The sequence below is a fragment of the Bos indicus genome, chromosome 15 (genome assembly GCF_029378745.1).
Source record: "Bos indicus isolate NIAB-ARS_2022 breed Sahiwal x Tharparkar chromosome 15, NIAB-ARS_B.indTharparkar_mat_pri_1.0, whole genome shotgun sequence".
Taxonomy (NCBI): domain Eukaryota; kingdom Metazoa; phylum Chordata; class Mammalia; order Artiodactyla; family Bovidae; genus Bos; species Bos indicus.
In genome coordinates, this window is record NC_091774.1 from 20507542 (window position 1) to 20629437 (window position 121896).

At 39.2% G+C, this 121896-nt stretch overlaps 1 protein-coding gene across 8 annotated transcripts; it reads left to right on the forward strand.

The window, feature by feature from the left end:
• Positions 1 to 32677: 32677 nt before the first annotated feature.
• On the forward strand, positions 32678 to 118117 carry ZC3H12C (zinc finger CCCH-type containing 12C). Of its 8 annotated transcripts, XM_070803376.1 has the most exons (8): positions 36658 to 37141; positions 59734 to 59856; positions 63462 to 63546; positions 80245 to 80993; positions 99904 to 100043; positions 107698 to 107932; positions 109921 to 110027; positions 110841 to 118117. In XM_070803376.1, the coding sequence occupies exons 4-8, from the start codon at positions 80317 to 80319 to the stop codon at positions 112238 to 112240; spliced, it is 2559 nt and encodes an 852-aa protein (XP_070659477.1). In that variant the 5' UTR covers positions 36658 to 37141; positions 59734 to 59856; positions 63462 to 63546; positions 80245 to 80316; the 3' UTR covers positions 112241 to 118117. The 8 variants fall into 8 exon arrangements, with proteins under 8 accessions (XP_070659478.1, XP_019830730.2, XP_070659477.1 ...); XM_070803375.1 differs by lacking the exon at positions 63462 to 63546; XM_070803377.1 differs by lacking the exons at positions 36658 to 37141; positions 59734 to 59856; positions 63462 to 63546 and adding an exon at positions 32678 to 32957.
• The last annotated feature ends 3779 nt before the right edge of the window (positions 118118 to 121896 follow it).

A 121896-nucleotide genomic window follows, 5' to 3' on the forward strand; every position in this document is an offset into this window, starting at 1 on the left:
TCCCTGTCCATCACCAACTCCCAGAGTCCACCCAAACCCGTGTCCATCGAGTCGGTGATGCCATCCAGCCATCTCATCCTCTGTTGTCCCCTTCTCCTCCTGCCCTCAATTTTTCCCAGCATCAGGGTCTTTTCCAATGAGTCAGCTCTTCGCATCAGGTGGCCAAAGTGTTGGGAGTTTCAGCTTCCACATCAGTCCTTCCAATGAACACCCAGGACTGGTCTCCTTTAGGATGGACTGGTTGGATCTCCCTGCAGTCCAAGGGACTCTCAAGAGTCTTCTCCAACACCACTAAACGCTCTAGTATATTCTTGCCTAGAGAATTCCATGGACAGAGAAGCCTGGCGGGCTACAGTCCATGGGGTCACAAAGAGTAGGACACGACTGAGTGTGACTAACAAAGTAAAATCTAAGACTGTGGCCTCATACCCCTTTCCAGTCAATTCCTCTCCTCAGAGGCAATTGCTTTCTGACTGTATCACTGTTGGTTAGCTTTGCCTGTTCTTGGACTCCATTTAAATGGAAACACCGTGTATATATTCTGTTGTGTCTGGGTTTTGTCACTCAATATCATTTCATATCTGTGAGACTTACACACGTTGTTGATTGTGATGTGGATGTTCCTTTTTATTTCTGGGTAATATTCCACTATATAAATAAACCACAATTTGATTATCTGGTCTTTTGTAAATGGACATTCAAGATGATTTCCAGTATTTGGCTACTATAAACAGAGTTTCCTTAAGTATTCTTACAAAGGGATTATTTATTTATTTGGTGAAAATATGTTTTCCTTCCCTTTGGCAAATGCCTAGGAGTGGAATTACTAGTTCATAGGTAAACATCTGATTACCTTTATACCTAACTTCTGAAGTATTCTCCAAAGTGGTTGTACCACTGCATATACCCACCAACAATGTATGAAGGTTCTGGTTGCTCCTGATCCTATCCAATATTTGGTGTAGTCCGTCTTTTACTAATCCATTCTAATGTGGATGAGATGCCATCCCATTGAGGTTTAGCAGATCCCTGATGACACTGGGCACTTTTTCATGGACTTATTCCTCATCCTTATTTTCTTTCATTACGTTATTGTTTAAATCTTTAACCTCTTTTAATTTTTTAATTGATTTAAGGGGATTTTTTATATTTTGTGTACAAATATATTCTATCATATATTGATACTGTAAATATATTTCCCTCTCATCTATGGCTTACCTATTTTTTGTATTGCTATCTTTGGGAGAATAAAAATTTTTAATTTTGATGAAATCCAATTTATTTATATTTTATTAATGCTTTTTCTGTCCCTTTCAAGAAATGTTGGCTTACTCTTAAGGTCACAAAGATATTTTCCTATGTTTTCTTCAAGAACTTTTGTATTAATTTTTGCACACAGAGTGAGATGAAATCAAGATTCAGTTTTTCCCATAAAAATATTCTATTGTTCCAGAAGCATTTGTTAAAAAGTCTTTTTTAACCCATTGAATTGACTTTGTGCCTTGGTCAAAAATCAATTGAGCGCAGAAATAAGGATCTATCTCTGAACTTTCTATTCTGTTCTTTCAATTTATTTGTCTTTTATTACCCTCATACCACACTATCTTGATAATTGTAGCTTTATAGTAAATTTTAAAATAAGGAATAATTTTTCAATTTGGCTATTTAAGTTCCTTTGCATTTAGCTATAAATATTAGAATGACATTGTTAGTTTCTATAAAAATCTGATGTACATTTTAATAGACATGGTATCAGATCTATTGCTTCCCACGTGAGTTGGTGATAAAGCATCTGCCTCTTAATGCAAGAGACTCAACATGGGGGTTCAATCCCTGGATCAGGAAGTTCCACTGGTATATGAAATGACAACCCATGCCTGTATTCTATTCTATTCAGTCACTAAGTCATGTACTACTCTTTGCAACTCCATGGACTGCAGCATGCCAGGCTTCCCTGTCCTTCACTATCTCCCAGAGTTTGCTCAAACTCTTGTCCATTGAGTTGGTGATGCCATCCAACCATCTCATCCTCTATCGCCCCCTTCTCCTCTTGCCCTCAATCTTTCCCAGCATCAGGATCTTTTCCAATGAGTCAGCTCTTCTCATCAGGTGTCATGTTAAAAAATTGCTTTATGAAGTACACACACTAATCCTAAGATGTTCAAATTTTGTGTTCATTTCATTGAGTTTTGACAATTGCATTTACCCATTCAACCAACACAAAGTAAGGTCTAAGACAGTGACCTCAGAAAATTCCTTCATATCTCTTTCCAACCAATTCCTCTCCTCAATTAATCCATATTCAATTTAATTCTGGATAAAACTTCAACAAGAATATTATGAATCCTTAGCTGATGCTAAGTTTCATATGACAAAGAAAATATGAGTTAATAGCAAAGATTTTTTTAAAAAATATTATGAGGAAAGCACTCTCCCAGATGTTCTTTAAAATATTTTGAAGCTATAGTAGTTAGATTAATATGACATAGATGTAGAAACACAGAGATAAATGAAACAGAATACAAAGTCCAGAAACACACTTATAAGTAAATAGGACTTCAGTATATTCCATAAAGGTGACATCACAGTCAGTTAGGAAATTACATTCATTGAACAAATAATATTAGAATATATGACTATTTGGAAAAAATAAAACCAGACTTTTACTTCAACTTACATATATACAAAACAATAATGGCAAATGTAATAGAGAGTTCAGTTCAGTTCAGTCGCTCATTCGTGTCTGACTCTTGGCGACCCTATGAATTGCAGCACGCCAGGCCTCCCTGTCCATCACCAACTCCCGGAGTTCACTCAGACTCACGTCCATCAAGTCAGTGATGCCATCCAGCCATCTCATCCTCTGTCATTCCCTTCTCCTCCTGCCCCCAATCCCTCCCAGCATCAGAGTCTTTTCCAATGAGTCAACTCTTTGCATGTGGTGGCCAAAGTACTGGAGTTTCAGCTTTAGCATCATTCCTTCCAAAGAACACCCAGGACTGATCTCCTTTAGAATGGATTTGTTGGATCTCCTTGCAGTCCAAGGGACTCTCAAGAGTCTTCTCCAACACCACAGTTCAAAAGCATCAATTCTTTGGCGCTCAGCTTTCTTCACAGTCCAACTCTCACATCCATACATGATCACTGGAAAAACCATAGCTTTGACTAGACGGACCTTTGTTGGCAAAGTAATGTGTCTGCTTTTGAATATGCTATCTACGTTGGTCATAACTTTCCTTCCAAGGAGTAAGCATCTTTTAATTTCATGGCTGCAATGAAAAATATATAAAAATTATAATAAAATACAAAAGATAATTTTGAAATCTTAAAATTGATCTTTCTTGAACTCTGTGTGTGCGTGTGTGTGTTAGTTGCTTAGTCATGTCTGACTCTTTGCAACCCCATTGACTGTAGCCCACCTGGCCCCTCCATACATGGGATTCTCCAGGTAAGAACACTGGAGTGGGTTGCCATTTCCTTCTCCAAAAGGAACTATAGAAAGAAAGAAAGTGAAGTCACTCAGTCCTGTCGGACTCTTTGTGACCCCATGGACTGTAGCCTACCAGGCTCCTCCATCCATGGAATTTTCCAGGCATGAGTACTGGAGCAGGTTGCCATTTCCTTCTCCTCTTGAACTGTAAAGCTCCAGAATTCAAAATGGGCAACATTGGTGGATTTAATTAAATAAAACTAAAAATTTCTTAATGATGAGATTTGCCATAAAGGTAAAAGACAATACCAGTAAGAAATAGTAGAACAAATAGAGAATCAATATTCAATCCATACTTTACCGTATGAGCCACCAGGGAAGCCCAAGAATACTGGAGTGGATAGCCTACCTCTTCTCCAGAGGATCTTCCCGACCCAGGAATCAAACCAGGGTCTCCTACATTACAGGAGCTACCAGCTGAGTTACCATGGAAGCAATATTCAATCCACATATAAATCAAAGGTTGTAAAAGATAATCGGTAGAAGAAATACAAATGGCCAATAAAAACCTATCAAAAAGTGTCTGACCTCACTAGTAATCAAGGAAATACATTTCAATATAATATTTTTAAAGATAATATTATATTTCCCCCATCAGATTAATTAGAATTTAAAAGATTTATAATACCTAGTAAAAGCAAGGATATGGGAAAATAGTTACTGCTAGTAGATAAACTGGCAAACTCTTTTGGGAAGTGAATTTGGCAGGACTTAATGAAACTTTAGATGCATATGCCTCTGATTCATCTCTTTCATTTCTAGAAATTTAATGTATAAAAATTTTATTTAAAAATATGCATTAGGATCTCCATTTAGTATCATTCAAGACATTTAAAAATATAGCTACATGTTAAAAAAGAAATTAATAGCAAATACTGAGGTTAAATAAACCATGAAACAGTCATACGGAATGTATTACTATTACTAGGATGAGGCAATCTGGATTTTCTGACATGCAAAAATTTCACATGCATAGTGCAATTTGTAAAGCAATGCATATATAACAAACCCCCTTATGCATTTTAAATTATATATATCTATATCATGTAAATATTCAGAAAAAGACTTGAAGGGTACACTTCCAGAAGTTATAGAGGTTACTTCTGGGAAGAGAATTGTAAAAATTAAGAATAGACAGTTTCTTACATTTTATTCTGTGTATTTTCTATTGTTTGAATCTTTTACTAAGTTATACTTCTTTTATTAGATTGCCCTATTTGAAATTTTGACCTACAAAAAAATAAACTTCATAAGTGAAGTGAAGTCACTCAGGCGTGTCTGACTCTTTGCAACCCTGTGGACGGGAACCTAACAAGCTCCTCCATCCATAGGATTTTCCAGGCAAGAGCACTGGAGTGGGTTGCCATTTTCCTTCTCCAGGGGATCTTCCCAATCCAGGGATCAAACCCGGGTCTCTCACATTATAGGCAGACGCTTTACCATCTGAGCCACCTGGGAAGTCTAAACTTCATAAGACCCAGTTTAATAGAATAAGAATATTTTGTGTATTGCCTTTGTAACTTAAACAAATGCATAAGAAAAGAAAAGAGAAACTAGAATATGTATACACTCCCTCCCAGACAGAGTTAAATGAGGAGCATCAACCAAGACCCTAAGGATTTACAAGAAGCGGAGCAAGAGGAGGACTACCTCAGTCATTTTTCACATAAAATAGGTGCTTATTCATCATGTTGTTCTTCCTGCTGTTTGTCCAGGAGTTGTATAACTTTTTCAGCTTTGGAGAGATAGGACCTCTTGTCTTCTCCCTGACCCTGGGGCCCTGCCTATTGAGTGTGAGAGTGGTTCCAGAACAACGTGTTCCTCTTTGAACACATCTTGACATTTTTATGTGCTAGAAATGAAAATTCCACATTTTACAAAGCATTGAGAAATGTGATAGCCACTATTTCTACATCTCCATTAGTAATTTTCTGGAGTAATCCTGAGTTCAGTGGTGTGTTACTGTAAAAACAATGACCCAGACATCTTTTTCTTTTTTTCACATTACCGAAAACCCTGTTAGCAATCTTATTCAAATAGACTGAGCCTTTTTCTGTAACCACTACAAGCAATTTTAAATCAATCCATCTTTTTTCTTAGCTGAACATAGAGTTGTTAACAGTTTCATTTGTTTTTTTAAACCTTGCTTTCTGAATGATCGCTGCGCTGATTTACAGAGAATATATCATCTTAGTTAAGAAAAGAATCTCTCCTAGTCTGTTGAAAGATGACAGGTATAATAACCCACTTTTAAAATTTTTACCAAAGTCAATTTGAATAAGGTCTGTAGGTTAGATAATAATACTAGATTGATGTTAATTTTCTGATTTTAAAAATTGCTCTGTGGTTATATAAGAGCATGCTCTTGTTTTTAAGAAATACACACTGAAGTATTTAGAGGTAAAGGAGTCAATGTATTTCAACTTATTCTAAAACATATGAGAAAAAATTATATACACACTGACAGAGAGTACTACAAAATAAATAATAAAGCACACGTGGTAGATGTAAAAATCCAGGTAACTGTGGGTGAAAGGTAAACAGGAATTTTTGCACTATTTTGCATATCTTTAAAGTCAGAAATGGTTTTAGAATAAAGATTTTTTAATCTATATTTTCTCCCAAAGTGACCCATGGACTCACTAGTAATAACAATTTCTAATGCCCCTCAGTATCTCTTTGTGCCAGACATTGGTTCAGGCTTTTACAATTCCAATCCCTGGGAAGTAACACTGCTATCCTCACGCTCCTGAGCTTGTGAGAACCTTGGCCAGGATTTCAGCAGTATTCTCCAGGGCCTGTGGCTGGAGGCCCTGACCTATGGCTTTAGAGGCTGTTCTAAGCCTGCACCGCTCTGTTGAAGCCCGCTTCCCCTATCACTCCCCTAACATCCTCCACCGCCCTAAGCCCACTAATTCATTTCTTTGTTCTTTATGCAATTATTTCTTTTCTCTTCTGTGTGTTCTGAACCTCCTCCTCTCAGCTGAGCCCCTCAGGCCATACAAGCACAGTAAAGTTACTCTCATCCTATTTAAAAAGTCCACCCTTAACTCGATGTGCTTCTCTGGCTTCCAGCCTCTGTCTTCATTCGCAACCAGGCTTTTGAAAAGAATAACCCATATCTCCAATTGAAAGAGGATTCAATTGAATCCTCATCCAATCCACTTCATTCAAGACAGTAGAGAGAGAATCTATATCCTACACTGTGATTGATTTTTGTCACTTTTTTGGTATGGGTGTCTAATAAACAGGGAAATTTTTAATTTAGAAAAAGCTAGTGATGGTGCCTTCAGGAAGGAAAAGGCAGACTTTCTCCTTGGTATGCAAAATACACAATGAAGGGAACAAATAGTTCCTGGGTATCTCTTTACAAAGCACTCTGTGAGGGATTCATTGCTGGATGTTTAAGAATCTTGTTCACAATTTATTTCTGGTTGTAAACATAAATCTCATGACCAGAAACAAAACAAAAGCTACAGACAAAGATTCTTAAAGTAGTGGGAGGCTATCAAACAAATCCCAGCTTTTTAGGTCAAATGTGATACTGGCAACCAAGGACAGGAACAAAATCTACACTCAGTTGAATCTGAATCTTCTATTACCAGAAGAGAGTCAAGTAATATTCTCACCTAAAGAAGGTTTAAAATCCAGGACAGTTTGGGGCTTTGCCTGTTCCTTTTGGTTCACACTATCCAGTAGATACCAATCTTGAGTTAAATGAGCCCCTCCCAGTTGCCTTCTTCCTCCAGTAGGGGGTTGTAGGACATTTCCTCACCATTCCCTGAGGACAAGCCTCCATTGTCTGCATCTGGACATTTAGCACTAAGCAAAGACAACTTCGGAGAAGGCGGTGGCACCCCACTCCAGTACTCTTGCCTGGAAAACCCCACAGACAGAGGAGCCTGGTAGGCTGCAGTCCATGGGGTCACGAAGAGTCGGAAAGGACTGAGCGACTTCACTTTCACTTTTCACTTTCACTTTTCACTTTCATGCATTGGAGAAGGAAGTGGCAACCCACTCCAGTGTTCTTGCCTGGAGAATCCCATGGACGGCGGAGCCTGGTGGGCTGCCGTCTATGGGGTTACACAGAGTTGGAAACGACTGAAGCGACTTAGCAGCAAAGACAACTTGGAACAGGGAACAGGGGGCATCATTCAGCATTGTTAACTGAAAGGATGAATGAGTGAACTGTATCTCTAGTACCCAGCACAGAGATGAAATTTTAGGAATATTTCTTGAATGAGTAAGTAAACTCAGCCCAATAGATGAAAGTCAGGGCAGAATTTCTAGCCTTGTGGTTATAATTCCAGTTTCCTCACTGCCCTGCCCCATCCCCAAGCTCACCCCTCTCCTGGAAATATCTGAGGAATTAGATGAGGCGGAAGACCATCAACTGATTATGTTTTACCGAGGATCTTTTCTGAGCTTAAAGCAGGTAAAAGCAAATAACTTGCAGAGCCAGTTCAGTGGTGTGGATGGATGGGTAGCTCAGTGCCATGAGTCAGCACTGCACAATTTTTCTTAGTTTCTTTGTTTCATTTATCCATTCATTCAACAACTAGCTATTTAAAGTTTTTTGTAGGGCTACTCAGGTGGTCCGGTGGTTAAGAATCTGCCTGCTAATGCAGGAGACATGGGTTGGATCCCTAGTCCAGGAAGATCTCACATGCCTCTAAGCAACTAAGCCCGTGCACCCCAACTACTGAAATCCAGGTGCCTGGAGCCTGTGCTCCACACAAGAGAAGCCATGGCAATGAGGAGCCCTTGCATCGCAACTACAGAGTAGCCCCCACTCACCGCAACTAGAGAAAGCCAGCGCAAACCAACAAAAGACCCAGCACAGCCAAAAATAATCTTTTAAAAATAAAAAATAATAAGATAATAAAAATTATTGTGAACCAGTTTTCTAGACCCTTGAGGCAGAGCAATGGACAAGCCAACAGTGTTCTCTCATGGAATTTACCAGTGGATATACATTCCTTGCCTCCATGAAGTTTATATACCAATAGATGAAAACCAGAAAAGAACAAATACTGACATATTGGAAAGTAATAAATCCCAGGGGTTTATAGGTACTGAAACAGGAAAGGAGATGGAATGTGGATAGAATGTGCAATAAGGTGGTCAAGATAGGACTCACTGAGAAAGTGCTACTGGAGCAAAGTCTTATAGGAGGATAGGGAGCCGGATGTCCAGGGAAAAGCATCCTAGGAAGAAGAAAGCAAATGTAAAGAGTTGGGAACACTCTTGGCTTATTCAAGAAACAGCAAAGAGCCCAATTTGATTGAAGTAAAGCAAATAAGGAAGAAAAATGAGATGAAGCTGGGGCAGAAGGAATTGTGTTGAGCCTTGTTGGCCACTTTATAGATATTTCCCTTTCCTCTGAGATAGGAAGCCATCAGATGATTCCTAGCAGAGGAATAATGTAGTGTGACTCAGATTTCAGCAGGATTACTCTGGCTGCTGAGCTAAGAACAGGATGTAGTGTGGCAGGGACATGCTGTGATACCTGCGGGGTTTTGTAAGCCGATGGGTGTTGTTCTAGTGAAAAGACAAGAAACGATGCTCCAAGGACAAGAAGGGATAACTGCTGGGAAATGTACTTGAGTGGGCAAGAGAGCGGGGGTCTGGTATGCCAGCAGAGGAGCACACACCACAGAGGTTCCATCAATAGTCATGGGGGAAGGCAGAGTTTATGGGCATAGATGAATGTAAGTGGGTAAATGTGATGGGGGAGTGTGTGTTACTTGTTTTACATTTCCCTCGATCTTTCACTGAAGTAGGAGTCACACTACATTATTCCTCTGCTAGGAATCATCTGATGGCTTCCTATCTCAGAGGAAAGGGAAATATCCATCAACAGAGAATGAAGATGGAGTAAGCAGTATTACAAGTTGGAGGAGAAAAGAATCACCCATATACGAATGCATTTTTAAATAATCCCCCCAAAATCAAAAGATAATACACATAATACTAAAATTTTGGCTATAGATGTAGTTTCAGAAAAAAAAAGATCAGAAAATATTTTTACACACACAGCATATGTAAAGCCATCTGAGTACAACAACATGTACAAACCAAGTGACATGATTTGGCACAATTACATGAAGCAATGAAAACTGTTAATCAATTCTGTAAATTCTATTGAGATTTGAATCGGGTAAACATCTCTTTAGGGCTTCCCTGGTGGTGCAGTGGTAAAGAATCTGCCTGCCAATCCAGGAGAGGTGAGAGACACAAGTTTGATCCCTGGGTCAGGAAGATCCCCTGGAGTAGGAAATGGCAACCCACTCCAATATTGTTGCCTGTAAACTTCCATGGTCAGAGGAGTCTGGCAGGCTACAGTCTATGGGGTTGCAAAGAGTCAGACACGACTGAGTGACTGAGCATGCAAACACCTCTTTATTACTGGAGGCTATTTGAATTTAGGTCACTGCATGAACAGTGAAATACTGAAGTGTAAAACATGTGTCCAGTGTTGAGCAAGTGAGAAACACTGGTTAAGGAGCCCGACTGAGGATCTGTCTCACACTCGACACCGAATTCTAACCACCAACTGACTTTCTAACTTATTTCCATATTGTACCTCCCCCCAGAGGTGGGGATTGGAGAAGGAAATGGCAACCCACTCCAGTATTCTTGCCTGGAGAATCCCGTGGACAGAGGAGCCTGGTGGGCTGCCGCCTATGGGGTCACACAGAGTCGGACACGACTGAAGCGACTTAGCAGCAGCAGCAGAGGCAGCCAGAGGTTCTGAAATTCCCAGGAGTTTTTTTACCCTTCTCTCCTCAGCCCACAGGACCACCTCCAAGAAATATACTTAGAGTACACTCAGTGCCACTACTACTGGATTTACCAGCTAGATAAGACAACCTCATGGCGCATCATGCACAAAATTAAGGAGAAGTACAAACCCAAACACATCTGTGTATTAAATTTGTTTTTTAACCTGGAACATTTCAAAGTATTAGGCATTTTCTTACTATCTTGGGAGACTGTCCTCCAGCTGAAACCTTAGCAACATTGTCCAGCAACCAAGGCTGCTTGTTGGTACACCAAGCTGGGCCATGTACAGCTATTTCCTAAGGCAGGGACCCAGGTCCCACAGCACACAGAGCATTTAACCAAGAGGACCTGTGGGCATGGTGGGAACCATCAGTGCAAGGGGCAGGCAGAGGCCACAGGTCCCTGCTCGGGGCCATCAGCAATCTGGGGACTTACCTTGGAAATAAGCGGCCTCATTCTGGAAGCTTTGAAGATTTGTCCTCGTGTAGAGAGCTTAGACTTAGAATTTTTATCTGTTTTGCATTTTTCGCTTTCATTTTTAACTTTTTAAATTTCTCAACCTCTTGGCTTAATTGCATTATTTTAACATATCGTGTGCATTGCTTGAATTTTTTAAGAAGAGTGTGTGCTTCTCTTATTTTATATAAATGTATTTATATATAGTATCTGTGGACATAAACAAAGACCAACCAATGAGAAAAGCAAAGCCAATTTATTCAGAGCTTGCTATAGCAAAAGAGTGAACTGCATCACTTGGGTTGGGCTCAGGGAGGCTTAAAAGCAGACAGAGGAGTAGGAAATGTTCTATTAGCAAAAAGAGAAGGCTTCAGGTGTGCTCTGACTGGAGGCTGTTGGCATGGGGATGCCGTGGCTGGGCCAGCTAGGACTGGGGCATCCTGTGTGATTGGTTAGGGATACACATTTGGCTTTTTCCTGTTGGCCCTCAGCTGGAAGCAGGGACAAAGATCAGGGAAGCTGTTAGTTATTAATCACATTCTGGTCATTTTGGAGTGATTATTATAGAAGTCATTGTTTAGCTTCCTGGATTATCACTAGAGATAGCAAGCTGACCTCCTGCAAGATTGATTTACAGTGGACCGGCTTCCTGGGCTCAAGGTAGGGGGGTTGGTTTCCTAGCACGCTGCTACAGGTTGTGAGTTAGAATTCTATTTGTGTATGTGGTCTAGCCATTGTCTGTATATTCAGTCTCTCATACTTCACTATTGTTTAGTCGCTAAGTTGTGTCTGACTCTTCTGTGAACCCATGGACTGTAGCCCTCCAGGCTCCTCTGTCCATGGGATTTCCCAGGCAGGAATGCTGGAGTGGGTTGCCATTTCCTCCCATCTTCCCAAACCAGGATCAAACCCAAGTCTCCTGCATTAACAGGTGGATTCTTTACTGCTGAGCCACTGTGGAAGCCCATACTTTACTATCAGTTCAGTCGCTCAGTCGTGTCCAACTATTTGTGACCCCATGAACCACAGCACGCCAGGCCTCCCTATCCATTACCAACTCCCGGAGTTTACTCAAACTCATGTCCATTGAGTCGGTGATGCCATCCAACCATCTCATCCTCTGTTGTCCCCTTCTCCTCCTGCCTTCAATCTTTCCCAGCATCAGGGTCTTTTCAAATGAGTCAGTTCTTTGCATCAGGTGGCCAAAGTATTGTAGTTTCAGCTTCAACATCAGTCTTTCCAATGAACACTCGGGACTGATTTCCTTTCGAATGGACTGGTTGGATCTCCTTGCAGTCCAAGGGACTCTCAAGAGTCTTCTCCAACACCACATTTCAAAAGCTTCAATCCTTAAGCACTCAGCTTTCTTTATAGTCCAACTCTCACATCCATATGTAACTACTGGAAAAACCATAGCCTTGACTAGACGGACCTTTGTTGGCAAAGTAATGTCTCTGCTTTTTAATATGCTGTCTAAGTTGGTCATAACTTTTCTTCCAAGGAGTAAGCGTCTTTTAATTTCACAGCTGCTGTCACCATCTGCAATGATTTTGGAGCCCAAAAAAATAAAGTCAGCCACTGTTTCCCCATCTATTTGCCATGAAGTGATGGGACTGGATGACATGATCTTAGTTTTCTGAATGTTGAGCTTTAAGCCAACTTTTTCACTCTCCTCTTTCATTTTCAGCAAGAAGCTCTTTAGTTCTTCTTCACTTTCTACCATAAGGTTGGTGTCATCTGCATATCTGAGGTTACTGATATTTCTCCCAGAAACCTTGATTTCAGCTTGTGCATCTTCCAGCCAAGCATTTCTCATGAGGTACTCTGCATATAAGTTAAATAAGCAGGGTGACAATATACAGCCTTGACATACTCCTTTTCCTATTTGGATCCAGTCTGTTGTTCCATGTCCAGTTCTAACTGTTGCTTCCTGACCTGCATACAGATTTCTCAAGAAGCAGGTCAGGTGGTCTGGTATTCCCATCTCTTTCAGAATTTTCCACAGTTTATTGTGATTAATACTAATTAACAAGCATATTTTATATAATATACTTAAATTGTATATAAAATGATCAATTTAAACTTTATATAAAAATAAAGATATTTAATTGTGGAAAAGATAATAAAAAATCTTTAAATAAAGTAGGCAAATGAATGACATAAAGGAGAAAAATGCCTCCTCTTCTTAGCACTTACATTAATATGGTAGTGGTCCTCAAATCTATTTATACACATAATCACACTATTAAAAAGAATAGAAGTTTATTAACCTAAAATGGGAAGGATGATCCTATTTGTATGGGAATCTTTTTTAACTGAAAGAACTCCTAAATCCCGTTTTCAGTTGCCCTACCTATATCCTACTGATAGGCTGACAACCCCATCTGCCTGCTACAGGTGTTTGCTGAGGACTGTTGGGCAGCAAGAACGAACCTGGCTTGGTTAGCTAGGCAAAAGGGCAAGTGATTGCCGAACTGCCCCAGAAACACCATAATCAACCATGCTAGGCACTTGCCCCAAGTCCTCTCATTGAGGAAGTTAAAACTGAAAAATACCCAACATGAGGAGAGCTGGGGCAAAGGAATTAACAAACAAGTGAGCCAAACACTACAGCAGAGGAGCTGCTGGCTCCTTAAGTAAGCCTAGAGTCACTAGAACTTGCCTTTTTTTGCAACTGGAAAGAGTCAAGCTAACACATAACCACTCAAGAAATAAATATTTCAAAATTTTGAAAATATTGTATTCAAAAGTGTAAAATATCAAGATGGAAGGTCCTATGCTTAGTTTGTAAAGATGTGTTTATCAACAGTTTTTCACTGTGTGTGATGCTAAGATGCTTCAGTTGTGTCCAACTCTATGCAAGCCTATGGACTGTAGCCCGCCAGGCTCCTCTGTCCATGAGATTCTCCAGGCAAGAATACTGGAGTGGGTTCCCATGCTCTTCTCCAGGGGATCTTCTGAACCCAGGGGTTGAATCTGTGTCTCTTACATCTCCTGCATTGGCAGATGGGTTCTTTACCAGTAGTGCCACATGGAAAGTGTTTTCAGAAACAATACTGGAAGCACAGACAAAAATTAAAATCTGAACGGGCTATTTCTTCTAGCTTTATAATTCTAAAGGGACCTTGTGTGTCTCTGGCTCCTCAAGTTTCAAACACTCCAAGCTATTCTCAAACTGAACCCACTCACTACTTGTACAATTCATCTGAACATATCTCTTAAATTGAAGTTTATGGGGACTAAGCTTTGTCACAGAGCCATTTAGTATCTACTCCCAACACTGACTGGAAAAGGAAATGGCAACCCACTCCAGCATTCTTGCCTGGAGAATCCCATGGACAGAGGAGCCTGGCGGGCTACAGTCCATGGGGTCTCAAGAGTCAATTATGGCTTAGCGACTAGATCATCACCCAACACTGACTATGTAACACTTTCATCTCACAGAGAAATCAGAAAAAAAAAATTTAACACTGGAGTGAATGCTTACTAGAGGATAAGTTTGCACTGTTTTCCTTCTGTTTTCCCTGAAGTGAAAGTTGCTCAGTTGTGTCCAACTCTTTGCGACCCCATGGAATATAAAGTCCATGGAATTCTCCAGGCCAGAATACTAGAGTGGGTAGCCATTCCTTTCTCCAGGGGATCTTCCCAACCCGGGGATTGAACCCAGGTCTTCCTCATTACAAGTGGATTATTTACCAGCTGAGCCACAAGGGAAGCCAAGGGGATGCTTACTCACCTCCTGCTACAGAAACAGGAAACTTGAAGATTCATCCCTAAAGAGGGGTGGGTAGACATTTAGTGCCTCCACCCTTAGGCCAGGGTGGGATTGTAGGGATTAAAGTTAGGCAGCCTGGTAAGGAGGATGCTACTTTAGCACAGCTACCTTTCCAAGGGGTGCATGGGTAGGTAGATAGAGTGGCAACCTATAAAAAGGAGAACAGAGCCCCATTGGCTGGAAAAGAGGGTGAGAGGGCCAAAAGGTGAGGTCACTGGGGATTAGAAGAAGGACGGGATGAAAGAGTTGTATCACAGAGAAGAGCAGGCACCTCCATTGCTACTGCTTGCAACTCTCAATTGCCCTTTCTTTCAGGCAGCTTGCCTCTAAGCCAAGCTGCATGAACTTAATATAGACTCCGGCTATTTATGTTCACGCAAAACGAGGGTAGGCACAAGTGACCTCCTAAGAAGTCAGATGATATCCTCCAGTGGTTTGTGTTCTGGCCCCACTTCTTTTTAATTTTTACATTCATAGCTTAAAATTGCTTTAGATGGCCCAGAGGCTATCCCCTCCCATACATAATAAGAAGACAAGTATCTCACTACATGCTATTAATAAGGTTTTATTATGAATAGGAGATGGATTCATAAACAACTGGTTCTTGACTCTATTGTCAGAGAGTCTTGGTATTAATTATGCAAAAACTAAAGCATATTGTCTTTGATAGACTCCAAAATTAACTCCAAAGTTTAACATAAAATAACCACTTACCATAAATAAATCTGATTCATTACCTAGAGACACATTTTGCTGTTAATTTATCTTAGAAAATATCCCAAGAAAGCAACTGAAAAGCTTTCAAATCCATCTCTTCCCTTTTTAAAAACTTTGCCGCTCTTCAGTGTTTCTTCATTGGACAGTCACAACTGAGTTCTAACAAGTGTCTCATCCTGACTACATTCAATGAACCCACTCTGCCCATACATATGTGTGAAAATATAAAAGTCCCACTACCTGACAGTCCCAGCTTCCATCTTTGGAATTTACTCAGGCCACCTCCTGCTCCATGTATTCCAATCTGTTATCCTTCACTCTTTGCTCTTCTGGGTCTCTGACTCTAACCTTAACGGTTTCCTTTGGACAATTCTATTCCAACTCAACCCCAATATCTCTCTCAAACAGAATCCTGGTGTTCACCTCATACCACTCTCCACCTAGCCCTTGGGTAAGAGATACCTCTAACCCTCCCCACAACAGTCTTTCAGCAGCCTATGCCAAATGAAACTGGAAACTTTGTGGTTTTAATCACTTTATCTATCCTCTAAACTGAAGCCAGATTCATCTCTCTAATATTAAAATTCACCCCTGCTTAAAATTTTGCAATGGCTCCTGCCGCCTGACTTCAGGAGAAAGTCGGAACTCCTCATGGCAAACATGGAGGACATGGGCGTTCGTGATGTTGCCCCAAACACCTTTTCCTGCCTCCTTACTCACAACCCCTCCCCAACCACTTCTCTTCTTAACTAGTATGATATATTTGCATTTCCCACAATGTACCATGATTCCTTACCTCTCCTATCCCCTCTTTCTAGAATGCTTTTGTCTGGATTGTTTACCAAGTTAATTCTAACTCAGTCTTTAAATATATAGTCAGAAAACTTTGCTTCACTTCTCTGAGCAGAGTTTATCATATCATCATTGTATGTCCTACAGTGCTTTTTTACTAATCTCTTTATTACTGTAATCATTTGTTTTTAATATTTGTCTTCTCACTAATTATTTTTTAATCTCTAGTTCCTTGCATCGTATCTGATCCATAATTATTATTGAGTGAAGGGATAAATTAATTAACAAATGTTAAAGTAGATGCAAAACATGTAACTCTATCAGACTTTGGTAATATCATTGATTCCTTAAGGTGGATGAGAAGAAAAAGAAACATGTATTCTCTAGTTTGAACAATATTTTGTGAGAGTTTCTCTGGGACCCTGGTGATTCCTGCACATTCTCCAGGAATCCTGAAATAGAAGAGGTTGTAAAGGGAAGGAAATGAAAGAAATTTAAAAAGATAGCAGCTGATGGCTTTGCTAGGTTAAAAAAAAGTAAAACTTTTCTGTGGTAACATTTTCAAATATATGAGTTACTGACAAAAAAAATATTAACCAACCAATATTGTACAAGCTAGGAGGTAAGGAAAATTTACACCCAGGGATGTAAGTCTATAAGTGATGCTTTGAGCAAACATGGCAGGCAGGACATCAGCCAGGAAAAGATGACACTATAGAATTGCTATTATTAACTGAGTTATACAAGGTATTCATAATTTTGCTATTGTTGTTGTTCTCTATATTACTGAAGGAAAAAGAAGATATTTTTGTGTGAATAAATATCATAGAATATCAGAGAGAGAATAAATAGAACCCTGAGGTCTATTTTCAACATACATAGCTGATTGTATATATTTTTGATAAATTATAAATAAAACATAAAAATATGTTTTGAAATTATATAATATATATAACATATAATTATATATAAAATACATAATATATAATTGAATTTTAATTTTTTTTAATTCTGAAAAGTTGGATGGGGAGAAATAAGTTTATTCTTCCACCCTACATGTCTCAGATGTTTTTGATTTTCTGATCCATTTCCATGTGGAGGTAGAAATGATTATTCCAGAGTGCACTGGAAGAGCTTATATATTAATAATAGGATGACAATATGACCTCTATTGTTTTTATTTTCAAAGCACATATCCATCTCCACCAGCCGCAGAGACCCCTGGACATATCGGGCACCAGACAGAGAAGGTGCCCTCAGCATCATCTGTCTCTGACTCGGCTCGGATCAAGAGCCTCTCTGAGAGCGGTATGATTTAGCAATTGTCTTTCAGGAAGTGCGGTCCCTCTGTTCCTCTAGGTACTATGTTACTCATCAAATCAAATCAAACCGTCAGATGAGATGCTTATCAAAACCTGCAAGAAATAGTCGCGTTAAATCCTCTATTTGATTTCCTAAATTAATGACCATCCCTAACAAAAAATTTCATGTATAACATTTAAGATGAAAGAAAAAAATAACAGGCCTAGGAAGGTCTTAGCTACTCTGAGAGAAATTGTATATGATTCCTCCTTTTAAGCAAGGGAAGTCAAAATTTCAGCCCAGTAGCTGATTTCTCCAGGTCCTCTGAGCCCAGTTCACAGCAGCAGCTCTGCTAGCCATTAGCAGGTGTTACAGCCACTCCAACACTTACTTGCTATCTCCTGAGTTCACAAGCTACCTTCTCCACTTATTCTTGCTTTTCCTCTCTTTTCTTTAGGCTTAAGGCATCACTGACTCGATGGATGTGAGTTTGAGTGAACTCCGGGAGTTGGTGATGGACAGGGAGGCCTGGCGTGCTGCAATTCATGGGGTCTCAAAGAGTCGGACACAACTGAGCGACTGAACTGAACTGAACTGAACTGAAGCCTTTTTTAGTGGCAAATTCTCAGTTTTACTGTTTTATTCATTCATTCAACAAAATGTATTGTGGTACATTGAGAGCCCTCTATGTGCCAAGTCTTGGAGATTGTGATTAAGACAGAAACAGTGGGAGTTGGGAGGGAGGTTCCAGAGGGAGGGGATATAGTTATACTTATGGCTGATTCACACTGTTGTATGGCAGAAACCAACACAACATTGTAAAGCAATTATCCTCTAATATAAAAAAAAAAAAAGACAGAAGCAGTCATGGAGTTTACAGTCTAAGCTAGGAATCAACTCATGTTATTTTTGGCTCTTTTACAAACTTACAATTTCTCCGTCAAAAATTTCAGTCTCTTTGCAATTCTCTGAGCCCTTATATTGGTCTCTCTGAACCAGAGGACTCTGTAGACAGTACCAGACCCATGCCCATTAAGGACCTGAGCGGCAGGGTAATACAAATTTTCATTCTACCCCTGTACAGCCCCTGACCCCAAGTTCAAAATGGCCCTCCAGTGAGACGTACTTTAATATAGGTGCAGATTCTACCAGAGGCTACTGACATGAGGATATTCTAATTCCCATGACATGATCCTTGTCTAACTCTTCTGCCTACTCCGTTCCTTGCACCAAACTACCACAGTTCCCGTGAACACATGACGTCTTTCAGTTCTCAAATCGTTGCAAATGTTCGCCGTCACTCTTCTTTTGCCAACTCGTCCATCTGACGTACTGCTCTCTGTCATTCGGATCATTGCTTAAGGAACACCTCCTCACTGATGCCTACTAGCCTCCCTCTTCCCTTTCTCTTCTCCTTTCCCAAAGCAATCACTCCCTCTTCTGTGCTGAAGAGTTACAGGGCATTGGTTTCTAGCTTAGTCTCTGAATTCAAATCAACCCGAGTTTCTCTCCTGGCTCTACCACCTAGCAACTATGTGATCTTGGATGATTTATTTAACCTAAAGAGCTTCAGTTTCCTCATCTGCAAAAAGGGACAATAATAGTATCTATCTTATAGGGTTGTTAGAATTAAACAATATAAAGAATTAAAAGTACTTAGGTTCTGACATATAGTAACCATTGATCATACCATACTGGGTTGTAATTATTTATTTCAGTTTCATTCTACCCAATAAGACTGGCAGCTTCTTAAGAGCATGAATCTTGTCTCATTCATCACAGGACCTGGAATAAAGTAAACGCACAATAAGTGGGTTTTTTGTTGTTGTTTAGTTGCTAAGTCGTGTCTGACTCTTTTGTGAATTCATGGACTGTGAGCCTACCAGGCTCCTCTGTTCATGGGACTTCCCAGGCAAGAATACTGGAGTGGGTTGCCATTTCCTTCTCCAGGGGATCTTCCCAATCCAAGGATCAAACCTTCATCTCCTGCATTGGCAGGAGAATTCTTTACCACTGAGCCACCAGGGAAGCCCAAGTGGGTTTTTAAACACATATAAAATTCTTTGCAATTTAATGTAATTCAAAGGAAGGGCTTTTAATTAACTTCTACTGTACTAACTACAAATAGACCATCCTTCTCCCATGCCCTCTTTAAAATTTCCTACTCTTTTATGGCTTAACATCAGTTACTCAGCAAAGTTGTCTATCTAGTGTCTACCATGTGCCACGCAATGTGCTCGGCTGTGAAACTTTCTTGGTAAATATAAAGCAGTCCCAAGACTCTAGAAAAGAGACAGACAAGTAAAGCAGTTTAGGTAATCAAGTCCTGTGGGAGTCACAGTGGAGTAACACAAAATGTCATAGAAAAATTTAAGGAGAAGCAATTACGAAAATTTTGGATTTAGAGAAATGAAACCTGGCTGAAATTCAGAGCACAGGGTCTTTGCAAAGTTTATCCACTAAGTTAACAGTTGAACAACCAGCTGCCTAGGGGCACTCCTGGTCCAGAGGCACCCTTCTCTAACTATTAGTGACAGGTTCTAGGGTACTTTGGAGAGCAATACCCTAGGGTCTTGGGCATCCCTAGCTTTCTTGCGTCATTACTCCTTGTCGTTGCTGTTGCTCAGTCACTAAGTTGTGTCCAACTCTTTGCGACCCCATGGACTGCAGCACGCCAGGTTTCCCTGTCCTTCACCATCTCCCAGAGCTTGCTCAAACTTGTGTCCATTGAATATTCAATCTTTAGATGATGATATATGCAAATGTGTTGTGAAAAACATGAGATGCTGGGCCAGTAGCATCTGGAATCTCCGTGCCTCCTAGAAATCACAGCAATGTCTTTCTGTTTTAAACAACCACGTCTCTTCTTGAAAGGGTTCATGATTTTTTCAAAACATCTGTTAAAATTATACATGCAAAAATTATTTTACTATGGTCAGAAAGATTTTTAATTCTTTTTGCCTGTAACCTTTGCTATACATACAAAACATTCTGAGACAATCTCTAAGTTCTTTCAGTAAATAAAACATTCTCTGGGATATTATGATTATCACCATTACCCCAAGGGTTAGCATAGCTTGACTTTAATTCTTTGTTTCCTGACTCAGTTATCATGCACAGTTTTCCTACACCTGTGGGTTTATTTATATAGTCAAGTAATTTGCAGGAAGTGTAAATACACTGAAGAACAATAAAAGTCAACAGAATCCTTCCTCAGAGATTAAAACAGCTTTTAGCTGTGGCTCTGAGGGACCTCATTCTGGAACTTCCAATCTGTTTAGCAAGGGTCCCTTCCTTTGTCTGAGCAGCCCACTGGGGCAGTTATCTTTAATTCACATTTTCCTTTCCATGTGACATATAGCACTTTCCCCTCCTATTACCAACAGAATGTAACTCTAGATGTTGAATTTGAGTTAACTGGTAAAGGTTAAGAGTTCTGGAGGTCAGGCAGACTGGACTTTAATTCTGTCTCCAAATCATTAATTAGCTATGTGACTTTGGAAAAGTTACTTAACATCTCTGAATCTAGTTTTCTCATTTGAATAGAATTATCATAAAGATTAAATGAAATAACACTTATAAGTTATTAAAGTGTAGTCAAAAGTTTAACTACACTTTGTTCTAAGTACTTTATATGTATTAACTACTTTACCCCGTACAAGGTGTCCATCCCATATCAGATGCTTAGGGATGAATATCATGTGACCACCTTACAGTGAGTTCTACTAGCCCACATCGCCCCTACATGCCATGTTTTGTACTTGCCAGTCACAAAATAAAAGCAGTTTTCTCGCCATGACCAGCCCTGACATGCTACTAACCCTAGGCATCCAGCCCTGACCCCTTCTGAACAGGGCCTTCCATGTGCTCAGCATGGCTGCTTGACTCAGATAGGCAGCCTGCAGCCCTTTGCACTAACTGCTAATGCATCACTGCATTTTAATCCAGCAGAGCTGGCTTTGCTGACAGTGAGGACGTGATGCAAAGCACAGCTCTTTAGTTTCCAAATGAATGAAAACAGCACACTGAAAGAGAGGCTGGCCACAGCTTCTAGCTAGAAAACAATAATGACTCACAGGAAAGACAAAGAACTGAGTAAGCACCAACGACAAGCCACTCATCCCTTCAGCATCACTTGGGAAAATGTGATCTCTGTATGGAACAACTAAAAACATATGGACAAAATCTCTCAGGCTTCTGAAGATGGTCTAATTCCCATCTGGCTTATAAATTTCATCACTTCTAAATTAGCTACACTAGGTGTTGGGGGAAGATGTACAGGGACCATAGATATTAGAAATATTTACATGTGGTATGCATCTGCATCATGACTGGCATTGCTAATCAATTGTGAAATGAATGTTAAATAGCTTTGATGAGAAAGCTTGTTATTTACAGTCTGGTGACAATACAGAAAATATTTCACTGGTGACAAAAGGAGACTGAATCTTCTTTCTGTATGTATATACTGTCAGAGATCTGGACAGAAATCTAAAATAAATCTAAAAATATATAAAATACTTATATATTTTATAATATATAAAGTGTGATACTCCTTCCCTAATGATGATGATGATGATTTCCAACATACAATGCTACCTAATCATGGAATAGCTTAAGTAAGAAAGTGTCTTATTAATCCATAACTTTTTCTTTTAACTTATTCATTATTTTTATGGGTGATTATTCCATATATTCATAACTATTTTTGTGTAAAAACTAACACATCCTAATTTTTAATGCTAGTAAATGTTCAAAATTTTGAATTAATAATATCTCACGGTAGAAAAAATTACTTTGGTAAAAGGGTCCAATGAATTAGTCTTGCCTTCACTTTCTTTGGCATTTCTCAGAAATTGCCAAGAACTAGAAGCTAAAAGGAAATGTCTAGAAGTCAGCATGGTATGCTAAAATATCTTGTACTATCTAAATCAAGAGGTTGTAACCAAAATCAAGAATTCTTAGAAGACAAACCTTATATACACTTTTAATGTTTTTGGCTCCCCAGCATCTAAACCTCTTTGTTATACATGAGAAACCTTACGAGACAGAACCCACCTCGCACTACAGAAGCTCCAGATACTTGCCCAGCCTCCCTTACAACTAGGCTGCTGGCACATGGTCTAGACTCCTCTGACTGGATGCAGCCACCTCCAATTTTGAATCTGGACCAAAGAAGGAGGAAGCTCAGAGTCCATTCTGACAAGACGGACAATAATTATAAGAGTAATAATAGCAGGGACAGAAGCTGCATTTGTTTTCCAGAGCATCGTGACTCCAGACCACCTGCAGTGCCAGCATTAGGGCAAGTGTCTGAACCTGTGAACAGAGACAGTGATATCTTACTGGGAAACTTCTGCAATGTGATGGTAGATGTGATGACTGGTTCTATCACCTACAAGCTTGGTTTTCAAGCCCTTCTAGAGATATCAAATTGTTGCTGTTTAGTCAATCAGGCATGCCCAACTCTTTGCAACTTCAAGGACTGTAGTATGCCAGGTTCCCTGTCCTTCAGCATCTCCTGGAGTTCGCTCAAGTCCATGTCCATTGAGTCAGTGATGCCATCCAATCATCTCATCCTCTGTTGTCCCCTTCTCCTCCTGCCTTCAGTCTTTCCCAGCATCAGGGTCTTTTTCAATGAGTCAGTTCTTTGTATCGTGTGGCCCAAGTATTGGAGCTTCAGCTTCCAGTCCAAGGGACTCTCAAGAGTCTTCTCCAGCACCACAGTTCAAAAGCATCAACTCTTTGACACTCAGCCTTCTCTATGGTCCAACTCTTGAATTATGATATTGAATACCAAACACTTAAACATAAATTTTATTGTGTAAGACCAGAATCCTGATTATTTTATTTATTTTTAAATATTGAATTCATTACTCCAGCTATACGTGGTAGCTTGAGGTAGGTGGCAGTTTTCTTCTAGGTTAAAAGAGAAGGAAACATTGAAACCTAAGCACCACAAGGCAGCTGGCAGTCATTGCAAAAACATTTGCTCTTGGCAGGGAGTTCTCACTTTGAATTCCAGTATGTGCTTTTCAGGTGGCAATGGCTGTGCACTAACATGTGATGTGAATTAGCATTTAACTGTTCTCTCTTTCCTGTCCTATAGTCTTCACACCACATTATGGCTTCCAAACTGCTCTTTCTCCACCTCAAATGACCCCCTCGGTGTGCCTGACCGGAAGTAATTCCCATTCACAGTCACTGAGAACAGCTTTGAAATCCTAGGTCAACCTTTTGTTCCATGGGACTTTCCTTCATTTTATTCATTCTCTTTACACTATTTTGTCAGAGTTCCTTAGTACAATATTCTGCTTCTTTGAAGAGGAACCTTAATTAGCTCTTCTACCCCATTTCCTCCTACTTCTTAGGAGATAAATTCATAGATGTCAGTCGTGCTTACTGGTGTTACCCTATTAACTCTCAATAGCATTTAGGAATGTCTTTTCCCTACACCTCTGAAAGATGAGAAAATCTTTTGTGGGAATTGTATCTTTGTTCTATTCCCAAAGAGTAGTGCTACTTTACATAGTATCTTAACAAAATTTTCAGTAAATAACTGGTTAAAACCATCCCTCTTCCTAAGCAAAAAGGTTATTTGGGACCTGCTGGTGAAGGTCACATAGAGCTTTCCAAAGCAAGCATCTATGAAATTATGAGCATATCCACTTGATGAAGGAGCAGTTGGGCATTAGAGAAACTTACTAACTTGCTCGACGTTAGTTGAAAACATTCAGTATATGTTAGCTCTAATCACAGGCACAATGAACCAGACAGAGCTGGTTCAAAGTGGAACTGAATCGCTGGGACTCTAAAACCAGGCTTCAAACTGCCTACTTTTCCTCTGCATAACTGCACTCTCAGCTGTAAGTGTCATTCATGGTACCTGCCACACCCAGAATCCAGAGCCACTTCTAAGGGAAACTATTCCCTCTTGAGCCCCTGCTGACAGGCAGCCCCTACCATAGTGGTTTGGTCACCCCCTTTCTCGGCTCCACTAATTGAACACGGCTGGGCAGCTGACCAAAAGGAAGCAAATTCACAGACTGGCCAGCCGTCTATGAAGTGGCCTGATACAAAAAGTTTTGACTCAACAGACCTAATTGACTCAACCTTATCATAGGTAATTGTTGTACACATTATTCTAATTAACACATGAAATGGAACAGTCTTGTTCAATTTTCTTTCCACCACTCTCATGTAAACATGCCCTAATGGAACATCACATGTTGGAAACTCCCAATCTTTTAACCTCTGATAATTACTTTTCTTCTAGGTTCTGTGGCCTCAAACAGCTTTGATCCTCTCCACTTTTCGGTTTGTCCTTCAGCATTCCGAGTGCTTTACAGAAATTATTAACAATTCCATAAGGTAAGCACTATCAGTATTTACATTTTACAGATGAAGAAAGCAAGACACAGAGAGATGGTGGTGGTTGGATCAGGGTGATGGGAGAGGAGAAAAGAGGGCAGATTAACAGATATATTTTGAAAGTGGAACCAACAAGAGCTGGCTTCTAGATTCGATGTGGAAGTGAGGGAAGGGGAGAATCCAGGATGATGCTAAAGCCACAGGGTGAATTATGCAGGCATTTGTTCAGCCCCTTGTCAGCTCTAACTGGACGTTCCAGAAGCCCTCCCAGAAGACAAAGTCAACGTGTCCAAAACTGAATTTTATCAATAATTTTTTCCATAAAAGACATGCTCCTCTTTTTAATATTTTCTTTTTCAGAGAGTGTCACCATCACTGTATTAAGTGGCAAGTACTTTATGGAAAGTACTAGGGCTTCCCTGGTGGCTCAGTGGTAAAGAATCTATTTGCCAACCCAGGAGATGCAAGAGATGTGGGTTTGATCCATGGGTTGGGAAGATCCCCTGGGGGAGGAAATGGCAACTCACTCCAGTATTCTTGCCTGGGAAATCCCATGGACAGAAGAGCCTGGTGGGCTACAGTTGATGGGTTTGCAAAAGAGTCAGATAAGACTTTGTGACTAAACAACAGCAACAACTTTACAGAAAGAGACAGGAATGAGAGAAGCAGTTTAAACTATAGTTTTAGATCCTACTATATGAAGATCTGTCATTGTTCAAATTGTTTTCTCCAACTTATTAATGTATTTACTAGACATTTAGCTCCCTCATTTGACCATACAGCTCTCAAGGGCAGAAACTGTGCCTGTAATGAGAGCTAACATATGCTGAGTGTTTTCAAAATGTCAGGGCTGTGTTATCCCATGGAGTGAGTGGGAACAGGGGTGGGCAGAAGAAGACAAGGGGTTGGCAGTGAACATAGGAGACTGAAGGAATCAGTAACTGCCTTCATCTTAGGGGTTCTCTAAGTCTGCTTTAGGAAGTAGGGTGCAACCAAACAGTGCTCAGCATATGGTAAATGCCCAATAAGCATGTGTTGAATGAATGAATGATAAGGCAGACAGAATTATTTGAGATCTGTGTCCTGGTGATCACAGCTGATTGAATGAGCCCCTAGCATGGGCAAGTTTGGCACTTGCTGCTGCTACTGCTAAGTCGCTTCAGTCGTCTCTGACTCTGTGCGACCCCATAGATGGCAGCCCACCAGGGTCCCCCGTCCCTGGGATTCTCCAGGCAAGAACACTGGAGTGGGTTGCCATTTCCTTCTCCAATAAGTTTGGCACTTAATCATATTTAAATTAGTGTTTTCTCTACATTTTTTTCAATTGTATGTCTTACCTTTCTGAGAAAATACTTGTTTTTTTTTAAGTTATAGATTGTGTCTTTTATGATTCCAACTTCAACGATAGAACTCAAAAAATAAATCAGGAGAGGCAGTGGAATATAGATATGTAATGGAAGAAAAAGTTAAACGGTGGTTGGTTATATCTGGGTGATGGGATGAAAGATGATTTGTATCTTTGAAACCTTATGTTTTTATATGTCTTAAAAAACTTTTGGTGGCTCAGTGGTAAAGAATCCACCTGCCAATGCAGGAGATGCGTGTTCAATCTCTGGTCAGGAGGATCTCATGGAGGAGGAAATGGCAACTCACTCCAATATTCTTGCCCGGGTTATCCCACGGACAGAGGATCCTGGAGGGCTACAGTCCCTGGGATTGCAAAAGAGTTGGACACAACTTAATGACTAACTAACAACAAAACAACAAAAACTTTCTACCATAAAATGTACTTTTTTTTTTATAATTTAAAATGATACTATAAGGTACTAGATATTAAAACCAGTGAAATCCGCCCCCATTAACCCTTGTTCAATATCCATACAGCTGAAATATTTGAATCTCAATTTCATTATTGGTCAGCTACATATATTAAAAAAAAAAAGTCATGGAAAATGCCCGCTCCTGCTTCTGTACATAACTAATTGACCACCAAGACAATAAAAACAATTGTTTAGATCCAATCCTACCAACACTTTAAAATGTTCTTGCAAGCATACATTTTAGCAAAGTAAACACAGAAAGCAGCAGTAATCCATTTCATCAAGATAGGGTCTTCTAGTAAACACGTTGTCCTTGCCAAAACTTGTCGAGCATTTAGCTGCCTCTTACAGTTACAAGCAGCTCAAGAGGCTTCAAATCTAAGGACTGAATCATATATGAGCCAAGCCCTGCCAGCCTTTCTACTCTTCTTTTCTCTTTCTCTGTGTTCTAGGTATTTTGACAAAGTTGTGTTTACAGAACCATTGGTATCCCAAGGCACTCCTGATCAAAGAGCAATAAGATATTTCAAAATTGCTCCTGTGTTTGTGTTGCCATGTGAACTTTTCCCTGAGAGGAAGTATTAACGTGGAGACTCTGGCCCCAGATTGGTATCTTCTGTGAAAATGGATATGGATGAATGACGCTCAAAATGGCCTTCTCTTCAAATGTGAGTTAAATGTAGTTTGTTAGCCCCAGACTCGGGCTAGAGCAAAAGTCTTATGCCAGGGAGGTTACTGCTATGTATATTACACACCTCAATTCTCATTAAAATATTTACTGAGAGAAAAAATGTATAAGTAAAAATTAAAAAATAAAGTGACAAGTTCCTGAATTTCTCTAAGCAAGACTGCAATTACTTCTCAGCCATTAAAAAGAATACATTTGAATCAGTTCTAATGAGGTGGATGAAACTGGAGCCTATTATACAGAGTGAAGTAAGCCAGAAAGAAAAACACCAATACAGTATACTAATGCATATATATGGAATTTAGAAAGATGGTAACAATAACCCTGTATACGAGACAGCAAAAGAGACACTGATGTATAGAACAGTCTTTTGGGAGAGGGTGGGATGATTTGGGAGAATGGCATTGAAACATGTATAATATCATATATGAAACGAGTTGCCAGTCAAGGTTCGATGCACGATACTGGATGCTTGGGGCCGGTGCACTGGGACGACCCAGAGGGATGGTATGGGGAGGGAAGAGGGAGGAGGGTTCAGGATGGGGAACACGTATATACCTGTGGTGGATTTATGTTGATATATTGCAAAACCAATACAATATTGTAAAGTTTAAAAATAAAATAAAATTTAAAAAAAAGAAAAAAAAAGTAGGAACTGCCAAAGACAGAAAATGCTCACTTTTTAAAATAGATGCTTGTAAAAATGACCCAGAAGGCCTAAACCTTCTCAGTAAACCTCAGGGGTCTACTGAGGACCAGAGGAAAAAAAACCAGAGGAAGTCATGTGATAACTGAAGAGCTAGAGAAACATTTTGGGGGAATACTGACTTTGTTTCAAATTAGGTAAATGTTTGAATCAAAGGAATGGTCGTGAGACACAGAAACAGATAAATGGCTGTACTGTATCCAAAACCATTAAAAGCCATCAGATAGCTCCAATCTTTAGTTCCTCTTTGCTTTTTGCCATTAGGGTAGTATCATCTGCATATCTGAGGTTGTTGATATTTCTCCTGTCATGCACAGATGTGAGAGGTGGGCCATAAAGAAGGTTGAGCGCCAAAAAATTGTTGCTTTTGAACTGTGGTGCTCGAGAAGACTCTTGAGAGCCCCTTGGACAGAAGGAGATCAAACCAGTCAACCCTAAAGGAAATCAACCCTGAATATTCATTGGAAGGACTGATGCTGAAGCTGAAGCTCCAGTAATTTGGCCACCTGATGTGAAGAGTCAACTCATTAGAAAAGACTCTGATGCTGGGATAGATTGAGGGCAGGAGGAGAAGGTTGAAGAGGACAGAGGATGAGATGGTTGGATGGCATCATCGACTCAATGGACATGAGTTTGAGCAAACTCTGGGAGATGGTGAAGGACAGGGATGCCTGGCATGCTGCAGTCCATGGAGTCACAGAGAGTCAGACATGACTTATCAACTGAACAACAATAAGCTCCAATCTATTTATCTTTTCAGCTTAGACAATCTCCTGCCTCTGCCTGTGGCACTTGCTTATGAGAAGACTCGAGCCACCTGACTGGACTCCTTGTTTCTGGCTCCTGGATGCTCTGGCTCCAGGGGATATTTATCCCCTGGAATGTCTACATTCAAACAAAAAAAGTGGACACTGTAAATGTTTCATTGATTTCTGCTCTAAGGTTTGTCGGGAGTACCTGGAACCTCCTTATTGTTGTAGTTGTTCAGTTATTCAGTCATGTCTGATTCTTTGTGACTCCATGGACCATGCCAGGCTTCCCTGGCCTTCACTCTTTCCTGGAGTTTGCTCAAACTCATGTCCACTGAGTTGATAATGCCATCCAACCATCTTATCCTCTGTCCTCATCCCCCTTCTCCTCCTGCCCTCAATGTTTCCCAGCATCAGCTGTTTTCCAGTGAGTCAGCTTTTCAATTCAGATGGCCAAAGCACTGGAGTTTCAGCTTCAGCATCAGTCCTTCCAATGAATATTTAGGGTTGATTTCCTTTAGGATTGACTGGTTTGATCTCCTTGCTGTCCAAGGGACTCTTAAGAGTTTTCGCCAACACCACAGTTCAAAAGCATCAATTTTTCATCACTCAGCCTTCTTTATGGTCCAACTCTCACATCTGTACATTACTACTGGAAAAACCATAGTTTTGACTATGCAAAACTTTGTCGGCACCTAGGGTAACTGTCTCTGTATCCCTCAGACCCCAGCATCTAGGCTCACTCACCAACCTAGATAGCATATGAAAAAGCAGAGACATTGCTTTGCCAACAAGGGTCTGTCTAGTCAAGGCTATGGTTTTTCCAGGGGTCATGTGTGGATGTGAGAGTTGGACTGTGAAGAAGGCTGAGTGCCGAAGAATTGATGCTTTTGAACTGTGGTGTTGGAGAAGACTCTTGAGAGTCCCTTGGACAGCAAGGAGATCCACCCAGTCCATTCTAAAGGAGATTAGTCCTGGGCGTTCATTGGAAGGACTGATGCTAAAGCTGAAAGTCCAATACTTTGGCCTCATGTGAAGAGTTGACTCATTGGAAAAAGACCCTGATGCTGGGAGGGATTGGGGGCAAGAAGAGAAGGGGATGACAGAGGATGAGATGGCTGGATGGCATCACCAACTAGATAGACATGAGTTTGAGTAGGCTCCGGGAGTTGGTGATGGTCAGGGAGGCCTGGCGTGCTGCAGTTCATGGGGTCACAAAGAGTCAGACACAACTGAGCAACTGAACTGAACTGAACCCCATCCTAGACTCTGAAGCCAATGTAGACTCTAAATCAAGGTGACCCCCACTTCAGCCACCCAACTCTCCAGTGGTACAGTGACTCGGCAGCAAGCTATTCTGTTTATAGTCCTGTTCTTTCTGTAAACTGCAGCCCTTAATTATGCAGCCGTCTCTTCTATTTTATTGTTGTGCTATTTGTTTGTTTAGGGAAATTTCTTTGTTTTCATTTGTTTGCTGGTTGGTTATGTTTCTTTTCCCTCTCCTTTTTTCAAGCCAAGCCCCTGCCTTGTTCCACTACTTCAGTAGTTGGTTCCTTGCCTTGTTCCTCCATGCTTAAGTATTTTTATAATTTCCCAATTGCTCTGAATTTGAATTCTGCTTTGCCCACTGTTTCAGATGTTGTTGTTGTTAATCTCTAAGTTGTATCCAACTCTTTTGCAACACTATGGACTACAGCCCAACAGGCTCTTCTGTCCATGGTATCCTCCAGGCAAGGATACTAGAGACTGTTGCCACTCCCTACTCCCTAGTAGGTAGGGATCTTTCCTACCCAGGGATTGAACCCACGTAAACCCATGTCTCCCTGCATTGGAGAAGGCAATGGCACCCCACTCCAATACTTTTGCCTGGAAAATCCCATGGACGGAGGAGCCTGGTAGGCTGCAGTCCATGGGGTCACTAGAGTCGGACACGACTGAGCGACTTCACTTTCACTTTTCACTTTGATGCATTGGAGAAGGAAATGGCAACCCACTCCAGTGTTCTTGCCTGGAGAATCCCAGGGATTGGGGAGCCTGGTGAGCTGCCGTCTATGGGGTCGCACAGAGTCGGACACAACTGAAGCGAGTTAGCAGTAGCAGCTCCCTGCATTGGCAGGCAAATTCTTTACTGCTGAGTCACCAGGGAAGCCCCACTCTTTCAAATACTGAAGCCCTAAAATTTGGTTCTCCTGGCTATATCTTTAGTGCTTTCTAAGAGATTAAGGCCTAAATAAGTAGTCACTAGCTAGAGAGTCACTGAGTGTATGGTCCCCAGTTCCACCAGTCTAGAACCAAGCCAGGTGCCTTCTACACACCAGGCATAGGAGAACTGAAGACACTGCAGTGAACAGAATAGACAGAGTTCCTGCTTTTGTGGAGCTTACATTCTGATGTGGAGATACATGGTAAAATGAATAAGCAAATACAATGATGATGAGTGTCATGGGAAAAAAAAAAACCCAAAATGTGCTTCATCTGCCCAGGCCTACTGTTGATTTACAATACCTATTGCTTATTATAGGAATTTTTCCTGCATCTGTTGATGAGAACTTCCCTTAGTTATTCAATTTCTATCAGAAATCTTCACAGAATCTGAGTTTGGAGCTTTTGACAACTACATTGTTTAAAAAAAAATGATCAGTGTTATTAATATTGTCTGGGAATCTTTTAGCAATTATGGGATCTCCCCTTCCACATGATCATAAGAATCTTCCCCTCTCCTGGGAAGCCCCAGACTCCACACGTGCAACTCACAGGACTCCCTCAACTTCCTCTTCTCTTTCTCTTCCTTTTCAACTATTTGAAAAAAATAATATCTGTTTATTTATAGAATCAAATAGAATGATGTGAATAGTAATGTGTGTGCTAAGTTGCTTCAGTCATGTCCAACTCTGTGAGATCCTATGGGCTGTAGCCCACCAGGCTCCTCTGTCCATGAGATTCTCCAGGAAAGAATACTGAAGTGGGTTGCCATGCCCTCCTCCAGTGGATCTTCCCTGGGGTAGTACACATCACCAATGAATGCAAACTTAAAATTTTTTTTCGGATAGCTAATTCAAGTACCCAATTCAAAATTCAAAAGCCATTATTGGGTGTAGAGTAAAAAGTGAGTCTCTCTTCCTCCCTTTCTTCCAAATCATCCAGTTTCCTTGTCCAAGATAATACTTACTAGTTTCTTATGTTTCCTCCCAGAGATTTTATATGCATATATAAGCAAACATATATTCTTTGTCTTTCACACAAATGATAGCATTCTATATACACTGGTTTTCCCTTACTGTTCCAATAAACAAAGGGTCTTGAAGTTTATTCCACACACACAGGACCACTTCACTCTCTTTCATAGGTGAATGGCATCCTATTATATGGCAACATTACAACTTATTTGAATAGTTTCCTATTAATGTACATTTAAGTTGATCCTAATTTTTTTGACTTTGCAAGTAATGCTGCAATTAGTAGTCTTGTGATTTAGCCTTTTAACATAAGATGTACTCTAACCTAGAAATTCCATAATTCTGTTTCCAACTCTTTCACTTCTGTACATTTGTAATTCTACATGCCTGCTTCCTTCTAAAACAACAGATGCTTGCAGAGGTGATGAGGATGCTTTTAGTACATTTGAAAATCCATGTTGAAATAGCAATTTTAAAACTTTTGGGCCAGATGAACTGCAATGATAGGTGTGGTCCCTGTCAAGATGGCAAAATGTCACCTTAGAAGTATTTCTTAAATGTTTGTTTTTTCAAAATTCCTATGTTGGTCAAATACGGTGAAATGAGTACAATCACACTGTCCAGCTCAGGTAGAATAATCACACAACTGTATGACACAAGCATATTAAAAATCTTGCTGTCTGACTTCCCACATGCTGAAAACAAGAGTCATGCTGCTGATATTGAATCCAGTGGTTACTCATCAAAAGAAAGAAGTCGTGGGATTGGCCAACAGACCATATCTCACACCCTCTAGTTTCCTTTCCCTAAGAACTCAGTATTAAAAAGCAACTCTAACCAGTCACTGTAGTATAAAGAAAAGAAGTGTTTTACCCTTCTGTGTCCATCTTACACAGATTATGTGCTGGGGAAGTGGCCGTTTAGAGTAATAACACTAAGGAAGCATTACATATCATGGGTTGTTGGAATTAACCAGAACTTCTCTGAAAGACGTAAAAGAAACTGTGAATGAAAAGTCACAGTAGTCATCTGGATAGATGAAGCTCTTCCATCAGAGGAAATCAAGTGCTGGACAAAATGCTGGAGAAGAAGATGCATCCAACGGTCTAGTAACATCACTTCAACTAAGGTAAGTGTTTTGGCATAACTGATAAAGCAGGAGATGTGAGAACAAAGAAAATAATTCTCATCCCCACATGTAGCAGGGGATGAGAATATTCCTAAGGGCACCACTAGTAAAGCTCCAGATAGAACTAGAAGTAGTTTTCAGGGGTGTGTACCAGTTCTGAACCTGAAGGTGACCTATGGGCCATCACTTCTGAAGCTCCTAGAGGTCTTAGACAAGGTGACTGGGCATCTGGATGATGAGGCAGCCAAGTAAGGTGTGATGGGCTCCTGAAACTCGGTCTTTTTAGGTTCAAATATGAATCTCTGTGTGAGATCGTCTACCTGGGAGTACGTTTTAAAGAAGTTCTGCTGTTGCCACCATTCTTCCTCCCACCTTCTGCCTCCAACCTGTTCTTTCCAAATATTTGCTTTTAATTGATGAGACTGTCCCAAGTCTTTGCCTATTATGGATCCATAGCCTCTCAAATTCTTTAATTATATGCAATTCAAACTCACAATTCAAGGTCCAGGCTGCTTTTATAAAATACAAATGTGCAATCCAGCATTGATAATTAGCAAATGTGCCATATTTGCCTAATGCCTATTTTTGAAGTTTTAATATCAGACATTCAAAATTTGATCCTCAGTTTCACCATTTGCAAACTGAAAATTGTGGTCAGGTTTAATGATCTCTTAAGTTTTCTTTCATCAATCTGACATTCTCTGGAGCCATGAAATTTCTTTCCTTATATATCTTTTTTTCCTTTCAAGTAAATAGAACTTGGAGTAAAGAGAAGAGGAATTCCCTAAAGTTTATTTATCTCAGAGCCACAGAAGGATTGAAATATTCTTTGAACTCTGGTTTACGTAAGATGAACACCGTGGTTGGTTATTGTTATAATTGTGACCATATAAAACATTCATACTTATTCTCTCTCAGTAGCAAATAAAAGCCTCACTAACCCAACTTTTTGCCTTTTCTAGATAAAGCTATGAAACACTTCCCCAAGTATATCTCCACTATTACCACAAACGCATGCCTAAACCCAAACTCCTCTAAACATGTGCTCAAAACAGTAGTTCCTCTATCCCCAGACTTCCCTTTTTTCCAGTCAGAGATATTACAGGTTTCATATTCATACTCCTAAGTCATTTTCGACTTCTCCTTTTTCTTAGGTTAGTCTCCATTAAGTGTATCCAATCATTTACAAAGTCTCAGTGATTTTCGTCACAATGTCTCACTAACTGGTTCCTTCATTCCCTCCCTCATGATTTCTTCATTCCCCTCTGTTCTCCCATTCTGACCTTCAAACTTGTTTCCCTGCGTCAATCCTTCCCCTTTCCAAACCATCCAGTAACCAATACAATATTGATTTTACTAAATTAGAAATGTTCTCCATGTTACCTTCTGTTCAAAACCCTTCACAGATCCCTCTGTGTATAAAGGCAACATGAGCTCAAACTCTCTCTGTCTCTCTCCCCATCTCTCTCTCTCTCCCTCTCTCATTTGTAAATCTCTGTGTAATTTGGCCCTACTTTCCCTTTCCAGCTTTTTTTAATCCCTATTTTTCAGATTTCCCTGGCATTCTATTTTTGCTTACGCTGTTTCACTCATATGCCCTTCCTTATCCTCTCTGCTTATCAAAGTACTATCCATCTTCATTACCCAGTTTAAATCTCCCCCTTTTGAAACTCTATCTTTCATCCATTCCAGTCTAAAGTGATTCCTCTATTAGTCTTCTGAACTTTCATTGCCTTTATTACCCATGACACATATTTAAAACTTAAAAATTATTTTGTCTTCTTTTAACTTTCATGTTTTTATCTCCCAACTACATAGCAAGGTAACTAAGGCTGGTTACTGTATCATTCACATAATGAGTCCTGAACTGTAGAGTTAAACTGCCTGTGTTTTAATCTTTGTACTGTTATTTACTGACCTTAACCTTGGTCTCAGTTTTCTCATTTGTGAAATGGAAACAGTGATAGTTATTCCCTCATAGGGGTTTTGTGGGTGCTATGTGAAAGAATATATGCAAAGTGCTCAGAATAGTGCCTGGAACATAGTGAACATTCACTAAATGTCTATTTTAATACTTCTTGCTATCTCTCACCTCCAAAGTACCTAATATAGTACACAATCATGCTAAATCAATATTGAGTGGAATTCAGTTGAGTCAATTGAGGGAAGTAAGATAGACTATGTGGGTGGTATTATTGTGGAGTAGGGGAACTTCCTGGCATCACTAAAATCATGTCACAGATGCCATCACTTACTATTGTCAGCAAGCCAGCCTCTTTCTAAGTCCCTGCCACTCCCTAATACTGCTCAAGAGACTTCTGAGGGTTTGGCTCAGAGAGCATGGAATGCTTTCCCAAGCATCCCTCCCTCACTGCCAATTCAAACTGACCTGGCTGCAGAGAGCAAGTTGCCAAACTTCCTAAGGCGGTACTAAAAATGTAGACCACAGAATTCACATATGCCCCCAAAGAGGCCTGCTGGTCTACTATTTCAGTTACTAGGCCCCAAGACTTGGCCTACTGTAGCGGAAAGCAGACTCAGTGAGATGCTCGCCTTTCCTCTTGCAGTGTCATTGTGCCATGAACACCAGCCAGCAGATCACTCTCAGCTGGGACCCCCGTATCCTCCATAGCTAGAGTAACAGATGCTGGCCAAAGAGGTGGAGGCATCTGTACTGCTCACCTGAGCCATAAAAACAGGGTTTTTTTTTTAAATACAGAAACTGGAAAGTGTGAACCCCACTAAGCATCACAGATATCACTACCATTAAGCAGCCCAATCAGATTCAGCAGAACCCAGGCTTAAAGCGAGTATGCCCCTACTGAAAACAATTCAGAGAGGCAAGAAATAATTTTGTTAAAAGGTGAATAGTGTGATCAAAAGTGTGATTCAAGGTCCCCTGAAACAAATATGTGCTTTCGATGAAGACGGACCTGGATCCCTCCTATGCAAGGAGGGTCAGTCTTCTGTAGGAAAAAGGGGATTATAACACCTAGCTCAGGTGGCTGTGGTGACACTTAAATGAGATAAGGCACTTAAAGCAGCTGCCTGGTCTGTGACCCCTGGGAGGGGCACAATTCAGGGAGACAATTCCCTCTCCCTCTGAAAGTACAGGCATCCTGCCCAAGGCTAGGAGTGAGGCGTTAGGAGACAATTCCACAGGCAGGTGAGTGAGACGATTTGAACATTGCTGAAACGCTGGCCTAGGTTGTGCTGGATGTTGGACATTCCGCAGAAGTAGAAAGGCCCGATGCGCTCAGCGCTATCACACTCGGAACTCCCACCTCGGTGCTGTCTCCTCCCAACCTCCGGAAAGAGATCTGGATTCAACCTGGCTTTCGCCTCCATTTTGACATGTTGCCACTTCAGCAGGGCCAGTTTCCTTACTGCAAGAAGTTCTTCCCCTGGGTGAAATCCCAACAGCTTCGTTTGTTTATTAATAAATTCCCTTATTGGTCTTGCTAATGCCGGGTGTGGTTTTTTTTCCCCCTCATTACGGAATACCGATAATAAGCAAACAAGCACGGGAAAAGGAAGACAGCGATTCCCTTGGCCGCCCAGGAATGATCTGTGTTATTGCTGGGTGGAGGAGGTGTAACCGAGCCGAGGGGCGCCTGCACGGCCCCGGCAGGGGGGAGCGGGGCGGGGAGGTCGGGACCCCCGGGCTGGGCGCGAGGCGAGGCGGCGCGGGAACCTCGGGCGGCCGCAGTGGCCCGGTCGAGCCCGACAGGTTCCAGCAGCTCCCCTCACCCCTCTCCACGCCTCCCGGGTTTTCCCCTGGGCTTGGGGTTTCCTGTTTCAGTTCTCGGTGATCTCCAGCAGCAGGTGCTGGTTTGCCAAGCTCGGCTCCCGACGAAGCGAAGGAGAAGGAAAAAGAGGAAAGGGGAGGAGGAAGCGGCGGCGCAGCGGCTGCGGCTGCGGCTGCGGGCGGGCGGGCGAGGAGCGAACCGGCCACGGGCAAGACTGGCTCGCCCTCCTCTCGGAGCGGCGGCGCGGGCGGCGGGCCGAGCCGGGGCCCCGGCGGGTGGCCGGCGGGCGGGCGGGCGGCAATGGGGGAGCCTCCCGCTCGCCCGGCGCCCTAGCGGCGGCCTGGGGCTGAAGGAGAGGCGGCCGCCCGCCAGCGGGTCCTGGGGCGGCCCCGGCTTCCCGGGCATGTGGTGATGGCCGATGAGGAGAGGCTGCAAGTAGGTTGAGCAACAGAGCTGGGCGCGCGCGTGGCGGGTGGGGTGCGCGTGGGGCCGGCCGGGGGAAGGGGCGCAGGGGCCGCGGGCGGGCGAGGCGCCGAGCCGGCAGGGCCGAGGTGGCTGCTGTCGCTGCGGGCCCCGCCGCGGCCGCGCGCCTCTCCCTCGCCGGGTCGGCCCTGCCGGGTAGCGGCCCCCAGGTTTGTCCCTCGGGAATGGGGCGGAGGGGCGGACCGCGCCGACCGTGGCCCTCCTGGGGGAGCCGGGCGGCGGGAGGGCTGCGGGCCGGGAGGCCGCGCCCGAGCGTTGGGCGGAGGGGCCGGGACCCGGGGCGGCCGCGCCGGCTCAGCTCCAGGCCCAGGGAGGCCCTGGTCCCGGGAGGTCGAGTCCCTGCGCCCCGGCCGTTCCCGGGGCTCGGACGGGGTCGAGGGGAAAGCCCGGCGCATCCTCCCCCCGTGGGTAGAGCCGGCCCCACCGGGGATGTCGGGCGAGATGAGGCCGGTCTGCCCGACCCCCGAGGCCTAGGGCTCTGGTCCACTCCCAGCCGAATATGGAAGCGGGCCCGGGCGTCCCGGATGGACAGGGACCCACAGCCCGTCTCCTGGAGCTCGGACCCGGAGCGCCCGTGGGGTGAGGCGGCATCCGACCGCTCAGATCCAGCCCCAGCCATTCGATTTTTATTATCCGTCGGTCCAGCCAAACTGCCGCCCCCAGGCGGGCCGTGGCGAAATCCCCTCTGTCCTCCCATCCCGCCTGCACCCCTAACCCCTCAATCTCCAGACGAATTCTCATTTTCGCCCTGCGCTCATTCAGCTGGACCGGTTCCCACGTTAAACTCCCGACAAAGAGGTGTTAAAGATGTAACTCGGAGAAATGAATCCTGCTTTTCTTCCCTTAACTGCCTCGTCCTTACCCCCTTGAGGTCCTTAAAAACAGCCTAAAGCTTCCAAGGACTGATTACTCTAACTGGGTATCTTGCCGTTTGGGTAACGGTTAACAATTCTGGTTTGTGATAGATACAGGGATGAAATACTAATCCAGATTTAGGGAAAGTTTTCCTATTGGTTGCAAGATTGTGTTGGAATATCCCCATGCCCATGATACGCTTATTGATTCAGGTTTATTTAATTTAATTTTTTAAAAATCATCTTAGAATAGTTGCAGAGATACTTGGGCCTCGGTATATTTAGAAATTTGAGAAAGTTCATCAGTTCTCTTATTTCCTCATTTAGTTTTTCTAATGCATATTGTAAACGGAAAACAGTGAAAAGACTCATATAAGTTTTGGATTTTATTAAAATCACAAGGAATATAATGTGTTATATATTTTTTAAAGTCAATATATTTAGGGTATGAGGGTATGACTTTCATTTACTTAATCACATATTCAATATTAGTAGCGGTTTCTCAATTTTGGTGTTATCTGTTATTTGAATATAAGTATAGCTTCACCAAGTATTTGTAAAATTGTCTTTCTGTTGATAACCCCAGGAAGATTATTTCAGACTTGCCTCTCTGTTCACCTGTTTTCCAGTTTGGCATTCTGATTTTAAATTACCTTAATCTGTCTACTTGAAGGTACCCTACAAATCAGAATGGACTAGTAACTGACTATGTATCTATAATTTCAAATGTTTGAGTATTTTATTTAGTTTAAAAATTCATTTTACTTTCAAAGTAAGTTACATTTCTACCTCCAGCATCACACAAATACTTAAACACTACATGTAAAGTAAAATGAACTTTTAAACAAAACAACAAAAAAGAGGCCACTTTTTTTAACCTGCTTTTAAAAATGAAAGTCTAATGAAATTAGTTTATTATAATGGAAAATATTAAAAGATAGGAAACAGAAACTTGGAGTGTTTGTATGCTGATGGAAGTTTTTATTAGTCATTTCCTTTTACTACATTTTTGTTTTAATTACTGGACTAATAAAAGTATCCTATTTTATGTTACTGGCTTCTCTGAAGTTATGTTTTCATGGATTATATCTGCCAAATTGGACCCCAGGTGTTCAGTGGATATCACAACTGAGCAACTGTATTTTGGATCTGATGGCATAAAGATAATTTTCAGGTCTGTGATGAGATAGCAGTTCTCTAACTTTGCTTTGGTTTTTATAGCTAACATAATAATAGCTATTGAGGAGTTGGACATGACTGGGTGACTGAACAACAATTATGCACAGATATGCCAATGTCATGCTTATCCTTTGTTTTTATTATTTTCATTCTGCAGATGAGGAAACTGAGACTGAAAGTTTAAGTAACTTGCCCAGCCTAGTAAATTGCAGAAGGGAGTTTGAACCCCTGAGTCTGACTTTGAAAGTCATCCCTTAACTACCGGGCAGCTCTGCCTTCCTGTGATACTGTTTTTTAGTTTGTCCTTTAAACTGTGTGTTATTGTGTTTGTATGTTGATAAATATAGTTTGAAAATGTAAAGATGTATGATAATTCTTATGCCCAGTGAACTAGCATCAAGTAAAACCCATAAGCAGATGTCTGAACATTCAAAGCATTCTGCCTTTAAGATAAATTATCAAATCTCTAAAGGTGGATAGGGAATAAAAATCCCAAGATCTTCCTGCTTGCCTGGAATATTCTTCCTCTAGTCCCTCTCACCTTTTGCCTGGTTCACAGCGCATTACTCAGGCCTCAGCTTAGATCTCACTTGGTTTACACCATTGTAGGTTAAGATTGATAATAGTAGGTGACACTGTGCCAAGCACTGTTTTAAGTGCTGTACATACATTAATGCATCTAATACTTACTGCACTCCTATGAAGAAGTATTTCAGTACTTTTTTTTTTTTCTTTTCTGATGAGGAAACCAAACTAACTTGTGTTTAAATAACTTACTAGAGGTCTCACAGTTAATAATGACAGAGCAAGTGTTCCAACCAGTTGGATTATTTGGTTCAAGTTGGCTGAGAACCAAATATTAAGGTCTCTTTAACTTAATACATGTTAATAAATATATCTATCATTGTGAGATTTAAACTACATAATGGCATCATCTCAGAGGTTTGGTTCTAAAAAGGTGTATCTTTTTCTTGTATAATTGGAATTAACACTGTTTATAGAGCTTGGTGCTCCATTTTTCCATCCCCATTTAACATGCACTAAGGATTTTCTCATGAGCGTAAAAATAGTTCAAACATTTTCTTCCCAAGAACCTATTTTATGTAATCATTCTCCTATTTCAGTATTTGTTACTCCCTAATATTTTAATGGCTTCCCAGGTAGCACAGTGGTAAGGAATCCACATGCCAGTCCAGGAGACACAAGAGACTCAGGTTCAAGCCCTGGTTTGGGACGATTCCCTGGAGCAGGAAATGGCAACCCACTCTGGTATTCTTGCCTGGAAAATTCCATGGACAGAGGAGCCTGGCAGGCTACAATTCATAGGGTTGCAAAGAGTCGGACACTACTGAGCAACTGAGCACACACAATATTTTAATATCATATTGAGTTGAATATCATAGTAAAATTTTTTCTACATCTGTGTTCTTAGGATGAATTTGTAGAAGTAATGATCAAAGAGAATAAACTTTAAGGTCTTTGATGATGAAAAAGTTTTCCAGGAAAGCTGATTGATATGTACACTCATTAGCAAAGAGAGAGCTGATTGCATTCCATGTATGAATGCACTATTAACTTAAAAATTTGGCAGTTTGCTAGAAGAGCGTTAGCACAATTTTAAGCTGGTTTTTGTTCTACTTATATTTTAAGATATTAAAGTAGAGCAGGTTGATTAAGGAAAAAAGCAGAGAAAAGTAAAACCACCTGAAATTTTATCCATAAATAGCTTCTGCAAATATTTTGATAAACACTCTCCTATTTTTTGTATTGCTGTATTTACATGTTACAGAATTTTTACTTGGGTTTTAAATTGAAAACACAAGTGCGGGGAGCGAGCTCCGCCTCTGGCAAAGGTCATGAGGAAGGAGGCTTGGCACACGCAAAGGCGGGATCAAGCCTCAGGAGTCTCCCTGGAAATTCTCGAGCAATCTACCCCCAAAACCAGAGTCTGCCTACTTTCTGCTTTGTGCTTTCACCTACACCTCTGACTTTACGGGGGGCTGTCCCCCACGACCTCTCTGAAAAAAGAGTTAGCTTACAGCTCCAGTTAATAATTCCTGGGTGTGACAGTGTTTAACCTACAAACTCCTTTGGAAATCCTCTAGCCTGCCTGAATAGGTTTTTCCGGCCACATGTGATTGTTCAGAGCCTCCCAACTGTGAGAGGCAGGAGATGTTCTAAACTGTCTAAACACAGATTCTTTTGAGTAGTTAAAAGATTGATTAGAAATTGTATTGGTGAAGGGATTTTCACTTGTTGAGCCAATGTTTGCTGCTAAGTTTCCATATCCCTTACCTGCTGTGTCCCTGGCAGTGTATTGATTAATATAGTTGGTGTAAGTAGTAGCTTTAATGTTTGTAACCTGGGACCCTTGAATTAATTCTTTTTCTTGTTATAGCCCACCACACCTTTGCTCTGTAGGAATGCAACTTTATCTAATGCTTTTTGGAGGCTGGCGCCTGACTTTAGAATAATCACCTTTAGAGAAAAAGGCCTCCGGGCCAGAGGATGATGCAAATCACCTAAACTTTTGCATATGATAAGTTTGCAGGAAGAAAGCCTGGCTTACTGCATGACTCTACCCCTTCCCCCATTATCCTCTATGCATAACTTAAGGTATAAAAACTACTTTGGAAAATAAAGTGTGGGCCTTGTTCACCGAAACTTGGTCTCACCATGTCGTTCTTTCTCTTACCTTCTGGCTGAATTATTCAGCCTCTTTTCTCCACTGAATTTCCTCACTGAGCTATCCTTATTTCAGCCTCTTTTCTTCACTGAATTTTCCTACTGAGCTATCCTCATTCTATTACTCTTTATATCCTTAATTAACATTTAATTAAGCAATTGTTTCCTGATCTTCGCCTACGCCGTCTCTCCTTCGAATACCCTGGTTCAGCCGGGGCTAGTCCCCGGCACACAAGCATTTTCTAATCCCCCATCTTTAGGTGAAATGATTTATTTATTCTCCTGTGTTTTCAAAATTCTGTGAATCCGTCTATCGCACTTGCATAGTTGGTGATAGTTAGCTATTTCATTTTTATTCCTTTTTTGCTTTCTGTGCCTGTTATTTCCATCTATAAAACAACAGAAAAATACTAGCTCAAACCTAAATCTGTCATCAGGATGAACAGTCATACAAAATGTTTATAGCTGTACCCTATACTTTGTCTAGGATCTTCTTTATCTTATTTGGAGTCTTTAGGCTCCTCAAGGGCCAGGACTCTGGGCTGTTGTTTTATCCCAAGTCTTCTACTCACCTCATAGATACTTCATGAATGTTAAAGGCCACAGAGTATGCTCTTTAAATGGATCTGCTGAGATGTGGTAGGATGAACAAAAGCCAGGAAATGGTTAAGAGATGATCGTAATAATCAGTGCAGAGCAAATAACACAATTGGTATACCCAACATTTTAAAATTAACTTAAAATGTATAATGTCATTTCTTGAGTGGCCGTATACATTTGCCCTATAAAAATATAATGAGCCTTATCTACCCCACTTAGCTGGGAAAGGTTATTATAAAAGTGAATTTCTAAAAGTTAGTCTTAAGATCTTCCAAGAGCAAAATGTTTTAACTTTTAAATAGAAAAATTTATACCCATAAATTATATTTTTCTGCCTTCAAGTCATATAGCCTTTAAGTTTACTTACTGTAAAACATAATAATAGCCAATATTTATTGGGCACTAATTTATGGCAGGTACAGTATTAAGCACTTTACTTCTATTATCTAATTTAGTTTTACATCAACTGTATAAAGTTTATACTGTTGTTTTGCCTATCTTCCAGGTGATGGAATAGAAGTTATCAAGATTTCTGATTTATCCTAACTAAACAGCAATGCTTGTTTAGCTTTATTATTATTATTATTAATGATGATCAGGACAGCAGAATTCAATGATTTCTGTTGATTTATAGCAGTGATTTTTGGTCTTCTTTCCTTGTTGACGTTGTCACTTCCTCTAATTTGAAGCAGATAACTGCTATGGACTGTGAAGCTGAATGACAACAGCTAATATTATGGCTAAAATAAAAGTATTTTAGGTAACAATTAAAGGCCTGTAGGACTCTCAGACTGCCTAGGTTGGCAAACTGAGAGACTTTACTTTGAAAGAGAGCAGTTGGACCCCTGATGGTAGCTAGTGCGTGCATGCTAACTGGCCTCAGCCGAATTCAACTCTGAAACCCTATAGACTGTAGCCCGCCAGGCTCCTCTGTCCATGGGATTCTCCAGGCAAGAATACTGGAGTGGGTGGCCATGCCCTCTTCCAGGGGATCTTCCCCACCCAGGGTCAAACCCACTGTCTTCCTCCGGCTCCTGCATTGCAGGCAGATTCTTTACCGCTGAGCCACTGGGGAAGCCAACATCAGCTAGACCTGGGTTTAAATCCCAGCTCTGTCCTTTACTGGCTGTGACCCTAGACAGAACTCAGTTTCTCTTTGATTTCTTGTTCAGTACTTTGCAAGTTGTTTTTACTAATTCAAGCTAATGAGTGTAAAAGTGTCCAGAACATAGAAGACACTTAATGTTATTATAAAATGATATAGCAGTATTCACTGAATTGATTAGACAGATTTTGTTTTGTTTTTCTGTCTACTTATTCACTGACTCTTGTGTTCTGAGTAATTGAGATTACCAGATTAAAAAATATTTGTAAAATCAAATTTACTGCTTTTAATATGTCAGTTTACATTTTGGATTTTTCAAAGTGGAAGTCGCTCAGTCATGTCCAACTCTTTGGGACCCTGGAATTCTCTAGGCCAGAATACAGGACTGGGTAGCCTTTCCCTTCTCCAAGGGAGCTTCCTAACCCAGGGATCGAAGCCAGGTCTCCCGCATTGCAGGCAGATTCTTTACCAACTGAGCCACAGGGGAAATGCAAGAATACTAGAGTGGGTAACCTATCCTTTCTCCAGGGGATCTTCCCGACCCAGGAATTGAACTGGGATCGCCTGCATTGCAGGCAGATTCTTTACCAACTGAGCTCTTCGGGAAGCCCTACATTTTTCAAAGGACTCTCAAATTTGTTACCTCCTGTCTTTTAGGGTGAAGCTAAAATTAGTTTCTGTTCTTTGTTCTTAGTCATCTCTACTCATTTCCTATTCAAAATTATGTGGGCTTAATTTTATCCTTATTCTGTAACTTTGGTCATTTTTAAATCTTGGCTTTTACTTTATAATTTATTGTTTTGTATACTTACAGGGAACAGGTTTCCCATGTAATTAAAGCTGCCTCCCCACTGTTGACTTAAATGTTTTTTATCTTTAAGTCATCATGTTCTTTGAATTGCTCCCACTGAGTTGGCAATTTTATGCATTAGATACTTCTTGGAATTTTGCTGTCATTTTAAATGATTAGTATAGATCTAAAATGCTGGAAATGTTTAATAATTGTTTTGATAAAGTAGGTATTTCTATTTTTGCTAAGATAGAAAAGTGCCTTAAGTAACATAAAAATTTTAAGTCATAAAGTGTGTTAAAATTAGCAGTATCATGCATAGGAAAAAAAATGGTTTCAAATAGAGATGTTTTCTAAAGGCATATCTATCATTTTATCTTTTAAAACTAAATTTTGAGTTAAAGTTAAGTATTTTTTTTCTTTTTTTTTTTTCTTGCAAGATATTTGCTTTACAATATTGTGCTGGTTTTTGCCATACATCAACAGGAATCAACCACAGGTATATATATATTCCCTCCTTCCCGTCTCCCACCCCTCTCACCCTCTAGTTGTCACAGAGCACTGGGTTGAGCTCCCTGAGTCAGATAGCAACTTCTCACTTGAGTTAAATATTTTAACACATTTATTTTATCACGTTTTTAAAATAGAGAAAAAGTTAAAAAAAAAAAAAAAAGATACATAATTCTCCCCTAGAGATAACTTAAAGTTTTGGTAATTTTTTTTTTTAATTCTCCTACTAACTATAAACACATCCTTTAAAAAATTTGTATGCATAGGTAGTTTTGTTCCTTACTGTTCATTCAATATACTATGTTTTCCTATATCATTAAATATCCTTTTAAAGATCATTTTTGTATGTGAATATTGTGATTATTATTTTGAATGCCAAGTGGCATTCAGCATGTTCAAGTATGACTATAATTTAATCAAGCTTATATTGCTAAGTATTTAAAGTATGACTATTTTTTATTGTTATAATGAACAATGATAAATGTCCATGTATGTAGATCTTTGTACACACTTATGAATGTATTTTATACAGAATCCTAGATGTGATCATGCAAATTGCCCTCTGGAAAATTTGCACCAATTTATATTCTTTTTAGAAATCCATGTGTGTTGCTCTCAGTACCCATCACTCTTTCCCTGTACAACCTGTCTTTGTTAATTTGATAGATAGGAGTGACATAATAGTGTTAAGAAAGATTTTTCAGTAGAGTCAGAAAGATTGAATTTGAATTCCTGTTCTAACATTTGTATTCTTGGGCAAATTTCTTATATTTTCCTAAGCCTCAGTTTTTTGTGTGAAATTGTGATGATAGTACCTATATATAATATCATGGTTGTGGATATTAACCAATAATGTATAAGCCCCTGAGAGATGTTAGCAATCATTATTATGAATGAGATTTTGCCTTACTATATTTTATACTTGATATGCTTATATATTATACCTTGTAGTGTGTGGTATAAAGGAAAGTTATTCAATTTTAAATAACCTAGTTACCCTGTGCTCAGTCATGTCCGACTCTGTGACCCCATGGACTGTAGCCTGCAAGGCTCCTCTGTTCATGGGATTTTCCAGGCAAGAATAGTGGAGTGTGTTGCCATTTCCTTCTCTGGGAGATCTGCCTGACTCAGGGATCAAACCTGCATCTCCTGCATTGGCAGGTGGATTCTTTACTACCCAGCCACCTGGGAATCCCCTACTGAACTTTTATGTACTGTTAGTTATATTGTAGGACTTACTTCTAGTACGTTTTCAGTTGAGTCTCTTGATTGTCAGGATCTTAGTGACTCGAAAATAATACCAATTTTTAAAAAACTTCAGCTTTTTTTCTTGTCTTGTTGCATTGGTTGAAATCGTAGAACAGTATTGATTAATAATAGGTATTTGAGCTTATTTCTGATTTTAATGAGTCTTTTTCTGTTATTTCATATTTTAAATGCCAATGGCTGTTGTTTCCTGACATAGGTATCCCCTGCTTACATACATATATTCCTGTAAATACCTATAAAAGTTAAACATAAGAAGCTTGAAAATAGATTTATATATTATGGGAAGATTCCCTTAAATTACTAAATTCCTAAGTATCTTTTAGGCACATCTTCAAAATGCATTTTCAGCATTTGACTCATGTTATTTTCTTTTTCAGTTAAGCATGCAGTCAGTCATTTTAAATAAGGCTTAAATGTCAGTAAGGCTGACTTTTACTGCTCTCAGTCCACTAAACGATTCCATCCTTATCTCAGACTTTGAGACCCACTCTACTTTTCACCACTGTCCACTGCTACATGATATTTATAAAATATGACTTAAAGTAAATGAAGCAGATTCGTCTCTTGGAATAAAACCCTTTCTTCAAATAAAGTCTTAGAGTCAGAGTCCCAGTGCCCTCATTACTCAGGCTCTGAGGCAGTTTGCAGAACACTTTAAAATCGACTGCCCCTCAAAAAAGATTCAGATAATTTACAGATCACAGAAATGACACTGCTACTGAAACCGAAGTATTCAGAGGCCAGCAGGAAATCAACCTTGTGATATAATAACGTTTATATTAAATAATTTTGTATCAAGGTCCTAATTTAGCTTGATTTCAAAAATAAGTATAGCAACATATACTATATTAAAATATGGTATTCACAAATCTAGCTAGTATCTAGTGTCATTGTTAAATTACTAAAATTTGGATCCTGAACACTCTTCTTTTTTCTACAGTTTTCCATCCATCCAATACTATATTTTTTTTTTTTTTTTTTTTTTTTTTCTTTTTTTCTCCAATTTTATTTTATTTTTAAACTTTACATAATTGTATTAGTTTTGCCAAATATCAAAATGAATCCGCCACAGGTATACATGTGTTCCCCATCCCGAACCCTCCTCCCTCCTCCCTCCCCATACCATCCCTCTGGGCCGTCCCAGTGCACCAGCCCCAAGCATCCAGCATCATGCATCGAACCTGGACTGGCAACTCGTTTCCCACATGATACTTTACATGTTTCATTGCCATTCTCCCAAATCTTCCCACCCTCTCCCTCTCCCACAGAATCCATAAGACCGTTCTATACATCAGTGTCTCTTTTGCTGTCTCGTACACCGGGTTATTGTTACCATCTTTCTAAATTCCATATATATGCGTTAGTATACTGTATTTATGTTTTTCCTTCTGGCTTACTTCACTCTGTATAATAGGCTCCAGTTTCATCCACCTCATTAGAACTGATTCAAATGTATTCTTTTTAATGGCTGAGTAATACTCCATTGTGTATATGTACCACAGCTTTCTTATCCATTCATCTGCTGATGGACATCTAGGTTGCTTCCATGTCTTGGCTATTATAAACAGTGCTGCGATGAACATTGGGGTACACGTGTCTCTTTCCCTTCTGGTTTCCTCAGTGTGTATGCCCAGCAGTGGGATTGCTGGATCATAAGGCAGTTCTATTTCCAGTTTTTTAAGGAATCTCCACACTGTTCTCCATAGTGGTTGTACTAGTTTGCATTCCCACCAACAGTGTAAGAGGGTTCCCTTTTCTCCACATCCTCTCCAGCATTTATTATTTGTAGACTTTTGGATCGCAGCCATTCTGACTGGTGTGAAATGGTACCTCATAGTGGTTTTGATTTGCATTTCTCTGATAATGAGTGATGTTGAGCATCTTTTCATGTGTTTGTTAGCCATCTGTATGTCTTTTTTGGAGAAATGTCTATTTAGTTCTTTGGCCCATTTTTTGATTGGGTCGTTTATTTTTCTGGAGTTGAGCTGTAGGAGTTGCTTGTATATTTTTGAGATTAGTTGTTTGTCGGTTGCTTCATTTGCTATTATTTTCTCCCATTCTGAAGGCTGTCTTTTCACCTTGCTAATAGTTTCCTTTGATGTGCAGAAGCTTTTAAGGTTAATTAGGTCCCATTTGTTTATTTTTGCTTTTATTTCCAATATTCTGGGAGGTGGGTCATAGAGGATCCTGCTGTGATGTATGTCGGAGAGTGTTTTGCCTATGTTCTCCTCTAGGAGTTTTATAGTTTCTGGTCTTACGTTTAGATCTTTAATCCATTTTGAGTTTATTTTTGTGTATGGTGTTAGAAAGTGGTCCAGTTTCAATCTTTTACAAGTGGTTGACCAGATTTCCCAGCACCACTTGTTAAAGAGATTGTCTTTAATCCATTGTATATTCTTGCCTCCTTTGTCGAAGATAAGGTGTCCATATGTGCGTGGATTTATCTCTGGGCTTTCTATTTTATTCCATTGATCAATATTTCTGTCTTTGTGCCAGTACCATACTGTCTTGATAACTGTGGCTTTGTAGTAGAGCCTGAAGTCAGGTAGGTTGATTCCTCCAGTTCCATTCTTCTTTCTCAAGATCGCTTTGGCTATTCGAGGTTTTTTGTATTTCCATACAAATTGTGAAATTATTTGTTCTAGCTCTGTGAAGAATACTGTTGGTAGCTTGATAGGGATTGCGTTGAATCTATAAATTGCTTTGGGTAGTATACTCATTTTCACTATATTGATTCTTCCAATCCATGAACATGGTATATTTCTCCATCTATTAGTGTCCTCTTTGATTTCTTTCACCAGAGTTTTATAGTTTTCTATATATAGGTCTTTAGTTTCTTTAGGTAGATATATTCCTAAGTATTTTATTCTTTCCGTTGCAATGGTGAATGGAATTGTTTCCTTAATTTCTCTTTCTGTTTTCTCATTATTAGTGTATAGGAATGCAAGGGATTTCTGTGTGTTGATTTTATATCCTGCAACTTTACTGTAGTCATTGATTATTTCTAGTAATTTTCTGGTGGACTCTTTAGGGTTTTCTATGTAGAGGATCATGTCATCTGCAAATAGTGAGAGTTTTACTTCTTCTTTTCCAATTTGGATTCCTTTTATTTCTTTTTCTGCTCTGATTGCTGTGGCCAAAACTTCCAAAACTATGTTGAATAGTAATGGTGAAAGTGGGCACCCTTGTCTTGTTCCTGACTTTAGAGGAAATGCTTTCAATTTTTCACCATTGAGGATAATGTTTGCTGTGGGTTTGTCATATATAGCTTTTATTATGTTGAGGTATGTTCCTTCTATTCCTGCTTTCTGGAGAGTTTTTATCATAAATGGATGTTGAATTTTGTCAAAGGCTTTCTCTGCATCTATTGAGATAATCATATGGTTTTTATTTTTCAATTTGTTAATGTGGTGTATTACATTGATTGATTTGCGGATATTGAAGAATCCTTGCATCCCTGGGATAAAGCCCACTTGATCATGGTGTATGATCTTTTTAATGTGTTGTTGGATTCTGATTGCTAGAATTTTGTTAAGGATTTTTGCATCTATGTTCATCAGTGATATTGGCCTGTAGTTTTCTTTTTTTGTGGGATCTTTGTCAGGTTTTGGTATTAGGGTGATGGTGGCCTCATAGAATGAGTTTGGAAGTTTACCTTCCTCTGCAATTTTCTGGAAGAGTTTGAGCAGGATAGGTGTTAGCTCTTCTCTAAATTTTTGGTAGAATTCAGCTGTGAAGCCGTCTGGACCGGGGCTTTTGTTTGCTGGAAGATTTTTGATTACAGTTTCAATTTCCATGCTTGTGATGGGTCTGTTAAGATTTTCTATTTCTTCCTGGTCCAGTTTTGGAAAGTTGTACTTTTCTAAGAATTTGTCCATTTCTTCCATGTTGTCCATTTTATTGGCATATAATTGTTGATAGTAGTCTCTTATGATCCTTTGTATTTCTGTGTTGTCTGTTGTGATCTCTCCATTTTCGTTTCTAATTTTGTTGATTTGATTTTTCTCCCTTTGTTTCTTGATGAGTCTGGCTAATGGTTTGTCAATTTTATTTATCCTTTCAAAGAACCAGCTTTTGGTTTTGTTGATTTTTGCTATGGTCTCTTTTGTTTCTTTTGCATTTATTTCTGCTCTAATTTTTAAGATTTCTTTCCTTCTACTAACCCTGGGGTTCTTCATTTCTTCCTTTTCTAGTTGCTTTAGGTGTAGAGTCAGGTTATTTATTTGACTTTTTTCTTGTTTCTTGAGGTGTGCCTGTATTGCTATGAACTTTCCCCTTAAGACTGCTTTTACCGTGTCCCACAGGTTTTGGGTTGTTGTGTTTTCATTTTCATTCGTTTCTATGCAAATTTTGATTTCTTTTTTGATTTCTTCTGTGATTTGTTGGTTATTCAGCAGCGTGTTGTTCAGCCTCCATATGTTGGAATTTTTAATAGTTTTTCTCCTGTAATTGAGATCTAATCTTACTGCATTGTGGTCAGAAAAAATGCTTGGAATGATTTCTATTTTTTTGAATTTACCAAGGCTAGCTTTATGGCCCAGGATGTGATCTATCCTGGAGAAGGTTCCATGTGCGCTTGAGAAAAAGGTGAAATTCATTGTTTTGGGGTGAAATGACCTATAGATATCAATTAGGTCTAACTGGTCTATTGTATCGTTTAAAGTTTGTGTTTCCTTGTTAATTTTCTGTTTAGTTGATCTATCCATAGGTGTAAGTGGGGTATTAAAGTCTCCCACTATTATTGTGTTATTGTTAATTTCTCCTTTCATACTTGTTAGCATTTGTCTTACGTACTGTGGTGCTCCCGTGTTGGGTGCATATATATTTATAATTGTTATATCTTCTTCTTGGATTGATCCTTTGATCATTATGTAGTGACCTTCTTTGTCTCTTTTCACCGCCTTTGTTTTAAAGTCTATTTTATCTGATATGAGTATTGCTACTCCTGCTTTCTTTTGGTCCCTATTTGCATGGAAAATCTTTTTCCAGCCCTTCACTTTCAGTCTGTATGTGTCCCCTGTTTTGAGGTGGGTCTCTTGTAGACAACATATGTAGGGGTCTTGTTTTTGTATCCATTCAGCCAGTCTTTGTCTTTTGGTTGGGGCATTCAACCCATTTACATTTAAGGTAATTACTGATAAGTATGTTCCCGTTGCCATTTACTTTATTGTTTTGGGTTCGAGTTTATACACCGTTTTTGTGTTTCTTGTCTAGAGAATATCCTTTAGTATTTGTTGGAGAGCTGGTTTGGTGGTGCAGAATTCTCTCAGCTTTTGCTTGTCTGAAAAGCTTTTGATTTCTCCTTCATACTTGAATGAGATCCTTGCTGGGTACAATAATCTGGGCTGTAGGTTATTTTCTTTCATCATTTTAAGTATGTCTTGCCATTCCCTCCTGGCTTGAAGAGTTTCTATTGAAAGATCAGCTGTTATCCTTATGGGAATTCCCTTGTGTGTTATTTGTTGTTTTTCCCTTGCTGCTTTTAATATTTGTTCTTTGTGTTTGATCTTTGTTAATTTGATTAATATGTGTCTTGGGGTGTTTCTCCTTGGGTTTATCCTGTTTGGTACTCTCTGGGTTTCTTGGACTTGGGTGATTATTTCCTTCCCCATTTTAGGGAAGTTTTCCACTATTATCTCCTCAAGTATTTTCTCATGGTCTTTATTTTTGTCTTCTTCTTCTGGAACCCCTATGATTCGAATGTTGTAGCGTTTAATATTGTCCTGGAGGTCTCTGAGATTGTCCTCATTTCTTTTAATTCGTTTTTCTTTTATCCTCTCTGATTCATTTATTTCTACCATTCTATCTTCTAATTCACTAATCCTGTCTTCTGCCTCTGTTATTCTACTATTTGTTGCCTCCAGAGTGTTTTTAATTTCACTTATTGCATTATTCATTATATATTGACTCTTTTTTATTTCTTCTAGGTCCTTGTTAAACCTTTCTTGCATCTTCTCAATCCTTGTCTCCAGGCTATTTATCTGTGATTCCATTTTAGTTTCAAGATTTTGGATCAATTTCACTATCATTATTCGGAATTCTTTATCAGGTAGATTCCCTATCTCTTCCTCTTTTGTTTGGTTTGGTGGGCATTTATCCTGTTCCTTTATCTGCTGAGTATTCCTCTGTCTCTTCATCTTGTTTAAATTGCTGAGTTTGGGGTGTCCTTTCTGTATTCTGGCAGTTTGTGGAGTTCTCTTTATTGTGGCGTTTCCTCACTGTGTGTGGGTTTGTACAGGTGGCTTGTCAAGGTTTCCTGCTTAGGGAAGCTTGTGTCGGTGTTCTGGTGGGTGGAGCTGTATTTCTTCTCTCTGGAGTGCAATGAAATGTCCAGTAATGAGTTATGAGATGTCTATAGTTTTGGGGTGACTTTGGGCAGCCTGTATCTTGAAGCTCAGGGCTGTGTTCCTTTGTTGCTGGAGAATTTGCTTGGTATGTCTTGCCCTGGAACTTATTGGCCCTTGTGTGGTGCTTGGTTTCAGTGTCGGTATGGGGGCATTTGATGAGCTCCTGTCAATGAATGTGCCTTGGAGTCAGGAGTTCCCTGGAGTCAGGGTTTGGACTTAAGTCTCCTGCTTCTGATTATCGGTCTTATTTTTACAGTAGTTTCAAAACTTCTCCTTCTATACAGCACCATTGATAAAACATCTACATTAAAGATGATAAGTTTCTCTACAGTGAGGGTCACTCAGAGAGGTTCACAGGGTTACATGGAGAAGAGAAGAGGGAGGAGGGAGTTAGAGGTGACCCAAATGAGATGAGGTGAATCAATAGTGGAGAGAGTGGGCTAGCCAGTAGTCACTTCCTTATGTGCACTCCACAACTCGACCACTCAGAGATGTTCACGGGGTTATACAGAGAAGAGAAGAAGGAGGAAGGTAACAGAGGTGGCCAGAAGGATAAAAGGGGGGAATGAAAAGGAGGGAGACAGATCCAGCCAGTAATCAGTTCCCTAAGTGTTCTCCACCGTCTGGAACACACAGAAATTCACAGAGTTGGGTAGAGTAGAGAGGGGTTAGGGAGGAGACACAGGCGACCTGGTGGAGAAAAAGGAGGGTCCAAAGGGAGAGAGAGCAGTCAAGCCAGTAATCTCACTCCCTAGTGAAAAATGGGTCCTGAAGATTGGGTCCTTATAGGTACAAAATTGGTAACAAATACATAAAAGCAAAAATTAAAAATCTAGAGTAGAGTTTGGAATTTCAAAAATACGATGTTAAAGAAAAGAAGAAGGAAAAGAAAGAGAGAAAGAACGAACAAACAAAAACAAACAAGGTCACGAAAATTATAGAGAAAGTACAGGTACAAAATAGATAACTAATACCAGAAAGCGAAAATTAAAAATCTAGAGTAGAGTTTGGAATTTCAAAAATACGATGTTAAAGAAAAGAAGAAGGAAAAGAAAGAGAGAAAAAACGAACAAACAAAAACAAACAAGGTCGCGAAAATTATAAAGAAAGTACAAGTACAAAATTGATAACTAATACCAGAAAGCAAAAATTAAAAATCTAGAGTAGAGTTCGGAATTTCAAAAATACAATGTTAAAAAAAAAAAAGAAGAAAAATAAAGAGAGAAAACAAACAAATACGAACAATGTCACAAAAATTATAAAGAAAATACAGGTACAAAATCGATATCAAATACCAAAAAGCATAAATTAAAAATCTAGAGTAAAGTTTGGAATTTCAGATATACAATGTTATATAAAAGAGGAAGAGAAAGAAACAGAGAAGAAGAAAAAAAAAAAAAAAGTCACAGAAATTATATAAAAAAAAAACTATAGGTACAAAATTGATAACATATACCAAAAAGCGAAAATTAAAAATCTAGAGTAGAGTTTAGAATTTCAAAAATATAATGTTAAAGAAATGAAGAAAAAAACAAAAACAAACAAAAAAAAAAACAAGGTCAAAAAATTATAAAATACATATATATGAAGTTTGCTGAAGAAGAAAAAAATAGGGTCTTTTTTTTTTTTTTTTTTGCAAAGTAATAGGATATAAAGGTGAAAATTAAAGGAACAATAGAGGACTTAAAATTTTTTTTTTTTTTTAATTAAAAAGAAAGAATGATCGTAAAAATAATAAAAATATATCTAGGACTTTTTTTTTTTTTTTTTTTTTGTGGGTGTTGTGGGTTCAGTTCATTTTTGGCTAGTTCCTTGGTCAGATTTATATTTCTCAAGATCTATAGGCCCCTTCCTATGTAGTCCGTAGTAACCACAGGGTTTTGATCTATTGCCTGTAGCTTCCAAGGCGTTTCCCTCTGTTATATCTTCTTCTGTTTGCTAGTCTCTTCAGTATCTGGTTTCCGCCCTGACTCAAAGGGCACGGTGGAGGACACTTTTTTTTTTTTTTTTTTTTAAGGCTTACTTGTTCAGTCGCGCTGTGGGGAGGGAGGGAGGGATGCTGCAAACAAATAACACTGGCGTGGGCTCGCAGTGCCTCAGCCACCCTGGGTCTGCCCCCGCTCACGGCGCGTGTAGCCTCCCTGTCCACACTGCTCGGACTCTAGGTTGTTCCGCCGGGAACAATCCGAGGCTGGCCCTGGGCTGCATGCACCTCCCAGGTCCAAGCCGCTCAGGTTCAGGCACTCGGGTAGTCCTCAGAGGCGCAGACTCAGTTGGGCCTGCGTTTTGTGCTCTTCCCAGGTCCGAGCGCCAATTTGCTCTTCCCAGGCGAGCGCCAATGCTGCGACTTATCGCCTCCCCGCCACTCGGTTATCTGGATGTAAAACCGGCGCACCTTCTCAGGCAGATGTTGACCATCCAGACCCCCAAGAAGTTTTAGTTAGCAAAGAAGCCTGCTTACAGTTTTATAGATAATGTCTCTCTGGGGCTGCGATTGCCCCCTTCCGGCTCTGGCTGCCTGTCACCGGAGGGGGAAGGTCTGCAGCCGGCTATCTCTGTTCAGTCCTTTGTTCCGTGCGCGGGCCTGGCGGTCTTAGGTTAGGGCTGGCTTTTCGCGTGGTAGGTATCCCACAGTCTGGTTTGCTAGCCCAAATTATTTCGCTCAGATAGCGCTCAGGGTATTCAGGCCAGATTCTTACTCTCAGCGATGCAGCCCACGCCGCGCCTCCCTGCCCAGCCCCGGTTTGCTAATGGCGGATGCAGGCGTCTGCGCTGCTTCTCTGCTGGGGGAGTTACCGTAGGGCTCGCAATCTGCGAGTTTTAAATTGTTTATTTATTTTTTCTCCCTGTTATGTTGCCCTCTGTGCTTCCAAAGCTCGGCACAGATTCGGCAGTGAGAAGGTTTCCTGATGTTTGGAAACGTTTCTCTTTTTAAGATTCCCTTCCCGGGACGGAACTCCGTCCCTCCCTCTTTTGTCTCTTTTTTTTTGTTTTTAATATTTTTTCCTACCTCCTTTCGAAGAGTTGGGTTGCTTTTCTGGGTGCCTGATGTCCTCTGCCGGCATTCAGAAGTTGTTTTGTGGAATTTACTCGACGTTTAAATGCTCTTTTGATGAATTTGTAGGGGAGAAAGTGTTCTCCCCGTCCTACTCCTCCGCCATCTTGGCTCCTCCTCTATCCAATACTATATTTTTAAATACCATCTACATGCCGCTGCTGCTGCTGCTAACTCACTTCAGTCGTGTCTGACTTTGTGTGACCCCATGGACTGCAGCCCACCAGGCTTCTCCGTCCATGGGATTTTCCAGGCAAGAGTACTGGAGTGGGTCGCCATTGCCTTCTCCATCTACATGCTAATGACTACCAAATATTTATCTCCAATCCCGACTTCTCTCTGTTACCCAGCTATCTTGGGACAGCTCTACTTGGATAGCAATTAGTATCTGAAACAAAATTATCTAAAACAGAATTTTTGTCCTTCCAAATCTGTCTCTTTCCAAGTCTTTCCCACTTTTGTAAGAGTTAATACCGACTTCTCAGCTGCTCAAACCAAAAATCTCAAGGTTCTTTGTTCTTCATGTCTCTTTCATCTTCCACATCCATCCAAAACAGGTCTTTAATCATTACTTATGATTAAATTAATTGAATTAACAATGTTCAATATTAGAAAAATCTATTATAGAATAAAATCTACTGGCTAATGTGTATTATTATAATTTGAATATACTATATAACTTATCTTTCTTACATTTAGGACTTTTGGATAAAGTATAAGTAAGATTATACATATATTTGGTTAGTTTTGTCCATCTTTGTTAGGTTTGTCAACATAATTATGCTATTCTCATAAACCGGTTGGGATGTTTTTCATGTTCTTAGGTGCCCTAGAAAATCTCAGTAACAGGAGTTTGCTAGATACCCACAGAACCTATAGGTTTAGTATTCTTTGTGAGAAATGGAATGGAGGGTATAAATCTTAAAGTTTTTATTTCTTCCATGATTATTCACATTTAAAAGCCTTTTATTCCTTTGTCTGCCTTTATTTTTGGTTTGTTTGATCACTTTGACCTTTGTAATTTAAATGTTTAATTGCTTTCTTTTTTTTAGAATACATTTACACCATTAATTTTTCCATTGAGTATCTGTTTGACCACATCACAGGTTATAATCCTGTTGTCATCCATTTTTAATGTCCAGAATTTTATTTTTCTTTAACCACCAGGTTATCTGGAAGAGAGATTTAATGTATATGAAACCATTTACCTCAGATTGGGACTTGAACCCATATGCCAGGACTTGAACCTAGCAAAACCCAGTTTGGGACCTGAAGCCAGCCAAAATCCTGCCTGGGACTCTAACCCATGTGGCTAGGACTCAAACCCAGCCAAAGTCCACACTCTCCCACCTGAGATCTCAGACCTGGTTTTAGGACCTAATGAAGCTCAGTTTCTTGATGTCTCATTGCAAAAAGAATTCAGTGAGAGACAAAGTAACAGATAAGAGAAGTGGCTTTATTCAGAGAGAAACACATTCCACAGAGTGTGGACCTTCACAGAGGGCGAGCGCAACTTTGAAGTGTGGTGTGGTTTGCTTTATGGGCTGGGTAATTTCATAGGCTAACGAGTGGGAGGATTATGACAACCATTTTGGGGAAGGGGCTGAGATTTCCAGGATTGGGCTGTTGCCCATGTTTTGGTTTTTGATGGTTGGCCTTGGAACTGTGTGGCGCCTCTGGGTATATTATTTAGCTTGCTGATGTGTTACAATGAGTGTGTACTGAGGATTAAGGTCTAGTCAAGTTGACTTGTCTGCCACCTTGATCCACTTGATTCTAATCAGCTCATGTTGTGTCCTCGGGCTATGTCATTCTTTTAAAGGTTGTGCCCTGCCACCCTCCCTTCTGTTTCATATAGCTACTGAGTTTTTATGGTTTTTATCATTTAAGGCCTATGGATAAACTAAGTAAATCTAATGCTTTGGATTGTCAGGGCTTTGTGTCATCATTGTGTAAGGATAGGATGGTGTAACTTTCAAAATAAGCTAAGTTCCCAGTTTATTTTAAAAATATTTGTGTTCTATAAACGGGGCATATCTGCCTGCAAATCTCTGCACCTCTTGATCCTCATGTGCTCCCTTCTGTGTGTGTGCTAGGATTTCCTGAGGTTGGAGGTTGAACCAGCAGCTCTGTTTTTCTATGCTCTTTCCTAGTTTAAAGTATTTCAGGGCGTACCTTCCAGGTACTCCCCACTCTTACCCCCCAAATTGTAAAGCTTTGGAAATAAAAACTAGTTCCTTCCTGACCGGTTTCTGGATGGGATGAATATATTGGCCAAGAGAAACTGCAGAATTATAGAAAGTACTCCACATTCTTTAAAATGGACGGTGGAGACCATTCTAGTTATCCCTATAAGTAAGAAAAACAAAATGCCTTAAATTGCTGCCCTTTTATTTCCCATTCACTTCTTTATTTTTCAGTGTTCTTTCAGGCCTTTTGATTACATTAAAGAGACCTCTTTAGAGGTCCTAAGGTCTTTAATCTCTCCCTTTGAATAAGAATGTCTGCAGGGAATCAGAGGCTTCTAATGTTTGAAGTCAATCCTGATCCACAAATTAAAAAGATTTTCTGTACTAAGAGAGTAGGTTCAGAATATAGTTACTATAAATGTGATTCTGAAAAAAAAAAAACATCAGGAATTGGCTTATAAGAAAAAAAAACTTCACAAAATTAATTTTGTGAATTTGGTTGATGTAGAAAATTTTACTACTGGCCTAGGTGGCTGGGAAGCACATGCCAGGTTGGCAGCTGCAACTTAGCTTCTAGACCATCGCATGCTGGGATAGCACCTGAGTGACGATCTGGCAGGTAGAGAAAGCACTTTGGAATTCCTTAGTGACAGCCAGAAAGCAGAATGTGAATTTGGCAAGAGCTCTGCCAGGTGCTGAGTCTTGGGCCTAAGCATTCCTCAAAATAACATGTAGATCATAAATGTTTATTCCCCACATTGATAGCAAATGAGTACTTAAGTTTTATGTGCATTTTAATAGGCTGAGTACTTATTTGATGATAAGCACCTAGTATAAGCTAATTCAGTTCAACATGGATTTATATTTTATCAAAATCCTGAAATAATTTCCTGTCAATGTGTACTTAGCCTCTTCTGCAATTTTTTGTGTTAGCTCTTAAAAAATAGTCAGAATTAGAAGATAAAATAATCAGTTATTTATTTTAGAAATACTAGGTCTAGGGACTTCCCTGGCAGTCCAGTGGTTAAGAATCTGTACTTCCACTATAGCGGGTATGGGTTTGATTCCTGGTCTGGGAACTAAGATCTTGCATGGTGTGTAGCATGGCCAAAAAAAAGAAAAAGTACTGAATCTAGAGACTGATAGTTTAATTGCTAAATCTTTGCTTCCTAATAAGGTAGCCTTTTGCTTACCAAACCCAATGGCTTAAGAATCTCTTCCAAGAGTGAGAACTGTGGTGAACGCGTTCTATGCTCCCTGCATCCCCTTCTCCCCAAGCATGTGTGTGTGCTCGCACACACAACGCACACAACACACTCAGGCACAGAGGAGGAAAGGTGAACCGACAAGGAAGAAGGTCCAGAGACTGCTAAGTTTTTATATTTAACAATCTTTCATCAGTCTTTTCAAATAGTCGCTTTGTTTAACAGGCTGTCCGTAGAGTATCCATTGTACCCCTTCCTCAAGAATCTTTCACACTTAGATGCTTAATAATTTCTCTAATCATATAAGCATCACATTACCCTCACTGATCTTTCTTTTCAAGTTTTGATTTTTTGTGGGGAGACTGGCTGGAGGAGCTAGGACAGGAGTATTTAGACTGCCAAATGGCAGCATTAAGTCTCTAGGTATCTTGAAGGCTGAAAAAGAAGATTGAAGATGCATTAAAAAGAGGAGGCAGAAGAGCAACTAGAGCGCACCTCCTGCCCCTGAACACTGGCAGTGCCCTGGCGGCGCCCGTCCTCACCTTGCACTCTTCTTTCCCAGTCGGTCCTGGCCCTCTGGGGCTTGTGCAGGCTGGGAAAGGACTGCAGGGTTGAGAATGGTAGTCTGGTTAATTTTGACCGAGAATTACAGGGTAAAGGAGAGCCAAGGTTTGCCTCATTGAACCACCTCTGTTTTCTCGTATGTGTGTATGTGCTCAGTTGCTCAGTCATGTCCAACTCTTTGCACTCCCATAGCCCGTCAGGCTCCTCTGTCCGTGGGATTTTCATGCAAGAACACTGGAGTGAGTTGCCATTTCCTCCTCCAGGGGACTTCCCAACCCAGGGATTGAACCTGCGTCAGTTGTATCTCCCATATTGGTAAGCAGATTCTTTACCACTAATACTACCTGTTTTCCCAATTCACTGCTATTCCTTCTTTTTTTCCCTCTTAAGTTATTATCCTTTTATTTATTACTAGTCTTTAATTCATACATAAGTGGGCGTGCCTTTTTTCTCTCCTGCCCCATTGAATCCATTCTCCTGGTTTAAAGTTCTTAAACAAACAAAAAAAACTTATATCTCTCTCCCCACCAAAATATCTTTCTATATCTTACTCTTTTTCCTGCCAAACTTTTTAAAACAATAAGATGCTGTCATCTCTTCTTCAGATCACACTTACTCCTTAACTGGGAGTTTTTAGCCTGTGTTCTGTGGTTCCCTGAAGCGTCCATTGATAGAAATTGGGCATTCTCTGATTTGAATGGGGAAAAAATTAGTATTTATATTTATATCCTCTAATTGAAATTTACTGTTTCTCTCAATTATTAATGTAAGCAACAAGTCCAATTTTAGTAACAGCAAAAGTTTCCCTATTGTATTACAGTTGAAATAAATATTCTTAACTGTCACTTTTAACTACTTTTGAATCATGAGAGTTATTAGATCTGCTACATCTTGTTATTTTAATGTATTAATAAAAGGCATATATTTTACTGTATCACATTTTTACATATTTTGATGACTATTTTAATATAATTGATTTTTTGTAATGCAGTCTGTTTTTATTTTACCCATTTAAAAACATTACTTTGAAAAGTGGTATATAGTCTTCATTAGACTGAGAAAGGATCTATGATGTAAAAACTTGGTTAGGAGCAGCTGCCTCTTAACCCCATCTGTCTTCATATCTCCAAAACAGCTCCCTCAGTGCCACTCATCACCTTTACCCGATGTCCTCAGTCATTCTGCAGTGTATTTGTATCATTTGATGCCATCAATTATTTTTTGTTACTCTCTCCTGTTTCGTCTTTAATATCAAATCCTTACTGGACCCATTGGCTCATCTTAGAAAATATCTCATAATACCTTCCTAACTTATCTGCTTTGAGTTTCTTGCCCCTCAAAACTAATTAGAGCTGAAATTACCATCCTAAAATGTAGTTAGAAACACATCATTCACATTCTCAGAAACTTTCAGTGGTTCCCCATTCTTTCTGTTTTTATTTCAAGTTTTATTTTATATTAGTGTATAGTTGATTTAATTACCTTTCTAAAATGTGGGTAGAACTACACCATTCCCTTTTTCAAAAACCTTCAGTAATTTCCAGGTAACAAAATTGAGACATTAGTATGGCATTCAAGACTTTGCATGGACTATCTACATCTTGACTTTCTAGCCTCTTCTACAGCAGAATTAAGCTCACATTTATTCTGTATATTTTCTCACCTTTCATGTCTCTGGGCCTTTGATCCTGTTTTCTCTAGGGAAAAGTCATTCTTTCCATTCCTTACTCCAGTCCACATCTTGCCCTACCACAGACACATACACAATAGTATATACAGGAATGTGTGTCGTCATTGTCATTCTCTTCTTAGCTTATACATCCACCTCTCACAACTTTCTCAAATCTGAGCAAATGTCTTTGTCTCTTGCATTCCATGATTTCAGGCTTCCTTGGTGCTTCAGTGGTAAAGAATCCTCCTGCCAGTGCAGGAGACACAGGTTCAATCCCTGGGTCGGGAAGAGACCCTGGAGAAGGAAATGGCAACCCACTCCACTGTTCTTGCCTGGAAAATCCCGTGGACAGAGGAGCCTGGTGAGCTTCAGTGTATGGGTCGCAAAAGAGTCGGACATGACTTAGCAACTAAACAACAACAACTCCATGATATATCACTATTACTAGCATTAATTTTGACATGCCCTATATTGTATAGGTATTCATCTGTTTGGTTTCTTTAGTATATTTATATTCCTTAGTGTAGCAGCTGTATTCGTGTTTATACCCTCTCTCATCTTCACTCAGTATCTCTCATAGTAGGCATTCAAATAAACAAACATTTCTTGAGTGAATACATGAATTCATTGAATACTGACTTAACCTGGTTGATTTAGTTTGATTAGGTGAGCATGGACCAGGCTGCTATTGTTCTGCCTTTCACCAGAGTATTATAAAAAGTATTAGTTGTGCACTTTTAAAAATGGAATTTGGTCACCTAGCTAACATCTGCAAAAATGCCATAAGAACTAAGTTACTTCATATCTAATGATAATACTATCAAAATAGAGTCCTAAGTCATAGGATTTTTTTCATAAAAGATTTGTTAAATAACAATTATTTAAGGGAGAAAATTATTATGGCTTTAATTTTTTATAGTAACTTACAGATCTTAAGAGAAAGCTAATTCTGAAGAGTATACTAATTTATTACTTTATTAAATGTTAATGAAATTATGAGAGAGGTGGAGGCAATGGCTGATCATTGTCTACAGCCATTTATTTTAAAATAAGTTTCCACAATCCACCATCTATATTGCTAAGCTGAAAGAAATGTTTTCTCATTTTCTGTAAGAAAACCTTTGTTTCCTTTCAGGTGCTTATTATACTTTCTTCTAATTTTACTTCCATTTTCTTCCATGTCCCTTCACTTCTACCCACCATCAAAATCAATGTATTTCTTGTAAATTACTGATTGCCATTCCTTTTTTAAAAACAAACAGGAAACAGACCTCTGTATTTCTGCCTTGTTTTCCCTCATCCCAGCCATTTTTTAAATGTTATTATTGATTTTTGGCTGCACTGGGTCTTTGTTGCTGCACATGGGCTTTCTCTAGTTGTGGCAAATGGGGGCTGCTCTCTAGTTGCAGTGAGTGAGCCTCTCATTGCAGTGGCTTCTCTTGTTGCAGAGCACGGGCTCTAGGTGTGTGGGCTTCAGTAGTTCTGGCACTTGGGTTTAGTTGCCCCAAGGCATGTGGAATCTTCCCAGACCAGGGATTGAACCCATGTTCCCTGCATTGGCAGGTGGATTCTTTACCACTGGGCTACCAGGGAGGTCTCCCAGCTGTGTTTATACTCATATTCCTTAGTAAGCTTTTTACCATTACCTTCTTTTTTTGGAATATTTTTTTCTTCCAGTTTTATCAAGATATAATTGCTGTAGCACTGTATACATTTAAGGTTTACAGCAGAGATTTGACTGACATACATTATGAGATGATTATTGTAATAAGTAAACATCTATCATCTCATATAGATACAAAATTAAAGAAATAGAAAAAGTATTCTTCCTTGTGATGAGAACTCTTAGGATTTACTCTAAACTTTTATATATAATGTACAGCAGTGTTATTTATATTTATCATGTACATTGCATCCCTGAGTGAAGTTGCTCAGTCGTGTCCGACCCTTTGCCACCCATGGACTATAGCCTACAAGGCTTCTCCATCCATCGGATTTTCCAGGCAAGGGTACTAGAGTGGGTTGCCATTTCCTTCTCCAGGAGATCTTTCCAACCCAGAGATTGAACCAGGGTCTCCCACATTGTAGGCAGATGCTTTAACGTCTGAGCCACCAAGGAAGATTGCATCCCTGGTACTTTTTAATCTTATAACTGGAAGTTTGTACCTTTTGACTGCTTTCCCCTATCCCTGCCCCTAGTAACCACAAATCTGATCTGTCTTTTTCTATTTTTTTGTTTGCTTTGAAGTATAATTGATCTACAACACAATGTTAGTTCCTGTTACACATCATTGTGATTTGGTATTTCTATACTTCTCAAAATAATCACCAAGGTAAGTCTAGTTATGATGTGTCACCATATGTATTCATATTTATTGATACCATTGTCTTCTGCTGCTAAGTCACTTCAGTCGTGTCCGACTCTGTGCAACCCCATAGACGGCAGCCCACCAGGCTCCCCCGTCCCTGGGATTCTCCAGGCAAGAGCACTGGAGTGGGTTGCTATTTCCTCCTCCAATTCATGAAAGGGAAAAGTGAAAGGGAAATCGCTCAGTCGTGTCCGACCCTCAGCAACCCCATGGACTGCAGCCTTCCAGGCTCCTCCATCCATGGGATTTTCCAAGCAACAGTCTGGAGTGGGGTGCCATTGCCTTCTAATTATCCTTATTAGCCAAAGTATTCCATGACACTTAAATCTTGAATTGCTTTTCTTCTAAAAAAAACTTTTTTCCAAAAAATTTTGGGCTTTTCCAAACTAAGTGTTCTTCCCCTTTCCCTCTGAGAAACATTGTTCTAAATTATTTTATTAATTTAACAAAATTCATATTGTGAGATCATGAACAAAGGCAGAACTTTAGAATTATATTAATGAAGACATAAAATAATGAAAATCAGGGTTTCTATCATTTGTATTGAAGTTTCACTTTCAGGATAAACTTTTAAGATAAGAATTAATATTTACTATGTGCCAAGCACTTTTTTCCGATCCCTGGATCAGGAAGATCCCCTGGAGAAGGGCATGGCAACCCATTCCAGTTGTTGTCATTCTTGCCAGGAGAATCCCATGGACAGAAGAGCCTGGTAGAGCCATGCACACAGTTGGACATGACTGAAGTGACTTAGCACGCATGCACGCATGCACTATTATTATATATTTATTACAACTCTGTGCTCTTGGTGGTGTTTTTATCCCCATTTTATGGTTGAGGAAACTGAGACACGAAGCAATTGTGTCATTTGTCCAGGATATTTGGATACTTTCTGAGAGAGTGTGTGTTACGGTGTCAGTTCTTATGGCCATTACATTATGAGATCTCTCTCTTGCTCATCCTGTTTTCTGTGAACACCATGCTGGAATATGCTCTGTCCTAGAACTTCTAGTAAGGGGTCCGGTACAGGTTTCAGAATACCAGTAAATTAGATATTAGAAATAGTGGTGCATATATAGGAACACATGGCCCAGTCTAATCTAGTTCCCTTTGGTACATGGGGCAATTACTTTGTCACTGAGAAGTTTGGGTAGAATACCATATCCCTTTTCTAACATTAGCAAAATCGTGGTACCCAAATGTGGCAAAGCAAGTAAATTAAAAAAAAAACAAAACTAACAAGTTAGTCTTATGATTATTGATGTAAAAATTCATAGGGCAGTATCAGCATATATACTATAATCCTCCAAAATGTTTTGATATTGGTAAATGTTAATTTAGTTCACAATATTAGTAACTCAAAGATGATTATGATCATCTTCAGTTCAGTTCAGTCGCTCATTCATGTCCGACTCTTTGCGACTCAATGAATTGCAGCACACCAGGCCTCCCTGTCTATCACCAATTCCCAGAGTTCACTCAAACTCACATCCATCAAATCGGTGATGCCATCCAGCCATCTCATCCTCTGTTATCCCCTTTTCCTCCTGCCCCGAATCCCTCCCAGCATCAGAGTCTTTTCCAATGAGTCAACTCTTTGCATGAGGTGGCCAAAGTACTGGAGTTTCAGCTTTAGCATCATTCCTTCCAAAGAACACCCAGGACTGATCTCCTTCAGAATGGACTGGTTGGATCTCCTTGCAGTCCAAGGGACTCTCAAAAGTCTTCTCCAACACCACAGTTCAAAAGCATCAATTCTTTGGCGCTCAGCTTTCTTCACAGTCCAACTCTCACATCCATACATGACTACTGGAAAAACCATAGCCTTGACTAGACGGACCTTTGTTGGCAAAGTAATGTCTCTGCTTTTGAATATGCTATCTAGGTTAGTCATAACTTTCCTTCCAAGGAATTCCAAGGTCTTTTAATTTCATGGCTGCAGTCACCATCTGCAGTGATTTTGGAGCCCCAAAAAATAAAGTCTGACACTGTTTCCACTGTTTCCCCATGATCATCTTAATGTATCATATTAATTCAATCCATATTTTAAATTTTTTTCCCTAAATCTTTCATGTAGAAGGAAAGCATACTTCTATAAGGAACTTTCTAAAGGCTGTATATTGTGTGGTATGTAAATGTATAGCTCTATATACATATAATTACATATAGGTACAGAGGATGAGATGGCTGGATGGCATCAGCAACTCGATGGACATGAGTTTGAGTGAACTCCGGGAGTTGGTGATGGACAGGGAGGCCTGGCGTGCTGCGATTCATGGGGTCGCAGAGTCGGACACGACTGAGCAACTGAACTGAACTGAACTGAGCACTTATTGAGTGCTTACTTTGTGCCTGGCACTGTTCCAGTGTTAAGTGTTTTGTATATGTTAACTCATAAATCTCAAAACAACTATTTATTTACAGCTGAAGCATGAAGAGGTAAATTTGCCCAACATGATATAAAAGTATGTTTTGTGTGTATGTGTATGTACAACCTAACGAGCCATCAGTGTGATGTGCTGTATGCTAAGTATAATGCTTGAGAGTAAAACACTAAAGACATTCCCATTAATATCAGGAACATCACAAAATAATCACTGTTAACGCTGCAATGTAATTAGACAGAAGTATGGGGCAACAGATATAAAAATTGGTAAGAAAGAGGCAATCTGATGATTTTACATTCTTATATATGCCTGGAAAACCCAAGAGCCTCAGTGAAGCACTAATAGAAACACTGAGTTCCCTGAGATACCTCAGTCACTAAAGTTTCATATATGTGAATAAAATAAGTATTTTTTTAGACACCAACAATAACTAGTTAGAAAATATGAGGGAAGGAAAAAACCACCATTCATAGCAAGAACAAAAGCAAACTATTTTAAGACAAGTTTAAAAAGAAACTTATAAGCCCACTACAAAGAAATCTAGGGAACTATATTGACAGAGGAAATTTCAATAAATTATTCCTGATTAAACAATATAATCTTTCATGCTTTTTAAGCAAGTATTACTGCAACACACTCTCCATCAAACTCCCATTAGCTTTTTGGTTGAAACTTGTCAAAACAGTTCTTAAGTATCTGGAAGCACATACATGCAAAAGATTCTCCTATGATTCAAATGGTGTGTAAAGTTTTGAGAAGCGTTGCCCTGCAAAGCTCTTCATGATGTGGCTTCCCTGGACCTCGCCTTTCTGACTTCACTTTCTGACTCCTCCCCTTGCTCGCCTGCCACCAGTCATACAGGCCACCTTGCTGTCCTGCGCTCATCTCAGAGCTTTGTACTTAGCCCTGTGTCCTCCTTTTACACCTTCCTTCCACTTCATTTTGGTATCTGCACAGACACCACCTTATCAGAGAAGGCCTCCCTGATTAAAAGTTTCTCTGTAGTATCTATTGTCACCTGACATGTGTTTATTGTTTGCATCCTCTCCCTCTGTGAACTTGCTGAGAGAAAGGACTGGCTTTGTTCCTGCTGTATCCCCAGGACCTGGCACCTAAGAGGTGCCCATTTGCCAAATGAAACTGGCATTAAAAATTACAGGTTCGGTCACTAAGAATTCTGAGGAGAGAGTGAAATTACAGTCAATCTTGTTTTTCCTTGAACAGTTTGCCCTTGAATATCACAGGCAGTAGGGACACCACCCACCCTCTGTGCAGTCAGAAATTCTTCTATAACGTCAGTCGGCCCTCAGGATCCAGGGTTCCGCACCCCCGGATCAGCCATCCCAGAATCACACAGTCTCGTGGATGCATGCATTTCAAACCCGGTGTTGTTCCAGGGTCAACTGTAGCTATGTTCTGTGAAGTTACGACAAATACTGAACCACTGCTCCTGAGGAAATACAAGATTAGGGTCCTGCAAGCCTCCTGTCGGAACATTTTCATGGACCAGTCTATCCATAACCTTATTGTACATGTGGTACTGTTTGAAAAAGTGAAAGCAAAGTCGCTCAGTCGTGTCCGACTCTTTGCAGCCCATGGACTGTAGCCCGCCAGGCTCCTCCATCCATGAGATTTTCCAGGCAAGAATACTGGAGTGGATTGCCATTTCCTTTTCCAGGGGATCTTCCTGACCCAGGCATTGAACCCGGGTCTCCCGCATTGCAGGCAGACACTTTGCTGTCTGAGCCACCAGGGAAGCTAAACGGTACTGTGGTACTGTTTAGAGACACTTTATTAAGTATACACTGTCGATTCATTAACACTGAACCTATAACAGCTCTGTAACTTGTACCTGAACAAAGCTTACCTAACACGCATATTTCTTCATAAGACACATCACGTCTTTCTTGCACTTAGCACTTCAGCACTAGACTTGGGGCCCATTTAAACAGCAAATTCACCAACAGAAAGCACAAAAATGCGAAAATCATAGAGCTAACCAGTCCTTTTTAGGACACTTGTTTCAACATGAGGGATTTGTTCAGCCTCAGCTGGAATGTGTGCTTCTGGCAACTCAGATTTTTCGCCTCTCTGCACAAGCACATGGCTGTGGAATGGCTGTAAAGCACTGCACAGACCGATTTGGGGGTAAATAGATGTCAGTGAATAGGCAAGTTTGCAAGTACAGAATCTGCAAATAATGAGGACCAACTATACATCATTCTTCCAATAAGTATGTACTGTGTCTCTACTATGTACCATGCCCCCAGACATTTATCGAGTCCCAACCGTATGCCAGGCCCTGTGCAATACTCAGATAATCCAAAAATGAGTTTAACGGTATTCTGGGAAAGGTTTCAAGGCAGAGTTGGGAACCTTCCATACTAATAGGTGAGATTTTATCCTGTGAAGCTATGGAGAAAGGTATTTTAGGAGAAAGAATCTTTAAGTCAGTGTTTTTAAACTTAGCTGTACATTAGAATCACCTGGCCTATGGCCATGCTTCACCTAGACCAAAAAAAATAAACATCTCTCAGGATGAAATTCATATGCCAGTATATTTCAAATCTCCCCAGATGATTCCAGTGTGCAACCAAATTGAAGGAACTGCCTTAAATCCTCGTGTTTGGCTGGAGTGCAGGTTATGTGAAGGGAAGTAAAGAACAAATAAATCTGGTAAAGAGATTTTTGGCCCAGTTATTGAAATGCTGTAATTTAGCACATATTTATTAAGCACCTGTAGGCACTCTGCTAGTGCTGGAAATACAGCAGAAAACGAAATACAAGAATCTTTGGTCTGTTAGAGTTTATGGTTGAATTGTTTTGGCAGCTGTTTAGGATGATTCATAGTCTAGATTTAACTTATAGTATTTGGTGATTTTCATTTAGAAGGAATCTTGTCAGAATTCTAAATTTAATTGCAAATTACTATATCATCCTCTGATATGAATAGAACTCTATAAAGAAAAAATTGTGTTGTGAACTTCTGTGCTAGTCTTAGCATTTTCTAACACAACCATTAATTTTGTTAGCCTCTCAAAGAGTTTTTCAGTTTCTTGCACACTAGGACAATTATCTAAAACCAGTAGTACCATTGGAAGTACTAACTCAAGCATTTCATTTCTCATCTTACAGGAATTGGTGTATAAGAAACAACTGTCTTGATTATTAGTAAGAATTTATATTTAGATCAAACTTAACAATTAACAAAGAACTTTAATTGGGTCATAGTTGGTTTGCAACTCCTTTTATATTATTTGCTGTAAGCTACATTTTATTTTTTCCTGAGTTCCTTTATGTTCAGTGTCCTATTATACTATCTTCTAGATCATTAGCAAAAACAGAGACCCCTAGAGTCCTCTTATAATTCTGTCTGATACGGTTATTCCTTATGGTCTGAGTCTGTCAATTTCACTTTTAAACTTTTGGTCAAGCAGTTTTGAATTAGCTTGCTAAATAGTTATTTAACACCTAAAAAAGAAAAGACCTGTGCCAACCTCAGCTTGTATACATACTCTGAGCTGAAATGAAGGTGCATGAGTGAGCATGTATGGGTGGGAAGTGGGAGGTACCATGCTATGGGGTCAGAAGGAGAGACTGGTCTTTGAGAGGAAAGTTGTAAATGTTATTATCATTCCTGTCAGAGATAAGGTGCCACATATACCATCCAGTTGTCTTATAATGCGGAGAATATGTCTTGCATATATTTCATATAAAATTATACAGTTTGGGTCAGCTTTTCCTCAGTTTCAGGGGTGCTTAATACAACTGTGTGTTTTAACATGGATGATATCATGTGCTTCATACTTCTTTTAAATCATACAGGTCCTTTTTCCCTCATGAATTTTCTCTCTCCTGCTCCCCACACAGCTGCCTTCGCAACCTAGTACATCATTTTGGGTTCATTTATATTCCCTGAGCTCTACTAAAATCTCTCATTCCTTGAATATTTGCAAGTTGTATAGGAATTGAAGATCACCTTTTTAAAAAACTTGCTTGTTTATTCGAATTTTTAAAAAATGTGACATGGAGCTTGCGGGGCCTTAGGGGAGAGAATTGCCTGGCCATCCAGTGGTTAGGACACGGTGCTGTCACTGCATGGGCCCAGGTTTGATCTCTGGTCCGTGAACTTCAATCCCACAAGTCAAGCCACACAGCCAAAAAAAAGAAAAGAAAAGCTAAATGGAAAGCTAGTCATTAGGAAATATTTGAAGTCGTAGGATATGGGTTATATTGTCACTTAAAGTGACTAGAAAAGTTTCTTTGTTTTTAGATCACTGAGAAAAAATTCTACTTTGTGGATATACTGTTTGTCTCTGAACCATAAAGAGAATCAAGATTTGTCTTCTCTTAGTCATATGGTGCTGAAGTATTCTTATAGTGAAACCCTAAGAATTTTGACTTGGGGAAGCATTATCTTTCTTTGTTATAGAATTGTTTCTTTTATTTTTTTAACTTTATCCCTTCATAGTATTTTTAAAGTGGTCTGTTCAGAGTTAATTTATGTAAGTCTTTTAATCACCTTTTTTTTTTCCTTAGTAGCTCTTTATAACAAAACGTTATTGAATATTGTTTTTTCCTGTCTTAGTTCTGAACCAACTGAGAAACAGACAAAGGAGCCAGGCAGATGGACATAAAAACAGCAACTCTTGTTAATGAAGCTAATGCAGAGCATGACTTAAGAGCACAGCACAAAGGGCTTAGTAACACTGAACCCCCAAATTAGAAAGATTTAATCACTCAGTCTCAGGCAGCGCTGGAGAGCAAAGCAACTCTGTGCTGTCTGCACCAGGGTGGACCCCAAGAGAAATGTGCAGAGGCAGGGGCACTTGGCTCACACAGACCCCTTCCCCAAGAGGAGTAGGAGGCCATAGGGTAACTCCAAGGGATGCCTCTCTAGTCAGGAAGTTGGGGCAGAGAAGGGGAGACCAAGAAGAGACCTCTCATGCCTGCCAGGCCTGAGCTTATTACTCAGTTGCACAGCTGCCCTGAATATTGAAAGCAGCCCCCATGGCAGAGCCAGGGCTGTGGAAACACTGCAGATCACTGCGGGCTCTTTGATAAGCTCACCCTGTTCACCAGGAGAAATAAAAGCTAGCAGGGAGCATTTTGTTCATGTGAATGCCTGCATTCAAATTTGCAGGAGCCCATTTCTTTACTGGTCCTGTTTTTCAGATGTCTTCTAGATAGCAACACACTGCTAGGTACCATATAGGTTTTTTTTCTGAATGGATTAGGAAGATTAAATGGATCTGCCCTCAAGGAGCTTACAGCCTGGTTCATAAGTAAATGCTATATTGTGCAGTACAGACTATTCATGTTATAGAAATTCAGTAAAAACCAGACTGGTCCAAGAAGATTTTATGGAAAAGTAAGCCTTGAGCTGGAATTAGAACAAATATGATGTGGGTAGGTGAGGCTGTGCAAGAGAACATGAGTGAAGGGACCGTTGTTTCAGCATCTGTGACTTCAACCTTAATTGAAGTGGGAAATAAGATGACAGAGCTTAGGGGAGCCCCCACTGTAAGGGGAGTCTTGAGAACAACCCAGAGGACAAGAGATGTGGTCTACTGCTGAGATTTTTTTTTTTAAACCTAAGAGTGGTGTCAGTGAAAATTACTTTGGCAGGGATGTACTTAGGGAGTATAGAAGGAAGGAGATAAATTAAGAAACAAAAGTAATCTAAGTCTAAGGAAATGAAATATAGTAAGGGTCTCTCATGCCCATCTGACTTACTACATATATAATAACTGTCATAGGTTAGAGAGTAGTCCCTGATTGATTTTGCTCCATTCTTTTACACTGGGTGCATAAGTTAGGTTTTTGGTTAGTTGGTGGTTGTTGTTGTTTAATTAATAAGAGTTTTTTGTTTAAATTTAATCTTTCAAACTTCTAGAGACAGTTGGGAAGATTTGAATTAATAATCTTATTTCAGTGGTGGTGTTGTGAGGATCAAAAGAGATTGTAGATTGAAGGAGAAAAAAATGCATACTAGGAGAAAGGTTCCAGGAAGCCAGGTTGGATCACCCCTGACAAAGAAAATTGATGCCAACACCAGCATGACAGCCCACGTGTTTCCCACTCATACCTCAGCCAACAGTTGAATTCTCAAATGTTAGGAAAGCCTTTGACACTGACAGATTTTAGTATTACAGCCTGATACAGCTGTTTGCATTTTCTCTGCAACTGGGAGTAGAGCAGGACCATTGGACTCAAAAAGGCTGGGGAGGGCCTCTGTTCACCTACAGGTGTTTTAATGTGCTTATCAAGTTATCCAATACTAGCAACCAGCATAGTCTAAATACCACAGCAGGATCTGATTAGCTTTTTCAGATCACTGCCTTTATTTGCTGTTTGCAAAAAAGCTTAATCCAGTCCTAGGGATCAGGCTTCCCACTGAGCCTGTGGGTAGTTTTCTCTCATTCTTTGTGTTCACAGTGGCAGGAATTAGTGAGAGGATTCCTCCTCCTCCTGAATTAAAGCTATAAAGTAGTAACTATAGTAGCAATGGGGAAAAAGAGAAGAAAGAAAGTCCAAGGGAAAGAGGGACTGTCTGTTCATACTAAAGAGTGTCTTTTTTATATACAAAAGGGAAAAGGGTTCAATGTAAATTCATAAATATTGACCTCACTATCTCTAGTCAGTACATAGCTTATGTTTTATTTGGTTTTAGTTAACAACTTTGCATGAATATATATTATATTTTTTATCTTGATCTTATTTAATCAAATTCAGTTTTACCAAAAGTCTATTTATTAACTATACTAGTGGCCTTGATTTATCTTTCGTACCTTTTACTCATGAGATTTTTTTTTTTAAGTACCAGCACACCACCAAAAAAAAAAAAAGATAAAATTCTAACTTTTTTGATTCCTGTAGTGTTCATATGCATAAAATTTGAACTCTATGAAATTCACTTTATAATTTTCAATAAACTCTAATATTAGAAATGCTTTATATTGATCTCTAGTGGCTGTATGAAATTAGGCCATGGGTGTAACTGTTGCAAAAACATTGCTGTAATCCTTGGTAGAAAAAGAATAATTCTTCCTTTAGAAATTAGTTTGATACTTAGAATCTAATCATTACATTTAGTTTAAAAGTATTTCCACAAATTTTAAAATTTTCTAACATTTTTAGAATGACATACTTCCATGGAATATTAAGTTCTTTTTGAGGAAAAATATCTGTAGACAAACAATGACCTACAAACACCATACTTCATATTTTAGTTTTCTTTCTGGAAATACCACTAATTTTTAGGCTTTTAGTAGGCATACGGAATGTTTTCAGTGAGGTAGCTGAAAAATTTTAACCGTATAGAGTATATTTTCCTCTTATTTTGTAAACAGAAAGCATCTATTTGACTTAAATTTGACTGAGTACAATAAAGACACGCCCAAGAGTCCCAACCAATATTAACTTTTTTCTAAGTTTTCTCAAATGGTCCTGTGAGTAGTGTCTATATATTTGTATGTGAGAAGAGAGATTGATTTAGATTGATTGAGATTGTTTGGGGTGCCTTAGCCAAATTTTATACCTGTACAGTGCTTGATTATGTAACGGGAAAGCCTAACCTCGGCTTCAATGAGCTTATATCAGAAAATTGTATTTTAAGAGGAGTTTTTTGCCTTCAGTCTTCTAATTTGCACTGGAATAAAAGAGGCTGTGTGTGTGTGTACGTGTGTGTGTGTGTGTGTGTGTGTGTTCTACATCACATAAGCAAGTAGTAGAACAGCTCTAGATATTGTTTAGTAAGGAAATATTCTCACAACACCTGATGGTGTTTAAATTTTGATTGAATTTTCATAATCAGAGACCACTCAAGATATAATTTATGCAGCTCTCAAAAGCAGATAGTCCAGAACATTATAAATACTCTAGTCTGGCAATCTTTGAAATAAATCAGGATAACAAGCTTCCTCACTGACAGGGATGATTTCTGTATACTTGGTGCCCTTGTAAAATATTTCAATGTTTCTTCTTTGTAAATAACTTTGTTACTTGTTCCTGAACTGAAATTTATACATCTTACAAATTTTATGGAATACAAATACAACACATAACATCATGTTGTATATTAAAGCATAATGAAAGATCTTTCTTTCATTACATGATTAGTTTCGATAATAAAATAATTTTACACTATTTGACACAAAGTGGGTCATTTTGGTGGTTTTAGATTGAAATTAAATAGTTTTGTCTAAATATTCAGTTTGGATGACTCACTTGGCATAAAGTTGGACCAGACTTGCTTTATTTTACTACATTGTACTTCTAATGAACTTTTAAAAATCATTTCTGTTTATAAGCTCTTAAACCTTTTTCTTTTGCAGTCTTACTTTCATCATCTCTGTTTTATTGTCTTGCAACAAATCAACCAATACTTAACAAATATTTTATATTTCCTAGTATTTCCAGGGAAGTAGTTCTACTCTAACCTCTGTCTCATTTCCCCTGTAAATCATTTATTAAAGAAAAGGGGTTACTGCAGTAGTTAATTACTACTTTGACACACCTCATTTTCTTTTTTTCCTCAGAAACAAAAAACTCAAAGACTAGAGGATAGCCTAAACTTTTAGGAAACATGCAACTTTTACTACTTTAAAATATAATTGGTTTCTTTGTTTTGTTTAAAAACAAGGAGGAAAAGCTGAAGTCTGCCCAAGCCAGGTGTTTCTTGTTGGCAGCCTGCTCCCTAATGACTCTGCTCTCAAAGAGCAGCTGCCTACTAGCCAGCTTTGTATGGCCTATTGTTGCTGCACACCCCCTCGTTAATACACAGGCTGCCCGGGGCAGCCCCAAGAATGACATCAACTTGCTTATCTTAGAAACCTGCGAACCTGACGCAGGGTGCTGAGGTTGGCTTGCATCTGCCTGGCCGACTAATTGTGAGCTTTCTGGCCTGTGATTGGCTGTTATTCCACTCGGTAATAGGTTAAGCAAAGACATTGCCATTCCATCTGTTCACTCATTCATTGTTCTTCTTGCCTGCCTGGAAGTCTGCAGCTAAAATTGTGTTAAGGAGTTACTCCTGAAGCTGCTACAGAAACCAATGTCTTTGTATTTTCCTGTGAACGTGAGTATATGTGCTACTTAATGCCTTGGAAGTTAAACTTTGCTAAATATTCAGAATATTACTTTGAACTCTGTTAAGGATAGAATGCACACATTTGAAAGGCTACCAATTGTTACATAGTGCCAAAATACCAGAAAATGTAATTCTTTCTGTAAAACATGTCTGTGAAGCAGACTTTACATTTTTATGTTCTGCAGTTATATAAATGATTACTTACAGTTTCATAAACATTTGCAAGACAGTAGGCATGTAAGTAACCATTTGTACTTAAAGATAAGTTAAAATATTATGATATTTTGATAAACAGTAAATTTAGATTTTATCTTCTTGTCGCATTCCTAGTTTCCTTAAGGTGTCACTGTCAGACCTAGATGCTGCAAAATGATAGTAAGATTTGATAGATTTTTCAACTGTCTTAAAAATCTAGCTTGGGGAGATGGATTGCTGTTTGATGTTTCATCTTGTTGTAATTATGATGATTAAGCATTCATTTGCTTTGTCAGCAGTTTCAGTACTCATGTATAGTTTCATGAGTTTCTTCCCACTTTTTTTTTTTTTTTTTGCTTGCATTAGTTTTAGATATGAGATTAAAGACGTCTCTTAGAGAACTGTTGCTTTCAAGAGATCTGTAATGGGGAAGGGAGGAGACAAAGACTTTCATCTATCAGTTGGGAGGAAAAGAAAGAGCATAAAGGGTTAAAAAAGAGGTTTTCCTTTCTACCACATGCCCTATTGTGTGAGCATATGCGTAAGTCTATTGAAAGTTTTCAGAAGATGGGCAGGCCACCAGTTGCTGGTCTCCTGCAGTTCCAGTAGACATCTGTTGCCCCAGAGCATTAACCAATCTGTTCAAAGGGACATCCTTCTTTTGTTAGCTAGAGAGATGCAGACAACAGCACTCACTGAAATACAATGGTAATTAAATACACAGAGACTACAGCAGTAGGTATTTATTACATATTCATTATTTTATTTTCATTGTTCTCCTACTATTACCATTTGGATAACAATCAGAACCCACTTTATGGCATTGTAACTCGATGTTACAAACAAACAACTTGATTTAACAAGTTTATGGTCTAATATTCCTGATTAATATGATGCTCTTTAGAATATAAAAATATTTTTTTACTGGATTTGAGATAAAGGATTATCTAAGTTATCTAATGAGAACTTTAAGAAAAGCTCACTAAATGGGGAAATCTTTGTGTATGCAGCAGATTTTTAGTAAATAGCCATTGTATCATAAATCTGCTTTCAGCTAGTATAAAACTTCTTTTTGGCAATTAAATAATTGTTTATACTTTATCATCAACAAAATTAGCATGACATTTTAGTTCTTTTTCAACATATAATATTATTTTTTAACTTACTAGGCCTTCAGCAAGAAAAATTGTTCATTTCCAATACAATATTTGAAGGAAATCTAAAGCTCTGTGAGTGCAGAAATCTGTTCTTAGACTATTAGATGTTTCCCTAGTACCTTTTGTGTTCATGAATATAGTATATATAAGGACCAGTCATAACGGGTCTCTGATAGAGAGCCTAAATGTTAAGCTGTATTCTTGGAGTTTTTTGATAACTGTGGGAATATAAACACTGACCTACTTTGTGTATGAGACTATCTAGGCTGCTCCTTCATGAAATGAGGAAAATTACCCTTGTTAATAGATGATTAAAGATGATTTATATGTGTTTGCATTTCAAATGGCAAAACTTAAAAGTTCATGGTTTAAAAACTGAGGAGAAAAATATTTTCTTCCTTGCATGTAATAGTAAATTTTGTGATGTTTTTGGAATCTTTGCTAAATATTTTCAAAATTATATTGGTCATTTTTAAGGCACTGAACACAAATTAAGATCATATACCATTCTTTGTTCTAAGATGTCTTATAATAAAAATTCCTTGTAAAGTTTTGCACATTACATTAAGTAATACTGCAGTCTATGAAACTATTTTTGTTGGCTTTTAAATTTTAAGAATAGCATTTAATTTTTTTTTGACTGGATTTCAAAATATTGCCAATTTTTCTTAGTGCCATATTCGTTCAGGGCAATCTTTTACTAATTACAAGTAAATAAGAAAGCATTTTAGAGATTAAAGTTTTAAAAACCAAATCTTTACCATTTGGGTCAGTAAAAATAAGTTATTTCAAATTTATATTATGTAATGGAGAAAATATATGTATCTTACAGGTCTGGTAATTAAACTTATTTGTTGTTATATGTACTGTTTCATATTTAGTCTGTTGATTTATAGGAACTAAAAATTATTTAATTGCTTGCTTGGTACAAGATGACATTGGATAACATTCTTTGAGGTAACCAGTGAAATCTGGAAGATGAAGAGAGGCCTGTCAGTGTGAAAAAAAAGTTCAACCAGAATATTTTAAAAGAAAAGTTGTTTTGCCTAACAAAATTAGGTATAAATTTTTTGAAGTAGTGTAAATCAAGCTTACACTTATACCTAATATTAAAAATCGTGTTAGCTTACTTGGAAACATTTTAGTTTCATAGTACTTATATGAATTATCACAAGCTAAAGGTGTGGTATTCACTCAGTACAAATGAGTTTTATCTAGCTTAATATTATAAAAAGGAAACAACTGATAATACCATTTTATCCCTATCTAATCATTATAGTCCTATAATAAAATTACACAGAGCAGATTTACATAGTGTTACCAACACTTTTAGTATGAGACTGAAAGTGATAACAGAAAAGATTTAAATACGTTTTTAGGCTGGTTAATTTTCAGTTTAAAAACTTTATAATATCTGGTTTTACTTCAACAAATGTGAAAATTCTTTAAACATAATATTTCATTCTAATGTTCCCCACTGGCTGTATTTTTCATAAAGTGTTCATTTTGTTTAAAACAGTCCAAAAGAAAAACATTACAGCTCAATATTAAAATAATATTTCCTAGTTCAATTCAGGGATTTGGTCGGTGAATCATTATCTTGACGAATTATCTCACAACAGCACTTATGCAAAATCCAAACTTTTTAGGGGAGATCAAAAATGTTGCCCATTAAATACACTTCCTGCAGTCAGAGCAGATTGTGAGGTTTACAGAACAATGATGTCGGAGCTTCCAGATTGGTTTGGCAGCTGCATTGTTCTCAGAGGGTAAACCAGACGCACTTAAGTCCCAGTCTCTTTTATAGGCTTTTGTTCATACCAAATTATTCTTTCACTGTGCTAGCATTCATGATGGCACGTTGAAAGAGTGCCGCTTAGCAACCAGCTCTGGTTGCCAGGCAGCCCAGCTTCCAATAGGTTTTCCTTGTTTAAGATACTTTTGGTGGAAGCTCTACCAAGGCCACAATACAGATTTTTTTTTTTAACTGTATCCCTTTATTAGAATGCTGTTGTGATTTGTTGCTTGCATTATGGTGTCAGTATATTACAGTAGTTAATAAATCACTGAGTATAAAAATTTGCTTTCAAAATCCCTTCCTTTAATTCTAGTAATTGGGCTCATGCACATCCATATTAATAGAAAGAAATTGAAATGGATACAGCTTCATAATAGAGCAGATGTATATAGAGGTCTCCCGAGGAAAATTTCTTTTTTTATCATTTGTGCAATCAGAAGCAAAGAGAGGGTGATGTTTCTTTAAAAACTAATGAATGCCATATTAGAACAATGATATTAAAGTTATCTGTCTTCTCAAGGGATAAAACCTGAAGAAACTCCTGTGGAAATGTGTAGGAGTTCTACACTGGAGGGATTTTAAGTGTACTGTTATCAAGCTAAAGATTCCATGGTCTCTTCTCTAGTATTTACCATAGTTAATATAATTTATTTCATTATGTAGAAATATTTCACTCTGTAATAATTTAATCAAATGCATTCAAATGTGCAGCTTCTTAGAAAATCACTTAGCATTTTCTCTTAGCATTTATATATCTTCTTTCTACTGTAAATAAGATGTTGAGGAACTGTAGAATAAGATGTTTTTCCAATTTCCTTTTTTAGATTATTTAAATAGGTGTTTTATGACAGTCTCAAATTCAGCTGCCACTGGCTTACTAATGTTAATCATGGATAGAACACTGAAATTGCCTTAATAAGTAAACTACTGATGTGCATATTGTCCCTCCAGTGAAGCACAAGAGAAAATAATTTTATTTTGCTAACCTGTTCCTGGTAGAGAAATAATGATGAATCTCAGTAGACTCTAAAGAAACTAGTAAAATGACAAAAGTGTTTTAAACGTAAAAGCATTCCTGCATGCGGAAAGTAGAAGAAAAGATGACTTTAGCCAAATGCAGATGCAGTTAAGTAATTATCTAATGTGACACACAAGTATTTTCTGCCATAAAATTCAAGAAATTAGAATAACATTTATTCACTTATTCAGTGTACTTAATTATCTGCCGCTAATGAAATATATTCCTATACTTTCTATAATTGTGCTAGAATAAGAGCTTTTCCCTCTGGAATGAAAGAGACCACTCTTTGGCACTTAATAAGGGTAGCACAGTGTTGAGAGTTGTATTCTGTTACTATGTTCAGGATTCACAAAATAAAGATTATTACGGCAAAAATATTCACTTCTTAAGTGGAATATAATTCACTTTGTAATTATTTCATTCCTTGTTGGCTCTTGTAGAATCTGTGGTCCTTTATTACCATACCTAAATTATTTTTGAAAGTCTTTAGATTAATCCAAATTAACAGCTTTTAAATTATAGTAAGTTAATGTTTTCCTTTTCACATGGCTTTCTCTTTAAAAGAATTTTTGCAAATTTTTGTGAACTCTTTTAGAGAAAATGCATATAACCTGTCATAGCACATCTAAAATATGCTTTTTTTTATTATAATATTCTGTGTGTCACTGTAGAAACAGGCCTTTCTAACTCTGGGAAAATCTCTTCTATCTAGATTGAGAAGCAGCATGATACTGTGGAGAAAGCAAGGGTTTGGAAACCAGACAAAACTGGGTAAAAAAAAATCAGTTCCTCCACTTATTTACTTTGCTGCCTTGGAGGGAATACTTAGCCTTTCTAATTCCTAACTTCATTGTCTGAAAAAGACACGATACTATCTTGGAAGTGTGTTACGAGTAATGAGAGGACGTAGACGAAACAAAGTTGATATTCAGTAGTTTGGTAACTCCCAACTTTTTTGAACCAGAAATGAACCAGTAAATATGAAATTCTAAATATTCTACATTTTTCTCTAGGAATACGGGGTGCTTTGCATTCAAGAATACAGAAAAAACAGCAAAGTGGAGTCAAGTACACATAACAGCTTCATGGGCTTGAAGGATCATCTGGGGCATGACCCAGGCCACCTTTATGTGGAGAGCGCTGACCCACATTTAAGTACATCTGTACCTTGGTCAATGGTAGAAAAACCAACAATGGATAAAGTTAATTCTGGCAAGGAAGAAAAAGAGGTGTCTGAAGAGAATGCGAGCTCTGGTGACTCTGAAGAAAGCACAAATTCTGACAATGAGTCAGAACAATTGAGTAGCATTTCAGTAGAGCCATGCTTATTAACCAAGACTCACAGACAGCTATGTAGGTCTCCATGTTTAGAGCCTCACATACTCAAATGCAGTGAAATATTGCAAGACTTTAAACCTGAAGAGTCCCAGCCATCCAAGGAAATGAAAAAACCCCCTGATGTGGTGCGAGAATACCAAACAAAACTGGAGTTTGCACTGAAGTTAGGTTATTCTGAAGAACAGGTTCAACTTGTGCTAAACAAACTTGGTACTGATGCTTTAATCAACGATATTCTGGGAGAGCTTGTCAAACTTGGAAATAAAAGTGAGGCTGAACAAACAGTTAGTACACTTAACATTATAATGCGGGAAACGTCTTCCCTGGAATCTCAGCGTTCTGAATCTCCAATGCAAGAGATTATAACAGATGATGGGGAAAATCTGAGACCAATAGTTATCGATGGCAGCAACGTGGCAATGAGGTAAGTGGGGAAATCTTCATTCATTATTACTAAACAATCTTTAAAACATATTTCTAATTTTGTGACCATTTCTCTTAATGTCAAAGTTGTTCTTCATCCCAGCATTAGCTTCCATATTTCTAATTGTGTCTTTCTTAGTTCTCACTCTTACTTCCAGAGTGGTCAGCCATTCTCACCTCATTTGTCCCTAAATAAAAGACTTCCTTTTCCCCAGAAATGTTTCCCCCCCCTCATCTGGCTAACTTTACTGTGGTATAAAAATTAGCACATATCCCAGTATAAAGTTAAATATTAGTTTTAATTGAAGAACTTGAGTATGATCATATTGAACAGTTTTGGAGTCTAGAGGGATAGATGGCCTATTTCTCTACAAAGTCAAATAACCAAAATCCCAGTTCTTTGAGAAGATTTTTTTTTTTTTTTAATTTGGGAACAAAGCCATAATTTCAGGTGTTTGTTTTTTTTTTTGTTATTGTTGTTGTTGTTGTTCCACTTAAACATAATTCAAAAATAATTTTTTAGGATTTTGATGGCTTAAAATGTAAAGTGAGTCTAAATTCAATTTGTATATAGTTAACTGTCCACAATGTTCAGAATACTATGGGGATATAAAAAGGTATCGGTTCTTCTTTCAGAAAGCTTAACATTTCATATATCGTTTCTCAAAGTGATCTGAGAATAACTACCAAAGAATCATTGGGGAAACTTGTGCTAACTTGTGTGCATTCTAGAGCAGTGCTTGTTCAATGGCACAATAAAAAACAAGTAAAATGAATATGAAAAACATTTTCGCTAGGCTAATAGAGACAAAATATTATTTCAATATATGTCCAATAAAAAAAATTGTTAGAGATATTTTGGCATTATTTCTTTCATATTAAGTGTTAAAATTGGGTATCTTACAGCACATCTCAGTTCAGACTGACCATACTACAGATGCTTAATTTGTAGCCTGTGTCTACATATTAGACAGTGTAGTTCTAGAAACTGCCAAGTCCACACATAGACCTACCAAGTCTAGATCAAGGTATAGCCCAGCCATCTCCTTTTCTAACAAATACCCCCACTGATAATGGTGCCTACTAAAATTTGAGAACCACTGTTTTATAGGAGTTAGCAAGCATTTCTGCATAGGGTATGAGAAGGATTAACTTGTAATCCTCAAAATAATACTGCTTCCACTTGATGGAAAGGGAAAGGGGATCTTTCATTTATAAGCAAACTTGCCCAAGGTAAAATGTAATTCACATCCAAATATGTCTGACTTCAGAGTCTATACATTTTTCACCATCTAATGAAAGGTGTAAAGCAAGTTAAAAATGTTCAAGTCAGATTTTCCAAAACCTCAAATACCAAGCTAGAGAATTTAAACTTGGCTCTGAGCCACAGGTAACTGACAATCTTTGAGGAGGGAAATGTCAAGAGTAGAGCTGTGCCTTAAACTGATAATCTGGCCATGATATTTATAGCGGATTATAGGAGGCACAGAGAAGGCAATGGCACCCCACTCCAGTACTCTTGCCTGGAAAATCCCACGGACGGAGGAGCCTGGTGGGCTGCAGTCCATGGGGTCGCTAAGGGTCGCACACGACTGAGCAACTTCACTTTCACTTTTCACTTTCCTGCATTGGAGAAGGCAGTGGCAGCCCACTCCAGTGTTCTTGCCTGGAGAATCCCAGGGGCGGGGGAGCCTGGTGGGCTGCCATCTATGGGGTCGCACAGAGTTGGACACGACTGAAGCAACTTAGCAGCAGCATAGGAGGCAGGCGATCAAGTTGGATGCAAACAACACTTTCTAATGGAGTAAACAGGGCCATAAGTATAAAGGTATGAAGTGTACATACAACTTTGAGAAGTCCTTCAGCAAAATAATCTCTCTGTTGTTTAATCTTTCCCACACTTGGCCATGAAATGATTTTTTTTCTTACAAATAATCCAGAACTATTGAACAAGTACCTTAGCAGAGTGATAATGTGTAAAGCCAAAACACCATGGAATCACCAAACAAGTGAGTAATGAAGGAAGGCAGCCTAGAGAAACACCTGCCACCATAGCCATATGCAGCTAAAAGCAGCAGAGGGGTTTTTAACAAAATACATTTTCCAGGGCTCAACTCTGACTCAGAAGTGTATGATAGAGCTCAAATAACTCTACAGTACTTTTAAAGTGCCCAGGTATTTCTGATGCATAGTCAGTGTTGAGAACCATTCATCATGAAAAGTATGGATAGCAATAGGTCGGGAGGTGGAAAAAACTAATGATCCAGGAAAAGAGTAGTTTAGAAAATACCAGTGTTAGTAGTGCTAGTAGAACCAGAGACACACAAATGCCATCAAAGAAGAGGCTTTAAGGAGAGAATATCCTGTGGGTAGAACTGAAAAAAGATCAAGGACATGACAGCCAGGAAGTCATTGTCTTCAAGAGCCATATGGTATTAAAGATAGAAAGCTGGTTACAGTATGTCAAGAAATGAAGGACTAGAGCTACACTGTTATTCTAGAAAGTTGACAGGAAGGGAAGGAAGAGGAGGAGCTGGGAAAGGACTTTTTAGTTTTACATAAAATGAAACTATATCAGCTGAGGGGCTTGGGAGAAAGTCTTCACAACAGCAATAATATGAGTGTTCAATTTTTGAAGCAGGGTTCTCTGAAGGAGGAGACAAAAAAGACGAAAGTGGAGAATTTGGCATTGGAGGGAAAGGCACTTTGGGGTTGTCAGAACAACCTAGAGGGGAGAAACCGCATCAAAGTCCATAGAAGTGAATTCTTTTAACTGAATGTCCTTTAGATAAATGATGTCACAGTTGAATCAACTCACATGATTGAAATCTAGTTCCCAGTGGCAATTGAAAAGTGCTTTGATAACTAAAAATCTACATAAAACTCTAAACTTTTTGTATCCCAGATGATGAGATACAAAAATAAATGGCATAATGGAGGCATTTCAAACAGTCTGTTATATATAATTATCGAAAAGATACTTGTGCTGCTGCTGCTGTTAAGTTGCTTCAGTCATGTCCGACTCCATGCGACCCCATAAATGGCAGCCCACCAGCCTCCCCTGTCCCTGCGATTTTCCAGGCAAGAACACTGGAGTGGGTTGCCATTTCCTTCTCCAATGCATGAAAGGGAAAAGTGAAAATGAAGTCGCTCAGTCATGTCTGACTCTTAGTGACCCCATGGACTGCAGCCTACCAGGCTCCTCCATCCATGGGATTTTCCAGGCAAGAGTACTGGAGTGGGGTGCCATGGCCTTCAACATAATTATTGAAAACACACTTGTACCCCCACACTATTTGGGCCCCATTCTGTTCCTTTTACTATGAAGATGGAACAATGTAGATTCGGTTCTCACCTCCATCATATATTTTATTCCATCATGTAAACTGAGATGCTTCAGGCATTTCAGGAGAGAACGTGACAGCACATTTGTATTATAGCAGGATTATACTGTAAGTCACAGTGAAATGTAATACCACGCCACAACTTGGAAAGTGCCAGAACTTACGGAAATTTACAGTAAACTTGTACATTCCGCCACTTATGAGATCTACATAAAGTAAAAAAGTCATTTAGAAATGCATATCTACTTCAGATTCAAAATCTTAATTTTAACAAAAATGCAGAGAGATTTTACCCATTTTCTGTTGTATAAAATATAACAAACATGCTTTTACTTTTTAACCTAACATCCTACTCATGGTACTTTACCAAACCTGTTGTATAATAAATTTATATACATAATAAATTATAATAGGTAAATGTGAGAGTAAATTAAGAATAGAATATTTTATTTCCTTTCTGATTTCTCAAGCAGATATATTCCATACGTAAGATGAATATATTTTAATTTCATTTAAATGCTAGTAATAGTACTGATATAAGTGACTCTTTAGATGTAAATTAAAAGTAGGAAAGAAAGGCACTTTATTAAAATTACCAAAATGGGCTTTTAAAAAAGTTAGTTCTCTACACACTATGTTTGTGATTCTGAGTAACTTGTTTAAACTGTCCAACCTCAGTTTTCAGGATTCTAAAAAGGGGGGAACTCTTATCTTGCAGGCTTGTTATTAGAATTAAAGATGATCAGTACCAAGGGCCTGGCATGTAATAGGTGCTCAGTAAATTACAATTATTATTACATTATAAAGCTAGATTCTACATTTTAATCCAGAATATAGTAACTAATGTAATGAAAACTTAGTTGTTTCAGTTTTTTTATTCAACATTTCAGTTCAGTTCAGTCGCTCAGTCATGTCTGACTCTTTGCGACCCCATGGACTGCAGCACGCCAGGCCTCCCTGTCCATCACCAACTCCCGGAGCTTGCTCAAACTCAGGTCCATCAAGTCTCAGTGACTCCATCCAACCATCTCATCTTCTGTCGTCCCCTTCTCCTCCCTCCTTCAGTCTTTCCCAGCATCAGCATCTTTTCTAATGAGTCAGTTCTTCACATCAGATGGCCAAAGTATTGGAGCTTCAGCTTCAGCATCAGTCCTTCCAGTGAATATTCAGGATTGATTTCCTTTAGGGTTGACTAATTGAATCTCCTTGCAGTCCAAGGGACTCTCAAGAGTCTTCTCCAACACCATAGAATTATGTTGAATTATAGTTAATTCAGCATTTAACCCATAGGAATTTAGCAGTTCATTTTGTTCTTATGAACCTATAGGTGTATTTTAATTCTTCATATTTATATCATCAATTGTTTTCAATGATTTCTATTTGTTTCATAAAGGAGACTTGGGCTCTTAGATCTGGGTGAACCCAAAATTGCCCAAGGATAAGCCCTATAACTGTAATATACAGCATAGTTCCCAAAATAGCAGGGATCCTGTGTTGCTTTGCAGGAAGCATACTTCTTTCAGCTTATTAATATCCCCTTACAAATGTGCCACACTGATAGAAGTTATGGGTAAGTTTCTTAAATAACCAATTCACCCAAAATTGACAAATATTCAAAAATAGAGTAAACTAATAAATTTAGCAAAAGCCCTAAATTTTTGTACCAAAGTTCTTGGTTGCTGAAATATAAAATACAATGAAATTAATATTTAGTGAAGCTGGACTAACTAGCAATTACTGACAAAAAGGTGCAGTTAATTCTTCAAAAAGCTAAAAAAATAAAAAAAACTTCTCAATAATTTTGCAAATTGGTCATTCAGCAAATAGGCCTCTTTCCACAGTAGGGCAGATACTTTGATAAGTATACCATGAAGTGTATCAGTTCAGTTCAGTTGCTCAGTCGTGGCCAACTCTTTGCGACCCCATGGGCTGCAGCACGCCAGGCTTCCCTGTCCATCATCAACTCCTGGAGTTTACTCAAACTCAGGTCCATCGAGTCGGTGGTGCCATCCAACCTCTCATCTGCTGTCGTCCCCTTCTCCTCCTGCCTTCAATCTTTCCCAGCATAAGGGTCTTTTCCAATGAGTGAAGTGTATATTCCACATTTAGACATGGAAATAAAGCATAAACAATATTTATCATATTTCTAAAATGAAATTCTAAATGATACTGTGATTTTTATTTCCTCCACATAGCTTTACCGTTCTTCAAATTCTGATTCTGTTAAAGCTGCAGTAGTTCAGCAGTGGGGTATGGAATTATTCTCTATCCACATGTATCCGATAGTTTAGTTTTTCCTTAAATGAGTCCAGTGTTTTCATTTGCCTGTGGTTTTAGGTTCAGATGACATTTCCTGCCGTTAACAAAGTACCATGTTGTGAGCTGTCAGGGAAGGGAGTGTAAGTTGGATGTCAGTGCTCTTGATTTCTTCAGTAGGCTTTCATGACCTAGTCACTAGACTTCATTAAAATTGTTTCTCTACATTCTCCTTTACCTTCTACCAAATATATGAAATAAAAGTGGTGAACAAGAAAAAAACCCAGAGCCTTATTACTTCCTCTATGCCATGTGCAGCACAGATTCTCCTGTTTCATGGAATAGAAGCTAGGCGCAGCAGCCTTCTCTATTTGATATGAACAAACTGTTGACACTCCTCCTTACCACTACTCCCTATCATTGCAATTCCTCTCTCTTGGTCAGTAAATCCAGCCTTTTGGTTTTAGAGCGAATCTCCTAACTGGTGGGTAGGCCTTATTGCTGGATGTTTGTGTAGAATATTAGGAAGATATTTTCTTTGCTAAAAATCTTAGGTGGGCCATTTTTGACCAATAGGATCCCTTCCTGTATTGCCTTATGTTTATATTTACCTTTAAGAAAGTCCACTCTATAGAGAAATTAAGAGAAGGATTTGAGCACTAAGACTGCAGACGAAGACACCTATTTATATTTGAAAATATATGCAGAAGTTAAATTGTGGACAACTTCTGGCAAAAGAACTAAGAATATTGCTTTTGTATACCAATCTAATGGCAGAGAATACAGATATAAAACAACCATCTGCTTGATCCCTACCCATCAAAAAGACTTGTCTTAGAAACCAGCTGGTGTGGCATATATCTGAACCTTACCTGGGGTGAAGAAAAACACTCCAGGTGAGTCATTGAAGTCATTTTCTTAAAGTCTAGACAGATACAGAGTCAGAATATGAACAGAAAAATGTCCAAGTTGTATTAACTTTTCTTTATATCAAGAATAGTGGACTAAGCCTACATATTTATAAAATACAAGCAGAATTTAGCAGTGTTTATAAATAGGATTTATTTATATAGATTAATCTTTCTAAAGGCACAAAAGCTTTTATGTATCTAATCTGATTTGTGAAAGTTAAATGGACTTGAGAACTCTTTTCAGTGTGAATTTGAATATTGAAGTCTATCTTGTCTAGGCTCCATAATTTGCCTTCAGCTGTTGGGTGGGTTTGCCATCCTGCTGCCTGTTTACCATTGTAGTATACAGGGCTATACTAAATCCTCCTAGACACCTAATCCAAGTTTTTGGCTTAGATTACAGATATGAGGCTACAACTTGCCAGGGTTCAATCAAAGTTGATTTTGGTTCTGAACAAAATGTCTCAAAATTATGTGCAGTGGACCTGCATAGTCCAGTATGGTGACTACTGGCTACATGTTGAGCTATTGAAATGTGCCTAATCCAAATTGAGATAGTCTGTAAATGTAAAATACATACCAGATTTTGAAAACCTAGTACAAAAATATGTGAAATATATCAACAATTTTCATGCTGAATATGTATAAAAATGATAATTTGTGATACATTGATTTAAATGAAATATATTACTAAAATTAATTTCACCTACTTTTTACTTTTTAAAAGGTAATTTTAAATTATATTTGTGGTTCACATCATACTTCTATTGGACAGCTTCTCAGTGAAATGTTTTTTAAGTCCCAACTTAGTAAGGGCTTAATCAATTAAAGGACAGCTTAATTTCCCTCTAGATGACTGTCAGCATCATAGCTTCTACTTAAGGTTAGTTGGCAGTGTCCCATTTCTTATTGTTTTAAAGAAAATCCTAGATACTACAAAAAGAATCAGAGAATCAGAACTAGTTTTTTCTGTTGTTTGATTATATCAGGGTGGAATCTGACAAAGACAGATACTAGTTCTATTCCACCGCATCTCTTTATAACCCTAAGTGTGTCTTCTACATGTCATCAGTCATGAATTTTAATACGTGGTCAGTAAATGGTCTGTAAACTTTCCTGTTATCTCATATGTGCCTATTTAAACCTTAACCTATGAAATAGCAATGTTAATAATCCCATTACATATGAATAAAGTTATTGATAATTATAAATCACCTAACTAGTGATTATAAGAAATGGGAAAAGTCACCCAGTTATAATAGGAAAAAGTGATTCAGGTTTTACATTTCTGCATCTACTTAACAGACACGTTCTCTTCAGCATCTTTAAGCTAATTGACCCACTTGGATCTAGATTAGCTAGATGTGCTTCCTATTGTTAATTCTGGCTTCAAATTGTGGGCCTTATAAAGTGAAGAAATCTTTCTACTTCCCTTTTTCCTAATCCTTTCCGATTCTCAAAACTTTGGCCACACTGCTCCGTGTCTGTATCAACAGGAAGGTAAGAGTAAACTATTTCATGTTAAGACTTCCATTGTAATTTTGGGGTTGAAATTTTCATTGTCCTAAATCAGTGATTTTTCAGACTTTTATTTTCCTTTAAAGCAGTACAATCCTGCAAATCTTAAAAGGAAGCCCACTGTTTAAAACAAACAAAGGTAGAAACGGAAATTAAAAATTCCCTTCATTGCCCCCTACAAAGGCCTCTGAGCCACACTGGGATTTCTATTTAGGACACAACTTGGTAAACTTGATCAAGTTACCTGCAACAAGGGAGCATTTTCTGGGTGTATTGCCTCCTGACCAGTAGGTTTCGGTTCAAAGTGATCTTGATGTAGTGGGAGAGAGATCAGAGAATAAAAGCTGAGTAGCTGTAAGAGTGACAAAATCAGCATAAATTGCTCCTTATGAGCCTTGAGTATAAAAAGTTCTAGATGCCCAAGGGTCAGCATATGCAATTATAGATATTTAAATACAATATGAAATTTAATTAGACTACAGTGATAGGAAGGAAAATATTCTCTTATTTGCATATTGAAGATGATATCCAGCTGCACACCTTTCTCCCTATTTAAGGGAAATGGGATAAATGTTGGAGAATTTAACAATCATTTAACAATGATAATGCATTAGTATTTGAAAGTGTTGCTTAAAATTAAAATCTATTTTCACATATTCAACATGATTTATGTGCAATGAGGCCAAAAAACTGAAAAATTAAAGTCATCAAATATTTGAAGAGCACCTAGGTATGTTAATAATTTAGTATTCAATAAATATTTTTTATTATTACTATTATATTAATATAATTAAGATAACTATATCTAAACTTGAAGGACTTAGGACTTTCAGTACTAAAGATTCAAATATGGTTTTCTAGTTTAAAAGGATACATTTTACTCATATTTTTCATTCTAAGTACTTCACTGACAAACTTGTATCCTTATCATTATATGTAGCTGATTCCCTGGTGGCTCAGATGGTAAAGCATCTGCCCGCGATGTGGGAGACCTGGGTTTGATCCCTGGGTTGGGAAGATCCCCTGGAGAAGGAAATGGCAACCCACTCCAGTACGCTTGCCTAGAAAATTCCATGGATGGAGGAGCCTGGTGGGCTACAGTCTCTGGGGTCACAAAGAGTCGGATACGACTGAGCAACTTCACTCACTCACTCATAATGACCCAATAAAGTCACAAAAGTTTTATGATCATATTTGAATATTCCAGTGGAGAGTGTAGCAAACTTATAGGTCAAGGTTTTGATTTAAATAAAAAATGATATATAGAAGCTTATAAAAAACTGATGGATTATCTTTTAGGGTTTTTTTTTTTTTTTAGTCCCCTGATTAGCTTGATCTCATTTTTGTTTATTTCCCTTGTGGCTCAGCTGGTAAAGAATCCGCCTGCAAAGCAGGAGACCTGGGTTTGATCCCTGGGTTGGGAAGATCCCCTGGAGAAGGGAAAGGCTACCTACTCCAGTATTCTGGCCTGGAGAATTCCATGGACTGTGTAGTCCATGGGGTCACAGAGAGTCGGATACGACTAAGCGACTTTCACTTAGTGATCTCCACATATCAAACACATTGATCTAAAAAAAAAAATCACAATTTACTTTCAGCAGTGAGATTAAAGCTATTACAAATTTACTGGTTTCATTTTCATTCCAAAGTAGGCTTTTTTACCATTTTCTAAAAATTAGGACCAAAAGGATATGAGGAAGTAAGGAGCTAGTATTTGTTGAAACCTTCTGTGTGCAGGCACTCTGTTTCCTGCTCTGTGGCTGTCACCGTGTTCAGTTCTCACTATCCTGTAATGTAGGTGGGATTACCTCCATTTTAAACATGAGAAAAGTGAGGTTCAGAATAAGTAACTTGCCAAGGTCACACAGACATGTACAAAAGAAAATATTTAAATTCATGTCTAATTCCATACGTTGTTATTTTCACTGTGTTGACCTATTCATGAAAAGCCATCTATGTAATAGTAATGCTAGTTAGTCGTAGTATTAGTAGTACTAATACTATCATGGTAATTAGTAGTCCTAATTTACTATTGCTTTCCTAGTGGCTCAGATGGTAAAGAATCTGCTTGCAATGCAGGGGACCCAGTTTCAATCCCTGGGTCAGGAAGATCCCCTAGAGGAGGAAATGGCAACCCACTCCAGTATTCTTGTATGGAAAATCCCATGGACAGAGGAGCCTGGTGTGCTACAGTCCATGGGATCGCAAAGTCAGACACGACTGACCAACACTTTCTTTTCTAATACTTTGAATTTACTATTAGCAGTAGTACTAAACATGCCCTTCTAGATATAATTTTTACAATTAGATTTTAGATGAGTTAAGGAAAACCTTTTAAGAATGGCTTTCCCGTGTACACCCATGGCGGATGCATGTTGATGTATGGCAAAACCAATACAATATTGTAAAGTAAAATAAATAAGTAAATAGCTGAGCAAAAAATAAAATAAGTAGTATTGGATTATAATCCAAAATGTAAAAAAAAAAAAGAATGGCTTTCCTTTGATCATATACAAGTATATAAGGGATACACTTATTACATAAATTTTAGAAAATAAGAAAATAAAAACCACCTATGATTTCCAAGGTTCTTTACAAGCATTATAAGTAACAAGTTATGTGTATGTGCTTAGATGCTGAGTCATGTCTGACTCTTTGCAACCCTATGGACTGTAGCCAGCCAGGCTCCTCTGTCCATGGGATTCTCCTAGCAAGGATACTGGAGTGGGTTGCCATTTCCTCCTCCAGGGTATCTTCCCAACCCAGAGATGGAAACCATGTCTCTTACCATGTCCTGCATTGGCAGGCAGATTGTTTACCACTAGCGCCACCTGGGAAGCTAATAAGTAATAAGTTAATTCAAAGCAAATACTCAAACTAAATCAAAATCAGATTTGAAGAAATAACAGATAATTGGATAAAAGGTTGCTTATTTTTCTAATGCCTTGAAGAGAATTATAAAGAAGCTGTCCCTTCTAATAGTTGCTTTCATTCCCTTATTAGGTTTCTCCGTGTTTCTCAGTTGCTCCTCATGTCTGCCATGGGAAGATAACAGTTATAATTCTAAAATTACCCTTCCTTATCCTGTGGTTAACCTAGTAATGATATGTGTATATATAACTTATCAGTGTAATACATGAAACTATGTTTCCTAAATACAGCAGACAGAATGGTTCACCCATTTTCCCTCTCTTCTAGGTCCTGTATTGAGGCAGGCTACATTAAAATGTGTGGTTCCCTGAATTTTTCTCTGCATCACAAAATATACCTTTGTAATCTATTAATCATCACAGGTGACTAATTTAATGCCACATAATAAGCAAGTGTACTTCAGTTCTCTAGTGGAAAGTATATATGATATTTTTATGATATAACAAATATCATATTAATTTGAGTGTTTATGAAATTGCCCTTCTGTTGAAGACAGAAAAGTAGAACTGATGGGCTTTTCAAATTTGTTACAGTACTATATGTGAATAAATTAAAGATAATCCCATTATATATGAGATAAAGTGAACCTACAAAATAATGAAAAGTTATGATAGTGGAAATCGTATAAAGAATATGTTTGTCAAGATGATTTTGTTCATTTCAGCTTCCCTTGGTTTCCAGTTTCTAGTTCACGAGTAGGTACATACGTCTGAAACTCTGAGTGGGAGTCCCAGGATACACGCAATGAGGCTTCAATTAGCCAAGTGCCAGACCTTCCTGGCACTTTTCACAGCCTGGTCTACAAATTAATTTCATCTTATTGTCTGGAATGAGCTCTACAATGAATTACAGAAATCTGCTGGGGAAGCTGCAATGACTAATAAATGAGCAGTTCATTTTCCATGTGGAATATTAGTTGCCCATGTCCTAGAAAACCTCTCATTCAAAATTTGGGCCCATAGCCTGGCACACCCCTAGCACATATTTACTCTCAGTATCATTAAGCACATACTCACCATCTCCTAGGAGTTTCAAAAATCTTCTACTTGGAGTACAGAATATGATAGCCTTTTGTTTATCCAGGAGATATCTTCCCAACAGATGAACAGCATTTAGAGACAAGAGAGGCATGTTCCTCCAACAGAAGACCTATTTGCTCAGGAACCATAGGGAAAAAGAAGGGGTAGAAGGTTGTCTGGGATGCCCACAACTTGGATGTTTTTCTGTATACAGGTGGGATGAGAGGGGTCAGTAGAAATTGCAGAATATGTGCATAGTTCCAGTTCTGTAAGAAAGGATAGGAAAAGTCTAAGGCAGGAAAAAGAAACATATATAATGTGTTTCCATGAGGCTCCTCTATTAGGTCGGTTTTGCTCATTAATAGTTGGCACCACTTGCCAATTGTCTCCTGTCTGCTTTCAGCAGAGCAGTCCCCACTGGAGATGGGAAAGCTTCAGAGTGAGGCAGCATTCCTTACGTCTCCCTCAGTTTCTGGCAGCGTTCCTTTTCCTGATGTCCGGCCTTCCTGCGATGGTAACATACTGACTTTTCATTGTCAAGTCTACCTTATTTGTTGGTAGGCCCAGAAACGTGTTTGCTCCCTGTGTGCATAACTCTCACTAGGCAGGTAGCACTGCATTCTTGAGTTTCTTTTTGTCTTCACCTTTCTCCACTCCCCCTCCCCCCCGCAACTAGATAACTGTTGCCAGTACCTGAGTAACTGTCCCTGATGTACAGATGTACATCCCCTGATGTACAGATACCTTTTCTCTTATTTGTGCTTGAATTCCAGCAACAAAGCTACCATGGAAGTGGAGAGGATTAGTGTCTATTCTGATTCACCCCTGAATCCATCCCCTTTAATTTAGAAAATGCCTCTGTGAACCACTGATGGAATCACTGGGACTCACATAGCAGCAGCTCTGCAGCTTCTCCCACATCCCCTTTTGCAGAAAGACTTAAAAGTCTGCCATCAGCAGTGGGTGTCCGAGGCTTGAGGATCCTCCTGAGTCACTGGAGAAGAGACCCACGGCCATGGCACTCCATTCGCCAGTCATGCCTGTTCCATCAGTCAGGTGTCCATCCTCACACACGTGGCTGTAAACTGAAACCACACCGCAGAAAACCTTGGCACATTATTGCAGATCTTTCTAGGGCTCTGGAAGATAACTCTTAAGGTAGACATCAGCTAGAGAAAAGGGTTGTGGTGTCCTCACCACATCTGATCCACCCAGCAGTACTAAATTCTAAAAAGCATTAGAGTCCCTGGAGCTCCAAAGGGAGAAGGCTGATTCTCTCCACATTTGATGAAAACCAAGTTGGCTCATATGGCCCTGTAGTTTCAGGCTCATGCTGCTGTTTTGCAGCCTGACTCCTTTTGTTTCCCCTTCCTTCCAAGTTATTAGGGCAACTATTTGCCAACCTGATGCCTTAATTCGCCAACCTGATGCCTTAATTCTAGGATAGTTTCTTATCCACATTCTCAGACTCCTTGTTACTTTCTCTTGATCATTTCTGCCTCCCTAGCTATGTTTTGCATGTTGAATGTAGGGGGAGTCTTGGAGGTGAAATCCATACCAGAATATTCAAGTAAGTTATCCCCAAATCCTAAAGCCCTTGGGAACCATCTGTCCAAGAAGCCATCATCTCCTCTTCCCAGGTCCCAGATGAGCAAAGAAGACTGAGGGTGGGAGCTTCTACTGAGGTGGAAGGGAGCAACCGCAGAGAAGGGTTGAGAACCTGGAGAAAGACAAAGGTGCTTTCCGTTTCTTAATCTCTTCTTTCCGTTTTTAAATTCATTCTTACTGGCTGTCCAGTTCATTCTTTCATTTATTTCCTGAGATCCAGAGATGCTAATAATCCTTTTAAGTAGGGTTTTTCTAAAATTTGGTATAAATATACCAATTTGTCTGCTTCAGATGAGCCTTCCTCTAGCCACTGCAAAGCAAGATTTTTCTAAACATGCCTATTCCAAACATGACAGAGTAAAATAAGCCCTTTCAGAAAGAGATCCACTGGCAGGCTCCTTATATTTTTCTGCATTAAAGGCCAGGTTTAATCACACACAACCTTCAAGGTGTATTATCCATTTTGCTCAACAGGAACTTAGAATTAGCAGTGACTTTGGCATTTTCCCTGGGAAACCAATCCCACTGAGCAAAAGTAGTCGAAAGGATACTTTATAGCAAACATCCAGGGTCTTTTCCTAATCAAAAGTGGCCATAAATCTTCTGAGTCACCAACAGGACTTGCTTGCGGTATACCATCCTATTGCCAAATTGTTGAAATAACAAATAGAGGCCCATAGGATCATGCCAATTCATAAATAGAGAATTAGCTATTTTTACTACTAAGCAAAAAACCCCAAATGCATACACATATAGCCTGTAAGTGACTACAGAACCGTGATGAATTTCCTTCTCTATTTATATGGCACTAGAACTACAGTTTGTAAACATCATCCTACTTTTTTAGTAAACACTCAACAGACAGTTAATTTGCACTGATAGCTACATTGTGTTCACTCTGACATCCTGTTTTTCATAACTTTTTTATCAAGATCACTCTGTTTTTATAATTCTTTATCAGAGCCTCCCTCAGTTGCTCCTTATATTATAACCAGCACATCCTTCAACACACCCCATGAGGGTAGGTCCAGTTCAGTCTCCCCCAGCCTCTCCCGGTCTGTGGAAGTCCCATCTGCAGTTTGGAGTCACCCAGTAGCTGCTCACTTTCCTGTTACTAGGAATGATTCTGGGCCTTGGCAGCTGGCAGGGACTTCCAAGACAACAGCAGCCATTCCAGGGGTTTCCTAGTTAGCATTCATTTCTTTGGCCTGTTCAGGAAAGGACTGGCTGGGGAAGTATTGGACACCCAGGGACCAACCCTACACGTCCCCAGGTGCCTGTCCCTTTCCCCACCCTAGCCATAAAAGAGAAAGAAGACGGTAGCCTGCCCCAATGGGAGATCTCAGGCTGGCCAACTGCTGAGTACTTTCAGTCCGATTTCAAGGTACCACTGGATGTGGAATTACTATGTTGAGAGAAAACACGGCTTTCAACTTGATAATAAAGTATTCCCAAATTGCCCTCCTGAATAGTCATACCAATTTATACTCCCACCTGTAATGTATGAGTTACTTCTGTCACACATCCGTGGCAACATCTGGTGTTTGCAGACTTTATTTCTTCCCATATGATGGGTGTGAAGTGGTGTCTCACTTTGGCTTTAATTTGCATTTCTTCACCGTTGAGCTTTTTTCATTTGTTTGTTGGTCATATGGGTTTCCTCTCTTGTAAATTCACTGTTTATATCTATTGCCTTAAAAAAAAATAAAAGGGGAGGATTACCCTTCTCAATGTACAGGAATACTTTATGTATTCTAAGTACTAGTCTTTTTATCAGTCCTGTGTATTGCAAGTACCTTCTCAGTCTATGGCATTTTTATTTTGTTTATGGAATCTTTTTCACAAAGAAGTTTTATGTACTCAAATGTATCATTCTTTTCCTTGGTAGTAAAAAGAATTTCTCTATCTTGATATGAATGTGTCCTGTAATTTCTTCTAAAAGTGTTACAGTATTTTCATATTTAAATCTTTGATCTATATACAATTTATTTTTATGTGTGGTATGAGGTAAAAGTACAATTTTATTTTTTCCACCTAAATAATTGACTGCCCTAGTACCATTTGTTAAATGATCCATATTTTTCTTCATCTATCTGTAATGTCACTTTTATCATTTATACACACGTATAGCTGAAAGTCCAATACTTTGGCCACCTGATGTGAAGAGCTGACTCATTGGAAAAGACTCTGATGCTGGTAGAGATTGGGGGCAGGAGGAGAAGGGGACGGCAGAGAATGAGATGGCTGGATGGCATCACCGACTCGATGGACATGAGTTTGAATGAACTCTGGGAGTTGGTGATGGACAGGGAGGCCTGGCGTACTGCGATTCATGGGGTCACAAAGAGTCGGACACAACTGAGTGACTGAACTGAACTGAACTGATATATGTGTGCGAGAGAGATCGATCTTAGGTTCACTTTTCTGTTGTTTATTTTGTTTTTTAATCTTAACTAATATAACACTGATTGGATTTCTGTAGTTTTATGCAGAAGTACTGATAGCTAGGGGAGAAGTTCCTCCTTTTTCGTTCTTCAGGATTACTTAACTGTCCTTGGCCTCTTGTTTTTTCAAATGAACTTCAGGATCAACTTCTCAAGTTTCACAAAAAACCCTTTGATATTGGGATTTCAGTGTACTAACATTAATTTGAGAATTACCATCTTCATACATTGAGTCTTACCATCCATGAAAATGGGATATTGTTCCTTTCATTTAGGTCTTCTCTTATGCTCTTTAATACAGGTTTTCAATGTTCATTTTCTCTATAAAGCTCTTATAATATTTTCTTTAGATTTGTTTAGTTTTTGTTACTGTTATAAATAGGGTCATTTTTTAAATTAAAATTTTAAATTGGTTTATGGTATATAGCAATATTAATCTTTAATAACATTGTCAACATTGTATGATAGATTCATGTCTGTTGAAATCTATTCTGTGGCCTAGTGCACAGCCAATTTTATAACTCTTCGTGTGTTCTTGAAAAGATTTTCTCTTTAACTCTGTGCAAGGTTTTGCATTTGTCTAGTAGGTCAAGCTGGAGAAGGCAATGGCACCCCACTCCAGTACTCTTGCCTGGAAAATCCCATGGATGGAGGAGCCTGGTAGGCTGCAGTCCATGGGGTTGCTAAGAGTCGGACACGACTGAGTGACTTCCCTTTTACTTTTCACTTTAATGCATTGGAGAAGGAAATGGCAACCCACTCCAGTGTTCTTGCCTGGATATCCCAGGGACGGGGGATCCTGATGGGCTGCCATCTCTGGGGTTGCACAGAGTCGGACACGACTGAAGTGACTTAGCAGTAGCAGTAACTTTTTTATTCCTAGTAATGTTTTGCCTTAAAGTATATTTTTTTCTGATGTTAATAGAGTTTTGCCAGTTTCCTGTTGGTTTATGGTATGAATAACATAGCAGTTAAGGATGTGTTTAGCAGCAACTAGTTTGTTAAGCAAATGTTAGGGAGCTGTTTGTTCTCAAATAACAAAATCAGAGAGAGATGTGGGTCCAGCAACAGCTGGTCCTTCCTTTTGCCTTTCACAGTGTGGCAACAGAAGTCATCATCTTGCTTGCTTCCCCCTGTAAGGGTTTGCAGGATGGGAGGCAGGGCGTGGGTGCAGGGGAGGGAGCAGATAATGGGAACAAGCTTTGTGGTAAGTGTTGCTTATGGTATAATACCTGGGTTAGAATCTATAAAATCTGTGTCCTGTGTTTGTAAGTGGTTTGCTATTTATACAGATTTTATGAAAGTTCTTTACTTACAAGACGGAATCTTTCTACAGTGCGAGTGACGGTTGCCTTTACCAACTGAAGTCACCTTCACAAAATGCTTACGGTCCTCCCTTTAGAGCCAGAGGCAGTGAAACGCTCAAGTCTCAGCACACCAAATGTCACAGTGACTAGTAAAGCACAATACACTCAAATCTCAAAGCATTAATGCAGACTGTATTTATCCTTGGCTCTCAGCATGTTGAGTTTTGTCTTGAGGAATAATTAGTATGTATATCTTCACAAGAAAATGCCATCATTTTTTTATAGTTTTCAGAAAACTGCTTAAATTTCAGTATTTTCTAGGAAATTTAACATCACTCTGTACCATTTGCTGGGGTGTTGTCAAAGCCATCAGGTATCCCTTCTTACCTAGCAAATGTACTTCAGACTTCCTTTTAACCCTTCCTCTGAAACTTTCAGTGCATCTGATTTCACCTCTAATCTTGTCCCAAACCATTAGGACAGGTCTATGGAACACAAACAGTTCCTGTGGTTTTGCATTATAGCCTCCAACACCTACAAAGCAAGTTATTCTATTTCTGTTTTGTCCTTCAAATATGGTTAACCATATTTAGACAGTTTTACTGCTTCCCAGAGAACCACCAGAACAATATATTTATATACCTAATGTTTGATTTGTGTTAAAGGTTAACAGAGCTTTTACTTACCTTATTCCATTCAGCCCTCCTTAGCCCAAGAATTAAAGAATTTCTGCCCCATAGATAAGAATGGAGCCTTCAGGGCTCAAACTATAATAAGAATGTAATTATGTCAGTGAAAGCAGGAGACTCTTTTAAAACATTAGAATAGTGTTATTTTGAATTATTAGGTTAAAGTGCAGTGCTAAGATAAATATTTATTGAATGACCACACTGTTAGTTGGGCATTTTCATTTAGACACTAAAACTGCTAATCCAATTTTGAATGCCCTTTTGTCATTAATCCTTGTCCTACACAATATTGTTAAACAGAAACCAGGTGTCTTTTCACTGCAGGACATAGAAAGTGTTTCTTGTATGAGATTAAGCATTGACTTTTTCATTTAAGTGCATGTGTGAATGTGTTTTACATTAGTCACCTAATAAATTTCGTGCATTGCTTAATCATTGGATTCAAATATATGCATAAGAACTCTTGAGAAGGAAAAGTGTTTAGAAACTCATTATTAAGTATTCTGTTTCCACTGTTTGTACAGATTTTTTTCTACGTGATTTCTTTTTACATTTGACTGAAATTATTCTCACTGTGCTCAGGCCCAATTTTCCCTCTCCTATCAAAAAGAGCCTTCTCTTTCTAACTAGTTTACCTTTACAACTTCTCATTTGAAGACCCACTTTTCTTTATTCTCCACACAATAATCCTAATTTTCTTTTTGTTCCTTACATTTTTCCATTCCTTAGTTATTTCATTGGTCCTCTGAGCCATAAAACTCCATCTTAAACTTGAATTTCTTTAAACTATTTTAATTATGTTATCATGTCTGTTTATAAATTTGAATTAATGAAGTCAAATTTAGGTTTCATTGTGTTTTAAGTGTTCTAAAATAATATTTCAGCCATGGAAACAAAGAAGTCTTTTCCTGCCGAGGAATAAAATTAGCAGTGGATTGGTTTTTGGAAAGAGGCCACAAGGACATCACCGTCTTTGTTCCTGCTTGGAGGAAAGAGCAGTCCCGGCCTGATGCGCTTATTACAGGTGAGCCCGTGAGCTTCCGAGCACACCTGAGCCAGCGTCTCACTGAATAATCCGTGCGTCTGCCACAGTTTACTCAGTCCCTTGGTGGGACATTATTTTCTAGTTTAAAAACTATCTGGTTATGTAAACTAAACAGTAATTCTTGCTACTTAAGCCATTTTTTTTTTTTTTTTTTTTTTTACTTTGCAACTTTTTACTTCAAATTTTGTAAAAATTCTGACCTTTAGAGACGTGCTAGGAGTCAGGAGGCCTAGATTCAAATTCATGGCACTTTGAGCAGCACACTGACCCTTCTGGGCTCCAGTTTTCTCATCTGCTGTATGAAACTAGGCAATAATCAAAAGACGTTGATGCTGGGAAAGATTGAAGGCAGGAAGAGAAGGGGACAACGGAGGATGAGATGGTTGGATGGCATCACCGACTCAATGGACATGAGCTTGAACTCCAGGAGATAGTGAAGGATAGGGAAATCCGGCATGCTGCAGTCCATGGGGTCACAAAGAGTCGGACATAACTTAGCGACTAAATAACAACAGTGACTACAGATCAAAAAAGACCCTAGGGTCATCCTGTCTGGTGTCAAGTAGAGGAAATGATTCAATCCCAATAAAATATCCATGTTTTGCATTATCTTGTAATTTTTAAATGTATGAGTTTCAGGCAGAGGTGTCCCCTGTAACTGTTAATTATTGCTGCTCAACATTTTGCTCCAGTCAGTGGTTCTCAAATAGCATTCAACCCTTCCTGCCCCTTTCTGCACCTAACATTAACAAAACTGAGGAACCCGTGTGAAGGAAGCTACACTCTTCAAATAAAAAACCAATGGAGTGACCACCCACCGTGTACTCCAAGGGAAGTTTAAGACTTTATTTTTCTCTATAATTATTAAATTAGAATAAGAACCCGTAGACAAGTTATGATGGAGCCCATAGTCATGGAATCGGACCCTAGCCTATATAAACTGTGAGTTCCCTGGTGGCTCAGAGGATAACGCATCTGCCTGCCATGTGGGAGACCCGGGTTCAATCCCTAGGTTGGGAAGATCCTCTGGAGAAGGAAATGGCAACCCACTCCAGTATTCTTGCCTGGAGAATCCCATGGACAGAGGAGCCTGGCGGGCTACAATTCACGGGGTCGCAAAGAGTCGGACACGACTGAGCAAGTTCACTTTCACTTTCACTATATAAACTGTAAAGTGGGAAGGGTGGGCATAATTCAGTCAGCAGTCCCAAGACACTGGATAACTCTTTGGAAAAAATATGCATATTTAGATCTTTATCTTACACCATATAACAATAAATTGCAGATGGTTGAAGAATTAATTGTCAAAAATCTCCATCAGAGATGATAAATAGTCTTTGAATGGCTAGGTAAGACCTTCCTAAATTTAAAAGTTTTAGAAGAAATTATGACAGGAAAGATAAGATTTAATTGGATCAAACTTCTGTATTTCAGAAAATTTTCTTGAAAATAAGCAAGAAAAATACAACAAATAAACAAAGAATCCACATCCATAACATAAAAAGAACTCTTACACATTGATACAAACAGTGCACATTGATAAAAACAGTATATTTGGAAGAATGCAAATGCCAAATAAGAGGGGAAAATTGTTCAACCTCATTAGTAAATAAAGAAATGCAAATTTAAGTGACTTTTTTTTTAAACCCATCAAATTAGCAGAGATTAAAAACTTGATAATACTCAGTGCCTGCAGGGAGTTACTTGTACACTGCTATGGAAACATAGATGTTACAACCTTTCTGGAAAAGTTTGGTCTTAAAACATTTAATACTTGAATCTACTAGTCCCCCTTCTAGGAATAATGCCCCAGAAAATAAACAAAGGTACAGGGAAAAATTTTTGACCACAAAGACATCCAGTGCAATATTACTTATAATAGAAAAAAAAATGGAAATAAACCATACATTAATTATAAAAATGGCTTAGTAAATAAATATATATCTATATGATAGAATATGTAGTATTAGAATATCTGGGCAGAATTTTTAATGATCTCAGGGAATGCTCTTTTACTTTAAGGCAGGTTTTGTTATTTTATGGGTGTGTGACATATATGTACATACATAATACACACATATAGAAGGAAAAAATACATAGAAAATGATTAGAAGGAAATATGCCAAAATATTAACAGTAATTGCCTCTGGGTCATTTCTTATGAAGTCTTGTTTTCTCCCTGCTTCTTAGTACTTTTTCTTTCCCAATTTTTGACAGGAAACTATAATGCATTAATAATCAGGGGGAAGATAAACTGAAAAAGAGAAAGCAGTATTTAAACGTATAAATGAAAGCTTCTTGAGTGTGAAAGGAATATGAGATCCAAAAGAAGGGAAAATGGTAATCCTCAGTGTGAGATGTGGCTGAGTTTAATCTTTCAGATACTAGCACATCAGGTCTCTGGAGCTCATCAGTATGCAGTTTACTTTGTGAAATGTGTACCACTATTGTCAGAGGCTCTTAGGTGTTTTCTCCTCCAGGTAATAATTCTCTTGACTAAAACCATCAACAAGGTAATAACTAGTAAGTTGAATTGTCCAGTCTTTTTTCACTATACCAAAAAAAGAAACTTGATAAGAAATATTTATGCCAGGTTGAATGACTCACAAGCTGGAATAAAGATTTCCAGGGGAAATACCAACAACTTCAGATATGCACATGATACCACTCTAATGACAGAAAGCAAAGAGGAACTGAAGAGCCTCTTGATGAAGGTGAAAGAGAAGAGTGGAAAAACCTGGCTTAAAACTCAGCATTCAGAAAATGAAGATCATGGCATCCAGTCCTATCACTTCATGGCAAATAGATGGGGAAAAAGTGGAAACAGTGACAGACTTTATTTTCTTGGGCTCCAAAATCACTACAGTGGTAACTGCAGCCATGACATTAAAAGATGCTTGCTCCTTAGAAGAAAAGCTATGACAAACCTGGACAGCGTATTAAAAAGCAGAGACATCACTTGGCCAACAAAGGTCCATGTAGTCAAAGCTATAGTTTTTCCAGTAGTCATGTACAGGTGTGAGAGTTGGAACATAAAGAAGGCTGAGTGCTGAGGAACTGATGCTTTCAAATTGTGGTGCTAGAGAAGATGACTGAGAGTCCCTTAGACAGCAAGGAGATCAAATTAGTCAATCCTAAAGGAAATCAACCCTGAATATGCATTGGAATGATTGATGCTGCAGCTCCAATACTTTGGCCACCTATTGCAAAGAGCCAACTCATTGGAAAAGACCCTGATGGTGGGAAAGATTGAGGGGAGGGGGAGAAGAGGGGGACAGAGGATGAGATAGTTGAATGGCATCATTGACTCAATGGACATGATTTTGAGCAAACTCTGGGAGAAAGTGAAGGAGAGGGAAGCCTGGCATGCTGCAGTCCATGTGGTCACAAAGAATCGGACAGGACTTAGTGGCTGAAACAACAGCAAGAAATATTGTAAAGTTTTCAGATACAGATTCAAGCTTGCTCTTTAGCTGGGCTTCCACTGATTGAACAGATATTAAACAAATGAGCACAAGACTGTTATCAAGTACTGTGCTAGGAACTAGAGATTCAATTAACTTACCAGCTAGACTGAATTCATATTTATTTAAGTAAGGACTATTTATCCTAATTAATTATCACTAATTATCTTCCTAATTAGTGTCCTTTTAACCTTCTTTGGCTGGTAAAGAAATTCAAATTAAGCAAGATGGTGATGACTTTTAGGCAACCATCCTACTCCTCCAGTCACTTCCAGGATCCAGGCATATCGTACATGAGTAAACCCTCCCACAGATAAAGGGCCATGGATTATGCATGAACAGGGCATAAACTGGACAGTGAATAAACTGGAAGACCTCAGAATACACTTCTTTAACTAGCTTCCGTATTCCTTTCACAGTCATTTATTGAGTATTCTTATCTGAGTCCTGATGATGGGTACACTGATAAATGAGATGTCAAGGGGCATCTCAAAATGTTTGTAGGGGGCACACACAATAACTATAACATGGCAAATCCTGTGGCTGAGACTGGGCTTTTTATTTTGTTTTGGTTTTCTATCATTTTCAAAAGAGATCAAAAATTACATGCATCTATTAAGGATTAGATCTGATAGACAAGAGTGCCTGATGAACTATGGATGGAGATTCATGACATTGTATAGGAGACAGGGAGCAAGACCATCCCCAAGAAAAAGAAATGCAGAAAAGCAAAATGGCTGTCTGAGGAGGGCTTACAAATAGTTGTGAAAAGAAGAGAAGCAAAAAGCAAAGGAGAAAAGGAAAGATACACCCACCTGAATGCAGAGTTCCAAAGAATAGCAAGGAGAGATAAGAAAGCCTTCTTCAGTGATCAGTGCTAAGAAATAGAGGAAAAGTATAGAATGGGAAAGACTAGAGATCTCTTCAAGAAAATTAGAGATACCAAGGGAACATTTCATGCAAAGATGGGCTCGATAAAGGACAGAAATGGTAGGGACCTAAGAGAAGCAGAAGATATTAAGAGAGGTGGCAAGAATACACAGAAGAACTGTACAAAAAAGATCTTCACAATCCAGATCATCACATCTAGGTCAGTATGATCACTGACCTAGAGCCAGACATCCTGGAATGTGAAGTCAAGTAGGGCTTGGGAAGCATAACTATGAACAAAGCTAGTGGAGGTGATAGAATTCCAGTTGAGCTATTTCAAATCCTGAAAGATGATCCTGTGAAAGTGCTGCACTCAATATGCCAGCAAATTTGGAAAACTCAGTAGTGGCCACAGGACTGGAAAAGGTCAATTTTCATTCCAATCCCAAAGAAAGGCAATGCCAAAGAATGCTCAAACTACCACACAATTGCACTCATCTCGCAGGCTAGTAATGCTTAAAATTCTCCAAGCCAGGCTTCAATAATACGTGAACCGTGAACTTCCAGATGTTCAAGCTGAATATTTAGAAAGCAGAGGAAACAGAGATCAAATTGCCAACATCCGCTGGATCATCGAAAAAGCAAGAGAGTTCCAGAAAAACATCTATTTCTGCTTTATTGACTTTGCCAAAGCCTTTGACTGTGTGGATCACAATAAACTGTGGAAAATTCTGAAAGAGATGGGAATACCAGACCACCTGACCTGCCTCTTGAGAAACCTATATGCAAGTCAAGAAGCCACAGTTAGAACTGGACACGGAACAACAGACTGGTTCCAAATAGGAAAAGGAGTATGTCAAGGCTGTCATATTGTCACCCTGCTTATTTAACTTACATGCAGAGTACATCATGAGAAACGCTCAGCTAGAAGAAGCACAAGCTGGAATCAAGATTGCCAGGAGAAACATCAATAACCTCAGATATTCAGATGACACCACCCTTATGGCAAAAATGAAGAAGAACTAAAGAGCCTCTTGATGAAAGTGAAACAGGAGAGTGGAAAACCTGGCTTAAAACCCAACATTCAGAAAACTAAGATCATGGCATCTGGTCCCATCACTTCAGGCAAATAGATGGTGGAAACAGTGCCCAAAATCACCGCAGATGGTGATTGCAGCCATGAAATTAAAAGACGCTTACTCCTTGGAAGGAAAGTTATGACCAACCTAGCTAGATAGCATATTAAAAAAGAGAGACATTATTTTACCAACAAAGGTCCATCTAATCAAAGCTCTGGTTTTTCCAGTAGTCATGTGTGGATGTGAGAGTTGGACTATAAAGAAAGCTGAGTGCTGAAGAATTGAAGCTTTTGAACGGTGGTGTTGAAGAAGACTCTTGAGAGTCCCTTGGACTGCAAGGAGATCCAACCAGTCCATCCATCCTAAAGGAGATCAGTCCTGAATGTTCATTGGAAAGACTGATGTTGAAGCTGAAACTCCAATACTTTAGTCACCTGATGCAAAGAACTGACTCACTGGAAAAGACCCTGATGCTGGGAAAGACTGAAGGCAGGAGGAGAAGGGGACGACAGAGGATGAGATGGTAGGATAGCATCACTGACTCAATGGACATGAGTTTGAGTAGGCTCCAAGAGTTGGTCATGGACAGGGAGGCCTGGCGTGCTGCATTCCATAGGGTCGCAAAGAGTCAGATACTACTGAGCGACTGAACTGAACTGAACTGATTAGTTGAAAGACACAGTGTTTAGTGAGAGCTTTCTGAACACTGTGCTAGGTGCTTTCACACCTGATAACTCATTGATTCCTCGCAGCCTATAAACAGCATTTGAGAACATAAAGAAGCAGGCTCAGTAAGACTACAGTTGCTAGATAGAGTGGCAGAACCTGAGATTTATCCATGAGTTCTGAACTCTGAACACTCATACTTCTACTTCTCTGCTACTTTTCTAAACCAAAGTTCTGGTCCTGAAGTCATTTTGTCTCATGACAAAACTCATTTTGACATCATGAAATCTACATGCCAAGTTGACCCATGTCACCTCTCCATCCCCTATACTCTGCTCATACTTCCATTGTGGCAGTTACAAACCCAGCTTGCCCAGTCTACATGCTTGCCCAGCCCAATAACTGAGGCCTCCTTGAGGAGAGAATGTTCTTCATTTTGGACATTATTGACAGCACAGCACATACCATAGAGTAGGCATGTAGTGATTATCCACTTAAAAGAGAAATTTTTCAGAAATCAGTAACTCCAGTTAGTAAGCACTGAGGAGAAGTGGGCCTTTTTTAAAAAAATATTATGACGTCTGTCAGCTCATACCCAGCACTTTGTGCTAGAACTTAACAATGGTGGGAAGTCTGGGATTGAAAGAGCTAAAGTATGAAGAAGGCATGGTGAGGAGACAGTTTTATCATTAGTCAAAATATGAGCTCTGCTACCTTTAAAAAAACAAAAACAAAAAAACCCAAAACACTAACAAGTCAGTAGAGTTAGAAAGTGCTGAAAGTGTGTGCCAACCAAAGAGAAAATGAGCATTCCCCTACCTGTCCATTTTTAATCAATGGCTGTTTTCCCCACGTAATCACTTCTAATTTCTTGCTCAGTCCAGCCCCACAAGAGAGCTGGTCTTTGTTAGTACCTGTCTCAACAGGAAAGGACACAGAACACAGAATGGCCTTGTCCAGAACAGCACTTGTGACTTCACCGCCTCCTTGCTCTTTGAAACTTTTGCATCTGAAGACCCTTCCCTTTGCTAGCTCGACGTCTTTACTTCTCAAACTCTGCCACCATCATCACATCCACTAGTTAGAAAAACAGCACCACAAAATAAACATGGGGGAAAGAATCTGTTGCTCAGACGTAAACCCACCACAACTGCTTTGTTAGGACAGTGTCGTGCTAGGGGCGTGTGAGAAGCTAGTTCACTGTGTAGAGCTGGTGGCTCCAGCTGTTAAAGAAAAGCTTTATGTGATGAAAATCAGACTTTGTTCAGTCATGTTTCAGTTTTATGCTTTTTTTTTTTTAAGATTTAAACTTTTCATGTTTTTTAGGTTTGCTTTGTTTGGCTTTTTTTAAACCTTTTTTTAATTGAAAATCCTGAAGGAAAACTGTTACTGGGAGCTACAAATTTGCTCCATCTACAAACTATAAATCATAATCCCTAATTAAATGGGTGCATGCATCCAGTTCATGTTATAAAAACTGACTTTGTATGAAAGTTGTGAGATGTGTTTTGCATGTTTTTATTACTAAAAATCCTACCCTGATTATTCTTGCAGATCAAGAAATCCTACGTAAATTAGAGAAGGAAAAAATCCTGGTGTTCACGCCTTCGCGACGAGTGCAGGGGAGGCGAGTGGTATGCTATGATGACAGGTTCATCGTGAAACTGGCCTTTGAGTCGGATGGTATAATTGTGTCCAATGATAACTACAGGGATTTGGCAAATGAGAAACCAGAATGGAAAAAGTTCATAGATGAGCGATTATTAATGTACTCATTTGTCAATGACAAGTAAGTAAAACCACTTACAGTAACACTGCTTCCCTGCAAATCTAAGTATCCCTGGCAGCAGGCTATAGGCTTGTCTTTTTGCCACTGACCAGACGTAAGACAGTTTCTTCCAACTATTGATGTCCCCACTCATCCTCAGTGGGAGTCAGAAAATGGCAGAGTCCTGCCTCAGGAGGCCCTGTGTGAGATGCAGGCTGCCCTGAGTGACTGACATGTGGAGGCTGGCCACCTTCAGAGGGTGCAAATGTGGAACACACTGACCACCAGAACACTGCCTTTCAAAATCTACTTTAGAGCATTGAGAGCTTATTTAAATATATGATTTTTAAAAAATATTGTAGCAATGTAAAACTATTCATGATTAAATTGATAATGGACATGTGATATGCACAAAGATGTCAGGTCAACTGTATTTACCAATATGTGGGAAAAGCTCACCTGTTGATAATCAAAAATGAAAATTAAATCTACAAAGAGTATATTTTTCACCCATTTAATTCACAAAATTAAAAAACATATTTTTGTATATGCCTTATGCTGTTATCACTGGAGAAGGAAATGGCAACCCACTCCAGTATTGTTGCCTGGAAAATCCCATGGATGGAAGAGCCTGGTAGGCTACAGTCCATAGGGTCGCAAAGAGTCGGACGTGACTGAGCAACTTCACTTCACTTCACTATGCTATCTATTAAAGACATAATGAAACTGATAAATTTGGGTATGGTTTAGCAGAAGTCTTAAAAATACCCTCTCAAAGCAATGGTCTCATTTCTTGGAATATATAATGAGGGAAAAAGGAAGATCAAAAATGTTCACTTCTGTATATTTATAATTGCAAAAATTCAAAGACAACTAAAGATACAATACAGAAATCAGTTAATTGCGGTACATCTCCTAGTGGAATATTATTCAGCTATTCAGAAACATGGGGAAATATTTGTTAAAAAGCAAAGTATAAAATTGCATTTGTGCTTGTAAAGTGCTGTGTACATAGAGGAAAATAACTAAAATGCAACACATAATGGAAAATAATTGTATTAAGATTGTAGGATTGAGTGTTTGTCTTCCATTTTTAATCTTTTAATATTACCATATTATGTGTATAATAGTAAACATCATAGTTGCTCAATGGTATTACTCAGGCATGTTAACACCCCCTTAGGAGTTGACACATTATTCACATTTTACAGGTAAACGTGGTTTATTTCATGTTCAGTAACATAACTAGTAATAGAAATCCTCAGTCACCTCTTGACAGTATTCATGCCATGAATTCTTGCTTCGATTGGACAGTCGATCTAAGATAATAAGTTTATTTCCTTAAGATCTTTTCTATCTCAGCTAAGAAGTAACCTTGTTATAGTGGGAAGAGAATGAATGTGGAGTTAGACAAATTGAATCTTGGTTATACCATGTGAACTGAGATAAAAATACTTAGTTCATCTAAGCCTAAGTTAGAAAAGTGTAATCACCTGTGAAATGGAACTAATTCTTCAAGGGATTATTGCTGGGATGAGATGCAGCGATGTGTGCAGGGCATCTGACACATGCTAGGGGTCTGGGTCGTTTCAGTCTGCCTGATCCTCTCTCCCACCTCTCCCTTCTGTCCTTCAGCACCTTCTCCTGGCTCCCACCTGCCTCATATTGCTTTGCAAGATTAATGTTCTTAAAGCCTGTTGTAAAATGCCATTGTGATCGTTTTCTTAAGTCCTTACAAAATCCCGTGAGAAAAGGAAGAATTAATTAGAACATGCTAGGCCCAAAACTTGTTTGAATTAAATGCAAGTTCAGCTTGAAACATTTTAATTTTGTTTTCATTAAGAAAACTGTTTGTACTGATTTTTTTTATCCTATAAATGTTGAATCAAAATATTTGGATTAAAATCTCAAAATAAATACCTTAGGGTGAATATTCTTTACACTCTGTCTTTAGAACTAAATTGTCAACCTTCTACTTTAGATATAATTTTGTATTATGTCCATGACAGGTTCATGCCTCCAGATGACCCTCTTGGCAGACATGGCCCAAGCCTGGATAATTTTCTAAGGAAGAAACCTATTGTTCCTGAACACAAAAAGCAGCCTTGTCCATATGGTAACTTTCTTTATAGTATCTAATAAATGCCTTTAAGTAGCTCAAATGGTAAAGAATCTGCCTGCAATGCAGGAGACCGGGTTCAATCCCCACGTCAGGAAGATCTCCCAGAGAAGGGAATGGCCACCCACTCCAGTATTCTTGCCTGGAGAATGCCATGGACAAAGGAGCCTAGTGGGCTACAGTCTGTGGGGTCACAAAGAGTCGGACACACTGAGCGACTACACTTTCAGTTTTTTTCACTTTAAAGCACAATATTAAACATTTGTTATTAAAAATAAACATAAAATTTTGGATGGCATATAGTATGCGGTTCTTTTGAATGTATTAAATTAAAAAAATAATAATTGTTTTTACCTAGTTGGGTTCAGTGTATATTCATTTCCCCTGAATTAAAGCACTGTTCTAAAAACTCAGATAAATTCTACATGAAGTTAGTTTCCAGGTAGATAAAAACTTGGAGTTCTTCCATCTAGCTGCATATCAGATTAGAGTGGCTTTATCACATCACAGCAGCACATTTTGCTCTGCAAAACAAAATGTCCTACCTGACTGCAGAGTTGTACTGGAAGAGGAGAGGCAGGTAGGAGTTGAGGACGTGAAAGGAATTATTACTCAGTCAGCTGACTTTCTTATTGCTCTTGATAGCACTGACATGGGAAGACTGAAAGGTGGCATTTCTCAGAAGCAGGGAGCAGAGTGGCCTTGAGCACAGCTCCCATTCCTGCGCTTGCTTCTTTCTTAAAAGTGCCACACTGAGTGTTTAGGAGCTGGCGGAATGCTCCTTTGCCTAATTGATTTTACTCTTCATAGGAAAGAAGTGTACCTATGGACACAAGTGCAAATATTATCATCCGGAAAGGGGCAGTCAGCCTCAGCGGTCCGTGGCTGATGAGCTGCGTGCCATGTCCAGAAACACAGCGGTCAAAACTGCGAATGAAGGAGGACTGGTGAAGAGCAACAGCGTCCCCTGCAACACTAAGGGCGACAGCACTTCTGACGTCAAGCGAGGTGCTCCAAAGAGGCAATCAGACCCAAGCATAAGGACTCAAGTCTACCAGGACTTAGAGGAAAAGCTTCCCACCAAAAACAAACTGGAAACCAGGTCTGTACCTTCCTTAGTTAGTATACCGGCTACTTCTACCGCCAAACCCCAAAGCACTACATCTTTAAGCAATGGCCTTCCATCTGGAGTTCACTTCCCACCTCAGGATCAAAGACCACAGGGGCAATATCCTCCGATGATGATGGCAACCAAAAATCATGGAACGCCAATGCCTTATGAACAGTATCCAAAATGTGACTCGCCCGTCGACATTGGATATTACTCCATGTTGAATGCGTATTCAAATCTGAGCATCTCAGGCCCACGGAGCCCTGAAAGGCGTTTCTCGTTAGACACAGATTACAGGATCAGCTCTGTCGCCTCTGACTGCAGCAGTGAAGGGAGCCTGAGCTGCGGGAGCAGTGACTCATACGTGGGGTATAACGACCGCCCCTACGTCAGCTCCCCCGACCCGCAGCTGGAAGAGAACCTCAAGTGTCCGCACATGCACCCTCACGGCCGCCTTAACTCCCAGCCCTTCCTGCAGAGTTTCCACGACCCCTTAACCAGAGTGCAGAGTTACAGTCACGAAGAACCAAAGTACCATCACAAGCCTCCGCTCCCGCACCTAGCCGTGCGCCTGCAGCACCCGGCCGTGGGCGCGCGGTCCAGCTGTCCCGGCGACTACCCGTCCCCGCCCGGCTCGGCGCACGCCAAGGCGCCGCACCTCGGGCGCTCCCTGGTGGCCACAAGGATAGACAGCATCTCCGACTCGCGGCTCTACGACGGCTCTCCGTCCAGGCCGCGGAAGCCCCACGCCCGCCAGGAAGGGCTGGGCGGCTGGGACCGGCAGAGCTACGGGCTGGACGCGTACGGCTATCGGCAGACATACTCCCTGCCCGATAACCCCACGCAGCCGTGCTACGAGCAGTTCACCTTCCAGAGCCTCCCCGAGCAGCCCGAGCCCACCTGGCGTGTCCCATACTGCGGCGCGCCGCCTCCGGATCCCCCCAGGTACCAGGACAGCCGAGAAAAGGTCTTCGTCAACCTGTGCAACATCTTCCCGCCGGACCTGGTGAGACTTGTCATGAAGAGGAACCCTCACATGACAGACGCCCAGCAGCTGGCTGCAGCCATTCTAGTGGAGAAATCACAGCTGGGCTATTGAAAGATGATGCATCTTTGTGGTGTTTAGTAGTTTTTTTTTGTTCAGCTTAAACGCTGAGGGAGGTTTGCTACAATAGCACATGTGATCTCCTTCTCAGCAAGGAGGTTATATAGTATCCATTTATGTGAAATACTGTATCATGGAATCTGTATGTATAGCCCCACATAGTGGAAGTATCACGGGATTGCTTTACATTCAAACATTTTTTTTTTAAACATTTCCTTTTTAAAGCTATATATCCTTGGCTGGAAATTTTTCCAGTTTATTAGATGTATCTGTGATCTTTGATATTAATCTTTGGTGCATCAGGGGTTTATATGCAGCACTTTTTATCTTTGTTTCATGTTTTATTAACTTGGTGTTTGTCTATCACTTGCAAGCAATTACAATACCTTCAGAATGTTGAACATTGGACTAGACCTAGCAGACTGTTTTTTCAAGCCAAGCTTAATTGGGATCTTTTACAGCTTTTTAAGTTATTTTTATTTGGGGAAAGTGGGCTTCTTTGTGCTATAATCATTATTTATAGAAACAAAGATATACTACAGCACTGACTTTATATTTTAAACAAAATGTAAGTTACAAGTTTATGTTGAAATGGGCAACAGTATAAGAATGATTTACAATATGGCACTTTTCATTGTTCTATTTTCGTTTGGATTTTTTGTGTTAAGTAATTAGTTAATTTAATATGGTTGACTTAAAGGAAAGCAGATGCAATCAATGGAAAAACTCGTTTCCATTTTTTATATATAAAAAAGGCAAAAGCCGTTAACTGTTACAGTATAGAGCTTTGTTATCCAGCTATGATGTGCTTCTAGACAGTAGAAATGGAATTGAATTCCTAGACTTCCATTAACTTGTATTTTTTAATGTGTGTGTTTGTCTTTTTGTTTGGGGGCACAACAATACTGGATAAAATAACCCTTTTGCAGTACTTGCCTGTTTTTAATGAATCTAATTATTCTCAATGCAACTTTTATATTTAATATACTCTTTAGCTGTCCTGCTATTTATCAAGGCTGGCCTGAGGTGGTTTTCTGTGTTGAGGATATGCAACATTTGTTGATACTGCACTATAGAAATGGTGATGGAGGAGTTGTAAATGGTAACTTAAAATTTTTGTAAGATACTGTATATTTTCCATTTTCCTGAAGGTAATTTTTTTGGGGGGCCTGTCATATTATTAAGGCCAGATTCTTGCCACAAATAGTGTAGTTTTAGATACAGACTGAAGTCTGTTCTTGTATTAGTAAGGGATATTTCTGGTTTCAAAGTCATGGGTTTTGCTGAGTGTGGATTCGTTTCTGTTGTCGGTTAGAAGAGAGATGTTGCAATCCGTGGCAGATAGTCGTGTGACTGACATGAGGACTTCACTGTTGCCTCCAGTTTTTGAATTTTGCTTAGTTTAACAGACTCATTCTGAGCTGTTTCTGGAGTCTGCCTAGATGCCATGGTTATCCTGATTATTCTACATGCTACAGTTTGAAGTAAAGCCCTGAAAAACCAGAAAGTACCTTTTACTGTTGATACAAATTGTATCTTTTTAACTATAAGAACTATTTTGATTTGTAGATCTAGTTAAAACACAAATGTGTAACTCCGATTAGACTTTTGGGCAACATTTTATCCCTTATTTAAATACAAATTTTTAAAGTAAAATCGAAGTCTAGAATAGGGTAGAAAATAAAAGTAACAATTTAGGTAAATAAAAGTGTCTGTCTTATAGTTTTATATATTAAAATATATTAAATGAATTTATTGGCATTTTCTTTCTCCTAAAACTTACCTAGCGTGAACTTAAAATAAAGGTAAAATGCTGCCTGAAAATAACGTCCAAGCACCTTTGACTAGTACAACATTTTCACTACTCGTGTGACACTGTGTGTCACATGAAGTAGGATTTGGGTTACAGTAAATGCTTCTAAAAGGCATTGTGCATATTGACATATCCAATAATCTGAACCGTGTTCAGCAAACCTAATTCAGGAAAGTGGGGTTCAAGTCGCTGCTGCCGCCTGCGAGGTGAGGTGCCCCTCGCTGCGCCTGCAGAGGATATGGGCGCTGCCGCACACCCCTGCCGCAGCGTCCTCTGAGCGACCTGCTCACTTGTGAAATCGTTCTCCTGATTTTCTCGGTCATTCTCTGTAAACAAGTTTAATGTAGACGTTAACCCAGTGCCAAAAGTAGGGTTACAAATGTGGAGTACCTTTCATTTCAGTCTTCTAAGCTTGCTTTTTTTTTTTTTTTTTTTAAAGTATGAAATCATTTTTAAATTGTACATGTAGGTTTTGCTTCCATTTTCTTAAGTTTTAGCATTTGAATTGTTTGAAGATTTTGCCAAACTTTATTACTTTTCTTAAATGAGCTCTTAGATGAAATGTATAGCACACCCTTTAATTTGACCTCCTAATGTCTGTAGCTAACCATCTGTCATTGCTTCCTGGATTTTAGACTATGGCAAAACAGTGGAGCTTGCCCCTGCCTGTCCTGACGTGACTAGCTCTGAGTAGCCACACTGAAATCCTTCAGTGTAATTGACTGCAAGTTAAGAAGTAGCAGTTTTCTTATGTCGAGGCAATCTGTACTCCTCTCCATTTTTTGGAAGCACTGATGTTGCTTTTGGAGCTTAAGAATGAGATACAGCAGTTTGGCTGACTTGAGATACAGCAATTTCTTAATTATCTAAAGCAATAAGTAAAAGGATCCATCATTAAATTCAGAGCTCATCTCAGAACTTCATTTTAGCCAAAACTTTCACTTTAATCATATCTTCAGACTCACTAACAAATAACCGGAGAGAGGTATATTAGTAAGTAATGAAACTGCCAGTGGTGGTCAGCTGACAGAAGAGGAGGGATTCAGACTGGAATATTCTGCCCTGAGTAATTGACAGTTGACTGGACTTTACACAGTAACTAGCCGGTTTGTTGTCTCTGTGTCTTACTACAGAGGGAATTGTACTCAACTGGCCAAATTCTGGCCCTTAGTATTTCCTCCTTTCTTGCATGCGATACCTAAGTTTTCAGTCTCCTTTATATGATCCCTGTATCCTGATAGAGTGTGTCACTGACCTAAACATTTGAAAGAAATGTACACCAGTATAAAATATTTGATACTGGTAGAAACTTGAACTTTGTGTTTTTATGAAAATTCATTTATGAGAATATGTAATATAACTAAAAAGAGTGTTTTATATATATATATATATATACATACACGCATACACATTTGTTAAGAAGTATTAAAAATGTAAGAATGTTACTCTTTTGATGGCTAACTTTTCCTTAATTGAACTGTTTCTTTGAGTTGTGGACGACCAAGTCTGGAGTCTGGATGACCAATGATAAGATTTAGAACCACTTGAATGGAAAGCAACTCTTTACTGGCTTTATTCCTGATATTTTTAAAGAATTATTTTAATAATTTTAATAGAATGTGTAATTTTAAAACACACAAAAAACTTAAAGTAGTATTGCTTATACAGATAATTATTTAACATGTCTTTTATGGATGTATCTATATGTATATAGACAGTAATATATTTATAAAATAAATATACTTTATGTTGTAGTTGTTGTAATAGATGGGAGGATGGATGGCTCTGGATATGTCTGTGTGTGTTTTGAAAACTCGAGCTGTTTTTCCCCTGACTTAATGGCAATTACCCTAAGGGATATTTGCTTTTCATTATTCTTCTTGCTACTCAGCTTCCTTATTCAAGATAAATAGGATGTACAGTTTCCTGGCCATTCTTTTAGATGTGGCTCATCCATTTTATTATCATCCAGCTCCTGGAGAATTTCTGAGTGACCTAAAATCAAACAGATTATGGCTGGAGAGATCAGTTGTGTTCCAAATATGTTAAACACGGAAATTCAGCTAGTATGTTGAGTTTCCTTGTTATACACCGAGAAAGCAGAGTGTCAATAACAGTAGAGAAGTAAATGCATTATTTTATATTGGTCTGGGAAACCCTGCAGGGCAAGGGTTGACAAACTTTTTCTGTAAAGGATAGGATAGTAAATAATCCAGGCTTTGAGGATCATATGGTCTCTGTAAACCATTCCCCTCATCCCTTAAAGTGAAAGAAGCAGCCGCAGAAAATACATACATGAATGGGCATGGCTGTATGTCAGTTATATGCTCACAGAAAGGGGCTGCAGGCCAGATTTGGCCCAGGGGCCAGAGTTTGCTGATTCCTACCCTAGAGGGAGAAAAACAGGCATATTAAGCAGCAAATACTGATACACATTAAGAAATCATACTTATATTTCAGTTGGCATTCAAAGAAAATCCACTATTGATGACCTTAAAAAGATTTCTCAGATAGTCACATATTAAAAGCATCTTAATTCACTTATGTTTTCTGCCTGGTCACACCCATTATTTAGTAGAGATAATGTCTTGTTAACCATCCAAAAAAAGAATTCTGTAAAAAGATGTTTTAATAAATATTGGAATTTTTTCATGAACTTTATACTGATAAATGGGAATCCTTACCTACCTTTTGGTTTTTTAAGGGCCTCATGGACCAAAAATTCTGTTGTATTTTGAAAATTAGCATATAATTAGCCATAAAATATTTTAAAGACTGCATTTATCAGTTACATTTTTCTGCTGGTTTTTGATTTCTAAAAAATGACAGATTGGCCCTTCTTTAAAAATGGTTTTAAAGAAGATCAATATATTTTAAGTTTACATGCTGTAAACTTTATTCTGTAAAATTAAAAATTGTGACTAGTATAATTGTGAGTGCACTTGTTGTATTGTGAATCTCTTTATAAGAAACAAAATGTATACCTGCTTTCTCTATCCAAACCTCTAGTATAGATTTAAGACACCTTAGGACTGTCCTCAGTGAAATACTCTTAACAGGATCATGTATGGTTTTAAATTCATTGGAGTACACCACTGAGCGTGTTCATTCACAGCGCTTTGTAAATGATGTTAACATCATAAAATCACATCTGTTGGAATATTTTGAATATTGTCATCCACTTAAGTTGCTATAGTTTCTTTTAAGATTGGAATATAACTCTAGTTTTAACGGGTGTTTACGGTTTTAAATATTTGTGTTTTTTTTTTTTTTTCTTTAATGCCCTCTGTTAACCTGCTTTTTGCTTCTGTTACAATAACACTTTGTTATGTTGGGAGTGGCTTTTTCCCTAAAGCTCTTAGTCTTTCAGATTGAAAAACAGTTTAAGGTTTTGATCACTTGACAATTTGGCAGTAAAAAAAGAAATTCTGTGCGTGTTTCAGTTCAGTTTTATAGATAGTGTAAAATTTCATTTTTTAAACCATATACCGAATTTGCCAATTTTCTGTCTAGATATTTCAGATGAATAACAAATTGTTCATTTAAAGCTTTTGACCCCATTCTTGAAGCAACTTGTGCCTCAAGGGAAGATAACATTGAAGAACAATGGTTTGTTTTTATAAAGAATGTGTTTTAAATATGAAGACTTTCTTCATTTGGGGGAAATTATAAACATCTCATCTAATACAGAACACCCGTCAACGTGCACACTTCCACAAACATGCGGACATGGCATTGCCAGTGAACCCAGTTATGGACTTTATCTTTTCCTTCTAGGTTTTATCCTCCCAAATCAGAGTCGTTTGCTGAGAGTAGAAATTCCAATTTGATCCTTCAAACTTATAAGAAAACAAGGCGAAGAATATGTTTAGAATAACCATCTGATGAATTCATGTGATTCTGTTTATTCTATGTCTGTTCTGTGTGTTTGTGTAGTGGGATTTTTACAGCTCCATAAAAGCAGTATTTTAGACCTACCGGAAATCCATATCAAAACAGCTATGTGATTCTGCCTCTGAGAAAAAAATATATATATATTAAAAAACTCAGTTTTCTTATGGTGGTCTGTTTTTGTTTCTTGAAGAAACTGACATGCAGCAGCACGGAAGCCCCTAATGACAAGCGTCCTCCCCTCGCCCCATGGCCCGCCCGCCTGCCTGCAGCGCCTAGGACAGACACGTCCTCTGTAGCGTCAGCACACATTCAGTGTCAGTGTGTGTTAGAGCTGTGATTAATTCCTATGACGATCAAAATTAAATGCCAAAGACAACTAGTCCTACCTTATGGTTCTAATAATGTCCCATCATTGATTAACTCAGGCTGTTTGTGGCTTTGCCTTGAGGCTTCTTTATCACCTCTTGTAAATCTTTGTTGTAAAGGTCTTTCTGCATCTCTCCTTGCATGAATCAAGTTTAGTATCTTACTAATGATGCCCCCAGTAGGTTCCCTTCACTTCTTTTGCGACCTCTTAGGAATTTTTCATCTCAGCAGATTTCTTTTACCCCTCATTGCTTTTCCGACTTTTGCTTTTCTTATTTTTTTTCCTGAAGTTGCTATTTGCCATTGTTAAGTATACTCTTCCCCCCACCCCCACCCACTTAAACTTTTTAACTAGGATCTTATGTGTTTAGGTAACTTGTTTCAGCTTTGTCAGCAAAGTTGATTTTTCATGTTAAACTATGGTTGGCAGAGAACTCAGCAAATCCACAGTATTAGGTGGGAGAGTCTGAGCTGAGACTCTCAGAGAGCGTTAGACTACAGTGTTGGCTGGGGCTAGTAGTTTATTTCTCCCCCACCTAGAACTTTTGTCTAAAGAGAAAAGATTCATACTCACTAATGAATCAATTAACGTTCAGGAAGAGATTATAAAAAGAAACTGTAATGATGAACTTATTCTAAACAAAATACCTCCAGTTGGCCCTCTCATTAGTTAGGGTATGTACTTAACATTGTTTATCCTCAGCCTCAGATGCTCTTTTTAAATTAATGATGTTTATTTGGTGTTTTAAGCCTTTTTATAAGCATTTTTTTTTTTTAGTCTTTCAGTGTTTTAAAGGTTTTCTTTTAAGATCTTTAACCTTTTTAAAAATGTATTTCTATGTTAAGACTACAGCCTTTGGAGGCAACCATCTTGCCGCATATATCCTACAGGTAGAGACAGGCACGTTCAGTTCAGTTCAGTTGCTCAGTCGTGTCCGACTCTTTGCGACCCCATGAATCGAAGCATGCCAGGCCTCCCTGTCCATCACCATCTACCGGAGTTCACGCAGACTCCCGTCCATCGAGTCAGTGATGCCACCCAGCCATCTCATCCTCTGTCGTCCCCTTCTCCTCCTGCCCCCAATCCCTCCCAGCATCAGGGTCTTTTCCAATGAGTCAACCCTTTGCATGAGGTGGCCAAAGTACTGGAGTTTCAGCTTTAGCATCATTCCTTCCAAAGAAATCCCAGGGCTGATCTCCTTCAGAATGGACTGGTTGGGTCTCCTTGCAGTCCAAGGGACTCTCAAGAGTCTTCTCCAACACCACAGTTCAAAAGCATCAATTCTTCGGTGCTCAGCTTTCTTCACAATCCAACTCTCTCATCCATACATGACCACAGGAAAAACCATAGCCTTGACTAGACAGACCTTTGTTGGCAAAGTAATGTCTCTGCTTTTGAATATGCTATCTAGGTTGGTCATAACTTTCCTTCCAAGGAGTAAGCGTCTTTTAATTTCATGGCTGCACTCACCATCTGCAGTGATTTTGGAGCCCAAAAAAATAAAGTCGACACTGTTTCCACTGTTTCCCCATCTATTTCCCATGATAATTTCTTCTTAAATTGAAGAAAGTAGGGAAAACCACTAGACAGGCACATTACGGAGGTAATAAATGAGTTAAACCCTCTGAACACATCGATCCATAGTGTGCATTTAATGACAGCTATTGTTAGGTGAATGCGAGGTGCTTAAAAAACAGTTGTTTGAGATGTTTTCATGAGAGCCTTCCTGTCTATCCGTTACGTTGCAGAAGAGCTGGACTCTCGCCATTGGTGTAATGAATATTCCATGCCCATGTGCCTTTCAGTGGGGACACTCCCCTTTGAAGAGTTCTTGGCACCCCATGTCCTTGCTATCCCTGTGGCTGGTCCTTCTTGGCTTACAGGTTTTGTATAGTATTTTAATGAGGAAATAAATGGAATAACAAAAATAACAATAATAAAACAGAAACCCTTCCAGAAGCTATAGTTCAGTAGGCTGTGGGCTGAGTGCCTGTTTCACTCCTGAATGTGAGGCTGGGCAGACCTGTCTGCCCCTCCCCTCTGACCTGTAGGAAGGGGACATTGGCCCCTTACCCATCAAAACCTACAAAGCCAGTCTGGACACAGGAGCTGGTGCTTCATGGTTTATAAGTAACTGCTGCTCTTAAGGGCTTCCCTGGTGGCTCAGACAGTAAAGAATCCGCCTGCAATGTGGGAGACCTGGGGGGTTCAATCCCTGGGATGGGAAGATCCCCTGGAGAAGGAAACAGGCTACCCACTCCAGTTGGAGAGAGAGGGCTGTGGGGAGACCACTCACATATGAAGGTCTGGTACAATAGATACAGTATAATCACACGAAACAGGCATTATCCCTATTTTACAAATGAGAAGACTTAAGACTTTAAAGCACTTGCTCAAAAGCAAATGCCTCATTATATGCTTCCAAACTTTTTTTTTTCTTATTCTGCTGCAAGACAAGAATGAACCCATGATCATCCTAGGTGTGTTATTTTATTAAAGTCTAGTTCTGAGGAATGCTACACCTGTGGCATTATGTAGCCACTGTACATTCTTAGACATGCTGACTCAACCTGGGGTCAAGGCAAGACCTGGAAAACTGTACCAGAACTTTACCAGACGCACACCCGTCTGGTTTGTGTGGAGTCATGAGCAGCCTGTCTCTTGTGTGGGAGGAAAGTTTTCCCAGAGAAAACCTTTCCCAGAGGTCGGAAGGCCTGTGAGGACTGGCCTGGCCCAGCTGCTAGGCCCAGGGCCCAGGCCACAGCCCCTCCGACGAGCAAAACGGTTCTGTGGTGGATGGAGGTGGTTTTACAGTCTGGACCCCCATCTCCACTCCTTGGTGCTCTTTGTAAGGCCTCGAGAGGAAAAGGCAGTACACTCATTACTAATGTTTCCGGTCACACACAGAGTCCCCCTCAGGTGTCTTTTTCAAAGCCCCGTTTAGCTTTCAGATTCCTGACAAGGCCTTCTGAGCACACAGCAGCTTCTGTGTGAGGCAGCTGCCATTTGCATTTTCCATTTGCACAAATTCAGCATGAGATTAGGAATAGAAAAGTTAAATTCGCTGTCGAACAAATTCCCAGGAGAGCCGAATGAGGGACCTAATACGGTGCTCCCGTCCCATGGCCTCAGGTCTGGGTGCCGGGCTGGGAGCGCGGGGTGGCCTCCACCCTTGCGACGCGCGCGGGCACCGGCCAGTGGGGTCTAGGAAACTGGCCTTGTCACCACCTCAGCCTTCAAAGCTCTCCTCTCCCCCTCCACTCTCTAAAGATGTAATTCTCATTCATTTGAATAATTATTTCAAACATGCCTTTGAAAAGATTAAGGGAGACTGCAAATGAAATTTATGACTACATGAAATGCTATTGAGTAAACTCCAGAGGAGATTTATCGGTTTGCCGTGTCTGTTACCAGATTAACAAATTCAGGACAAAGCGCCTCTCGCAGTTGTGAAGGCCGCACATGTTAAAATGCTGCACATCATGAGGCTGGGAGGCGAGCGGAGGGAAGTGAAGGTCCCAGTCCACGCTAAGCGGCATGGGCTGAGCGGAGCTCTGGAGGTGGGGAGCTGCAGGT

Coding starts and splice junctions, on each gene's coding strand:
- ZC3H12C (XM_019975171.2), top strand. CDS start 37,118: ATGGCCGATGAGGAGAGGCTGCAA. Junction 37,142..80,244: donor CCGATGAGGAGAGGCTGCAA/GTAGGTTGAGCA, acceptor ATTTTTCTCTAG/GAATACGGGGTGCTTTGCAT. Junction 100,044..107,697: donor GCCTGATGCGCTTATTACAG/GTGAGCCCGTGA, acceptor TTATTCTTGCAG/ATCAAGAAATCCTACGTAAA.